The sequence below is a fragment of the Tamandua tetradactyla genome, chromosome 12 (assembly GCF_023851605.1).
Source record: "Tamandua tetradactyla isolate mTamTet1 chromosome 12, mTamTet1.pri, whole genome shotgun sequence".
Taxonomy (NCBI): Eukaryota; Metazoa; Chordata; class Mammalia; order Pilosa; family Myrmecophagidae; genus Tamandua; species Tamandua tetradactyla.
In genome coordinates, this window is record NC_135338.1 from 91,365,754 (window position 1) to 91,509,932 (window position 144,179).

At 41.2% G+C, this 144,179-nt stretch overlaps 3 long non-coding RNA genes and 1 pseudogene across 3 annotated transcripts; 2 read left to right on the plus strand and 2 right to left on the minus strand.

Moving 5' to 3' along the window:
- The first annotated feature begins 1,340 nt into the window (after window positions 1-1,340).
- On the plus strand, window positions 1,341-4,805 carry LOC143651664 (uncharacterized). Its single transcript, XR_013160118.1, has 3 exons — window positions 1,341-1,478; window positions 2,736-2,806; window positions 4,656-4,805. It is a non-coding gene; the product is annotated as an uncharacterized LOC143651664 (long non-coding RNA).
- A 3,828-nt stretch (window positions 4,806-8,633) lies between these two features.
- LOC143652480 (uncharacterized) lies at window positions 8,634-70,744 on the plus strand. Its single transcript, XR_013160712.1, has 4 exons — window positions 8,634-8,882; window positions 9,567-10,240; window positions 31,769-32,008; window positions 70,719-70,744. It is a non-coding gene; the product is annotated as an uncharacterized LOC143652480 (long non-coding RNA).
- Window positions 68,607-69,152, minus strand: LOC143651665 (non-histone chromosomal protein HMG-17 pseudogene; annotated as a pseudogene).
- A 61,014-nt stretch (window positions 70,745-131,758) lies between the features above and the next one.
- On the minus strand, window positions 131,759-142,793 carry LOC143652477 (uncharacterized). The gene is made up of 4 exons (XR_013160711.1): window positions 142,684-142,793; window positions 134,591-134,657; window positions 134,037-134,479; window positions 131,759-132,979 (listed from the first exon to the last, which is right to left on the minus strand). It is a non-coding gene; the product is annotated as an uncharacterized LOC143652477 (long non-coding RNA).
- Window positions 142,794-144,179: the final 1,386 nt, after the last annotated feature.

The window sequence follows — 144,179 nt, forward strand, 5'->3', positions numbered from 1 at the left end:
TAAGAAACTTTTTTCTTTCAATAAGGAAATCAACAATGTCTTTTGATGAAATGTCATTAATTTCTTTTATGAGAATACTATCATAAGACAGCCGATAAAAGCCCACCTTTTCCTCTTCCAATTGTCTCCCTTACCACCAACCCACGCCTGCCACCCTCTCCGGGCATCAAATCCCGGTTGTCACCCAGCGGATCACTCACTTTCCCCGGCTTCTACTGCCTTCTCTGTAGGAGGAGTTTGACCTTCAATATTTTTCAGCCTTTAAATATTTGAAAGAGGGAAAATTTCACTACTTTTATAAGCTGCTTGAAGGCATGGACCACATTTTACCCATTTTTATACTCTTACAACTTCTTCACCCTGGTCAGGAACTCGGTAGTCAAGCAAATGGAATTTTCTAAACAAGGTCTTGTTGGCCTGGTTTCCCGGTGTGATCAAAACCACAGGCTGCTTACCCAGAAGCTTCTGCTGTTGGTTCATCACTGGCAATGGTATTCTTATGTAAAAAATTTCCTGCGCTATTTCTGAATGGAAGACAACGTGCCCCTAAAATTTAACATTTACATATTGTCTTCAAAGCTTTGTAGCAAGGTGGCAGATCTCACTCGTTTTCCGAGGAGGAGGGGAAGAGAAGCCATTACATGGCTCATCAGTAATCTGTTACAAAGAAGCTGTGCTCATCAGCGCAGAAGTAAATCTTTCATTACTGGAAAATGTGAATCAACTGAAGTGAAACGGGGTTCTGTCAGCTTATAAAACTTAATTACGTTTCAACTCCATAAATTAGTCCAGGTAAAGACGTTCGAAAATACCTGACTTCCAATTCGAATCTACAGAAAATTAATTGCAAGGATGCAAACTTACACACAATATTAACAAATTATCTGAATTTCTCAACTGTGTCTTCTAGCAAAGATGTGCGCTTTACATTTTGGCGTTCACGCTGCATCACATTTGTTCAGTTTCCTCTCATACAACACATCCCGGAAAATTCCAGAAAATGTTAAACTTTGAGATTTAAGACATCCCCCAAAGAAGAGAAAATGTAACGGAAGAAAGAAATTTGCACCCTTGTTGGAGTTAAGAAAAAACACTTGAGCATAAGGACAAAAGCTCCCTTGTTTAAGCACTTCCCCAGCTGCACTTCAACTAAATATATCCTGGGCTGAGTGTTTTCGTTTCTCCACCCCTCTCCGGAGCCAATCACGCGGTGACAAACAGCTCCGAGGCCCCCTGAGCCCGGCGCTGCGGAGGTGCAGCCTTGGTTACCGGCTTGGCCCCGGCTGCCAGCGCAGGGCAGCTCCGGGCCGCGCGCTTCCCCCAGCGGAGTGCCGCGGGCAGGCCCCGGCGCGCTCTGCCCCGAGGAGGCTCGTGCCGGGGGAGGAGGGTTAACGCGGCAGCCCGGGGCCTGGAATTCACGCCCCACCTGGGCTGACAGCGGGAATGACTCATTGTTTCCCCTTGGAACAGTCTGAGGGGTGCGTCTTGGTGTCAGTAACCTAGGCAAAGTAAAATTGTGTCTTCCCTTTACAACACATCCCATTTTCTAAAGCTGAATATAGAGCTGGAAATCTGGAGAGTATGTTTCTTCTGCAGCAACGGTAGCCACGGTTACTGCCTTTGTGTTGGTCCGCGGGGACAAAGGATTTAAATTTACTGTCTGCAAACAGAAAGAGGCCTAAAGCTTGGGGCCCTTTTATTTATAGCTGTGTGACAGTCCTATAAACCGAAGCAAACTTCTCTTAGACTCCTCGGCTGTCTCAGCCCGTGGTCTGACAGTGGATAGTACAAGCTGTTAGTTATGTCACCCGTGATTTATGTAAATGGGATTTTTGACTGTTAATTTTCCCACCGTTAAATTTAGTCCGTGTACGAATTTTCGACACCCTTATTTCTAAAGCGATGTATTAATTGTCTCCCTCCTCAAAGTCTCCCGTAGGTCACCATTCCTCGTTTTCAGCGAGTTTTATAGTCTTTGGGAAACTGGACTGGTTGATATCCCAGGGCTGTGCAGTCCCCTGCCCCTGCTTCGGAAAGCGTGGGAGCCACAGCTCTACAGATGTTTTCCTCTGCCTTTTGCGAGCATGTCGCAGACCACACATTATGAACTCCTCTTTCTTTGGCCGCTTCTTTTTATTAGCAGTAGTTTAAGTGTTTAAAGGAAGATATTCAAAAAGGAAGATATGGAGATAAATAAATATAGAAAGGAAAGGGAAAGGAAGAAGTCCTGTGAAATTCGGGGCCTAGATTCTAACTCAGATCTGGGAGGTTAAAAGGCAACAGAATTTTTTCTCATCAAATTAAGTAAGGGCCCTGAAAGGATTGCAAGTAGGTCTGAATTTGAATAGGGACAGAGACAGTTGGGGGCATGGGCAGCAGGCATGGAAATTAAGTACTTAATGAAATGGCAGTATATGCCTTTAGTTTAATTGATACCAATCAGCTAATGTTGCCTTTACATTTCTGCAGGTAATAAGACTGGTTTGGCTTTGGCTGGTTTTGTGTGATAGATGTGGCTACTCTGTCTCATGGACAGAAACTCATGCAGATTCTAAATTAGAAATTAAAATAACAAAAATGTTTCCCTCTCTTTCAAACTGTGCTTTAATTTAGCAAATTGAGTATCTTTCTTTGATTGCCAATATCCTTAAAGTCAGGTATCAAAATATTTGCAATACCCTTTCTGACGCTAATGAAAATCTGCAAAGATTATGTATTTCTCTGCTTTTTTGTAGACAGGGCACAATTATTGCAGCATGCCTTCAGAAATGGCAATAAACAAAGCTTCAGTTTCTAACATCTAACTGTAAGTAAATTTGTGGTTTTCTGAATGAGCCCATTTTATACCATATATGGAGATCTATTTGCCAGAGAGCCTACAAACTACTAAAGATTTTGTGGTCCTTTTGCCAGTAATACGTTCAGGCATGGTAGGTCAATTATCTGGAGGACTGTGATGTGAGACAAGCATAATAAACACAACCCTATTATGTGCACTACGGTTTGGGTCTTCTAAAAGAGACCGGAACTAACATGTCTGGGCAACTTCTAGGCTCTGAGAGAGGGACCTTATATCCATTTCTCATTGATACAGCCACCTTCCCCTCATGCCTGTTGAGACTCCAACTTTGCTGCACCTCCTTTCTAGCGGGTGGTTGGGTTCTTTCTCTTTTTCTCAAAACCAAAAATAAAGGCAGTTTGCAATAGCTGATTGTTCTTTTTCTAATTGCACAGAAGTCTTTCACCACCAGGTTAATAAATGTAAAATCCTCACAGCCCTAGAAGATTCTGTCACACCCTTCCTCTTGAAAATCCTTGATTTACAGCCTCTATTAGTTGTTTGCAAGTGGACCTAAGAGGAAAATTAGTGGTACTTAAGGACAGAGGATGTCAGAATCAACTGTGAGACTCTTTCTAATTGACCCACATCCCCAACCACTGCCCTAATAGTTCTACAGGTTTGGAAAGGACTAATCTAGCCAGAACAAACAAGCACAATGATTTAATGACTTTAAAATTCCAGGCAAGCATTCAAAAGTTTATGGTCTTTTTCTGACCTATGTTTGCAATGAATTATGCTTTGGTTTCAAGACATTCCATTAAAATAACCTTGTGGAACATGTCAATTGTTAAACTACTACAAATGCAATATGCATTCAAATTTGGTTTTTCTGTGTTCTAAGTACTCAGGCAATTTTAAGGATAAGACACTAAAAAGATAGGTTTATGATGATGGCTTTTTCCACATATTTGTTTGGCCAGGAGTAAATAAAGATGTGTTTCAAAGAAAAGAAGAAAAAAAAATTTCCGGGCAAGGAGAAGGGGACAGATGATTTGAGTTTTATTTCATGATGTCACAGCATACTTGCAGAAGAAAGGGATATTAACGTCATTAAAAAACAGTGACCCTCAGGTTGTTCAGAAAGATTGTCTAGTCCATTAACCCAGGTAAGATTCTTGTTCAAACAATGTAAATCTAAGGTATGAGAATTTAGGAGAAAGGAGTAATTAAAAATCCTTCCTTGAAAACAAAAGCTCTGTTAAACAAATCTCTGGAATTAAAACCAATGTTTGTGACTTCTTAAGCTAATACGATTTTGTTATCCTGGCTGATTTATATGAGACAGAACATCATTATCCTTCTACATTGCATGTGCAACAGTACTTACTTATCTCACTGATATTTATGAAGAAAAGATAGGATTTATTTAAATGTTTATTTTGATATATAAGCATTAACAGCAAACAGAGCCAACAATTTTCTCATTTGCAAATTTTGGAAACTAGTTCTCAGTTCTATTCAACACACTGTCCTATATGAAGTGCTGTGGAAAATGTTCTGAGAAATTAATTCCCTGCATGAAATGAACTTGTTCATTTGTGCATCCCATGCCTTTGGGCTTATTCAGAACAAAGGACATATATGAACTTATCTCACTGGTTTTTGCTAAGACAGTGTCTATAGGAAACTGAATATCATGTGCTCCCAACCAAAATGCAGCAAATGTTAGAAGAGATATTCAGGGTGAAATTAAAGGATTGCCTAAAACTGGTAACTTGGAAAGTCTGTTTAAGTGACTAAATTATAAAGGTTTAGAATCGTAACCATTTGCTGAACTTGCTTTTCCTATTTTACTTATTCCCTCCCTCAACAGTTTTTGAGTATCTGCCCTAGAAGTAAAAAAACTCAATGTCTATAGGTGCCAGCAAGATAACTGCAATAAGTGAAGCAGGTGAATTTACCAGAAATGGAGACAGACACATTTCATGTGCTTAATAAACACAGAGGCAAGTTTTCATTTTCATCAAGAAATAGGCTTTCTCATTATTACTGAAAGATGCTTTGGTCTTTCCATTCTTTTGATACTGGGTAATATTTTAACCCAAAAAAACATGATACAGACTCAGTATAAATGACAACTCATACTTAGCCTCCCTAGGGAAGCAAAAGGGAGTGGCAGAGACTGCGGCAAAATGACAGCTCGTGTCCCCCTCTAAAGGGCCTACCACTTCTCTGCACCAGCTACCTGTTGCCATGTGGAAACAAGCCTAGGGTGACCGAAGATCCTGATTTGTATGTAAACATCCCAGGTTTTTAAATGTGGCCTCAAATTTAAAAAAAAGAAAGGAAAAAAAGAGCCAAACAAAATAATTTAGAGGGCTGTATTAGCCCTGTGGTCACCACTTTGACATCTCACATCTATTCCTCTAGGCATTCTGCTGTGAGGAACTGAGAATACAAAGATGAAAAATGAGATCTTTGCTCTCAAGAAGTTTGTGGACTAGTACGTTAAACATGAAAACACATCCTACATATCCATTTGTATTGAAATAGGAGAAATTATCAAGTGGCGTGAGAGCCCAAGGGAGACCAAACGAGATGCGGGTGGGTGAGCAGGGAGGTGAGTCAGGGAAGGATTCCAGAAGGAATGTACACCGAGCTGTTTTGCTAGTTGAACCAAGCAAGTAATAATGTTGGAGGAAGGTGTATCAGCACATGCCAAGACACAGAGCCCATAAGGAGGCCAAGTCTTGGAGAAGAAGTTAAGGTAGGATGCCAGAAGTGAAGGTGTCTTAGGCCTAGGAAGTTAGTGGAGGGAAGAGGTCATCCCTGAAGGCATATCCAGGCTGTATAGATGAAGGAGGAGACTGAAGAGTCGAGATTGAACTCGAGGCTAGTTGCTCACTTGGCATTCTTAGACACATTTGCATGGTCTGGTGCAGCATGTAAACTTATTCAGCATCTGCTAAAAATTAAATTGAATTTCAAAGAAATCAGAAAGTAAAAATTTGAATCAAGATAGATAATGTAACCTTCGGCATTTGGCAATACACTTCTCCTGGCTTCCTATTAATTGACTCATTATGTCTGTAGAAAGAGTGGGCCAGTGAGGTCAAATTTGAGTGTAAGGAGACTCTGATTGGAAAAGCTGGCCTGGATTGTCTTTATATCCTGCCACCAAGGTTGGCTAGATTGGAATCTTTCATCTCAGAGTATGGTAAGCATATAGATGCCCTCACACCACTAATAACTGATATGAAGAAGGGCATATTTCAAGGAAAGAGACTGACCTCATGTACTTCCTGCAGTATTTAGTCAGGCAGTAAAGCACAATGGCAGCCTACCACAGGTTCTCCTCACACTGTCAGGGTTTAAATCCTGCTTTCACCATTTACTACCTGTGGCATCTTAGGCAATTTATTAACCTCCTGCTACCTTAGTTTCTCTATCTGTAAAATGAGATAAAATGGGAATACCTACTACATGGCATTTTTGTGAGAATAGTCCTTGGCAGAGTGAAAATCAATAGGTATTAATATTATTTAGCAACATTATTTAAAGGTTTGTTACAAGCAGAAACACTTATGAGATGCAAAGATGAATAAAACAATTCTATTCCCAGGAAATTCACCATCTAATAATAATTTTAATGGCTTCATAAGATCAGATCTGGGTATAAACTAGTCGTTCAAGAAAAAAAAAAAATCAACAGGTATATTTTTAAAGGGGAGAGGCCAGGAGCAGAAGCTGTCATTACCCTGAGGATAGTTTCCACATAAAAGGAAAAGGTAATGAATGGAGGGCAGCATAATTACATGGTCTCTAGTTTAAGCATCACGGTCAACTTTAAATCTCAAGAGACTTCTGCCTGATCGAGTTTAACAAGAAAACCATAAATTCTTATCAAAAGAAACAATGAATGTATCACCAACTTTGATGCCAAAAGACCAGGGCTTACACACCCTGAGGCACTCCTCTGATTTTTCTCCCATCTAGAAAATCTGGATTTTTGTTAAGTTATAATAGTAAGTAAATATTGACAGTGACACTTTAAAAACCAGTTCTTCAACTTTTGCTTTTTGTTAAGCTCAATGGTGTGCAAGTGGCTTTGTTCCTGGCCCATGAAAACAGTAAACAGGACTCAGAGACCATCTTGGAAACAAAACCGCCTGGCTACGAGGGAGTGGTAACTAGGCAACGGGAGGCGCGCCAGGCGACGCGCAGGCGCACTCAGCCGCACCCCGCCGCGGCCCGGCCGTGGAAAATTACAGCGAGTTCTTCTTAAAGGCATAGGACACATTTCCAGCCCTAAGCCTCCGTGCTTGAGAGGCCAAAATATGAAACCCGGTGTCTATTTTATCTTCCTAGAGTTCGCAATCAATGCCCAGTATGGACCAGTCTATAATTTATAATAATAATGGAATGAATAGTCTTCCCCATCTCTCAGTTAAGCGGGGCGTGGGGGTGAGGCCGGGGAGCCCAACAAATAAATTGTGTCTAGTGCAGAGAGCTACTGGACCCGGGAACGAGAGGACCACTTAATGAATAAATTCACACTGAATATGCAACAGGTTTAAAAATGAATGGGCTCTTATGCAAAGAAAACTCCTCAGTTTGGGAAGATATATTGATAGATTATAGCATATGAAAAATTACCACAACCCCCGAGATAAATTGTAGGTATATAAACTTGATTAAAACGGGTTTAGCGTTCATGAGAAAGTGTAATCCTCCTTACAGATTTTTTTTTAATAGAATCAATAATTATGAGATTTTTTCATGCTCCTTAGTAGAAAGAAACTTTTCTTAAGGGTAGAAGTTTTATGATTAACATGTTAAAAGATAGTCCATTGCTGTCTTAATTTTCTGAAGGAACAAATAACACGATGCTCCTGGTTTTTGCAATGTAAGCATCCAGGATAGATTCTCCTATACTCCTAGGCTCTGAAAATTACCGTTCCCAAGCGGTATCTTCTAGAAGACATTGAAACAACTGGATAAAAAGAGATACTGTCTTCTCAAAGTAAAGCCTTTGACACATTATATGCCCTTTTAGTCCATCTCAGAAAGTGAGCAGTGGTCCTTTGCTCTGCTTCTTTTCCTCTCACGGTGTGTTCGGTGTGTTCGGTGGCAGATGTCAGGTGCGATCTGCAGAGCCTGCCACCCTCTCCCGCCTCCCTGCGCGCAGACCGCAGACCCTGCGGTGGGGCAGGCGGCTCCTCACCGAGAGGGAGGCGCTGCGCCCCGGCTCCTGCTGCATCAAAGCGGGTGTTCCCCTCCCGGATCAGCCATCCCCCCCGCTTCTCGGCCACGTTACACCCTCACCCCTGCCCCCTCTTAACCTATTCCTGCTTTTCCCCCTAAAATCAATTCCCTCACGTCGTAAATGACTAAGAATTACACTTTTTAGTAATTACTGAAGTTTCGTGTCATCGTTTAGAGCTAGCTGTGATATTTGAGGACTAAGTAAATGTTTTGCTTGAGTTTAGACACAGGACAGTGTTTAGCCTGTAATTTTCAAGGTGCAACGATGTTAAGGAAAGATGGCATTTGAGACAGTATCTCTTTCTAGAACCACAGGGAAAATTAATTACATGTGACAAGAAAGTGTGTCGTGTAGAGTCGCCAGGCACTTTGAAGCAGCGTGATTTAATGTAATGGGAACTGTGCCATTGAAATAAAAACATGCACTGCTGCAGTTGGTGTCTGCGTTTTTGGCCTAAAAAAATCACTTACCAGTGCTTAAAAAATGAAATCTGAAAATGCCCCGTTTCAGATACGGTGATGCTTCTAATTCTTACAAAAAAATCTTGCCATGAAAAGGCTAGTCCTTAATAAGGAATGAAGCCTGCTAAGCTGAGCTGTGCAGGTGCAGCGCTGAGCTGTGTAGCTAGCCACTCTTCTTCACAGGCAAGTGGCATTCTACAGCCCATGCAGCCTGCAAGGCTTCTGACGGCAGAGCGCAGCCCCACTGCCGTACACCTGGGGAGAGTTTCCTTTTACCCAAGACATACTGCAAACAGAGATGGAAAGAAAATATACAGAGAATCCAGACGGAAAGAATCACCTGAATTTTCCCTTCTTAGATCCAGTTCTACTAGTAAGTGACTAAAAGGTCGAATTGGAATCTAACTCTGATGTTTAAAATGTGATTAATTTTTTCTTTCTTTGTTTTGCATATATATTATACAATTTAAAAAGTTAAAAAATGTCATTAAAGAGTTTTGGAAGAAAGCAAAGTTTTTATATGTGTAGAAAATATTTAGCAGGCAGACTTAGGAGATTTTGGTTGCTTATTTATGTAGTATAGATGAGAAAATTGCAAAGTTCATAAAATTCTCAAAGAAGAATTGCTGTATCTGAACACAGGAAGATAGGGGTTGGGAATTCAGCCTTTTAGGTATGGCTGCTAGATAAAATACAAGAAGCCCAGTTAAAATGTGAATGTCAGATAAACAATGAATACTTTTTTAGTATAAGTAATATTTGGGACATAATTTTTTTTATTTGCTAAATCAGGCAGTCCTACTTTGAGGGTCTTCATGCTTACCAAGGGCACATGTAATTAGGTTTCTCCACATTAGTGTGGTAAAAAACACCAAAAGCTTTTGGTCCAAGGTGCCAGACTGAGATGTGCATGCAACACAAAACGGCATACAGATATGCTGCCCCAAATAAGGTAAATGATGGCCATCACACAGACCATTCAAACATCACTGAGTACTTGCTATTAATCTCTTCATTCATTCATTCAATTAATAGTTCTTTATTGCATGCCTCCTAGGTGCCAGACTTAAATTTTGGGGAGAGTGAGATAAACAAGGTAAAAATTCCTGTCCTTGAAAATTCCTTATTTTTGTCACATGGACTGACATGTAAAATGATCACTGCAATAAAGATAAATGATTACAGTTTGATTGGAGAGCTGTGGGAGCATCAAATTAAGCTTATTTGACTGAAGCTGGGAAACCAGGAAGGCTTCAAAGATGAAATAACTGAGTGAGCTGGGCTCAAAGAAGACTGAACAGGTGGAGAAGTTGGGAAGGGCATTAGAAGAGAGGGAACTGCACGTACAAAGTCAAAAAATGTACGAGGACATTGTGGATTTAAAAAAAAAAAAGTCAAGCAAAACATGATAAACCACCAAACAACAATGAGAAAAACAGTGAAATGTCAAGTGCTGCAGGAGCTGCACAGAAGCTTTTGCTGGAGATGTCTGATAATGTGTTGGAGGGGAAGCCAGATTATAAAGGCGAGTTTGCAGACCATTCCTCCCTTGGAGACTGGTTTTCCAGGGGAAACAGTCCTGTGGACATTAACAGTCAACACACTGGAATAAGTGCTATAATATAGCTGGTAAACTCTGGGAGAACTCAGGCACTATGAAGGAAAAAATCCTTGGAAAAGGAGGGACAGGATCAGGAAAGCCTTCCCAAAGGAACAGATGCTGGAATTGAGGTAGGTTTTAAAAAATTATTTAAAAAAAGTAACAGACATTTTATGCAGATTGATAAGCATTTTTCTAAAAATACAAAAGAGGAAACAGTAAAAAGTAAATCTTCCCTTCCCTAGACTCTCATCTGTCTACCCGAAGGCAACGACCACATGCTCAATTAATATAAATATATTATTCCTCTCTCTTTTAATTTTTTTTCTTTCACAAATGGAGGCATCTTCTATTCAGCTTTATACCCCTTATATTTTCACTTACTAATATATTATGGACATCAATTGCATATAAAGATGCCCAGTTTTTTTTTTAATTTTGTTTTCCTCTTTTTTTAAACTTTTTTTATTAGAGCAGTTGTAGGTTTACAGAAAAAATCATGCATAAAATACAGAGTTCCCCTATACCCCGTCATACAATTTTCCCCATTATTAACATTTTGCATTAGTGTAGTACATTTGTTAGAATGGATGCAACAATATTATTATAATTATGCTGTTAACCATAGACCATAGTTTACATTGGGGTTCACGCTTTGTGTTGTATAGTTCTGTTTCCCCCCTTCTGGTAACTTATATACAACCTAAATTTTCCCATTTTATTCACTTTCAAATGTACAGTTCAATGGTGTTGATTACTTCACGGCCCTCTTCTTTTTAATAGCTGTATAGTATTTCATTATAGGGATAAATAAAAACTTTTTGTACTAAATCTCTATTGGCTATGTAGGCTTTTTATAATCAACTGCTATTACAAAACAGGGTCTTTGTACACATTCTCTTTTTGACCACCTGTAGGGATATCTACAGGACACATTTCTAAAAGTAGAATTCCTGGGTCCATAGGTAGGTACAATTAAATCTTGATAATTATTGTAAAATTCCCCTTTGAAGAAGTTATATCGATTTATACTTTCACCATCAGGGTGATAAGAGTTGAGCTCAGTTTTGATGAATGAGTAGGAGTTTACCAGGCAGATAAGAAAACAAAAAGCATATTTAAGGAGAAAAATGGTGCAAGGAACAGCAAACAGCTCCGGGGACTGGGATGGAGGGCTGGAGACCAGATAGCAGGCAACTAGACAAAGGAGAATGAGGCCCTAGTGCAGGCGAGAAGCAGTGAAGATGGGGAGGAGAAGATGGTTAAGGACCTAGGATTCATAGTCACTACCATTTATTGAGAACGTATTATTTATTTGTGTCAGGTATTGCAGTAAGCACTACCTACTTTCCCTCATTTAATCTTTTCTCTTTTTTTGTAAAAGGAACAAATTTTTTTTTTTTGGCCTGTGCAGGCCCTGGGAATTGAACTCGAGTCTCCTGCGCTGCGGTGAGAATTTTATCACTGAGCTACTCTTGCGCAGCCCTTTCCCTCATTTAATCTTCATAACAAATAAGAAATACCCCCAATTTATGGAGAAGGGAACTGAGGCCCAGAGATACTGACATACCCAAGGTCACAACTTTTGTAAATTACAGAACCAGAACCCAACTCAGTCTTCTCTGACTCTCAAGACCCAGTTTTTTTTAAACGCAGTTTTATTGAGATTTATTCACACACCATACAAACTATCAGAACTATACAATCACTGGCTCACAGTATCATCACATAGTTGTGCATACAACCCCATGATCAATATTAGAACATTTTCATTATGCCAGAAAAGAAATAAAAATATAAAATAAAACCCAAATCCTCCCATACCCCTTTATCCACCCCCTTTATTGACCCACAGTATTGGTGTAGTACATTTGTTATTGCTGATGAAAGACTATTAAAATATTACTGTTGACTATAGTCCATAGTTATTGCAATAGGTACTTTTTTCTATTATTATTATTAACTCATTGTAATAATGTCATACATTTGCTGCAGCTCATAGAAGAACTTGAATCACAGTCATTGTACACCACAAAATTCACTGTTATATATTCTCATGTTTTATACTCCAGCTTTCCTTCTGGTGGCATACAAGACTCTAAACTTCCCCTTTCTACCACACTCATAGAACATTCAGCACTGTTATTCTCACAATAGCGTGCTACTATTACCTGAGTTCATTTGCAACCATTTAAGTTGAACCTAGTTAAACAGTCTGCACACATTCAGCACCCCCTCCCCCCAATTCCTTATACTTATTCTATATCTCTGTAACCTATATTCTAGATTTTATATCTATGAGTTTGCATATTATAATTAGTTCATACAGTGATATCATACAATAATTTGTCACTCTGTGTCTGACTTATTTTACTTAACATTATGTCTTCAAGGTTAGTCCATGTTGTCGCTTCAGGATTTCATTCCTTCTTACTGCTGAATAATCTTGCATCATATGTATTTACCACATTTTGTTTAGCCATTCATCTGTTGATGGACACTTGCCAAGCCCCGGTTTTAAACCATTCTTCCCCAGGGACTTGGAAGAAAGAGGAGCAAAGCTTTAGGGCTATTTCTCAAGGGCAAGAGAGGGAAATTTGGGGGAGATTAGAAGCTAATGATTCCTAGGGCTAGAGAGCCCTGATCCTCCTGGAACATGCCCACAACTTGCCAAGACTGGCCTAGAGTCTAGGGCATGAGACAACCTAAATATTCCCTCCTTCATTTTTGGTAGGGCTGAATTAAGGGGCATATTTACAAGACCTTTTCCTTTCATTCCTGGGCACTCACAGTAGCCGAGAGTGGAAACCTGATGTTTTCAAAGGCCCTTGAGATAAAAAAATAATTCTTCCTCTTCTCACCCCTCCCTTCTTCATTTATATCAGTAGCAAATTTTAAACATCAGCTCCTCAGGGGCAGGCTTCTAAGAGCTATGGCTTCCAAACGCTGTTCACAGTCAATTGTGCCTTAGAACCCAAACATAAAATATTCATCCATTTACTGCCTTGGGTATCAGCTATGAAATCTAAATGATAAAACAAAAATATCTAGAACTGTTTTAAAAGGATCACAGTGAATATCTAGTAACAGATTTTTAATCTCAGAAGCTTAGTGCTGGAATAGCTAAGAAAAATTTCTCGTTTATAGCTGTGCATCTGTAGAATTAGGACATTTGCCAAGGTTTGCTTGGAGACTTTGAATTGGCCTCAAATACCGTAGTCCAAGAGATAACCTCTGCATTGGGACTGTCTACAAGAAGATGCTTAGAACACAATAATAGTAATTGCCATATATGGTCATTCTTAAAGCTCCAAATCCTTTTGAGCATATATTCTCAACAAACTGTGTTCTCTCATCCTAGTTGCATATGTTTTACTCCAAGTTCAGCAATTAGAAGGACTTCATTTAAAGAGAGAAACTAGGGTTATGCAAAGTAAAGCGGGTGGACTAGAGCCCAAATTACCCAAGAAAAGAGCATTCTCTGAGGTAGTTTTAAGATCATGAAATGGCTGCTGATTGATAGTTTCCCCTTACTCATGCCTTTGTTTTTTTCCTCTTTACTGCTTCCTATTCTCTAAATTATTTTTGAAGAAAAAAGGAAAGCAGGGTTTAATTTTGGAATGATAGGCTACTGAACAGTTTCCTCGGATGGAGTATCCAAGTATCATGGACACTAATTCTAGAGGAGAAACCTTCGAATGACTACTTGGTCACCTGGTTCTGAATAGAACCCTCTTTCTCGTCCTTGGGGATAAAGGTCTAACAGTATATCGATTAAAAGTTAAAAGAGCTAATAAAATGTTGAAATATTATGTTTAGAGTCCTTTAGCCTTAAAAAACCCCAAGTTTATTTAATCATGTATATCTAATTGATTTTGAAGAGACACCAAGTTTATATTCTTGCTGCAAGCAGAAAGAAAATTAAAGCAACTAAAGTTTATATCATATCTATGCACAGAAATGAACTGTCAAAAGGAAAAGAGGTTTCTATATTGTTAGTAGGTTAAAAGTGAATGGAGTCCTTTAACTTATTAGACACGCATCCTCACCAAAAACAGTACACCAAAGAATATGGTTAACAATTTTCAAGTAAAAGCAAGTATATTTATAAGAGTGAGGACGGTGAAGGTTGGAGAATGGAATTTGTCCTAAGGTGAAAGGAATGTTGGCACATAAAGATGCAATACCATTAACTCAACAACTTAGGAAATCAAAGTATCTATCAAAGAATCTTAGAAAAGTTTGGTGCTTTTTTGTAAACCCTATTTTACAAAAATACATAAAAAGCTCTTTATATAGAAGCATTCATGCCAACATTATTTACAAGAGCAAAAAATGGCAAACAACTTTGGTGTCCAATAGTAAGGAAATGGTTAATGGCTACGTATGGTATATTCTTCCGACTGAATACTGTATTCTCTAAAAATCATGGAGGATTTTTACTGACATGAGGAAATGTACATTATGCATGGCTAAACACAAAATACAAATTACAAAACTACCTATGGTATTCTTTTAAAACAAACACATACATGTAACTTGTTAAATAATGGTTATTTCTTGGTAGTGGCATTCTGGATGATTTTTCTTTGTATTTTTCATATTTTCTATATTGAGCAATTTGCTTTAGGAACATGAAATGAAGCAAATACATTTTATAAAGTTAAGTAAAGAAGTTACTTAAGTAAAACCAATACATTTTATAAAGAAGTTATATTGTATAGACAGCATAATTGTCCCTAAACAAATTTAAATCTATGCTAAGAAGGACAAGTTCTTCTGAATCACTGGAGTACAGTTTCTTTCAATTTTCTTGTCCTGTTTTTTAAAAATCAAATTTGCTATCATAAGAAAATATTTTATTTTAAAATTTAAAATGTTTTCTTCTATTAACGGAGATCGGTGCTAATGAAATTCTGGAGCCAGTTCAGTGTCTGAGGACAAGCTCTAATTCCTATGCTCCTGTACATCAATGGCGTTTGCAGAAAAAGTTGCTGAAGATTTTATTCGAACCGTGTGTACAAAAGGTGACAAGAAAAAACCGGGTAATCACTGCAAAATTTAAGAATACACAGGGGGAGACTCCTTGTGAGGAAAATATAAAGGCAGCGGCATACTTCTCCTAGGCTAAGGAAAGGACGGAGGGTCTTGACTGCCCCCTCCCCCCACCCCCAGGTTAAAGGACCCCTTTGGAAACCCAGTCCAGGCCTTTGCCAAAATATGCACGCGAGTTAAGCAAAGCTTTTAAGGGCATGGGTACGAAAAGGAGTGGCAGAGGGTATATCCTCCCAAACCTCTGCTTGAGTTAAAAATACACACCTAAACGTTAAAGTAAGAGCCCTGAAATATCTTTGCCTCAGCTGATGCGCGTACACTTTCTGGTGTGCTACTTAACAGCATTTACAGTTTTGATCATGACACGTCTTAAAATTCCTACCAGACTGAGGAAAACCACAAGCGCTCCTTCATAAAGCCCTTAACAAAGTAATCCCTTCCCTGAGAACTGTCAGCGTTCCCACATTTCGGATCCTTAAAGTATTATTCATTTAGTATAGTCTCATTAACTAAACCTCTTGAACCTTTGGGAAGCAAGTTTTATTATTAGTTTGTAAAAAAAACAAACAGTCCCAAATAATTTCAGACAACTGCCTTACAATGGTCTTACAAATTACTCGGCGTTACTCTAACTCTAAGGCGACAAATTCGTAAATAAGGCCAGGGACAAGCGTCTTTATTCTATATATGCCGTTGACTGTTTTTACCCACACTGGCTCTCTTGCATCTCAAAGTAACGCAAACTAAGTCTGTGGCGAAGGGGCTGCGATGAGGACTGAAAGTGGAGCAGGGACGGGCCGGTCTTTCTGCTTTAGATCCCCCGACGCGGAGGGGGAGCTCCGGGTCTTTATCAAATGCCACGAACACCGGGCGATTTCTCACTTCTATCAACTTAAAATAACACAACAGTCGACTCTGAAATAATGTGCAAGGTAGGTGGCCGACGTAAAAATCTCACGACCTTGGGCTCTGCCACGCGCTTGCGGCGCCAGAGCAGCGGACGATGCACAGAAACCCTCTTTTAACCCGTGGACGACGAGAAGCGCCTTTAAAGCCAACATCAGTGTATTGGGCATTTTACTTTCTTTTCAGAAGGAGCAGGTGAAGGCCTTTACCTTGGAGGGTGAGAGTTCTAACCCTATAAACAAAAGCAGGAAACGGTAGCCAAAAAACTGCTGGAAAGCGGAGGAAGTGTTGGAGAATGTCGCATCCGCACCAGCCTAATCCCTCCCTCAGAAATCAAACGCACCGAGAAAGAGATCCCTAACATCCCGTTTCGCGGGGACTGTCGAGTTCAAGGACAAAAGGAAACTGGGGAGCAGGCCGGCGGTCCCGAGCCACGGGCCGGCACGCTAGGGGCGCGCGGCAGTGACGCCCGGGCGTGCATAAGACCGGGTTCCGCGGGCTCCGAACCCCCGACCCTGAGGGGCTCGCGTGGCTGCCCCACGTCGGACCCATATTTGGTCAAACGGCTCCAAGGCTAGACCATCCCCCGCCTACCACCCCACTCGCCCCACCCGCGCCGCCATCTTGTTGTTTTTCTCCAGCCCTTCCCGACCAGCCACGTGGCGCTTCGCTGCGGAAGCAAAGGCACCGCCTCCACTTCCGGCAAGACCGGTTCCAGCCGGCTGCGGGAAGCAGACGCGCGGCTGCCCCCTGGTGGCCAGTCTCCGTGTTCCGGCCGCGCCCTGCCCCGCCCGCGCGGCCTCCGCCATTTCCTTTGTTGCCAGCCGCACGTTCGCGCTGCGTCCCCCGCGGGCGGGGCTGGGCTCCCCCGGGGACTGATGTCCTGTGCCGGGGGCGCTTCGAGGATTAGAGGCCGCCGCCTGGGTGTTCACACGCCCTTAATTGACATGTTAAACGCAGTACTGAGGCGTCGACGTCTTTCTGGGTACGCGGTGCTCGGTGCCTCAAGGCTTTCGAGTGTGAAGTTCCGACCTCCGCTCGCAGACGGAGCCCGGCCCCGAGCGTGCTCCCGGCCCCCCCCCGGTCCGTCGGGCTGCGTCGGGCGCGGGGCCGCGCAGGGCGGGGGCCTCGTGCGGGGTGAAGGGCGCGCGGGGCACGGGCGGGGGCAGTGCTGCCGGGTGAAGCACGCGGGAGGCGCCGCGCGGGGCCGCCCACCCTGCCCCCCACGTCTGTTATTTCCGCCCTTTGCCGGGATTTCCCCTCCTCTCGTGCATTCTGTCTCCTTGACACATTTCATCTCTCAGTCACATTTCTTTCTTGAGTGTTTGCCCTGTGCAAGGCCTGTGCACGTGCTTTACGTTATTTAATCTTCACTACAGCCTTTGAAAGAAAACTGAGGCTCGGAGAGTAATTTGCTGGAAGTTGCTTATTAAGTGGTGGAACCAACGTTAGAATTTAGGGCATCTAGCTTCCCACTAGCCCTTGTGATTCTCAGTTGGTCCACCAGCCGCCAGCATCTGTACCATCAGCCAGCATCTGTACCATCAGCGAGCTTCTTAGAAATGCAAATTCTGGGGCCCACCCCAGACCTCCTGGGGGTTGGGGCCGGCCGTGTGTGATGGACACGCGCTTAGGTGATTGAAAAGGCCCGGGGAAGAGCTTTTGAGGGTAAGGGGAGGGAAACTCGGTGCCACCTCTTGTATGATTCTCTGATCTCATCTTCCCAACACCCCTTTTACTGGAGAAGAAGCTGTAGCTCAAATTTTTCAAGAGTGAAGAATGCTAACATTGGTATAAATTGATACAAGATTATATGCGCCATTTGCTTATACTGTATATGCAGAAATATCCCTGGAAGGATATCAAGAAGCTGCTAACATTGTTTTGCTTCCAGGGAGAGGCGGTAGGTTGGTAGGGGCACAAAATTGGAAAGAAGATTTTTTTTCTGATATGTCTTTGTAATTTTTGGATTCTCACCCCATGTAGCTATTATTTATTCCAAATAAAATTCGGTACTTAAAGATTCCACGCCGAACAGTGTTAGAGCGGGAGCAGTTTGAATTCAGTTCTGTGTTGTTCCAGCATCCACGTTTTCTTAACTGCACATGAAAAATTGTTTTAAACATAAAATGCTGTGTAAATTTTAAGTATAATTATTAATAAAATATTGAGTTATTTCTTAGAAATTTAGTTCCTGTTTTAAAACTTGGAATAATGACCATTCTGGTTTCTATAGCACATTGTAGGGTGCATGAAATTGTTTTTATTTTCATTACTAACAACAGCTGTAAAATAACCATTAAAGAGAACATAAATATAATATCTAATCTCTGAGGAGTACTGATGTGTAATTAATTGGTAACGGCGGAGAAATTTGAGCTCTTTCAATGGAAGTGAATAAGGAAAGACAAAATGATGCTGTTCCTAAGACTGATCATCGGAATGATTTTATTAGTATATTTATGAAGTTCTGTTAGTTTTGACTTGCAATTAAATATGTATAAGTAATGTATTTTAATTTTACAGAAAAATCTACATCTAAAATATGTGAGGAACTTCTTGGGCTAGGAGACTGGTCTATTCTGACACTCTTTATGGGGAATTAAAAGGCGATTCAGGGCTGTTGTCCTCGCGGTGGGTATGTTACTTAACTTCTCCAGGTCTCGGTTTGCTCATCTGTAAGATAGAAATCTTTGGAGTGCTTGCTTCATAGATTTTCTGTGGGGATGAATTGAGCAATGTGTGTTCCTTTTGTAGAAGAGTGCTCAATTTTAGATAGCCTTTAGCTTTAAAAAAACAAAGATATGTAGAAATACTGTTTGATAACAGTTGAGGGGAAAAAGATGTCTGTGTTTGTTTTGTGCCTTGAACCTTTTTACTGGAAAGGAGTGCAAAGACCTGTGGATAGTTTAAACATTTGTTCCCAGCAGTACTGTTTGATCCCTGAAATTAGGATACTGAATCTAAAATGTGATCCTCTAAAAGCCACACTGACCAGCTCCTGGTCACTCCATTCTTACTGTGTAGAGCTTAGCATTTTTTTTTCCTTAGAAATAGGAGGCCTTAACAGACCAATAACCTCCCAAAAAACGAAAGTCCAGGACCAGATGGCTTCACTGGTGAATATTACCAAACCTTCAAAGAAGAATTAACCTAAATCCTGATCCAACACTATAAAAAAAAAAAATGAAGAGGAGGGAACACTTCCTATTCATCTAGTAAAACCAGCATTACCCTAGTATAAAAGCCAGATAAAGATATAATAAGAAAAAAAATTGCAGACCAATATATCTTATATGTAAATGCTGTTTTAATTTCCTAGGCTGCTCAAGCAAATACCATAAATGGGTTGGCTGAAATAATAGGAACTCATAGCTTATAGTTTGCAGGCTGAAAGTAGTCCAAATCAAAGGTAATTAAGGTGATGCTTTCTTCCCAAAGACTGGTGTTCTGGGGCAGGCTGCCTGTGATCCTTGGCTCTTTTATCAAATGGCAGGGCAAATGGCCTCTCCCTTCTCTTCCAGATTCCATTGAATTCAGCTTTGTGCTCCATCTGTGGTTTTATCACTGTCTGAGTTTCATTTTCTTATGAAGGATCCCAGTAGTAGGATTGAAACCATTCTGATTGAAGTGTGACATACCTAAAATTGAGTAGCATCATCAAAAGTCATACTTAAATTGTTTCACATGCAGGAATGGATTATATTTAAAAATAAGTTTTTCTGAGGTACTTCCAGCTTCAGAAGAGCACAGATGCAAAATCCTTAGCAAAATACTAGGAGATCAAATCTAATAGCACTTCAAAAGGATTAGAATACATGATTAAATAGGATTTTTCTCTGGAATGCAAGGGTGAGTGGTTGAACATAAAAAAATAAATTAATGCAATATGCCATGTTAAGTGAATAAAGAAAAAAAGCCACCTGTTATTTCAATTGATGGAGAAAAGGCAGTTAACAAAATTCAGCACCCCTTCTTGATAAAACTACCCAGAAAACTAGGAGTAGAAGTAAACATCCTCAATATGATAAAAGGGATATATTAAAGACCTATGAAACAAAATCAACCTATAGCAAATGTCATATTAAATGGTGAAAGACTGAAAACTTCCCCTTAAAAATAAGATTAGAATGCTCACTTTCACCACTGCTATTCAACATTGTACTAGAAGTTCTAGCCAGAGCAATTGGCAAGAAAAAAAAAAGACACCCTAATTGGAAAGGAAGAATCAAAATATTCGCTATTTACAGATGACATAATCCTATATATAGAAAATCCTGAAAACTCTATAAGAAAGCTACTAGAATAAATAAATTCAGCAAAGTGGTAAGGTACACAACACATAAAAATCAGTGATGTTTCTATACAGCAGCAATGAACAATCTGAAAAGGGAATCAAGAAAACAATTCCATTTACAAGAGCAACTAAAAGAATGAAATATGTAGGAATACATTTAACTAAGCCTGTGAAAAACTGATGGACATGGACAGCTACAAAACATTGTTGAGAGAAATTTGAAAAGGCCTAAGTAAGTTGAAAGACATTCTGTGTTCATGGATAGTTTAAGACTAAATATTGTTAAGATATCAGTACTACCCAAAGCAATTTACAAATTTAATGCAATCCCAATAAAAATTCCAACAGCTTTCTTCACTGAAATGGAAAAACCAATCATCAAATTCATATGGAAGAGAAAGGCCCTGAATAGCTAAAACCATCTGTAAAAGAACAATGTTGGAGTATTCACACTTCCAGATTTGAAAACTAAGTACGAAGCTGCAGAAATCAAAGCAGTGAGGTTCTGGCACAAGGACAGACCAATGAAATATAAGTGATATTTAAAAATAAGCTGTCACAGGGTGGGCCATGGTGGCTCAGCAGGCAGGAATGCTTGCCTGCAATGCCGGAGGACCTGGGTTCAATTCCTGGTGCCTGCCCATGTGAAAAAAAAAAAGAAAGCTCTTGTAGCTATGGCCAATTGATTTTTGACAAGATGCCAAATCCACTCAGTGGGGAAGGAATGATGTCTTCAATAAATGGTTCTGGGGAAATTAGAAATTCATATGCAAAAGAATGAAAGTGGACCCCTACCTCATACTATATACAATAATTAATGCAAAATGGATTAAAGAACTAAATATAAGAACTAAAACTCAAACTCTTTTACGGGCCACGAGTTCTCACCTGCCATGGCGGAGACCTGGGTTTTGTTCCTGGTGCCTGCCTATGCAAAAAAACCCCACAAACAAACAAAAAAAACCCCTCGAACTCCTATACAGAAACATAGGAGAAGAACTTCAGGATAGAGAAAGTGAAAATACAGCCTGCAGAACAGGAGAAAATGTTTGGAAACCATATTATCTGATAAGTGTTTCTATTTGGAATATATAAAAAAGTGATGCAATTCAAAAACCAAAAGCCAAACAACCCAATTAAAAAATGAGCAAAGGACTTCAATAGACCTTTTCCAAAGAAGATTGCCTAAAAAGCACATGCAGAGATGATCAATATCAATAGCCATTAAGGAAATGCAAATCGAAACCTCAATGAGGTACCATTTCATAGCCACTAGGATGGCTTTACTATTAAAATAAATAAATAAACAGAAAATAACAAGTGTTGGAGAGGATATGAAGAAATAGGAATACTCATTCATTGTTGGTGGGAATGAAAAATGGTGCAGCCACAGTGTGAATACAATTTGGTAGATCCTTGGAAAGTTAAGTATAGAGTTACCTACATGACCTGGCAATCCCACTTCTAGGTATATATATATATATATATATACCCAAAATAATTTAAAGCAGCCACTCAAACTGATATTTGCACACAGATGTTCATAGCAGCATTATTCACAAATGCCAAAGCATGGAAGCAACCTCAGTTACATCTGTCCATCAACGGATGAATTGGTAAACAAAATGTAGTATATATATATATGCGTATACTGTAAAAAGTAATAGCATTTTGGTACATGCCACCACATGGCTGAACCTTGAAGATATCACGTTGAGTGAAATAATCCAGATGTAAAGGGACAAATATTGTTATGATCTCACTAATATGAAATAACTAGAACATGCAAACTCATAGAAACAGAAGAAAGATCACAGGGTACTAGGGCTGGGGTATGGGTGGAAAATGGGGAGTTAATGCTTAAGGGGTACAGAGTTGCTGTTTTTTGTGACGGAAAATTTTTGATAAAGGATGGTGGTGATGGTAGCACGACATTGTGAATATAGTTAAGAACCAGTGAATTGTACATGTTGAAGTAGTTAACATGGGAAATGTTATGTTGTATATATGCTACCACAATAAAAAAAAATAAAAACAAAAACAAAAACCTGTGAACAAGGGTGAGTCATGAGCTATTCTTGGGTGAGTCAGTCCATGTCGAACAAGTCTTTCCAGCTGTTGAGAGGAAGCCAGGGGAAACGGGGCAGGCCAGGGAGCCCTCTAATTCATTCCCAACAAACTGGGGTCTGAAGCAAAAGGGAATTAAATTGGAGTGGGGAGGGTGCATCCTTCTCTGAAAGGAGATGTCTGTGGCCCTTTGTATTCCAGGAATCAGAAACTCCAAACTCTTTTTCTTTTTTCCTATTCTTTTTTAGGTGTGTATGACTCCTCCTCTCCCCAATTTCCTGTCTTGCCCCTGAGGGCCAATCAAACTTAACATACCTAAAGTCAGTCAGTGGAGGAGATGGGAGGAGAGAGGATTTTCTATTACCTCAGTTTAAACAGATGGAGTTAGTGTGGGACAAGAACAGTTTGTCTTGTAGCTGCACTTTTTTTTTTAACAAACAAGGTTTTATTTATATATCTTTTTAAAAATTAATTTATTGATTAAAAAAATTAAACAAATATAACATTAACATAGATAATCAGTAATTCACAATATCATCACTCAGTTGCATATTCATAATTTCTTAGAACATTTGCATCTATTCAGAAAAATAAAGAAAAGACAATAGAAAAAGAAAATGAAAACAGAAAAAAAAAGATTATATATACCAAACTCCTTACCCCTCGCTTTCACTGATCACTAGCATTTCAAACTAAATTTATTTTAACATTTGTTCCCCCTATTATTTGTTTTTATTCCATATGTTCTTGTAAAAGGGAATTTTATAAAGCTTAACAGTAGCTAATTTTTCCTGCTTAATTTAGCTATTTACATATATCTTAGCTTCTGAAATATCCAGCAAAAGCATTTGTGTCATTTTGTATTCATGGCTATGCATTTGGTGTGAGTTAAGAATTATAAAGAAAAGAATTATGGGCCCCATCAGGTTGAAAATAAACAATCCGAGACTTTCCCAGGGCGGTTATCTGTTTCTCGCCCTTCCCCCCCTGACTCCTTGCGCCTAAATCACTTGTTGTAAAACTGTGGCTATCTGCAATAGCCACTCCCATGACTCATGCTCAAGAAATGCTCGCTGTGAAACTGTTAAAAGTGCTTGTTGTAAAACTGTTCTTATCTGCTTTTTTGTAAAACAGCACCTGTGACCCATGCTCAACCCCCACCCCCCTCATCTTACCCTTTAAAAAGCTTTTGCAGACTTAAGTTCGGGGCTCTCTGTTCCTGCGTGTTCAGCGAGCCCCACACATGTGTGGAAAATAAACCTCTTGCGTGTTGCATGAGAGAACGTCTCTTGGAGTCCTCCTTTGCGTGGCAAAATTCTCAAATTCTTACATTTGGAGGTTCCACCGAGATCGGCTCTTCGTAAGGGGAGGCTCCAACAGCTCTTTCTCTCGGGGTAAGTGAGGCCTTTTTGTCTGAAGTGCGATCGCTTAGTCTGTCAGACTGGCAGTGACTGTCGGGGAGTCGCGTGAGCACTCCCCGACCGCAACCGACAGACGTGTCCGGGGTTGCAGGTCACTCTCCCGAGGGACGCCTCGGGATTGGGGGACCTCCGGGGACGCCTGGAGGATTCCTACAGGGCCGACTCTGATTCTGTTTTCCTTCTGACAGGGGGAAACTCGATCATAGTCATCAGGCCAGTCTGAGCTGTGTCTCTGAAACTGTGTAAACGTGGTGTGCCGGCTCTGTGTGTGTCTGTCTGTATTTGTGTGTTGGGAATTGTTTTTGTTTTACCGAAGATGGGTCAGGGAATGTCGACTCCACTTTCTCTGACCTTAAGACACTGGTCGGAGGTCAGGGAAAGAGGTCAGAATCTATCTTTTATTGTAAAGAAAGGCAAATAGCAGACGTTCTGCTCGGCCGGGTGGCCCTCTTTTAACGTGGAATGGCCTCGGGAAGGAGCTTTTCATCTACCCTTGATTTGGGCCGTCAAGTCAGTCATCTTCCGCCCTGACCCGTATGGCCACCCAGACCAGCAGCCCTACATCATGGTTTGGCAGGACCTGTGTGAAAATCCACCTCCATGGGTAAAGCCGTTTCTTACTCCTCTTGGTCAACATGACTCTCCCTCTGTACTTCCAATCAAGGAGCCGGGTCCTTCTCAAGCTCAGAAACTCTATCCTTCCTTACCTCCTGCAGTCCTACCGGAATCCCAATCGGATCTACTCCTCTTCGACGCAGGTCCTTCTTCCCCTCCTCCCTACCCTTCAGCTCCGGTACAGGACCCCCCTTCTCTCAGCTCACCTTCTCCCTCCTCTAGTTCTCTCTCCCCGCTCTCTTCCATTTCCTCTTCGCAGGTTCACCAACAGACTATCCCAGATGAACCAGGATTGGCACATAGTACACGAAGCAGACGAGCACTAAGCCCATCTGATGTGGCGGTCACTCTCCCCCTCAGACCGCACGGGCCTCCAGTGGATGATGGACATGGGGGAGAAATGCCTGCTCTACAATACTGGCCCTTTTCCTCCTTTGACTTATATAACTGGAAAAATAATAACCCTCCTTTTTCCGAGGCTCCCACTAGGCTGACTGGATTGGTGGAGTCCCTTATGTTCTCTCACCAGCCCACTTGCGATGATTGTCAACAACTCCTGGGGACTCTCTTCACCACGGAGGAGCGAGATCGAATCCTACCGGAAGCCAGGAAGCAAGTTCCTGGACAAGACGGGAGACCCACCCAACTCCAGCATATCATCGATCATCGGTTCCCGCTGCGCCGCCCTAATTGGGACCCGAACACCTCTGAAGGTAGGGAGCATCTGTCCATCTATCGCCAGACTCTAGTAGCGGGTCTCCGAGCAGCCGCATGCCGGCCCACCAATTTGGCCAAGGTAAGAGGGGTTATTCAGGGAGAGGACGAATCGCCCTCAGTCTTTTTAGAAAAACTAATGAAAGCATACCGTAGGTATACTCCATTTGACCCTCAATCAGAGGATCAAAGAGCCTCAGTGGCCATGGCCTTTATCGGCCAATCAGCTCCAGACATTAAACGCAAGCTGCAGCACTTAGACGGGTTGCAGGACCTAGCCTTGCGAGATTTAATCAAAGAAGCTGAAAAAAATGTTTTATAAAAGAGAGAGGAAAAAGAGTTGGTAAGAGAGAAAAGGAGAATGAAAAAATTAACAAAAATCCTGGCCACAGTAGATGAAAGAAACACTGAAAGTAGAGGACAAGCTAAAGAAAATCCCTCGGGTCGGTGTTATCATACCCCTCTTAGTCCAGACCAATGCGCCTACTGCAAAGAAACTGGGCACTGGGCCAAAAACTGTCCAAAAAAAAAAAAAAAAAAAAAAAAAACGGAGGGGTACTAGGCCCCCGAATTAGCAACAACTGGCCACATTGGCTCTAGAAAGTGAAGACTAGGGGAGTCAGGGCTCGGCACCCCTCCCCGAGCTCAGGGTAAAATTTAATGTGGAGAGGGTACCAATTAATTTTGGAGTCGACACGGGAGCAGTAATATCGGCCCTCCAAGAACCTATAGGCTCGCTCTCTACAAAAAGGTCCTTGATGCGGGGAGCAAATGGCAGTCGCTACTGCACCTGGACTACTAAAAGAACCATGGACCTGGGGAAGGGGAAGCTTCAACACTCCTTCCTAGTTATTCCTGAGTGCCCTGCCCCGCTTATGGGAAGAGACTTGTTAACTAAACTAAGGGCGAGAATCACCTTCAATCCTAAGAGGCCAAAGGTGAAATTTTTAAACCCGCTAGTAAACCAACCTGTAATAACTGCCCTCACCTTGCCAGTCGAAGAAGAATATCAGCTGTATGTAAAATCAGAACAGCTCCACAGTTCTATTCCTCAGGCCTGGCTTGAAGAATTCCCTAATTCCTGGGCAGAAGTTGCTGGGTTAGGGTTAGCAGTCAATCAGCCCCCAGTAGTGGTGACCCTAAAGCCCACCGCTTCTCCAATTCGGGTAAAACAATACTACTTAAGCAAGGAAGCCCGGGAAGGAATCAAGCCCCATATAGAGAAATTCCTTGGCTTGGGAGTACTTAAGCCCTGTCAATCAGCCTGGAACACTCCCTTATTGCCGGTCAAAAAGCCAGGAACTAGAGACTATAGACCGGTGCAAGATTTACGGGAAATAAATAGCAGAGTGCAGGATATACATCCTACGGTGCCAAATCCCTATAACCTGCTCAGCACTCTCCTTCCTGAAAAGACTTGGTATACTGTGCTTAATCTAAAAGATGCTTTCTTCTGCCTGCCCTTGCATAAAGACAGTCAACCCTTGTTTGCGTTCGAGTGGGTCGATCCAGAGACGGGGTCCTCAAACCAACTGACTTGGACACGCTTGCCCCAGGGGTTCAAAAACTCCCCCACCATTTTTGATGAAGCTCTTCATAAAGACTTAAGCTCCTTCAGAATTCAGCATCCCAGAGTCACCTTGCTACAATATGTGGATGACTTACTGTTGGCAGCAGACACTAAGGAGGACTGTGAGTATGAGACCCGAAAACTGTTAAGTGAGCTAGCCGCACTGGGGTACCGAGCCTCGGCCAAAAAGGCCCAAATCTGTAAAAGGGAAGTAATCTTCCTGGGATATACTCTTAAGAATGGAAAGCGATGGCTCACCGAGGCTAGAAAGAAAACTGTAACACAAATACCCCCGCCCACGACCCGAAAGCAGCTACGAGAGTTCTTAGGGACAGCGGGATTCTGCCGGTTGTGAATCCCAGAGTTTGCAGCCCTTGCTGCCCCATTATTCCCCTTGCTCAAAGGGAGCGCTGATTTCCAGTGGGGAATAGCACAGCAGGAAGCCTTCGACAGCATTAAGAAAGCGCTCCTGTCAGCTCCAGCTTTAACCCTCCCAGACGTGAATAAACCTTTCACGCTCTACATAGAAGAAAGGAGAGGCGTGGCTAGAGGGGTCCTAACACAGGCTTTAGGCCCATGGAAAAGACCGGTAGCCTATCTGTCCAAGCGATTAAATTCAGTTGCCAGTGGATGGCCACGCTGTCTCAAAGCCATCGTGGCAGCTGCCCTCCTGGCAAAAGACGCAGACAAACTCACTCTAGAACAGAAGCTGACCATAATAGCCCCTCACGCCCTGGAGAGCATAATCCACCAGCCTCCAGATAGATGGATGTCAAATGCCAGAATTACTCACTATCAGAGCATCCTCCTAGACAAAGACAGGGTGACTTTTGGGGCCCCATCAGCTTTAAACCCGGCTACCCTGCTCCCGGACGAGACCGCGGGACCTGTGCTGCACACTTGCCAAGAGATATTAACTGAAGAGACCGGAATCCGCAGAGACTTAAAAGACCAATCATTGCCTAACTCGGAAGTAACCTGGTTTTCGGACGGAAGCAGCTTTCTCCAACACGGTAAGAAACGAGCGTGAGCGGTGGTAGTCAGTGGGACAAAAGTTATTTAGTCTTCTAGCCTCCCGGAGGGAACATCTGCCCAAAAGGCTGAACTAATTGCCCTCACAAAAGCTCTAAAATTAGCAAAAGAAAAGCGAGCGACTATCTATACAGATAGCCGTTATGCCTTTGCTACTGCCCAACGTACATGGGGCAATTTACCAACAAAGAGAGCTATTAACCTCAGCTAGTAAAAAATCAAACACAAAGAGGCTCTGACCCAATAACCCTGGGTAATAAGCAAGCAGATGAAGAAGCAAAAGCGGCAGCATTAAGGGACCTTATAAACTTGGTCCTAGTAACCAAAAAAAAAACCCCAGCAACCCCCTGAAACACTATCTGAAGTTGCACCCCTAGGAGAATCGGAAGCCCTAGCTTACATACAGCAGGTCCACCAGCTCACTCACCTGGGGACAGGGAAACTACAGCAGCTCCTGCAAGACCGGAGGGAATTGTACCCTCTGACAGCCTCAAAAAGGAAAAAGCTGGCAGATCGCGTAGCTAGGGTCAGATAACGGACCCGCATTTGTAGCCCAGGTAAGTCAGGGTGTGGCCAGGATATTGGGGATTGATTGGAAATTGCATTGCGCATACAGACCCCAAAGTTCAGGACAGGTAAAAAAATGAACAGGACAATTAAAAAGACCCTAACCAAATTAGCTTTAGAGACTGGCTTGAAAGATTGGACCATGCTCCTGCCTTATGCCCTGTTCAGAGCCAGAAATACCCCCTCTGCTCTCTTGTGTAATCTAACCCCTTATAAAATCTTATATGGAGCGCCAACTCCAGTCAAGGACATGTCCTCCATTCTAGAGATTAATAGTTCCCTTCATACCCCCTTGCTTGACAGGCTGCGAGCCTTGGAAAAAGCCCAGCGGTTCCTGTGGCGGCAGCTCTCCACCTCCTACCAGCCAGGAGACAACAGAACTCCGCATCAATATCAGGTGGGAGACTTTGTCTACGTCCGCCGCCACCAGGTACAGACTCTTAAACCTCGCTGGAAAAGACCGTATCAGGTACTCTTGACCACCCCCACCGCAGTCAAGGTCGATGGCATCGCATCCTGGATCCATGCGTCTCATCTCAAACCTGCGCCTTCGCCCTCTGAGTCCCAGTGGAAACTGGAAAGAACTGACAATCCTCTCAAGCTGCGGGTTCGTAGGGTTACTACTTCTTCTCCTCCTTCCCCCAGGGGAACCCAATTCCAACCCGTATAAGCCTTGGAAATGGACAATATCCAGATGGGAAAATGGGAAGACTATAAAAACTTGGGAGGGAGCAGGGGGGCCTTCATTCCTGGTACCCCCTTGTAATCTTACCACTCTGGGGGTAACTGTCGCTGCCGGTATAAGCAAAGGGACTGCTGCCATTGTACATAGCAATCAACAAACCAGTCAATTACAGGCCGCGATAGATCAAGACTTAAAAGAAATAGAAAAATCTGTCTCAGCCCTTCAGAACTCTCTAACCTCCCTTTCAGAAGTAGTTCTGCAGAATAAGCGGGGACTTGACTTACTTTTCCTCAAAGAGGGGGGACTATGTGCAGCTTTAAAAGAACAGTGCTGTTTCTATGCGGATCACTCTGGTGTTGTTAAAGAGTCCATGACAAAACTCAGAGAGCGCCTTCGTGAAAGACAAAAAGAACGAGAGGCGCAACAGGGGTGGTTTGAATCTTGGTTTACTAAGTCCCCCTGGTTGACAACGCTATTATCTGCTCTCGCTGGGCCCTTAACTGTGTTACTTTTAATAATAACTATAGGACCATGTATTCTAAATAAAATTATACAGTTTTTACAGGGGCAGATTGGAAATGTCAAACTAATGCTCATCAGACAACAGTACTCAGTGTTAAATAATCCAGAAAATCTCTAAGATTAGAGATATATACGAAAAGGAGTGGGGAATGTAAAAGGGAATTTTATAAAGCTTAACAGTAGCTAATTTTTCCTGCTTAATTTAGCTATTTACATATATCTTAGCTTCTGAAATATCCAGCAAAAGCATTTGTGTCATTTTGTATTCATGGCTATGCATTTGGTGTGAGTTAAGAATTATAAAGAAAAGAATTATGGGCCCCATCAGGTTGAAAATAAACAATCCGAGACTTTCCCAGGGCGGTTATCTGTTTCTCGCCCTTCCCCCCCTGACTCCTTGCGCCTAAATCACTTGTTGTAAAACTGTGGCTATCTGCAATAGCCACTCCCATGACTCATGCTCAAGAAATGCTCGCTGTGAAACTGTTAAAAGTGCTTGTTGTAAAACTGTTCTTATCTGCTTTTTTGTAAAACAGCACCTGTGACCCATGCTCAACCCCCACCCCCCTCATCTTACCCTTTAAAAAGCTTTTGCAGACTTAAGTTCGGGGCTCTCTGTTCCTGCGTGTTCAGCGAGCCCCACACATGTGTGGAAAATAAACCTCTTGCGTGTTGCATGAGAGAACGTCTCTTGGAGTCCTCCTTTGCGTGGCAAAATTCTCAAATTCTTACATTCTATTCGTTTGTTGACAAGGTAGACGAAAGGAGCATCAGACACAAGGTTTCACAATCACACAGTCACATTGTGAAAGCTATATCATTATTCAGTCATCATCAAGAAACATGGCTACTGGAACACAGCTCTACATCTTCAGGCAGTTCCCTCCAGCCTCTCCATTACATCTTGAATAACAAGGTGATATCTACTTAGTGCGTAAGAGTTACCTCCAGGATAACCTCTCGACTCTGTTTAGAATCTCTCAGCCGTTGCCACTTTGTCTCATTTCATTCTTCCCCCTTTTGGTTGAGAAGGTATTCTCAATCCCTTGATGCTGAGTTTCAGCTCATTCTAGGGTTTTTCTCAATTCCTTGGTGCTGAGTCTCAGCTTATTCTAGGATTTCTGTCCCATGTTGCCAGGAAGGTCCACACCCCTGGGAGTCATGTCCCACGTAGACAGGGGGAGGGTGGTGAGATTGCTTGTTGTATTGGCTGGAGAGAGAGGCCACATCTGAGTAACAAAAGAGGCTCTCTTGGGGATGACTCTTAGGCCTAAATTTTAAGTAGACTTGACCTATCCTTTGTGGGGTTAAGTTTCATATGAACAAACCCCAAGAGAACAAACCTCAGCCTATAGCTTTGGTTGTCCACACTGCTTGTGAGAATATCAAGAATTCAATTTGGGGAAGTTGAATTTCTCCCTGTTCTCACGATTCCCCAAAGGGGACTTTGCAAATACTTTTCTACTCACTGATCGAATCACTCTGGGATTCATCGGGGCATCACTCTGGGCAAACCAAAAAAATCTCATGTCCTACCTGAGATTCCAAGTACTTATGGTGTTGAAGCTGCATTTTAATAGCACTTACATATTGTTTAGCAGACATCGCTTGTCCATATGAGATAAAAAGGGTGGTACTGATAAAAGCCATAGAGAGTCATCTCTTGGCTCAGCCACTACTGTGCACAAACCAGACCTCTTCCCCAGTAGGTCTTGGGCCCAGGAGTCTAGATATTGAAAACAAAACACCCGAATGTGATTCTCACATGGGTCATCTACATGCAAGTCCATCTACCTGCCATGTACTGGTCCTATGACAGGCACTGGGGATGTGTGAATGCAAAGATGGAGGGAGAAATACGTTCCCTGTCCTCAAGGAGCCTGTAATCTAACAGAGAAAGTTGTAGGAAGTAGATAATTTCAGTAGAGTCTAGTAAGTGTTAAATAATTGTAAATATTGTTGAGCGTTTGTTACGGAGCGGTGGCTCGCTGCCTGATACCCACAGAAGCTAATAATGTGACACCAGGATTTTGAGAAAAGAGTTTTATTGTGTGGTGGATCAGCAAGTAGACAGAGGGCAAATGCATATCTGTCTCCCTGAATCAGGGAATTTTACGAAATGGGAACAAAAGGAGGTAGGGATATGACAGGCATTCAGGTTGGCATGTTCTGATTGGTGTTTATGGAACTGTTTTTTTTTTTTGGTAGGAATCTGCCAGTGGACCAGATCTTATCTTCTTTGTTTATTTGATTCTGAAGACTTCTCATCCCCATAATTGTTGGCTCAGGTTATACAACCTGCAATTAAACAAAGCTTGGAAGAAAAGGTTATGGGAACAGAGGATATCTCCACAAACTGGTTTTTCCTACCCATGGTTTCATTTTCTTTATGCTAAGTGCATCACATCTGCCATCTCTTCTAATCCTCCAAACAACTACAACAGGAAGGTAATACTCCTATTTTAGAAGTTAGAAAGTGAAGATTTAGAGATTAGTCAATTTGTTTAAATTCACGCAGCTGGCAAGCAGAGAAGCAGGAATTGAACCCGGATATGTTAGAACAGTGGGGCAGCTGACCCAACTGAATGGGATTAAGAGCATTTTCTGGAGGAGAGCCTTATACCATGCCAGGATCAACTGGCAGTTCCAGTTGCTCAGAGTGGCTGGAATGTGAGGTGATGGGGCAGTGGGGCAAGAGATGAGGCAAGAAAGAAAAGAGGGAGCCTGTGTCCCCCAAGGCTGGGGCAGTCATATTTCTCAGCCAAGGTACTCCATTCCTTCATTTATCTCTCCAGCATGCCTCTGGCTTTCTGTATTTTAGGTTGGTATGCTTGCCTGAAGGGAAGTCCTTGAGAGGACTAGTGGGATTCTTAAAAACAGGGAATTATGCAAAGCTTTCAATGAATCAGCAGTTTTTGACTGTTTTAGACCAAAGTTTTAAAAATGTAGTCTGGCAGTAAATCTAGGGAGAAAACTACATTGTGGGACATACCCCCAATTCCCCCCCCAGAACATATGAAAATAAGTGGGAAAGGGTGAAGGAATAGACTTCACTAAACAACCACAGAACTTTGGGTTCAGACTTTGCATAATTGTATATGTTTTTTTTTCCTTATTTTTTACTTTTTGTTATTTTTTTGCATATCTGTTTTTAAAACTTGTTATAAAAAACATTAAATATGCAGAAGTAGAAGGCAGTATAATGAACCCCCTTGTACCATTATCAAACTTTAACAATTCACAACTACTGACCCATTTAGTTTATACCTATACCCACTCCCCGCCAGATATTTTTATTTGTATATCTTCCCAACTCTTTATTTAGAAAAATTGCAAGCCTACTGGAAAGTTGCAAAAATGGTATAATACGCATCCATAGCCCATTACCTAGATCCACCAGTTGTTAACATTTTGCCTCATTTTCTTTATTTCTCTTTGTTTATTTAGAGGCAATTTTATTGAGATATATTCACACACCATATGCACCATTCAAAGTATTCCATTACTGGCTCACAGAATCATCACACAGTTCTGTAGACAATTCCATGATCAATTTTAGAACATTTTCATTACTCCAGAAAAGAAATATGAATATGTAGAAAATCCCAATTCCTCCCGTACCCTTTGTCCACCCCTATTATTGGCCCCTAGTATTTGTGTCATACACTTGTTACTGTTGATGGAAGAGTGTAACTGAGAAATCAGGATTTAAGGATGAGTTTGATTACTGAATCATTACACAGATATTCCTTTTTGCTTTCTTACTTATTGGAGTAGACAGAGGGAAATTCCTGAAATCTCTTATTTGTAATCCAGCTGCCTTGATCTCTGATAATGATTGTCTAGCCCTTATCTTCATCCCCTGTGATTGTAAAAACCCTGTGACTAACCTTCATTTTACCCAGTTATCCTGTTTTTCAACTTTAGAGCCTTGTAAAAATTAGAGAGCCCCTAATGTTTATTAATGAAAGGCCTTGGGTCAGCCCAGAGCTAAGCCGCACCAAGTCCAAAGTTACCTTGATAACCAAGACTGGATCTAACCAAAATGGGCCCACCTGATGCGCGCAGTAGCTTAGACTTTAACCTACAAATCATCGATACCCCATTCCGCCCTTTTCCTGCACATATTCTGGGACTAAGCGTGGAATCAATCTGCTCATGCTCAGCGATTAGATCACCTCGAATCACATCATCTGGGGCAGCTGTGCTCATTATCCTAAATCCTGCCCATCTTTTCCTCTAATAAAACTGTCAGAGTTACTGCAGTTCGGGGAGGCAGATTTTGGGCTGCCAGGCCATCTGCTCTCCTACTATGTGCCTAATAATAACTTTTTCTCTCTTTGAAACTCTGGTGTCTCGGGAATTGATTATTGAGTGCGCGTGTTGGGCTAAAGAATCTACAGCCTTTGTCCAGTAACAATATCAGTAAGATCATACAATATTTGTCATTTTGTGTCAGACTTACTTCATTTAACATAATGTCCTCAAGGTTCATCCATGTTGTCCCATGCTTCAGGACTTCATTCTATAACAGTAACTATTTTTTTTTAATTTTTTTAATTAATTTTTAAATTAAAAAAATATATGACAAGAAAGAAACACAAACATTCTTAACGTATGATCATTCCGTTCTACATTTATAATCAGTAATTCACAATATCATCACATAGTTTCATGCATATTCATCATCATAATCATTTCTTAGACCATTTGCATCAATTCAGAAAAACAAAGACAACAGAAAAAGAAATAAAATGAAAACAGAAAAAAAATTATATATACCATGCCCCTTACCCCTCCCTTTCATTGATCACTAGCATTTCAGACTAAATTTATTTTAACATTTGTTCCCCCTATTATTTGTTTTTATTCCATATGTTCTACTCGTCTGAATAACAGTAACTTTAAATGTAATCTTAACACCATAAGCAAGCTGGAAATTGTAATATTAGCCTTCAAGTGTAACCTTAAAACATCCTTTGCAAGTAACTTTCAAACTGTAAGCAAGCAGTGAACATACGCTGTTAGTCTCACAAAGGAACAATATGCAAATGTGAAGTCCCCAACCAGATGGGAAGGAACTTTCATCTATTGCCCCAGCCATGGATGCACCTTTCTAAGGCGCCGCAGAGGATGTAAAACCTAAAGGAGATAGGGAATAACTGAGATTTTAAAAACCTACTGAAGTTCTCCAGACTTCTGTTACCTGTTAACTAAGATGATTATCTCTTTGTCTCTGACCAGTGTAAAAGAATTGAGAAGTCACTTGAGAGAGGGGCTGATTTGGGAAATCTCTGTCCTCCTGCCAGTGTAAATAAACCTTTTTTTCCCTCCTCAGCCCCATTCTGGGTGACTTTCATTGGGTGTGCTAAGTGAGAACCCAGATTTGGGGGCGTCCCCTCTACAATTCCTTCTTGCTGCTGAATAATATCCCATCATATAATTATCCCACATTTTGTTTATCTACTCCTCCGTTGGTGGATACTTAAGTTGTTTCCATCTTTTGGCAATTGTGAATAATAACGCTATGAACATCGGTGTGCAAATACCTGTTCATGTCCCTGCTTTCAAATCTTCTCAGTATATACTGAGTGGCAGGTCTCCCCTTTCTTTTTATTTAAAAGTGAGTTGCACAGTAACCTTAATTTTAAAGCTAGAGGAACTAGAGCTTAGAAGTATATAATTGTCCAAGTCTGTCCTCAGTTTATAACTGAGAGAACTGAGATTTGAAACTGAATCTGTGTGTATACCATCTCCCCTGAGTGGAAACAAAAAAACCGTCAAGTTGATTGTGCTTTAACTTAAACATGTCTCCCAATGTTGAGGTTCCTCCATGAGAACAGCCAATTTTCTACCAGGCCAAGTTCCTCTCCTCCCACAACACCTCAAGTGAAGGCATTAAGGGGTCATAAATTCTATCACACAGTTTTCTTGACACAGACAATTTAAACAGCCCCATGTGTTACCTGGATAAAGGCCGTGGATTCTTTTTTATTTATTTATTTATGAAACATAACCACATACAAACAAACATTCTTACCATATGATCATTCCATTCTTATTATATAATCAATAACTCAGAATATCATCACATAGTTGTATATTCATCATCATGATCATTTTTTAGGACATTTGCATTAATCAGAAAAAGAAATAAAAAGAAAACAGAAAAAATTCATATATACCACACCCCCACCCCTCCCTTTCATTGATCACTAGCATTTCAATTTATTAAATTTAACATTTGTTCCCCCTATTATTTATCCATTTTTAATCCATATGTTTCACTCATCTGTTGACAAGGTAGATAAAAGGAGTATCAGACACAAGGTTTTCACAATCACACAGTCACATTGTGAAAGCTATATCATTATACAATCATCATCAAGAAACATGGCTACTGGAACACAGCTCTACATTTTCAGGCAGTTCCCTCCAGCCTCTCCATGACACCTTAACTAATCAGGTGATATCTATTTAATGTGTAAGAATAACCTCCAGGATAACCTCTCAACTCTGTTTGGAATCTCTCAGCCACTGACACTTCATTTGTCTCATTTCTCTCTTCCCCCTTTTGGTCGAGAAGCTTCTCTCAATCCTTTGATGCTGAATCCCAGCTCATTCTAGGATTTCTGTCCCACGTTGCCAGGAAGGTCCACACCCCTGGGAGTCATGTCCCATGTAGAGAGGGCGAGGGTGGTGAGTTTGCCTGTTGTGCTGGCTGAGAGAGAGAGGGCTGTGGATTCTTCTGCCCGACGGGCTCAATAACCAATTCCTGAGAAACTAGGGTTTCAAAGAGAGACAAAGTTTATTACTAGGCACGTAGTAGGAGAGCACATGGCCTAGCGGCCAAATATCTATCTCCCTGAACTGCAGGACTTCTGATAGTTTTATTAGAGAAAAAGATGGGCAGGATTTAGGATGATGAGCACGTGGCCCCAGATGATGTGATTAGAGGTGATCTAATTACTGAGCATGAGCAGATTGATTCCATGCTTAGTTCCAGAATGTGTGTAATAAAATGGCGGAATGAGGTATTGATGATTTGTAGGTTAAAGTCTAAGCTACTGCGCATGTCAGGCAGGCCCATTTTGGTGGATCCAGTCTTGGTTATCAAGATAAGTTTGGACTTTTGTGGGTTAGTTCTGGGCTGACCCAGTGCCTTTCATTAATTAACATTAGGGGCTCTCTTCAGTGATTATAAGACTCTAAAGTTGAAAAACAGGATAACTGCATACAAATGAAAGTTAGTCACAAAGGTTTTACAATCACAGGGGCTGAAGATAAGGGCTAGACAATCATTATCAGAGATCAAGGCAGCTGGATTACAATGAAGAGAGTTCAGGTATTTCCCTCTGTCTATTCCTATATACCAGAATGCAAAAGGCATAACTATACAATGAGTCAGTAATCAAAATCATCCCTTAAATCCTGATTTCTCGGTTACACATGCAGTGATTGGGAGTCATTGAAAGCAGCTAGCCAGAGAGATTGCTGGGAAGAGAAGTAAGGCACACGCTTCTTATAATTCTATTATTTCCCAGGTTTGTTTGTTTGCTTGCTTTTTGGTGCTTTGATTCTCTCGAAGCCTCTCTTGTCTGTATGCTGACCTCTGTCACTGGTTAAATATCTAATGCAGTCTTTAGCATACCTTCTTTCATGGATCAATTTGCTGGATTCCAGTGCAAAGGCCATTCACTGGTCTTCATCCAGATGGCCTTGCTTTTTTTTCATCTGTCTTGACTTGCTGGTGGTCTTATTCCTGCCTAGGTGACTCATGCAATTTTATCTCCAGGCTACAGTTTTCCTTTGAGCTTCAAACCTAAAATTCCATTGCTTTCTGAGCATTTCCACTTGGATGTTTCAAAACCTCAAAGTGAACATGTCTAAGAAAGAACTTCTGATTTTCCTTCTCTTACACCTAACCACCAATTAAATTCAACACCCCCACCCCCACCCCCTTTAGTTTCCCTTTCTTAGTGAATGGTCCCACCTTCCTTCTGCTGTGCTGTCTGAGCCAGACACTTGGGAGCCATCTCTGGCACTCCCCACCTCCTGCACCACCTCCTACCCATCGAGTCCTGTCACTTTCCACATCTTTCAAATTCTGTGCCTTTATCTCCATTGCCCGTACCCTAACCTATCCTCCTGGGACTCCAGTGACAGGTCTCTAGCTGGTTTCCCTGCATGCACTTGACTTCCCTTCCAGTGGAATCCCCAGAGTGGCCAGAGAGACCTCGTCAAAATGCAAATGTGATCAAGTTATACTCCCCATCCCCCAACTCTCCTTCCCTCTGCCTCCTTCTCCCTGCCCCAGGGTCGAAAACTCTTCAATGGCCTCCTGCTGTTGTTTGGATCAAGACCAAAACCCCCAACTTGAACCAGGGTTCGGAGGCCCTGCGTGGCCTGGCCCCTGCTCACCCCTCCAGCTGCCTCCCCCATCCAGCTGCCTCCCCCCATCCAGCTACCTCCCCCCATCCAGCTGCCTCCCCCATCCAGCTGCCTCCCCCATCCAGCTGCCCTACTCTCTGGGCTCCAGCTGAGAGCCTTTGACAGGCTGTTGCCTCTGCTTGAGCACTCCCTTCCCACTCCTCTCCCAGCCAACTCCAGTTCTTCCTTAAATCTTAGGTCTCATCATCTCTTTCTCATCTGTTTCTTAGGCACGTCTTCCCTTTCCTGGCCAGGTCATTTCTCCCTCTTAGGCACTCCCACAGCACTTAGTACCTGTGAGATTTTATTATAGTGACCCTTTGTCCATCTCCCCACCTGGACTATGAAGTCCATGTGGGCAGGGCTGTGTCTTTCTTGGCTGACCCTTGTCTTCCCAGTGCCTGCTACAGTGCCAAGTACACAGTAGGCATTGAAAAAATGTTTGTTAAATGAAGAAACAAGTAAACACTGAAGAACAGAGATAGGACTTCATTCTAAGAAAGAAGCCTTAATAACCTGTTACTTAGCAGCACTGCCATCTAGTGGTGACTGATGTTCTCTGCTGGGCCCCTTATCTGTGAATTATCACTTAGTACATCTTATCTCTTAGTAGTGTCCTGATTAGACTAGAACACTAGATGTTTGTGGCATGTTTGCCTTGTTTCAGGTATAGTATTAGGCACTTCACCGCACTGACTACTTGATCCCATGAGGCTTTCAGGATTAATATTCTCTTTTTCTCCGATGCGCTTCCTTCCCAGGGTCCTAGAAAGGAGAATATTCATGATTCAAAGGCAAAATGCCACACTGTTTCTGCCATTTATTACGTGAAATGAACCCATAAGAAATCTGGAATCTGTGTGGTAGTGGCCTGGACAAAACCCTCCTTAAAGGGCAGCAAACATATTGTGTTACTTTAGACAATACCGTGTGACTCTTGCTTTTCAATGAAAAGTCAGCATTCTCAGAGGAAGGCTCCCCGGTTACACCACAGCCTGGAGCCAGGGAGATAGGTCAGCCGGGCTTCTGGATGGCTCATACACAGCCTTTCTTGGTTTGTATTTCCGAGGTCTTTTTCACTTGTGGCCTAAGAAGCTGTGGCCTTAAAGTCCCTACGAAGTTCTAGCCCTTATAATGAAAAATTTTGCCAGTCTTCATAAAGTGCATATAAAATCTGCAGTCGATATTAATTATATGTACATTATCTATTTCTTTCTTTTTTTTTGATTCTAAAATGATATTTAAATAATGGGAACTAATTTCAGTTTCTCCTGCTATTCAGTTGTTCAGGGGGATTTGGGTAATTTAGCAATTATCAACCATCCTACCCCATTTGAATTTTAGATAGTTTTCAAGTGATGCTATCTTATCTTGAATCCCCCTAAAAGCAAAATTTGAGGCAAAAGCTTGTGTGCAGGTTATTTAGGAAATGAGCAGAAGCTCGAATTGTATTTGAAACAAGATAGAATATGCATAAAATGCATGAAACAGGAATACTTTGGTTATGACATATTAATGCCAAGTTCTATGCAAGAAAATTTTAGGGGGAGTAAATTTGGTATTATTTTTTATGTTAAATAAATCAAAAGGGGACAGTGTCAACTTTAATAGATGAGTTGGGTAGCGTAGCAGAGAACTTGCTATTTAAACGAATTCCATGACAGAAGTGGCTTTAAACTTGAACGTGCATCAGAATCACCTGGCCGTCTTGGGAAAACTTTCTGATTCTGCAGGTTTGGGTTGGAGCCTGATGATTTGCATTTCTAACAAGCTCCCAGGTGATGCTGACGCAGCTGGTCTGGGGACTACACTTTGGGAATCACTAGAGCAGTGAATTTTGCCCTAATTTACAACAACCTGTCTCCTGCCTTCTGTCTTTTTCTGGACAGGTCATAATTCACAAATCTTCATGGCTACTGTTTCCCCTGTGAGGAGAGCAGGGAGAGGGATTCCTTTTCTGCTCCAGCCTCTACGGCTCATATCTAGTCCGACAGCTTGGGCAGCAGTCAGTGGAAAAGCCATAGGCAGGTCCTCTTGCACCGCTGGCCCTGTGCCCACTCCTCCTTACCCTCTGGAGGCTTGACTAATAGTGCCTGAACCCACGGCTCGGCTGAAGCTGGCCCGTGAGGTCTTACAGTAATTGATTCGCGTGGGATTTTGGGGGGCGTCCACGCCTGCCTGTGTAGGTGCATATGTGTGCTTGTGACCCTGAGGGGAAGCTCCCAGGGCTGGGCCTGCATCTTCCCCCGGGCTCCGTCCGCCTCCACGGAAGCCTGAGCCCTCCCGCCACCCAGGCTGTGCGGTCAGGGCGCTGCTTCAACTCTTAGTTGCCCCTAACATCTTTTTCTACTTTTTAATAAGTTATTTTTGTGGAACATACATACAACATAACATTTCCCATTTTAACTGTTTTCAGGTATTAAATTCAATGGTATTAATTGCATTCACAAAGTTGTGCTACCATCACAACCATCCATTCCCGAAGCTTTTCCATCACCCCAAACAGCAACTCTGTACCTGTTAAGCAGTAATTCCCCATCCCCACACTCAGCCCTATCTGCTCCTGCTTTCTTACAGAACAAAATTCCCTCTCTTTTACAAGCCACACGGGTGGGTCTTCATTTCCGGTCCCTGCTCACCTCTCCTATCTACTTCAGCTTTTGGATTTTTCAAATACTGATTTTCTATCTAGAATGCCCTCATGTTATTTGTTTGCCTGTTTAATTCCTTCCTCTTTCTGCTCCTGGGGCCAAGTCCTTACAGAAATCTCTGTGATTCTGGTACACACAGGTTTATTTGAATGATTAAACAAATGAATGAATGAATAAATGAATATGTAGACACAATAATACATTTATTTATAATGTATAATGTGCAATGATTTACTTGCAGCATCATTTGAAATGGCAAGATTGGAAGCCATCTAACTGTCTGTCAGTAGGGGGTCAGTTAAATATATTATGGCATGTCCATACAAAAGAATACTATGCAGCAATTGTAAATAATGGGGCAGCTTCATCTTTACTCATATGGAACAGTCTCCGAAATAGAATGTTAAAGTATTGAAATCTGTGTAGAATATCTTATTGTTGTATACAGAAAAAGAGCATATGTACACATATAACCTTTGTATAGTTGCCAGAGGTTGTCTCTGGGGCCCTGCAGGATGTGCTTTTCTTTGTGTGTTTTTTTTGCATTTTGAACCATGCATTATTTCCTACTAAAAGAAAATTGAAAAGAATGCAAATAGCCTGTTGAGAGGGAGAAGGGATTCATTTCTTCAAGAACTTATACAGGAAGTAATGCTTTGTGCTCTACAAATAATAATTAAATCAAATCATTAAGAAAAATGGAATCAAACCAAACTCGGTTGGTTAATTCTCTAGACTTTTAGTAACTGATCTTATTCTTTTTCTGCTCCATGGATTTCTTAATAACTAAATCTTATCATCAGTATAGTGATCAGATCTATTGAGGACTCTGGGATTGATCTGAAAATACTATATCTGAATCAGTTTAAGGACATAGCCTTGACATTATATGCATACCTCATGGAGAGGTGTGTTGATTTGAAGCTGTAATGTCCCTCAGAAAAGGCCATGCTCTTTTAGTCCATTCCTGTGGGTATAAATCTATTGCAGATGGGACCTTTTGAGTAGATTATTTCAATTGAGGAGTTGCCTAGAGTGGGTCCTAATTCCCTTAGTGGAGGCCCTTATAAGTCGATAAAAGACACACAGAAAAAAGCCAAGGGATCATAAAGAGAAAAGCCCTGGAGAAGCTCAGAGAGGACCCACAGAAGCTCAGAGAGGAGGCGACTGGAATCAGGAGCTGAAAGCAATGAAACTGGCAATGCAGGACCAGCAGGCAAGGGCCAGGTGCCTTCTCTTGAGAAGGAGGTGTCCCAGATGCCAGCAGCCTGTCTTCAGAGTCCAGGTATTGTCCGGCTGATACCTTGAGTTGGACATTTTCACAGCCTTAAAACTGAAAATTGTAAGTTACTAAATCTCCACCGTAAAAGCCAACCCGTTTCTGATATATTGCATTTCGGCTGCTTTAGTAAACTGAAACAAGAGGTCTTCCTGTAGAACGAATGTTTGTTGATTATTAAAATATCTCTTTGAGTTAATCATAATCCTTTGCATTATGGTCTCTTTGGTGCCTGAGTAGCAAAGGAATAGCTGCCTGTAATTCAGCTGTTTTTAATCACCCAATTAAAAGTGGAGATGATCAAATTGTCCTTTCTCCACTGGCTCAGATAACTATAAATATGCTGGAACACCAACACCATGAGAGGAGCAAGTGAGTCATGTGTCCTGGACATCTGTTATAGTGACAATTTTTCTATTTGAAATATTCTGGTTTAATAAAAAAGTAACTTATAAAGTAAAAATTTTGGATCCTGAAAAAATCTGCTTGGAAATTCTACTATGTAATCAATTCTACTGCCTAGAATAATCCAGAGCTATCTTCATACTCCCACATCCTTCACAGTAACTAAGCCAGCTTCCTACATGACTATAAATTTTCTGAGCACATTGCAATCTCTCTCTCTTTTTTTTTCAATTTGAGAAGTCATAGGTTTACAGAAGAATCATGCATAGGGTACAGAGTTCCCCTTACACCAGCCTATTATTAGTGTCTTGCATTAGTGTGGTACATTTGTTTAAATTCATGATAAACATTTATAATAGGATTTAATATTTGTGCTGTAGAATGCTGTGTTTTTATATTTTTAAAAAGATTTTATTCTAGTAAGACATATGCAACCTAAAATTTCCTTTTAAACAAATTCAAAATTATATATTTGAATTATATATATAATTACATATTTGAATATATATATATATATATATATATATATATAAAATTCAGTGCTGTTAGTTACATTCACAATGTTGTGCAACTTCTCACTACCATCCATCACCAACATTTTCCATCAACCCAAACTGAAACTCTATACAATTTAAGCAACAATTCTCCATTCCACACCCCCACTCCAGTCCCTGGTAACCTATATTCTAGATTCCAACTCTAGGAGTTTGCGTATTCTAATTATTTCGCATCAGTGAGATCATAAAATATTTGTCCCTTTGTGTCTGGCTTATTTCACTCAATATGATGTCTTCCGAGTTAAGCCATGCTGTCATAGGTATCAAAACTTCATTCCTTTGTTTGTGGCCGAATAATATTCCATTGTATGTACATACCATATTTTATTTATCCATTCATCAGTTGATGAGCAGTTGGGGCACTTCTGTCTTTTGGCAATTGTGCATAATGTTGCTATAAATATCAGTGTATAAATATCTGTTGGCTTTCAGTTTTTTGAGTGTATACCTAGAGGGGGGATTGCTGGATCATATAGTCATTATTTACTTCACTTTCTAAGGAACTACTAAATTGTTTCCACACTGGCTGCACTATTTTACATTCCCACCAACAATAAGTGGCCCTATTTCTCTACAGCCTCTCCAAAACATGTAATTTTCTTTTTCTTATAATAGCCATTTTAGTGCATATGTGAAATGGTATTTCATTGTGGTTTTGATTTGCATTTCCCTAATGGTTAATGATGTTGAGCATCTTTTTGCGTGCTTTTTTGTCATCCGTATATTTTCTTTGGAAAAATGTCTATTCAAGTCTTTTGCCCATTTTTAAAATTAGGTTGTTTGTCTTTTTGTTGTTAAATTGTAGAATTTATTTATAGATTCTGGATATTAAACCCTCATTGGATATTTGGTTTCCAAATATTTTCTCTCATTGAGTAGGGTGTCTTCATGATAAAGTTTTTTATGTGCAAAAGGTTTTAATTTTGATGAGGTCCCATTTATTTATGTTTTCTTTTGTTATTAGTGTTTTGGGTATAGAGTCTAAGAAATCATTGCCTGATACAATGTCCTGAAGATGCTTCCTTTTATTTTCTTCTAGGAGTTTTATAGTCCTCGTTTTTATGTTTAGCACTGGGATCCATTTTGAGTTGATTTTTATATATAATGTGAAGCAGGGGTGTACCCTTCATTCTTTTGCAAATGGAGATCCAGTTTCCCATCACCATTTATTGAAGAGTCATTCTTTCCCAGCTGAGTAGATTTGGCACCCTTGTCAACAATCAGTTGTTCATGAACATGAGGGTTTGATTCCATTGGTCTATATATCTACCCTTGTACCAGTATCATGCTGTTTTGATTATCCTTCCATATAAATTTTAGGATTGGCTTTTACATTTCCACAGAGAAGACTGTTGGAATTTTGATTGGTATTGTATTGAATCCATAAATCCCTTTGAATAGAATTGACATCTTAACAATATTTAGCTTTTCAATCCATGAACATGGAATTCCCTTCTATTTATTTGGTCTTCTTTGATTTCTTTTAGTAATGTTTGTAGCTTTCTATGTACGAGTCCTTTCAATCCTTGATTAGATTTATTCCTAGATATGTGATTTTTTTTAAGTTCCTATTGTAAATTGATTTTTTCCTTGATTTCCTCCTTTTGAAGCTAAAAAGCCTCTTTCCTGGGATTCACACATGTAGAACCAGCCACGTCAAATAGCAGTGGGTGGCTATACCCCCCACCCTACTGTCCTCGCCCCCCCCCACCTCTTGCTATTGCAGCCACCCCTACATCTTTGAAGGCTCAAAGGAGGAAGCCTCCTCCTTGGGACAGGAGTATGGGTAGGCTGGCAGAGCAGTCAGTGCTTCTTGAAAACACCAGAGAGTTTCTTCCCTTTGCTTCCTTCCTGTAACTATAGTTTGTTGACAGGTTATCAAAATGGATTACCTTTAGGAGGGCATGTGGTATAGGCATGGAATATGTGAGGCAGGGAGAGATAACAATGCAGTCGGTGTGGGTGGGTATAACCTAACACCCAGGTCAGTGGTTATGGGTCTGTATGAGTCCCCAAGAGCATGTCACAAACAGGATGGGGAGTTGGCTGCCAGGACCAGCCACTTCTTACTGCCCATTGGCTGATAGATGCTATTATGGGTTGAATTGTGTCCCCCCAAAAGACTTTTCAAGTCTTAATCTTCAGTATTGTGACCTACTTTGGAAATAGGATCTTTAAAGATATTATTAGTTAAGGTAAGGCCAATATGGCTGGTGTCCTTATAAGGACAGAGCATTGGACACAGTGAGATAGAGGGGAGAACTCCATGTAATAACTGAGACAGTTGCTGATCAGCCACTGCCAAATACCGGGAGAGGCATGGAACAGATTCTTCCTGTGCTGGTTTAAAGCTGTTATGTACCCCAGAAAAGTCATCCTTTGTCATGATCCAATCTTGTGGAGGCAGCCATGTTTCTTTTAATCCTGATTCAATATTGTGGGGTGGAAACTTTGGATTGTTTCCATGGGGCTATGACACATTCTACTGTGGGTGTGACTTTTCAATTAGATGGAAATGTGACTCCACACATTCAAGGTGGGTCTTGATTGGTTTACTGGAGTCTTTAAAAGGGGAGACATTTTGGAGATAACATAGTTGCCTCAGAGCCCACACAGACAGAGACCTTTGGAAACGCAGAAAGAAAACACCCCTGGATAAGCCATTTGAAATGGGAAGCCAGGAGAGAAATCTAGCAGACATTGCCATGTGCCTTCCAGGCTGACAGAGGAACTCTGAATGTCATTGGCCCTTTCTTGAGTCAAGGTATCTTTTCCTGGATGCCTTAGTTTGAACATTTTTATGCCTTAGAACTGTAAACTTATAACAATAAATTCCTTTTATAAAAGCCAACCCATTTCTGGTATATTTCATTTCCAGCAGCATCAACAAACTAAAATTCTTCCCTATAGACTTTAGTAGAAGCATGGCCTTTTGGACACCTTGATTTCAGGCTTCTAACCTCCAGGACTGTGAGAGAAGAAAGTTCCATTGTCTTCAGCTACCCAATTTGTGGTACTTTTGTTAAAGCAGCCCTCGGAAATCAAGACAGGTGTAGAAGCACTTGCTCTTTTTACTGAGGCATGAGGACATCATGAAACTCCAGGTCACCTTCTAAACAACACAATGAACATTTTCATCCCTGGAGCCTGAGTGTGGGAAGCAAAAATGGAAGAAGTATGTGATGGTCTGAAGCTGTAATGTACCCCAGAAAAGGCCATGCTCTTCTAATCCATTCCTGTGGGTGTCGACCTATTGTAGGGGGACCTTTTGATTAGGTTATTTCAGTTGAGATGTGACTCACCCCATTCAAGGTGGGTCTTAATCCTCTTACTGGAGTCCTTTAGAAGAGGATAAAACACATACAGAAGCTAAGAGATGAAATTCAGAGAAACGCCTACAGAAGTTTAAAAAAAAAAAGCCAGATAGGGAAGGCAGAAAAACCAATAGATGTCACCATGAGATCTGCTATATGACAGAGGAGCCCAAGCTCACCAGAAACTGGTCTTCAGAGAAGATTATAGTCCTGTTGATGCCTTAATTGGGACATTTCATGGACAGAGAATTGTAAACTTGTAAGCTAATAAATCCCCATTGTTAAAAGCCAACCCATTTTTTTTTTTTTTATATATATTTTGCATTCTAGCAGCATTAGCAAGCCAACACAGAGTGGAAAAAGTGGAGGAAGCACTGAGATGTGGTGCCACCACTTTCCAGGGGAGGGACTCTGGGCAGTCGAAACTTATGAAGTGTAAAGTGGGGCTAGTTGTATAGGACTGTGGGTTTTAGAGGGTTCTGGCGAATCAGAAAGTTTTGTTCTACTGGGTTGGAACCAAGGGCCTGCTAGGTCTGTTCCTACTAATTGTGGTGGTTGGGGAGGGAAGGAGAGTAGAGAAGGGAACTGTCCATCTCAGGTTGGAAGGGGCAGGTCTTTGGGCATCCTACATCCTTTTGATGATGGTAGCACAAGTGTCAACACCTCTCTGTTGTACCAGACAAACAATTCACCAGGTTTGCCTTTCTTGATGAAAGAATATGAAAATCTGTCTCAGTTTACAGCTGCTCTTAGCAGTTCAATTGAAATTGCATCTAATTAAAGAGGATTAATTCATAATCCTCTTTGATGTAAATGGCTGCAAATGTGGAGGAGCCCAGCACAAGCCTCATAATTACTTCACAATGAAAACCCAACTGGAGGAGCATCACCGTTGCTATGACAACCATGAGAGAAGCCCTGTTGCCCACGGTTACCCACATTACCAGATGTCAGTGGTGCTTGAATCTTAGCTTTGAAGGAGCCTCAGGAGCATAATGGGGAAAGGCAATGGGAACCATAAATGACGGTCTGAATGACTGACTCTCTGTGGCCACGGGTAGCTCTGATGTCCCTTTTGTTTTGTTTTTTAGACCTGATGATTCCATGAAGAGTCTATCTCATTACAAAGGACCATTGAGTTGTCACCTTACTACCACGGAGTCCTAAAGTGCTCCTCCTTTATAGAAGGCCTTTTAAAATCATTGTTAAAATTAAAAAATAAATAATACAAAGACGTGCTTAAAACCTCAAAAAATGAGAAAGTTATGGAAAATTCTCCTTTTATCTTTTTGTTCCCATCTGATATTTCCTCCCTGTCCAAAAGGTATTTTTTTAAAAATATTTTTATTGCGATATCTTCCCACACACATACAGTCCGTCCAAAGTAGACAATCAGTGGCTCAGAATATCATCATATAATTGTGTATTCATCATCACGATCATTTTAAGAACATTTGCATCACTCCAGAAAAAGAAATAACAGGAAAAGAGAAAAAAACCCTCATATATCCCATATCCCTTACCCCTCCTGTCATTGAGCACTAGTATTTCAATCTACCCATTTTTTTTTTTTTACCACTTATCTGTCCTATTTATTTATTTATTTATTTTTTTTTTTTTAGAGAAAGGGAGGAAGGGAAGGAAAGACAGAGAGAAGGAAGGAAGGGAGGAAGAAAGGGAAACATCTTTAAACATTTTCTTGTTTTATTATATTTTGTTTATTTATTTTTGTTTTTTACATGGGCTGGGGCCGGGAATCGAACCGGGGTCCTCCGGCATGGCAGGCAAGCACTCTTGCCCGCTGAGCCACCGCGGCCCGCCCCTATTTATTTTTTTGTCCTTACTTTTTTACTCATCTGTCCATTCCTTGGGTAAAGGGAGCATCAGACACAAGGTTTTCACCATCACACAATCACATTGTTAAAGCTATTTGGTTATAAAATCTTCTTTAAGAATCAAGGCTCCTGGCTCTGTTGTTGCTCAGATGTGGCCTCAGTCTCTCTGAGCCCAACTCTGCAAGTGAAATCACTGCCCTCACCCCTACATGGGACATGACATCAGGGGTGAAAGTCTCCCTGGAGACATGGAAGAGGACTCCCAGGGATGAATCTAGACCTGGCACTGTGGGATCAACAATGCCATCCTGACCAAAAGGGGGAAAAGAAGTGTAACTAATAAAGTATCAATGGCAGAGAGAGTTCAAATAGAGTCGAGAGGCTACTCTGGACGTTGCTCTTAGGCAAGCTTCAGGTAGACATTGCTACCTATCGTAACATGCCAGTCCTCAACCAGGACCATTCCAGCCAATCCTGAAGAACACCTAGGGCAATATATAAGATTTCACAGGAGTGCCAGGTACTAGAGTTGCTTGCCAGAAACCTATAACCTCCAGATGTGTCCCTGGTCCAGATAAGTCCTGAAGCCTAGCCCAGCCTCTCCAGAACATGAGATAGTTCCTTCTCCCTGCCCCATATTGGTGACAGACTCTTCCAATACAAAAAAATTGGAATTGTCATAGCCCAGGCAACCCCAGTGAGAGCAGTGGAAGGATCAAAGGTGATGGTGGAATTATACATAGAAGATGGGACTTAACATATGAATATGAATGCTGAATCATTAAATTGATATCTCTTTTAGTCTCCAGTATTTAAAGCAGCTAGAAGTAAAAACCTAAAATTGTAAAATTGTAACCCATGTCAAAGTCTGAAATATATTCTACAACTAATTGTAGTGCTGTGCTTTGAAATTTATAGCTTTTTTGTATATATGTTCTTGTTCACATAAAAAGAAGGAAAAAAGTTGATATGATGATAAAAAAGAATTTAAGCCCTCTAGCCTCCTATATTCTAGAGCAGCTAGAAGGAAAAATATGAGAGGATCATATGGTAGCCCATGACACACTCTGGGTTCTATCCTGTAATCACTTTTTGAAGAGTGCTTTGAAAACTAATGCTTTTTTATTTCTTTGCTTTGTATATATGTTATATTATACAATAAAAAAAGTTGAAAGAAAGAATCAAGGCTACTAGAATACATGTCAGCAGTTTCAGGTACTTTCCTCCAGCCATTCCAATATACCATAAACTAAAAAGGGATAGCTATATAATGCTTAAGAATAACCTCCAGGATAACCTCTCAACTCTGAAATCTATTAGCCACTAAAACTTTATTTTGTCTCATTTCTCTCTTCCCCCTTTTTCTTCTCTTTCTCAATCCCATGATACCAAGGCAGGTTCATCCCCAGGAGTCATGCCTCACGTTGCCAGGGAGATTTACATCCCTGGGAGTCATGTCCCAGCTGTGTGTGGGGGGGAGTGAGTTCACCTGCTGAATTGGCTTAGAGACAGAGGCCACATCTGAGCAACAAAAGAGTTCCTCTGAGGGTGACTCTTAGGCCTAATTATAAATAGGCTTAGCCTATCCTTTTCAGGAATAAGTTTCATAAGGGCAACCCCCAAGACTGAGGGCTCAACCTATTGCATTGGTTGCCCCCACTGCTTGCAAGAATATCAAGAATTCCCCTGATGGGGAAGTTCAATATTTCTTCCTTTCTCCCCAGTCCTCCAAGAAGACTTTGCAGATACTTTTTTATTCTCTGCCCAAATTACTCTGGGATATATCAGGGCATCACACTAACCTGTACAAACTAACAATCTCCCACTCTATTCAAGATTCCATGTAATTATGGTGTCCAAATAAACTAAACAAACAAGTTCAATTAGATAATGTGCTCCCAAAAATATAAACTTTGCACCAAATCAACATCTCTTCCTTTGGTTTCACACAGAAGTTGACATTTTAAAATATAGACCATATCATCTGTTACACTGTATTCTGATTTACCTTAGTCCTGTCCACATAATTTCCATTCATATCTCTAGTCAAAGTCTGATCACTTTTTCAACTTTTTTTTTTTAACAGTTGCTGTATAGGGTAATGCTGACTTTCATAGCTTTAGAACTCTAACTCTGAGTCTCAGATGTCACATAAATACCTGAAGTTTCAGGGAATGACCAGGTTATACACAAAGAGCTCCGCATTCAGAGTTTAGGAATAACAGTGAGAACTGTGGAATAGATATGACTGCTGTAAAAGTTTACAATCTAGGACCCTTTACAATAGGCCCCAACCTCTTAATCCATGCTCTTGACTTCAATTCTCGGAGTTTGTTATTATAGTTAGTTCAAGTGAGTAAGGATAAATACTTGTCTTTTTGTTTCTGATATTTCATTCAACATGCTGTTCTCAAGGTTCATTCACCTAGTTGCATGCCTCACACCTTCACTCCTTCTTGTAGCTGCTCAATAATCCATTGTGTGCATACACCACAGTTCCCCCTTCTATTCCTCAGTCATTGTACCCTCAGGCCACCTCCATCCATTGTGAATCATGATCACTGCTGCTATAAACACCAGTGTGCAAATGTCTATTTGTGTCCCCACTCTCAGTTCCTCCAGGTATATACCTAGCAATGATGTTGCAGTATCATACAGCAACCCCACCCCTAGCTTCCTGTGGAACCACCACACTGCCCTCCAAGGGGCTGCACCTCTCAGCTTCTCTACCGACAGTGAATAGGTACATCTCTTTCTCTACATTTTCTCCAGCACTTTTTTCTCTCTGTTCATCTTTAAACAGTTTTGTTCACACACCATACAATCCAACTCAAGAAAAAAGTCAGTGGTTCCTGGTATAATCACATAGCCATGCCTTTGCCACCACAACAAAAGATGTTTTTTTAAATGCCTGTATGAGTCAATATAAAAATATATTCTGGAGGCTGATCAAATGAGCTGGGTTCTCTACTTGATACACTCAAATGACCAATTCCTGAAACACTGGGGTTTCAAAGAGAGAGATAGAGTACATTGCTAGGCACAAAGCAGAGATCAGATAGCCTATGGACCTAAAAGCCTGTCTCCCTGAATCTAAGGAGCTCACGCTTTTTTATGGATTTGAAGAAGGGGAGAGGGAGCTGAGCTGTTACCATTACGATAACTAGTACCAGAAGCTGCAGTTTACAAATGTAAAGGAATGGAGCTATGCTAGAACTAAGCTGGAATAATCATTTCAAGAACAAGCCAATGGTTAGTTCAAGCTGATTCAAGTTAATTACAGGGGATTGTCTTTGTAATCACAAGACTCTAAAGTTGAAAATCTGGGTAAAGGAAGTGTCAGTCACAAGGTTTTTACAATCACGAGGTCACATGGTAAAGTCCATATAGTTATATAATCATTATCAAAGTAAGCAGTTTCAGATATCCCTTTCTGGCTATTCTAATGCACCAGAAAGTAAAAAAGAAATATTTATATAATTCAGTAGTCATAATTATTTGTTAAATCCTAACTTCTTGGTTACAACTCCTCCCTTTCATTTGTTCATTCTCTCAATCTTGAGGGATATTTGTGCCATGACCATTAGAACTTCTTCATGCTGAAAAGGAGCCTTGACATCATGGGGCAGAGGAATGAGACTGCTTGTTCTCAGAGAGACTGCCATCTCTGGGTGTCAGGGCTTATCTAGCATAGATAACCTCTGACTTGAGGCTTTAAGTTTCTGAAAAATAAACTTAATAAGTAAAACTTTTATAGAGTCTTAGATAGAGTCCAGGGTATTCTTTAGGGTTTTCAGGAATACTGTGGGTTGGACCTTGGCACACTGTGGCAAATTCACAATATCTGGCTGAAGCTTGCATAAGAGTAGCCTCTAGAATGTCCTCTTGACTATTTGAAGTCTCTTAGCCACTGAAACTTTTTCCCCCTTTTGTCAAGAAAGCATTACCAATCCCACAATACCAGAGCTGGGCTCATTCCTGGGAGTCATGTCCTGTGTAAGGGGGAAGGTAGTGAGTTTATTTGTGAAGTTTGGCTTAGAGAGAGAGAACACATCTGAGCAACACCAGAAGTTCTCTAGGGGGTGACTCTTAGGCATTAATTAGAAGTATGCTTAGCTTTGCTATTACAGAAATATGTTTCAAAGGGGCAAGACTCAAGATTGAGGGCTTTGCTTATTAAATTGGAAGCCCTTATTGTTTAAAAGAATAGCAGGGACCCCTCAGGTGGTGAAGTTTAATAGTTCCACGTTTTTTCTCCAGTCCCTCAAGGGACTTTGCAAATACTTTTTCATTTTCTACCCCAATAACACTGAGATGCATCAGGATATTACATTAACCTGTACAGAATATTAAGACCTCATTCCCTATTCTAGGTTCCATGCAATTCTATTGTTTAAATAAACTGACCAGACAGGTAAAATAAGATAGTATATGTATTTGTCAGGGTTCTCTAGAGAAACAGAACCAACAGGAGGTATCTATAAATATGAGATTTATAAAAGTAACCATGGGGACACAGCCAGCCTGTAGGGCAGGCTGAGAGGCTGGCAACTCTGATGAAGGGTCTTGATGAACTCCACAGGAGAGCCTTGCTGACTAAAGAAGCAGTGAAAATTCTCTCTTCTCCCTTAAAAGTCTTCAACAGACTGGATCAAACCCAACTGATTGGATTCTCTCCTTTGCAGGACGCATGCCCTTAGTTGATCCTAGATGTCATCAGCCATAGCTGTAAGCAATGACTGATGATTTAATAAGCCAGCCTTCTGATTCATCAGCCAGCCATGAAATATCCTTGCAGCAATGGTTAGGCCAATGCTTGCCTGACCAAACAAATGGACACCATCACCTGGCCAAGTTGACACCTGAAACTAACCATCACAGTGTGGTACAAAGAAAATTTAAAGTTTGGATAAAGCAACATCTCTTCCTTTAGTCTCACACAGAAGTTACAGTTTTAAAATACAGACAATATTATCCTTTATACTGTGTTCTAGTTTGCTAGCTGCTGGAATGCAATATACCAGAAACAGAATGGCTTTTAAAAAGGGGAATTTAATAAGTTGCTAGTTTACAGTTCTAAGGCCAAGAAAATGTCCCAATTAAAACAAGCCTATAGATATGTCCAATCAAAGGCATCCAGGGAAAGATACCTTGGTTCAAGAAGGCTGATGAAATTCAGGGTTTCTCTCTTATCTGAGAGGGTACAATGCGAACACAGTCATGGTTTCTCTCTCATCTGGAAAGGCTCATGGTGAATATGCATCATCTGCTAGCTTACTCTCCTGGTTTCCTGTTTCAGGAAGCTCCCTGGGAGGTGTTTTCCTTCTTCATCTCCAAAGCGCTGGCTGGTAGACTCTGCTTCATGGTGCTGCAGCATTCTCTGCTCTCTCTGAATCTCTCATTCTCCAAAATGTTTCCTCTTTTGTAGGACTCCAGTTAACCAATCAAGACCCACCCAAATGGGTGGGGACACGCCTCCATCTAATCCAGTTTACCACTCTTGATTAAATCACATAAGAAACAGCTGCCTTTACAAAATGGGATTAGGATTAAAACATGTGTTTTCTAGGGTACATACATCCTTTCAAACCAGCACACACTGTATTATGATTTGCCTTAGTTTTAAGCAGATCAGCTTCATTTATATTTCTAATTGAAGTCTGATTTGGTTCAGCTGCCAACAGTTGTTGTATGGAGTAGTACTGACTTTCAGAGCTGGAGAACTCTGAGTCTTTGTTGTCACACAGATACCCAAAATTCCAGGTTTTATACAAAGAGCAAAGCATCTTAGAATTTAAAAGTAACAGCTAAAGCTCAGGAATAAATGTGACTGCTATAAGAGCTTACAATATAGATTACTTACAGCTGACCACATATAATTTTAGAGAAGCATTAAAGCAAAACATTGTAACTGATGAATCAATTTGATGTTTTCATGACTTATATAACCTTTTTCTAAGAATAACTAAAATCATGACTAACAACATCGTTCTATTATCTAACGTCATGCAAATCAATATCAGCCTATGACATGGGCCGTGGGAACACCGTCAAGTCTTTAGGAATTTTAGACAATCTATCAATAGATGAGTAACATTTCACTCATTCATTTCACAAATTTAGCTATCAGATGGAGAAAACCCCTTTTAGTTATTGTAATGCCTCTCAAATACTTTCTATATAACCTACTAAACTATATTAGCACCTCACTTTTACTAGATGAAAGAACAAATCCTTTGCAACAGTTTTCCTTTAAAAATGAGAAGACATGTCTTCTGAAATAAAGGATAAGGTCAACATAACATCAATAAGGTTATCATTCTGAGATGTTATCCACTTTTCTTTAACAAAGCACATCTTATATATTTTACATTCCCATATACTTTAAGTTACCAAAAAGATCTTTGGTACCATCTTTAAACATCTTACAAAACATAATTATTTTAAAAATAGTTTGTCAGAATAATAACTTAATTTCATTAAACACAAACTTACATTTTTTTACCTATAATAAGGATCTAATAGATATAATGCTAGCTTATTTTATTGGTAAACTTGAGAACATACTTTAGTAAAATAAAACTGCATTTGTTTGCTTCAAAAAGTCATGATAAAAGCAGGAATAGGTCTGGACTCTGTCACTGTATCTTTTGCAGCTGTATTTGCTTTTTGTTATTCCTTCTATAGGAGGTTAAAAAAATCTCTTTGTTTTCATAATATCCTGAAATTGTGAACAATCTTAAAAGTATATTGATATCAAGCTCTGGAAAATGCTCTACAATTGTTTAATTTGTCCTAAGCATAAATCCAGGAAGACTTTTCCATAGCTCCCAAGAACATTTTCTTTTACTTACTGAAATCTGCAGTTACATCTTATGCAATTACTCCTGTCTCAAGGCTACTTACATTTTAACAATGATTTAGTTATTGCAGTTACTGTTGCAAAGGCGTTATTGCAAAACAATACTTAAGTGGGGAATTCTTGCAGAGCAAACGTGGCGAACTCCGCAGCCTTTCTTCTGCAGTTACCGGTTCTGACCCCCAGGCGCAGCAGAAGGGGTCCTAAACCAAGGCCACAGCTCTCTCACCTTCCTGCACCGACACCTGGCCCGTGGCTGCCTTACCTGGCTCGGCCCTGAGGGATTAGACAGAAAGAAGCCTGGTCAGTTGAACTTGTTTTCAAACGTCTTAAATGAGGGTGGTGGGTGGCCTAAGCTTTGATGATAGTTCCTATGCCTTTCTTTTAATTGTTTCTGATTATTAGATCTATTTCGTCTAGAGCTGTGACCTGGAAAACTGGAAAAAGTCTTTGCCATTTCCCTGAGGCAGCCCTCTTCTGTCTTTGGGAAATTTCAGAGGGCGGTTTCTTTCCAAAGTTCAGGTTTGTTTAGAGTAATGACAAAAACTAAGGGCTTTGCCCAGGGGTGTGGACCTTCCTGGCAACGTGGGACAGAAATCCTAGAATGAGCTGGGACTCAGCATCAAGGGATTGAGAAAACCTGGACCAAAAGGGGGAAGAGTGAAATGAGACAAAGTGTCAATGGCTGAGAGATTCCAAACAGAGCGAGAGGTTATCCTGGAGGTTATGCTTACGCTTTAAATAGATATCACCTGTTTAGGTAAGGTGTACTGGAGTGGCTGAAGGAAACTACCTGAAAATGTAGATCTGTGCTCCAGTAGCCACTTTTCTTGAAGATGATTGTATAATGATATAACTTTCTCAGTGTGACTGTGTGATTGTGAAAACCTTGTGTCTGATGCTCCCTTTATTTACCTTATCAACAGACGAGTAAAACATATGGATTAAAAATAAATCGATAATAGGGGGAACAAATGTTAAAATAAATTTAGTAGATTGAAATGCTAGAGATGAATGAAAGGGAGAGGTAACGGGTATGGTATGTGTCATGGCTAGGTTCATGTACCTGTTTGTCTGGTTGGGCAAGTGCTGGCCTGTCTGTTGCGATGAGGACATTTCATAGAATTAAATCATGATCATGTCAACTACATCCACAGCTGATTACATTTGTGATCAGCCAAAGGGGAGTGTCTTCTGCAATGAGTAATGCTTAATCTGATCACTGGAAGCCTTATAAGGAGGATTCAGAAGAGACAAGCTCTTCCTGTCTCAGCTGGTGAGCCTCTCCTGTGGAGTTGGTCCAGACCCTCCATCGGAGTCGTCGGCTTCACAGCCTGCCCTGCGAATTTTGGATTCTGTGTTTCCACAGTCATGTGAGACACTTTTATAAATATTATATTTGCGAGTGTTCCCTGTTGATTCTGTTTCTCTAGAGAACCCTAATACAGTATGTATGAATTTTTTTTCTGTTTTCTTTTTATTTCTTTTTCTGAATTGGTGAAAATTTCTAAGAAATGATCATGATGATGAATATGCAACTATTTGATGATATTGTAAGTTATTGATTATATAACAAGAACGGAATAATCATATGGTAAGAATGTTTGTGTTTGTATGTGGTTATGTTTCATAAATAAATAAATAAAGAAAGAAAAAAACCCCCAAAACTAAGGGATTTTAACCATGGTGTCCAGAGGGTCATTCCCCCACCCCCCAACCTTGGGACTCCAGGAGTACTAATAAATATATATATATATTTATTTACCTTTAAGCAATTTGAACAGAGCTCTTTAGGAATTTTTTGTTAATTTGCTATTACCATCCAGAGATATGAAAATATGCATTGACCAAGCAGACAAACACAGATAGAAAGTTAGTCACACAAAAATAACAGAAACACACAAATATACTTTTGAGAGGGACAAATAAAGGATTGAATATACAATTATCCCTTCCACATTGCGGGGGCTAGGGGCACGATCCCTCACTCCCTCCCCATGATGGGAAAATCCCCATACATTTTTTTGGCCCTCCCAGAGTTTGCCTTGAGGGAGGAGAAGTCACCTGCAGCCAGCTGGGACAGTGTGGGAAACAATTAAGTTGGAACGCACTGGGGCACTGGGTCAGAGACCTGCCTGCATTATGTCACTGGAAAGAACGACCCGGAGCGGGGAGGTCTGTCCGCAAGGGAGTAGAGGAGGCATTCACTGGGACTCCTGTGGCTGTCCACGGGGAATCCCTGGGCCACACAGAAGGCCAACTTGCCAAAGCAAGGCCAATTTGCAAAGAGTGAAAGGTGCTTTTTGCCTTGAAAAACATGCACATTTTATGTTTTTGAGTTACTAAACTTTTAAAGCTAGCTCTACATTTCTAGCCTTTGCTTGCCATCTGCTGCCTGTCCTTGTTCTTTTGGCACAGTTTAACTTTAAAAACAGAAATTGTGTATGTTTATGGTATTAAAAGAAAAAATATGTTGATATTATACAATATTATACATATACTTTATATAGTTATAAGTTTCTAAAATTTTTCTGTGTCATCTGCTGGTCTTCATGTGTCATCTGTGGCTTCCCCAAAACTCTCTCTCTAAGCCAGGTCTGCAGGTGATCTCCTTACCCCCCACTCCCCACGTGGGACATGACTCCCAGGAGTGTAAATCTCCCTGGCAACATGGGACCTGACTCCTGGGATGAGCTGGGACCTGGCATCATGTGACTGAGAAAGCCTTCTTGACCAAAAGGGGGAAGAGAGAAATGAGACAAAATAAAGTCTCAGTGGGTGAGAGATTTCAGAGTTGAGAGGTTATCCTGGAGGATTCTTATGCATTATACAGATATCCCTTTTAAGTTTATGGTGCATTGGAGTGGCTGGAGGGAAGTACCTGAAACTGTTGAGCTGTGTTCCAGTAGCCTTGGTTCTTTTTTTTTAATTAAAATTTTTTTCCAGTTATTTATTTATTTATTTATTAAACATAACCACATACAAACATTCTTACCATATGATCACTCCATTCTTTTTTTTAAATTTTAATTAATAAAACCGATTGACATACAATATGAACATTCTTTTTTTTCCATCACAGTTGTATATTTATCATCTTGATCATTTCTTAGAACATTTACATCAATTCAGAAAAAGAAAGAAAAAGAAAACAGAAAAAAATCATACATACCACACACCTTACTCCTCCCTTTCATTGATTGCTAGTATTTCAATCTACTAAATTGATTTTAACATTTGTCTCCCTATTATTTGTTTATTTTTAATCTGTATGCTTTACTGATCTGCCGATAAGATAGATAAAAGGAGCATCAGACACAAGGTTTTCACAATCACACAGTCACATTGCGAAAGCTATATAACTATACAATCATCTTCAAGAAACACGGTAGCCTTGATTCTTTTTTTGTCGTTTTTTAAAAATATTTATTTATTTAAAAAAAATTACAAGAAAGAAACACAAACATTCCTAATATATGCTCATTCCATTCTACATATATAATCAGTAATTCACAATATCATCACATAGTTGCATATTCATCATCATGATCATTTCTTAGAACATTTGCATCAATTCAGAAAAAGAAATAAAAAGACAACAGAAAAAATAAAATGAAAACAGAAAAAAAATTTTACATACCATACCCCTTACCCCTCCCTTTCATTGATCACTAGCATTTCAAACTAAATTTATTTTAACACTTGTTCCCCCTAGTATTTATTTTTATTCCATATGTTCTACTTGTCTCTTGACAAGGTAGATAAAAGGAGCATCAGACACAAGGCTTTCACAATCACACAGTCACATTATTAAAGCTATATCATTATACAATCATCATCAAGAAACATGGCTACTGGAATACAGCTCTACACTTTCAGGAAGTTCCCTCCCACCTCTCCATTACATCTTGGATAACAAGGTGATCTCTACTTAATATGTAAGAATAACCTCCAGGATAACCTCTCGACTCTGTTTGGAATCTCTCAGCCATTGACACTTAGTCTCATTTCACTCTTCCCCCTTTTGGTCGAGAAGGTTTTCTCAATCCCTTGATGCTGTGTCAGCTCATTCTAGAGTTTTTCTCAATCCCTTGATGCTGAGTCTCAGCTCATTCTGGGATTTCTGTCCCACATTTCCAGGAAGGTTCACACCCCTGGGAGTCATGTCCCACGTAGACAGGGGGAGGGTGGTGAGTCTGCTTGTTGTATTGGCTGGAGAGACAGACCACATCTGAGCAACAAAAGAGGTTCTCTTAGGGTGACTCTTAGGCCTAATTTTAAGTAGACTTGACCTATCCTTTGTGGGGTTAAGTTTCATATGAACAAACCCCAAGACTGGGGCTCAGCCTGTAGCTTTGGTTATCCACACTGCTTGTGAGAATATCAAGAATTCAACTTGGGGAGGTTGAATTTTCCCCCATTCTCACCATTTTGCAAATGACTTTGCAAATACTTTTCCACTCACTAATTAAATCATGCTGGGATTTATTAGGACATCACTCTGGACAAACCAACAAAATCTCATGTCCTACCCAAGGTTCCATGTACTTATGGTGTTCAACCAAGCTATCTAAATAAGTCATATTAGGAAATGCACTAGTCAAAATATAAATTTTGTACCAAATAAACATTTTTTGCTTTAGTCTCACACATAAGTTGAAATTTTAAAATATTAATTACCATTTATTTTCAGTACCCTGCAGTAATGACATTCTTTTGTTCTTCCTTATGCAAAAACATTTTTAAATTTATACAGTTACTCACTATCATTATACACTCTAGGCATTCCTAGATTATACCATCTCAATCTTTATCATCTATATTTCTTTGTGATTTCATTTATGCCCCCAGCCCTCCTCCCTCTATCATTCTCACATTCAGTTTCATTCAGTGTTTTAACATAATTGTATTTCAGTTAGGTAGTATTGTGCTGTCACTTTCTGAGTTTTTATATTCATTCCTGTTGCATAATCTGTATCCCTTCAGCTCCAGTTACCCAATATTTTACCCTATTTCTATCTCCTGATGGTCACTGTTACCAACGAAATATTCCAAGTTCATATCAGTGAGACCATACAGTATTTGTCCTTTCATTTTTGACTAATCACACTCAGCATAATGTTCTTAAGGTCCATCCATGCTGTTACATACTTCATAACTTTATTCTGTCTTACAGCTGCATAATATTCCATCTTATGTATATGCCACAGTTTGTTTAGCTACCTGTCTCTTGATGGACATTTTGGCTGTTTCCATCTCTTGGTAATTATAAATGATGCTGCTGTAAACATTGGTGTGCAAATGTCTGTTTGTGTCCTTGCTCTCATGTCCTTTGAGTAGAGACAGCATGTAGATGGGTCCTGTTTTTTAATCCATTCTGCCAGTCTATGTTTTTTAGTATTTCTTGCTAAATTGGGGAGTTTAATCATTAAAATTTAGTGTTATTACTGCATGGGTAGTACTTTCTTCTACTATTTTGCCTTCTGGATTTTATATGTTATATCTAATTTTCCTTCTTTTTACCTTTACTCATTGTCTTCCTTTCTACACTCTTCTCCACACCTCTCTCTTCTGTCTTTTCATATTTGTCTCTAGTGCTCCCTTTAGTATTTCTTGCAGAACTGGTCTCTTGGTCACAGATTCTCTCAATGACTTTTTGTCTGAAAATGTTTTAATTTCTCCCTCATTTTTTTTTTTTTAACATGGGCAGGCACCGGGAATCGAACCCAGGTCCTCTGGCATCGCAGGCAAGCATTCCTGCCTGCTGAGCCACTGTGGCCCGCCCTCCCTCATTTTTGAAGGACAATTTTGCTGGATATAGAATTCTTGGTTGGCAGTTTTTCTCTTTTAATAATTTAAATATATCATCCCACTCTCTTCTCACCTGCATGGTTTCTGCTGAGAAATCTACGCATAGTAGTATTGGGCTTCCCTTGTACGTGATGGTTTGCTTTTCTCTTGCTGCTTTCAAGATTCTCTGTTTCTCTTTGGCCTCTGACATTCTGATTAGTAAATGTCTTGGAGTACGTCTATTTTGATCTATTCTCTTTGGGGTATGCTGCACTTCTTGGATCTGTAATTTTAAGTCTTTCATAAGAGTTGGGAAATTTTCAGTGATAATTTCCTCCATTAGTTTTTCTCCTCCTTTTCCCTTCTCTTCTCCTTCTGGGACACCCACAACACGTATATTCATGTGCTTCATATTGTCTTTCAATTCCCTGAGTCCCTGCTCATATTCTTCCATTTTTCCCTATATTTTCTTTTTCTTGCCAGATTTCAGATGTTCCATCCTCCAGTTCACTAATCCTATGTTCTGTCTCTCGAAATCTACCGTTGTAGGTTTCCATTGTTTTTTTCATCTCTTCTACCATGCCTTTCATTCCCATACGTTCTGTGATTTCTTTTTTTCAGACCTTTGATTTCTTCTTTTTGTTCATTCCTTACCTTCTTTATATCCTCCCTCAATTCATTGATTTGGATATTGATGAGGTTTTCCATGTCTGTTCGTATATTCTGAATTAATTGTTTCGGCTCCTGTATGTCATTTGAATTGTTGGTTTGTTCCTCTGACTGGGCCATATCTTCAATTTTCCTAGTGTGATTTGTTATTTTTTGCTGGCATCTAGGCTTTTAATTACCTTAATTAGTTTATTCTGGAGATTGCTTTCACTTCTTTTACCTAGAGTTTTCTTGCTGGATGAATTTGTTGTCTGTCTGTACTTTGACATTCAGTTCAGCTTTATCTGGATCTCTAGCTTATGTTTTGTTTCACAGAGGAGAATTTTTCAGTTTTTGTTTTCTTGTTTCTTGCCCTGCTTGTATGGTGCCTTCCCCATCCCCACACTTAGGAGGATCTACTTAGATATTATAGACCCCAGCCAGATTTTCCCAGACCAAATTGGCCTCCTATCAGGAGGAAAGAGTCACCTGCATCTGTTTTCCCTGAGGGTGAGACCCAGAAGGTTGAAAGACTTTCCTGTGAAGTCTCTGGGCTCTGTTTTTCTTATCCTGCCCAGTATGTGGTGCTTGTCTGCCTGCAGGTCCCACCAGCATAAGATGATGTGGTACCTTTAACTTTGGCAGACTCTCCCTGCTGGGGACGTGGTGGAGACAGAGGAGAGGTTGTAGGCTGGTTTTAATGACTTCAAATTTCCAAGCCCTGGTGTCTGAATTCCTTGAGGGAGGAATTCTACCTGAGTTGGGCTTCACCACTCCCCTGCGGAAAGTACAGTTTCCAGACAAGCCCTCAAACGATCTTGTTTCTGCCTATGCTTGGGGTAGTTGCAGCCTGAGGAGCTCTGGTGCTGTATCCAAAGGCAGTCAAGCTTTTGTAGAAACACAGCCACAAAAAAACCTGTTTCCTTCTTTTTAATTTTCCTTTTTCCATAAGCCCTTGGCGCTGGGGCTAAAATGAGCGACCTCTGCTTTGACCATGTTCACCTGAGCTGGGGACCTATTTTTAGTAGTCAAAATTTGTTACTTAATTCCACAATTGGCGTTTGGTTGGGCTCAGCCACTGCTGCTGGTAAAGCCCCTTTCCTTTCCCCTCTGGGAAGCAGCCTGTGGGGGAGGGGCGCCGGCTACTGCGGCTTGGGGATCTCGTGGTTCTGGGGGCGCTCGCAGCTGTCTGGTCACTGATGTGGCCCTAGGAGCTGTTCTGTACTGTTTCTGGTTATTTAGTAGTTGTTCTGGAGGACGAACTAAAATGCGCACATTGCTAAGCCGCCATCTTGGCCTGGAACCGGTAGCCTTGATTCTTGAAGACAATTGTGTAAAGATATAACTTTTACAATGTGACCGTGTGATTGTGAAAACCTTGTGTCTGATGCTCCTTTTATCCAGGCATGGACAGATGAGTAAAAAAGTATGGATAAATAAATAAATAATAAGAGGGGGGATAAGGATTAAATAAATTGAGTAGATGGAAATACTAGTGGTCAATGAAAGGGAGGGGTAAAGGGTAGAGGCTGTATGAGTTTTTTCTTTTTTCTTTTTCTGGAGTAATGCAAATATTCTGAAAAGATCACAGCGATGAATAGACAACTATGTGATGATATTGTGAGCCATTGCTTGTAAACCAGGTATGAAATGTATGTGTGTGAAATTTTGTCAATTAAAAAAGAAGATGACAAAGAAGATGGGTGGCACCTGACCAACCTCTGCAGGCTGACTGATCCACAGGCTGTGTGGGGCAGGTAACTCTTTGACAGGCTAATGCTCAAGCACTGCTGGGAGCCTCCAGAACCCAGAGGCCTTTGGGGAGCCCCTCTGCATTCCCCTGGCATCCAGGCTTCTGCGTGAGCCTTCAGTCAGGATGCATGTTTTTAGCCAATGACCTTGAGGCCTCTAAGAAACGGTGAGCACAGTGCAAACAATAAAACTTTTTACACTGGGAGAAAAGTAAGGTTTGGGCATGTCAGGAGGACATAGGGCCCTTTCTGTGCTATCCAGAGAGGGGCCCATATGGCATTGTCCTTGGTTCCCATTGTAACTTAAGGGAAACGTAAACCATGCCTGGAGCCCTTGATGTCCTGTGGATGAAGGACATCAATTTCCTTGCAGCAGGAACCCACTTAGGTAGCACCAGTGTTGACTTCCAAATGGAACAGTACATCTGCAAAAGGAAAAGTGATGGCATCTACATCATAAACCTGAACAGGACTTGGGAGAAGCTTCTGCTGGTGGCTTCTGCCATTGTTGCCATTGAAAACCGTGCTGATGTTAGTGTCATATCCTCCAAGAATATTGGCCAGTGGGCTGTGCTAAAGTTTGCTGCTGCCACTGGAGCACCTCCTATTGCTGGGTGCTTCACTCCTGGAACTTTCACTGCCAGATTCAGGCAGCCTTTTGGAAGATGTGTCTTCTAGTGGTGACCAATCCCAGGACTGACCACCAGCCTCTCACAGAGGCATCCTATGTTAACTTGGCTACCATCGTGCTGTGTAAACAGATTCTCCTCTGCACTATGTGGACGTTGCCATCCAATGCAACAACAAGGTAGCCCATTTGATGGGTCTGATGTGGTGGATGCTGGCCTGGGAAGTTCTACGTATGTGTGGCACCATCTCTTGTGGGAAGTAATGCCTGATCTCTACTTCAACAGAGATCCTAAAGAGATTGAAAAGGAAAAGGAGGCTGCTCCTGAAAAAGCTGTGACCAAGGAGGAATTTTAGGATGAATGGACTGCTCCAGCTCCTGAATTTACTGCTACTCAACCCAAGGTTGCAGACTGGCTGAAGGCACACAGGTCCCCTCTGTGCCTATTCAGCATTTCCCTACTGAAGACTGGAGTGCTCAGCCTGCAATGGAAGGCTGGTCTGCGGCTCCCACTTCTCAGGCTGCTGAGTGGGCAGGAACAACCTCTGAGCGGTCATAAGCTGTCCTTCCATGGGCTCTTCAGTCAAAGTGGAAATAAGGTTGCTGGAAAATAAACAAGTTTCTATTAAAAAAAAAAGAAGAAGAAGAAAGACATAGAAATCAATCAGAAAGAGCTCCCAATGGCCACAGTTGGAACAATTTGAGCAAAAAAAATGAAATAAATAACCATAGTATTAAATTATAACCCAAAGAATACAATAAATATCCATGAACCCATACTGATATAAATAAATGATTGAATAAGTAGAGAAAAGAGATAACTCTTCCATATAGAATAATTCAAATAATATATGCAGATACTGTCCCCTCAAGGAGGCAAAGCTTACCCCCTGAGTGCTGAAGTGTGGGCTAGTCTTAGTGACTCACTTCCAACGAGAAAAATAGGAACTTTACAATGAAGAAGCTTGGCCGACACCATCTGTGCTGGTATGAAAACTGTTGTGGGCCCCATAAAAGCCAGGCTTTTTAATCCTCATTCAATATTGCTGGGTGGGATCATTTTGATTGTTTCCATGAAGATGTGACCCGCCCAATGTGGGTGGTAACTTTTGATTGGATGGTTTCCATGGAGATGTTTCTCCACTCATGCAAGGTGGGGCTGCTTACTAGAGCCCTTTAAGAGGGAACCATTTTGGAAGAAGCTTTAGAGCCACGAGAGCCACCAGAGCCCACGCAGCCAGAGACCTTTGAGATGCAGAAGGAAGTCACCCTCAGGGAAGCTTATGAAATGAGGAGAGAAAGCTAGTGGACATCACCAGGTGTCTTTCTAGCTGAGAGAGAAACCCCAAAATTTGTGGCCCCTTTTCTTTGGGGTTAAGGATATTTTTATCTGGATGCCTTAATTTGGACATTTTCATGACCTTAGAACTATAAATTTTCAACTTAGTAAATTCCTTTTTTAAAAGCCGTTCTGTTTCTGGTATTTTGCATTCCCGCAGCTTACAAACGAAAACACCACCTTAATCAAGTGATCTACATTCACTACCCAGTGATAACTCTGGGTTGCTTATCATGAGGTCAGGGGGGTATGATCCATGCCCCCTGATGTGATGTGATGACCAGGGCACTTCACATCTGCGGTCCTCTCTCCACAAGTCCTTTGTCCCAGTCCAACTGTGAGAAAACATCAGACAAATTCAAATCGAAGGGCATGCTACAAAATACCCAATGTGTTCTTCAAAAGGTCAGGGTCATGAAAAGAAAGGAAAGCTTGAGAGACTCCCGCAAGACAGAGACTAAATGCCAGGTGGTAGCCTGGGTTGGCTCCTGGAACAGAATGAGGACATGGGTGGAAAAGCTGATGAAATCCAAATAATGCCTGTAGTTTAATTAGTAGTGATGTGCCAGTGTTGGTTTCGTGATCTGGACAAATGTCCCCTAGTAAAGTAATTTGTTAAAATTAGGAGAAACTGGGTGAACAGTGTATGGAAAATTGCTGTTTCATTTTTTTGCCATTATTCTGAAATTGAAAATGATTTCAAAATAAAAGTAGAACAAGGAAAAGCTGTAAGGTGGTCAAGTACATTAGGATTTATTTTCTTTCATGTAAAATAAGGTCAGGGGTAAGCAGTCCAGGGCTAGTATGGTGGCTCCACAGTCACGGGGATCTGGGCTTCTTTTGTATTTCTATTCTGCCATCTTTAGCACATCATTTATGGTTCAAGATGGCGGCCAGAACTCTAACATCCTGCCTATATTCCCGGCAGCAGGACAGAGGAAGGAAAAGTTGAAAGGGGAAACCTCTTAGTTGAGTCTCTTTAAGAGACTTTCCAGAAGCCCCAGACAACACTTCCACTTATACCTCATTAGCCCCAGCATATTTAGTTGCAAAGGGGCTGAGAAGTGTGAACCTTTTCTGGGTGCATTGTTGCACTGAATAAGCTCAGAGATCTGTTACTAAAGAAGAAACACCTATTGGCTAAGCAAGTGGCAGGCTCTGACCTTTCTGTTCCCATGCCCGTGGGGTTCTCAGTAGAACCTTTCGCAAGTGTTCTAGTTTGCTAGCTGCCAGAATGCAATATACCAGAAACAGAATGACTTCTAAAAAGGGGGATTTAATGAGTTGCTAGTTTACAGTTCTAAGGCCAAGAAAATGTCCCAGTTAAAACAAGTCTATAGAAATGTCCAGTCTAAGACACCTGGGAGAGATACCTTTGTTCAAGAAGGCCGGTGAAGTTCAGGGTTTCTTTCTCATGTTAGAGGGCACATGGCGAACATGGCGTCATCTGCTAGCTTTCTCTCCTGGCTTTTGGTTTCATGAAGCTCCCGGGAGGCGTTTTCCTTCTTCATCTCCAAAGGTTGCTGGCTGGTGGACTCTGCTTCTCTTGGCTATGTCGTTCTGCTTTGCTTTCTCTGAATCTCCTTCATTCTCCAAAATGTTTCCTCTTTTACAGGACTCCAGAAACTAATCAAGACCCACCCAAATGGGTGGAGACATGTCATCATCTAATCCGGTCTAACAACCACTCTTGATTAAATCACATCATCCTGGGAGATGATCTGATTACAGTTTCAAGCATACAGTATTGAATAGGATTACTCTGCTTTTATGAAATGGGATTGTGATTAAAACATGGCTTTCTAGGGGACATACATCCTTTCAAACCAGCACAGCAAGGAAGAAAGCCAGACTTCCTGGAAGGCACTTCCAGTCCCCAATATGGTTCTCCTGGTGATTAGGGTTCTCTTTCCCTGAAGAAAGGGAAAAATCACAATGCTTTCCTCCAGACTGACAACTCACTTTATAGCTCTCTCTATAAAAATTCCAGTTTTCTTCTTCTACTGCCTGTATGGAAGGATAGAGGTGAGCACTGCAGAATAATCTTTTTTTAAATAGTCTTTCCTAATATGTATTTTCTAAATAAGACCAAACAATATTTGTCCTTTTATTTCTGGCTTAGTTTGCTTAACAGTATATCCTCAAGTTTCATTCACCTTGTTGCATGTCTCACAACTTAATTCCTTTCTGTAGCCACATAATATTCCAGCATATGTATAAAACACAGTTCACCCTTCCACTTAGTCAGTGTACCTTTGGCCATTGTCACCCACTGGCTATCATGGATAATGCTGCCATAAACATCAGTGTTCAAATGTCTATTTGAGTCCCTGTTTCATTTCGTCCAAGCATTTTCTTAGATGGGATTTCCTAGTCATATGGTGACTCTAGGTTTGGCCTCCTGTGGATCTTGTACCTTACCTTCTTTTTGCTACCCCACCAATATTTAACAGGTATACCTCTCTTTCATATTTTTCTGGTGCTTAAATCTTTCTAATCGTTTATTTTTGTGTTTGCATATTTTGTTGAGATATATTCGTCTAGCATATATTCTATCAAAAATAAACTCTCAATGTCTCACAGTATCTTCACTTAATTTTACAACCATCATAACTCTCAATTTTAGACCATTTTCATTGTCCCAAAGAGGAAAATAACAGATAAGACAGACCCACACTGAAGAGAAAAGCCATAACATCCCATAAAACTTATCCTTTCCCCAACTAATTACACCTAGTATTGGTGTGGTATTAGTATGTTATTTATGCTAAATATAGTCCATTGCATGAAATAAGTAGTTTTTCAAATATACCCTTCTAACATTAACTCCTTCTACAAGTGTCATAACTTTGAAGTAGTTCATACAAGAACACATTTATATTTGTAGTGGTAATCAGTGAGACACACAACTTTAAAGGAGCCCTTTCAATCATTTACATTACTTATAATCCCAATTATACTTATATAATTACTTATAATCCCAATTATAAGCTACCATCACGTCTTTCTTTTTTTTTCCTCAAGCCAAACTGTATCCAGCTTTATTAAAGATACTTTTCATGAACACTCATGGTATTTCAGGCAGGACATGGGCAGACAATCATTAACAGTATACAACAACTTTCAAACTCCCTTCTTCAATGGACTACAAAATCAGAAAGCCACTATAAAACCCAATGAAGTCTTCATCTGATGCTCTGAACAGGGAAAGTTTAGAGTGAGGGTTGACATTTCACATTTAGCATGCTGTTTGACAACTTTTCACGAGCCGACCCTGACTTTCAGGAAATGAAATGAAAACGGCAGAATTATCAGTTTGAAGATCCACAACCTAAAGAAGGACTCGCTGCTCTTTTGCAGGATACCATCTCAGGGGCATCACTGGAAAGTCTAGATTGCCTGACATTCTGGTAATTTTTGGGGGTCAGGCCTCAAATGATTTCAGGGAGTCAAGTCTATGCTGAAGGCTGAGAAGGAGAAAAGGACATGAGGACATAAAAATGAATTTTAGTTTTCCAAACCACAAGGCATTTGTGCCAAGGTGGCTAATGTATGTCAACCTCAGGGAATCCAATATCCTGGGAGTAAAGATGAAGTCTCTCAAAACTAGAGGAAAAAGGTGTCTTCTCCCATGTTAATCCAGCTTTGGAGACATTCTATTAGTGACATTTGCCCCTTCCCAAAAAAACAACAATGAAGTGTTCTGTGTGCTAACAACATAGCTTAAAAAAAAAAGTAAAACAAAATTCTGCATTTTTATAAAACTTGATAAAAAATAGTATTTCAAACTGTACAGTCACCAGAAGTACACAGTTATCAAAAATGCACACACTTCACTTGGCATCTCCAGCACCTTCAGCTTTCTGTCCCTGGTCTGTTCTGGCATCTCCATTTTCTGCAGGGTTATTCCCATCCTTGCCAGTATCAGTTTTCCCTTTTTTCCCTTTGGGTACATTTTCTCCCTTCTTTGCAGGGGCTTTTTAAGGCTTAGGTTTTGGCTTTGGAGGAGCAGGTTTAGCAGATAACCTTGCAGATCTTCTCTGTGGTTCATCTTTTACCTTGGCTTTGTCTCCTTTATCATGCCCTTCAGCCTTTCTCTTGGGCATGGTGGCTACGGCGGTGGGACATAGGTGCTGGGCGCGGGGATGCAGCCGTGCGCGGGCTTTTCTCCATCCTGGGGTTGTTCTCGCCTGTTCACACTGCTTGGGCTCCAGGGGGTTTATAAAGTTTTTATAGCGCTGGGATCCCCGGACCGATTAGCCCATCACGTCTTTCCATCCCCATACATTTAATATTTTTATATTATGCACCCCAGAAAAGCCATGTTTTAATCCTGATCCAATCTTGTGGGATAGCTATAGTGAGGTAGATGCTATTATTAAATCCATTTTATAGAGGGGGAAATTGAGGATGAAGGAAAGAATGTGAGGGAATAAAAGGATGGAACTGAAGGAAATGTGGTTATGGGGGAAGGGGAACCAGATAAGGAAATTGAGACAGAACCAACAGAGAGGAGAGGTGAGTAGCAGGGAGAGAGAGGCTAGTCCTGATCTGTTAAATTGATGAGTTCAAAATATGTGCCTCCTTGGATTTTAGCAGCCTGGGGAAATCTACCCCTTAATGAGGATTTTCCCCAGACAGAGAATGATATGCAAAGCTATGCAAATAACGTGCAACTTCTTATGGGCCTGTCTAGCCAGGTTTTTGTTTTAACAGGCTTAGTTCACTGGACCAATTCAATTGGGTAGAAAGTCTTTGCAAATGGGATTTTCATGTTAATAGGAGCTGGATGAGGTATCAGCATGATATATCTATTTATAACCCTCTCAGCACAGAACTGAGCAACCTCCAGATAAGCAATTTCAGAATAGAACTTGTGTGTGGTCGGAACCCAGGGTTGCTGATAAACTGGAGAAATACAGAAGCCATGATCCTAATGGTCTGCCTCTCCCATTAGGCTGAGGCAATTCACCCTAAGTGCCAAGTTCAAATGCTAAAATATCGACACCATTTTCTTATTTTAACTTCAGGAAACATAGAGGTATGGGGTAAAGCATACCCCTCTCCCCATTACAAGATGATAATTCCTGAAAAAGGGGGTGGGTGGGGGATAGCTTGCAGCTCCTTTATCCAGAGAGAAGCAGACATGAGTGGAGGTTAAATGTCTTTGTCCTGGGGTCACCCCTCCCCAGCCCTGAGATCTGGGCCACGTGGCTTTTAACCTCTCTCTGTCTCAGTTTCACCATAGTATGGGTATAATGACCTGTTAACTGAAAAATATCAAACTAAGATGCAAGGCAACGAGGTGTTTATTTGAGGTCTTAGAGTTGCAATTGGGGGAGCACAGATTCTGTTAGCAAGAGCTTTTCAAGAAAAAGAAAAAGATTACATAAGCTGTTTGTGACTGGCGGATATTGGGGGCTGGGGCAGGGCAGGGCGGGGATTCCAAATGTCCTTCAGATTAGTGAGTTTGCTGAGTTCCTTATGTTGTGATTTGTTTCTGGTGTTCCATGTCCTTAAGGTTTTAAGGAACTTTGTGGCTTGTGGCTATACAGTTTTGGGCAGTTTGTGATTTCTGACTGAAATATTCCTGAGCATAACCTCCAGAATGGCCTGCGTATTCCGTTTTAAATCACTTAGCCATAGTAATTCTGTTTTATTTCTTTTAACAGGTGGTACCAACTAATAAGGTCAATATTCAATTATTTTATTCACTTTAGGCACTTGATACTGGTCCTAAGTAATTGCCCAGTAAATGTTAGTAAGTGCCCAGGAAATAGTGAAGATTTGAATGGGATGGCATCTGTTAATCAGTCTGAACAACCAACAAAGTGGCAGCATGAAAATAAAAATTTGGCCCTGGATTTGTTAAACCTGTGAACATTCAAAATCTGGCCAGAAGCATATTTAAAGGATGTTGAATAATACAGGACCCTGGGAGAGTCAAGGAGAACACGTTGTCTGTGGATGAACACTCATCTTTAGAAGTGTTTAAGAAGCTCATCTTAAAAAAAAAAAGTTTAATGCAATCGTGCCTGAGGCAGGCTATAAGACGAAGAGAGAGGAGAGAGAAAAAACCATGAAGGACCCTTGAGCAAGGACAGCTAATCAAGGTTAGGAGGGCTAGCATCCTGCACAGCCACTCTGCCAGGGGCTACCCACTTAGGGGAAACACCAGGTGGCAGCCCACCCATCTGGAACCGAAGGACCCCCACTTGCGTGAGTTATCTACAGAGAAGGGTGGAGCCAACCTAACCACCCAAATACTCTATTTACCACCAGGCATACCCTGGAGAGAAGGGAGGGTAGGAGAAAGGGCCTTGAACAAGGAAGGGGGCAGAGTTAAATAAAGCTAATATCTAAGAGCACATGGCCCTATGTTGCCGGGACCTCTCTCCTTTCTCACCTCTGTCTTTGTGAGAGTGCATGCATGTACTCTCACATGTGTATTCAGTAAACTTTCTATCTGCTTACATTATGCCATACTGTGCCCTTGAATTCTTTCTTGTGACATGGCCAAGAATCTGGAAACCAAACCCCCTACTTAAAAATTTTATTATGAAAGTTTTCCAACAATCACAAAATTAGAACATACTATAACAAACCTACTAAGAACATACTATATAATATACTCTGCCTAAATTCAACAATCATCAATATTTTACCATATTTATATCTTCTATGAGATTTTTTTCCCCCTCTGTAGTTATGTTAGTTAGGGTCCTCTAGAGAAACAGAATCAGCAGGAGATATCCATAAATATAAAATTTGTAAAAGTGTCTCATGTAACCGTGGGACTGTACAGTCCAAAGTCTGCAGGGCAGGCCACAAGCTGGTAGCTCCAGTGAAGGTCCTCAATGAACTTAATGGATGCAGTCAACATGGTCATGATTTAAGTCCATGAAATGTCCTCCTAGCAACAGACAGGCCAGCGTTTGCCTGACCAGATGACTGGGCACCACCACCTGGCCAAGTTGACACATGAACCCGACCATAACAGTAGTATTTTAAAGTAAATCCCTAACACCATGTTATTTTACCTCTGTATTTCCACTTGTATCTCTATAAATACATACTTACATAGCATGATATTTTTCATCATGCCTCTATGAGTTTTCTGTGGCTAATGAGACAAAGTATCACAAATTTGTTGGCTTAAAACATCACAAATTTATCTCAGAATTCTGTAGACCCAGCCCAGGTCTAACTGGGTTAAAATCAAGGTGCTGGCAGGGCTGTGTTTCTTTCTGGAGGCTCTAGGGGAGGATCCATTTCCTTACCTTTTCCAGCGTCTAGAGGCTGCATGCATTTCTTGGCTTGTGGTGTGGTTGCTCCATCTGTAAAGCCAGAAATGTAGGCAGAGTCCTCCTCTTCCTCCATCTTCCACTTTTTTTTGAATGAAAAACTTTTAGTTTAAATTTTTATCATAGTAGCATACATACAACATAACCTTTCCCATTTTAACCACTTTCAAATATGCACTTCAGTGATGATAACCGTCCACTTTTAAGGACACTTGTGGTGACATTGGGCCCACCTGAATAATCTGGAATAATTTCCCCATTTTAAGGTCACTTGATTAGCAACTTAATCCCATCTGCGACTTTAATTCCCCTTTGCCACGTAACATAGCGTGTTCACAGGTTCTGGGGATTAGGATATGGATGAGCAGGTCTACATTCAATTTTCCTGAAAAATGTCTTTGTGCAGTTGGTTTGCTTAAATCAGGACCAAAACGAGGACCATATATTGTACCTGGATGCTTGGTTATCATGTTCCCTGAGGCTTCTCTTAGCGGACAGGTTCTTAGAATTTTCTCACTTTCGATGACCTTGACAGGGGTACTAGGCAAGTATTTTGTAGAATGTGCCTATACTGGGATTTGCTGGATGTTTTCCCATCATTACTGGAGATTAAGGATTTTTGAGAGGAAGACCACAGAGGCAAACTGCTATTTTCATTACATCACTTCAAGGTTATGTCCTATCAACATGGCATTCTACAGTTGAGACGGACCTGGATCACCTCCTGCGGCCGTGTTTGTCAGGTTTCTCCACTGTAGAGTTACCCTTCCCCTTTCCATACTGCACCCTTTGGAAGGAAGTCACTGCACAGCCCATACCAAGAATGGGGAGGTACGTGCCACTCCTTAAAGGTAGGGTATCTACATCAATTATTTGGCATATTGCATGCGAGATCTGTTTGTTCTCTCACATTTATTTATTTATTTATTCAATGATTTATAACAATATGGACTCATGGATTTTCTTTTAAACTTTGGGTTATAATCCAATACTACTTTATTTACTTCCTTACTCAAAATGTTCCAGATTTAGGGGTTATTTCAGTTGTTTCCTGTATCCCTTTGGCAAATCTCTATCATTGTGGGATTTTTCTCTTGAATACTTCCTTACTATCTTTTTGGAAAAAATTATTCTAGTAACATATATACAACCTAAAATTTTCCTTTTTAATCACAAATACATAATTCAGTGCTGTTAATTACACTCACAATGTTGTGCTACCATCACCACCATCCATTAACAAATATTTCCATCATCCCAAATAGGAATTCTGTACAATTTAAGCATGAATTCCCCATTCCCTACCCTTACTCCATCTGCTGATAACCTATAATCTAGATTCTGATTCTATTTATTTCATATCGGGGAGACCATACAATATTTGTCCTTTTGTGTCTGTCTTATTTCACTCAATATGGTGTCTTCAAGGTTCATATGCTTTGTGGAACTTCATTGTTTCTTATGGTTGATTAATAGTCAATTGCATGTATATACCACATTTTGTTCATCCATTCATCAGTTGACGGACAGTTGGATTGTTTCCATCTTTTGGCTATTGTAAATAATGCTACTGTGAATCTTGTTATACAAATATCTGTTAAGGTCCTTGTTTTCAATTCTTATGGGCATTCCCCTAGAAGTGGGATTGCTGGTCATATGGTAACTCTATACTTAATTTTCTAAGAAAATACTAAGCTGTCTTCCATTGCAGCTGTACTATTTTATATTCCCACCAACAACGCATGGAATTTCCTTCTCATTCTCTGCAACACTTGCTATTTTTCATTTTAAAAATAATAGCCATTCTGTGTACATGAAATGGTATCTCACTGTGGTTTTGATTTGCATTTCCCTAATGGCTAATGATGTTGAGCATTTTTTCATGTACTTATTGGCCATTTGCATATCTATCTTCTTTGCAGAAATGTCTACTCAAGTTTTTGTTCAATTTTTAAATTGGATTGTTTGTCTTTTCATTGTTGAGTTGAAGGAGTTTTTAAATATATTTTGGATATTTATCCCTTATCAAATATATAGTTCCCAAATATTTCCTCCCATTTTTTAGATCATCTTTTCACTTTCTTAATAATGTCCTTTCATGAACAAAAGTTTTAAATTTTGATGAAGTCCAATTTATTTTTCTTTTGATGTTCATGCTTTTGGTGTCATATCTAAAAATCCATTGCCAAATACTGGGTCCTGATGATATCCCCCTGTTTTCTTGTAAGAGAAGTTTTATGGTTTTAGCACTTATATTTAGGTCATTGATCTATTTTTAATTTTTGTATATGCTGTGAGGTAGGGGTCCAGTTTCATTCTTTTGCATGTGGATATCTAGCTTTCCCTATATATGGATTTTGTGTTTCCTCCCTCAGTGGCTTCTTCCAGTCTGTGATTTCTCCTTTCACTAACCAGTTGCTTTGGCAACTTTGATCTCTTTCCTTTGAGTACATAGCAGGTTCTCTGCTTAAATTTGTTTACTTTGCCAGGCAGACTGGGGAGTGTTCTGAGGGCGAGAACCAAATGCACATAGGTTCTAGTTTGGTGGCTGCTGGAATGCATTATACCAGAAATGGAACAGCTTTTAAAAAGGAGAGTTTAATAAGTTGCTAGTTTACAGTTCTAAGGCTATGAAATTGTCCAAATTAAAACAAGTCTATAGAAATGTCCAATCTAAGGCATCCAGGGAAGGATACCTTGGTTCAAGAAGGCTGATGATGTTCAATATTTCTCTCTCAGCTGGAAGAGCATATGGCGAACATGGTGGCATCTGCTAGACTTCTGGTCTGTGTTATTGTAATATGTCTCTTGCACTTTTGTCCCCTCCACCCTGTTACCACCCAAGTAGTCAGAATATTCCTAGTAAAACCTTAGTTCTCTTTAGATGTCATCACTGACAAGGCATCACCCTCAGATGAAAAACCCAAATCCTTGCATTCAACCACATTATCTTCCAGTATTTTATCTCTGAATTCATCTTGTAGTATTATTATATATCTAAATATTTTTATTGAGAAATCTTCACATACACAGTCCATACATAGTATACAATCAATGGCTCACTATATTATCACAGTTGTGTATAATAGTTGTGTATTCATCACCATGATCATTTTTAGAACATTTGCATCACTCCAGAAAAAGAAATAAAAAGGAAAAAGAAAAATATTATTTTAATCCCTGCTTTTGCCAAATGGACCCTCCTTGCTCTTCCTTGCACCTGCCTCAGGGCCTTTGCCCCTCTGGTTCTCTCTGCCTGGAATAGGTTTTCTCCACCTACTTAAATTGTAGATCCATATTCCACACCTGTCCCGCAGTCCCTTTCCATCTTTACTTGCAAATGTCTTGTTAACCCCCTCCTCCCCGCACAAAGACGGAATTTCCATGAAGGCAGGATTTTTGACCTGCTTGTTCACATCTGTGCTCTTGGGCGAGTGGACATTGAGTAAGTTGGGGTCTTTTTCTCTACAGGAACTTAAATCGACTCAGCTCTTCAGTACTGAAAAGATTTATCCAGGATGATTCCCAGGCATATTGTGAAATTGGTGAATTTTATCTTGCACTATTTCTCTTCACGCCTATTGAGTCTTTCCTATAGCTCCTCTCCTGTGGTTCTGATCTCTTGCTACATGCATGTGTGAAATTACATGTGTGAAATTTAACAAAATGTCAGTGAATTTGGTGTCTGAGTTATTTTTATCAGATATAACCTCAGGAAAACCTGGTAATTTTGTAATTTGTTACTATTGTACATGCTACATCAGAGTATCGGTGTTTCTAGAATTAGTAGGTTGAGAAAAGAAATAAAAGAGAATATTGGTTTAATCATCATTTACGTAATGCATTTATAGGCCTACCTAAATTAGGCATTATGGACCTTTATATTAATTAAAGTTTAAAGAGATGATTTCATTATGTTTAAAGACTGAGTGTAATTATTTTTATTATGTTCTTTATTATTTTCTAAGCTTTTTAATGCTTTTTCCCCCATTTGCTTTGTCCCAGGTAGAAATTGGGCTTGCCTTCTTATTGAGTTTTGAACTGTTTTCTGGTTTGAGGTTTGCGGAAGTCTGATCACATTGAAGTATGGTGTCACTAAATTGTCTGTTTAATTTCCCAGGGTGCACTCTAGTGATTTTTTCTTTAATGGAGATCTGTATTTCCAAAACAGCTAAATTTCGTGATCTAAAATGGGGCTCGCTTTGGATGTAGTTTACAACTGGAATCTATCATTCTGGGCACAAATAGAATAATGAACCAAGGCTGGAGCTGAGACTCAGTCTTTCGCCCTCTAGTGGTACATCTTACCACTATAGATAGATTAATTTATGAATAAGAAATTGCTTTCTACAGAACCAGGAAGTTCCACAGAAGATTCTTGGGAGGAAGAGGAGGCTGAAGGCGCTGGACTCGGGCCTCATCACCATCTTTTACACGTGCAGATACACACACACGCACATTTTTTTTTTTTGATGGGGGTGGTGGTGTGCACCTGCTAAGCTCTCACTTCATAAAAAAGTTAGGTGTTAACACTTTTATTTTAAAACTGTTGTTCTGAAGTGAAAGCATATGAAATCTGTATTAGTTAGGGTTCTCTAGAGAAACAGAACCAACAGGGAACACTTGCAAATATAAAATTTATGAAAGTGTCTCACGTGACCGTAGGAACGCAGAGTCCAAAATCCACAGGGCAGGCTGCGAAGCCGATGACTCCAATGGATGGCCTGGACGAACTCCACAGGAGAGGCTCACCAGCCAAAGCAGGAATGCAACCTGTCTCCTCTGAGTCCTCCTTAAAAGGCTTCCCATGATTGGATTTAGCATCACTAATTGCAGAAGACACTCCCCTTTGGCTGATTACAAATGGAATCAGCTGTGGATGTAGCTGACGTGATCATGACCTAATCCTATGAAATGTCCTCATTGCAACAGACAGGCCAGCGCTTGCCCAATCAGATGAACAGGTACCACAACTTGGCCAAGTTGACACCTGCCCCTAACCATGACAGTCCACCCCTTGTCAACTTGGCATATATATATATATATATATATATATATATATCACCTTAGACCATACTTAATTTCCAAATGAAAACAAATAAACGCACATTTTTTCTTTTACCTGACAATACTCAACTGTCCTGCATATAACTGGAAACACATTAAATCTCTCCAGAATAGCGTGCAAATCCTTGGGCAACATTCATTCTTAAACTTGATATCTTACAACTTAAATAGTATAACACAAACAAAACAGCATTACAGTCCTCGTTTCTGTAACTGATCACGTGGTCGAAGTTCATATTTATCACTACCTTCTTCCACTACCCATTCCATGTTCCCTTTCCCCTCAGCAAGCACTTCAGCTGGCCGTGGTTCTTTGCCTGGTGGGGTGACCCAAACCTTCATTCCTGAAGTCTCAGAGCCATTAGTGGTCCTGCCTGGATTGTGTTGTTGCAGTTTTCCATTGATTTTAATCACAGGGCATGGTAGTACTAATAGACGCCCCAGGGGATCTCCTATATTCCAAGAAAACTCTTCTTTACCTCCATTATGTAGTTGCAGTCCTACTTCCTTCTGATAGTCAGGGTCAATTACCCCAGACAATAATGTAATCCCCTTCTTGGTGTGTTGATCCAGAGGCATAAGTAGCCCAAAGTGGCCAGGTGGCAATCTTAACTTCCAGTTCAGTGGTATCACTGTTGTTTCTCCTGGAGAAAGCACACCCCGTTTTGGAACTAAAACCTGTAGACCAGCAGAACTCAGGGTAGCAGGGACAGGAAGCAAAAATTTTCCTAGTGGATCACTAGGAGTAATAGTGAGTGGCACCACACCCATTTCCACCCCTTGGTTCCTGGACCCATGGATCCTGGCTATGGGAGAAACAGCACCATACAGTGGACGCTGATTCAGAGCATACACAGCTTCCTGGAGAACATTACCCCAGCCTTTCAAGTTTTTCCCACCTAGTTGGCACCGTAATTGAGTTTTCAAAAGGCCATTCCACCGTTCTATCAATCCAGCAGCTTCTGGATGATGGGGAACATGGTAAGACCAGAGAATTCCATGAGCATGTGCCCATTCTCGCACTTCATTTGCTGTGAAGTGTGTTCCTTGATCCGAAGCAATGCTATGTGGAATACCATGACGATGGATAAGGCATTCTGTAAGCCCACGGATAGTAGTTTTGGCAGAAGCATTGCGTGCAGGGAAAGCAAACCCATATCCAGAGTATGTGTCTATTCCAGTTAGAACAAATCGCTGCCCCTTCCATGAAGGGAGTGGTCCAATGTAATCAACCTGCCACCATGTAGCTGGCTGGTCACCTCGGGGAATGGTGCCATATCGGGGGCTGAGTGTGGGTCTCTGCTGCTGGCAGATTGGGCACTCAGCAGTGGCTGTAGCCAGGTCAGCCTTGGTGAGTGGAAGTCCATGTTGCTGAGCCCATGCATAACCTCCATCCCTACCACCATGACCACTTTGTTCATGAGCCCATTGGACAATAACAGGAGTTGCTGGGGAAAGAGGCTGACTGGTATCCATAGAACGGGTCATCTTATCCACTTGATTATTAAAATCTTCCTCTGCTGAAGTCACCCTCTGGTGTGCATTCACATGGGACACAAATATCTTCATGTTTTTAGCCCACTCAGAAAGGTCTATCCACATACTTCTTCCCCAGACCTCTTTGTCACCAATTTTCCAATTATGGTCTTTCCAAGTCCCTGACCATCCAGCCAAACCATTAGCAACAGCCCATGAGTCAGTATACAAACGCACCTCTGGCCAGTTTTCCTTCCAAGCAAAATGAACAACCAGGTGCACTGCTCGAAGTTCTGCCCACTGGGAGGATTTCCCCTCACCACTGTCCTTCAAGGACACCCCAGAAAGGGGTTGTAATGCTGCAGCTGTCCACTTTCGGGTGGTACCTGCATATCGTGCTGAACCATCTGTAAACCAGGCCCAAGTTTTCTCTTCCTCAGTCAATTCACTGTAAGGAACTCCCCAAGAGGCCATAGCTCTGGTCTGGGAAAGAGAAGGTAATGTGGCAGCAGGAGTGGAAACCATGGGCATTTGTGCCACTTCTTCATGTAACTTACTTGTGCCTTCAGGACCTGCTCTGGCTCTATCTCGTATATACCATTTCCACTTTACAATAGAGTGCTGCTGTGCACGCCCAACTTTATGGCTTGGTGGGTCAGACAACACCCAACTCATGATAGGCAACTCAGGTCTCATGGTAACTTGGTGGCCCATGGTTAAGCGTTCAGTCTCTACTAAGGCCCAGTAGCAGGCCAAAAGCTGTTTCTCAAAAGGAGAGTAGTTATCTGCAGCAGATGGTAAGGCTTTGCTCCAAAATCCTAAGGGTCTGCGTTGTGATTCTCCTATAGGGGCCTGCCAAAGGCTCCAGACAGCATCTCTATTTGCCACTGACACTTCCAGCACCATTGGATCTGCTGGATCTTATGGCCCAAGTGGCAGAGCAGCTTGCACAGCAGCCTGGACCTGTCGCAGAGCCTCCTCTTGTTCAGGTCCCCACTCAAAATTAACAGCTTTTCTGGTCACTCGATAAATGGGCCGGAGTAGCACACCCAAATGAGGAATATGTTGTCGCCAAAATCCAAAAAGACCCACTAGGCATTGTGCCTCTTTTTTGGTTGTGGGAGGGGCCAGATGCAGCAATTTATCCTTCACCTTAGAAGGGATATCTCGACATGCCCCACACCACTGGACACCTAGAAATTTTACTGAGGTGGAAGGCCCCTGTATTTTTGTTGGATTTATCTCCCATCCTCTGACATGCAAATGCCTTACCAGTAAATCTAGAGTAGTTGCTACTTCTTGCTCACTAGGTCCAATCAACATGATATCATCAATATAATGGACCAGTGTGATGTCTCGTGGGAGGGAGAAACGATCAAGGTCTCTGCGAACAAGATTATGACATAGGGCTGGAGAGTTGATATACCCCTGAGGTAGGACAGTGAAAGTATATTGCTGACCTTGCCAGCTGAAAGCAAACTGTTTCTGGTGGTCCTTACTAATAACTATTGAGAAAAAAGCATTTGCCAGATTAATAGCTGCATACCAGGTACCAGGGGATGTATTGATTTGCTCAAGCAATGATACTACATCTGGAACAGCAGCTGCAATTGGAGTTACCACCTGGTTGAGTTTACGATAATCCACTGTCATTCTCCAAGACCCATCTGTTTTCTGCACAGGCCAAATAGGAGAGTTGAATGGGGATGTGGTGGGAATCACCACCCCTGCATCTTTCAAGTCCTTAAGAGTGGCAGTAATCTCTGTAATCCCTCCAGGAATACGGTATTGCTTTTGATTTACTATTTTGCTTGGTAGGGGCAGTTCTAGTGGCTTCCACTTGGCCTTTCCCACCATAATAGCCCTCACTGCATGAGTTAGAGAACCAACGTGGGGATTCTGCCAGTTGCTCAGTATGTCTATGCCAATTATACATTCCGGAACTGGGGAAATAACTACAGGATGGGTCCGGGGCCCCACTGGACCCACTGTGAGACGGACCTGAGCTAAAACTCCATTGATCACCTGGCCTCCATAAGCCCCCACTCTGACTGGTGGTCCAGAGTGACGTTTTGGGTCCCCTGGAATTAATGTCACTTCTGAACCAGTGTCTAATAATCCCCAAAATATCTGATCATTTCCTTTTCCCCAATGCACAGTTACCCTGGTAAAAGGCCGTCGGTCTCCTTGGGGAAGACTTAGAGGAAGGTTAACAGTATAAATTTGTGGCAGTGTAACAGGTTTCTTCCCCATAGGGACCTGGCCTCCCCTTCATTCAAGGGGCTCAGGGTCTGTAAACTGTTTCAAGTCTGGAAATTGGTTAAGGGGCCGTGACTCTGTGTTTTTGTAATTCAGGTTAGACTTCTGTTCCCTTGACCTAGAACTCTTTTGTTTATACAGCTCCAAGAAGAATTTAGTAGGCTGCCCTTCTATTGTATTTCTAGGCACCCCATGATTTACTAGCCAATGCCACAAATCTCTGCGTGTCATATAATGTTGATGCCTCCTTTGAGTTTGTTGTCTATTATAATGCCCACGTCTACCCTGTCTTTGGTGATTAAGTGCTGCCACCTGGCTTCTGCCAACTCGGGATCCTGTCATCCCCATTGTGTTTAAGGATTCCAGCTCAGTGACAGCAGTTCCTACAGTAATATCTGACCTACAGAGAAGTGCAACCACAGAGCTCTTGAGGGATGATGGTGCTAGTCTCACAAATTTATTTCTCACTGTTCTGGTAAAAGGTGCATCCTCTGGACATTCCTGGGGTGTAAGAGCAGGCTTTGCATGATAAATCCACTCTAACATCCCAATCTCTCTAAGCCTCTGGATCCCCTCATCTACATTATACCAGGGCAGTTCTGGCATTTCAACCTCAGGTAATGTTGGCCACCTTTTGATCCATGTTTCAACCAACCACCCAAACAAGCTGTTAACACCTTTTCTAACTGCTCTAGCTATAACATTGAATGCAGAATCTCTGCTTAGTGGGCCCATATCAATAAATTCAGCCTGATCCAGCCTTATATTCCTCCCACCATTATCCCACACTCTTAAAATCCATTGCCACACATATTCCCCTGATTTCTGTCTATATAAATTGGAAAACTCACACAGTTCTTTTGGAGTATAACGTACCTCCTCATGTGTGATACTTTGTACCTCACCTTTAGGGGTCTGTTGGGACTTTAGTCTAGTTATAGGTCTAGAAGAAATGAGGGGTGGTGGGGGTAGGTCATGAAGAGAATTAGAAATATCTTCCAAGCCATTTGCTTCAGGGCTTTCATTTGCAGTTTCATCTGGTGAAACAGGATTAATAACTCTAGGGCTAATCCCTTCAGGAGGAGGTTGGGTGGCCAATTCCTCAAGGCAAGCTGGAGGTGGGGCGGCTATGTCCTCAGGGCAGACTATTACAGGGTTATCTAAAGAAGGCTCAGCATGGTCTAGGGTTTCAACCTCACCCCCAACATCATTATCAATCCATATGTCACCATCCCATTTTTCAGGGTCCCACTCCTTTCCAATCAATGCCCTCACTTTAACGGCAGACACCATGCAAGACTGAGATTTCAGTTTACGTTGTAAAGTTGCTACTCTAACAATAAGATTCTGAGTCTGATTTTCAGAGATCTCAAGTCTACGGCTACAGGAAATAAAATTTTCCTTCAGGATACTCATAGAAACCTCTACATCTTTCAGACGGCACTTAAGCTTCTTGTTTGAAGCCTTAAGCCCATCCCTTTCACCCTTTAATGTAGACAGTGTATCTAACAACAACCACCCAACATCTCTATAACTCTTATTCCTACAAAACTCTGTAAAGGTGTCAAAAACATTATCCCCCAGAGTCTGGCTTTGTACAAGCGAAGCATTAGGAGAATCGAATGATGATATTTTGACTATCTCCTTTGCCAACTCAGTCCATGGATTGGGAGTGTCATTCTGATTACCGGAATCAGAGTCCTTAGTGTCTCTGAGCCCAGTCAGAGTAGAAAACCATTCATAAAAACCCATTTTTAAGATTCTGTTCCTTAAGAACCACTCCCGGTACCAAGATGTATCAGTTAGGGTTCTCTAGAGAAACAGAACCAACAGGGAACACTTGCAAATATAAAATTTATGAAAGTGTCTCACGTGACCGTAGGAACGCAGAGTCCAAAATCCACAGGGCAGGCTGCGAAGCCGATGACTCCAATGGATGGCCTGGACGAACTCCACAGGAGAGGCTCACCAGCCAAAGCAGGAATGCAACCTGTCTCCTCTGAGTCCTCCTTAAAAGGCTTCCCATGATTGGATTTAGCATCACTAATTGCAGAAGACACTCCCCTTTGGCTGATTACAAATGGAATCAGCTGTGGATGTAGCTGACGTGATCATGACCTAATCCTATGAAATGTCCTCATTGCAACAGACAGGCCAGCGCTTGCCCAATCAGATGAACAGGTACCACAACTTGGCCAAGTTGACACCTGCCCCTAACCATGACAAAATCCAATAACTGATTGTGCTGTATATACCCATTTCCATCATTGGATTTTAGGATTTGGGCAGTATTTCCTTGTATAAAATGTATAAATGGTGGTTCTATGTCTGGATTAGCCCCAAACAACTATTTCCTCTATAGTGAATTGAACACCTATACATGTTCATTAAAAATACACACTGAACACAATGTTTATAGACTCTGGTTTCATGCAATCAACGTCAAACAGCCAGTCTTGGACAAACCAACAAGATTTCACATGCTTTTCACAATTCCATGTACTTACGATGGTCAACTAAACTGACCGTTCAAGTTAAATTAGGAAGTGCAGTACCCAAAATGTAAATTTTGCACCAAATAAACATCTCTCCCTTTAGTCTCACATGGAAGTCAAAGTATTAAAATATGGACGATATCATCCTTTTCCCCTGTATTCTGATCTATCTTAGTCCTAAATCTGATCCCTTTTTCAACTTTCTAAACAGTTTCTGTATGGGGAACTGCTGACTTTCATAGCTTCAGAGCTCTAATTCTGAGTCTCAGGTGTTTCATAAATTCCCGAAGTTTCTGGGAATGACCAGGTTCTACACAAATCGCTCAATATCTGAGAATTTAGAAATAACAGTTAAAACTCCTGAATATATGTAACTGCTGTAAGAGTTTACAATCCAGGAACCTTTACAATAGGCCCCAACCTGATAACTCCTGCTCCCGACTCCAGTTCACTGAGTTTTTATATTAGAGTTAGTCCATATGAGTGAGGCAGATAAATATTTGTCTTTTTGTTCCTGACAGTTCATTCACCATATCAGTCCTTAAGTTTCATGCATATAGTTGCATGCCTCACAACTTCATTCCTTTCTGCAGCCTGCTCAGTAGTCCACTGAATGTATATACCACAGTTCCCCCTTCTATTCCTCAGTCGTTCCCTTAGGCCACTTCCCTTCATTGTGAATCAGGAACAATGCAGCCATAAATACCAGTGTGCAAATGTCCATTCATATCCCCACACTCAGTTCTTCCAGGTATATACCTGGCAACAGGGTTGCAGGATCATATGGCAGCCCCACACCTAGCCCCCTGTGGAACCACCACACTGCCCTCCAAGGGGCTGCTCCTCTCTGCTTCCCTAGAGGCAATGAATAGGTACATCTCTTTCTCCACGTTTTCTCTAACACTTGTCTCTCTCTGTTTTTTTTTTTTTTTTTTAGCATAGGCAGGCACAGCGAATCATCAAACCCAGGTCTCCGGCATGGCAGACGAGAACTCAGACTGCTGAGCCATAGTGGCCCGCCCTCTCTATTCATTTTTTAAAAAATATTTTTATTGTTAAAACAACATACAAACATACCAACATTCTTGACATACAAACATTCCATAATGGTAAACAATCAATAGTTCACAATATCATCACATAGTTGTGTATTCCTTACCATGATCATTTTTTTGAACATTTGCATCACTCCAGCAAAAGAAATAGAAAAAAAAAATAGAAAAAAAAGAAACTCAAACTGTTTCTTCTTGGTTTGAAAGGATTTATGTACCTAGAAAAGCCATATTTTAATCCTAATCAGTTTTGTGGGAGCAATGGTTTCTTCTAATCCCTATTCAGCACTATAGGTTGGAAACTTGATTAGGTTATCTCCATGGAGATATGACTCAATCAGTTGTGGGTATTAAACTTGGTTAGATGGAGATGTGTCTCCACCCATTCTATGTGAGTCTTCATTAGTTTACTGGAATCCTATAAAAGAAGTATTTTGGAACATCACAGAGCCATGATGCAGAGAGTCCACTAGCCAGTGACCTTTGGAGATGAAGAAGGAAAATGCCTCCTGGGGAGCCTCATGAAGCAAGAGGCCTGGAGAGAATGCCAACAGATGCCATCATGTTTGCCATGTGCCCTTCCAGCTGAGACAGAAACGCTGAACTTCACTGGCCTTCTTAAACCAAGGTACCTTTCTCTGATGTCTTAGATTAGACATTTCTATAGACTTGTTTAATTGGAATATTTTCTCAGCCTTAGAACTGTAAACTAGTCACTTATTCAATTCCCCCTTTTGAAAGCCGTTCTGTTTCTGGCATGTTGCATTCCAGCAGCCAGCAAACTAGAACACATACCATGCCCCTTATTGACCACTAGTATTTCAATCTACTCAACTTATTTTAACCTTTGTTTCCCCTATTATTTGTTTATTTTTATCTATATTTTTTACTCATCTGTCCATACCTTAGTAAAAGGAGCATTAGACACAAGGTTTTCACAATCACACAGTTATATTGTAAAAGCTATATCATTATACAATAATCTTCAAGAAATGTGGCTACTGGAACACAGCTCTACAGTTTCAGGTACTTCCCTCCAGCCACTCCAATACACTATAAACTAAAAAGGGAATATCTATACAATGTGTAAAAATAACCTCCAGGATAACCTCTTAACTATCTGAAATCTCTCAGCCACTGACACTTTATTTTGTTTCACTTCTCTTTTCCCCCTTTTGGTCAAGAAGGCTTTCTCAATCTTAGGCCTAATTTTAAGAAGGCTTAGCCTATCCTTTGCAGGAATAAGTTTCCTAGGGGTGAACCCCAATATCGAGAGCTTAGCCTATTGATTTGGTTGTCCCTATTGCTTGTGAGAATATCAGAAGTTCTCCAAATGGGGAAGTTGAATATTTCTCCCTTCCTCCCCATACACCCAAGGGGACTTCGCAAATACTTCTTTATTCACTGTCCAGATCACTCTGGGATTTATCAGGGCATCACACTAACCTGGACAAACCAATAAAATCTCATGCCTTATTCAAGACTCCATGTACTTATGGTGTTCAATTAAACTGACCATACAGGTTAAATTAGGAAATGCACTACCCAAATTATAAATTTTGCACCAAATAAACATCTCTCCCTTTCGTCTCACACAGAAGTTGAAGTTTTAAAATATGGATGATATCATCCTTTACCCAGTCTTCTGATCTACATCAGTCCTATCCCGATCAGCTTCATTCATATCTCTGCTCGATGTCTGATCACTTTTTCAGTTTTTCAGACAGTTCCTGTATGGGGTACTGCTGACTTTCATAGCTTCAGAGCTCTAACTTTGACTCAGGTGTCACATAAATACCCGAAGTTTCTGGGAAAGACCATGTTATATACAAACAGCTCAGTATCTGATAATTTAGAATTAACAGTTACACCTCCTGAACATATAAGACTGCTGTAAAATTTTACAATCTAGGATCCTTTACAATATGCCCCAACTTGACATCCCTTGCTCTCAACTTTAGTTCACCGAATTTTTATATTACGGTTAGTCCATATGATTGAGGCATGTCAGTATTTGTCTTTTTGTTCCTAACAGTTCATTCAACATACAGCTCTTAAGTTTCATTCATCTAGTTGCATGCCTCACAACTTCATTCCTTCTTTCAGCTGTTCAGTAGTAGTTCCTTGTGTGTATATACCATAGCTCCCCCTTCCGTTCCTTAGTTGTTGTGCCCTTAGGCCACCTCCATTCATTGTGGATCTCAAACACTGCTGCTATAAACACCTGTGTGCAAATGTCCATTTGTGTCTCCACACTCAACTCCTCCAGGTGTATACTGAGCAAAGGGGTTGCAGAATCATATGGAACCACCACATTGCCCTCCAAGGGACTGCACCTCTTATTTCCCTACTGACAGTGAATAGGTACATCTATTCCGTCCCATTTTCTCCAGCACTTGTTTCTCTTCGTTCATTTTGAAACAGTTTTATTCACACATCATACAACCCAACCTAAGTGTATAGACTTGACTTTGCCACCATAACCTATATGAAGACATTTCTTTTTCTTTCACAAAGAATCCATACCCCTTCCTCATGCCCCTGCCTGTTGACATTTACTTTTGACATATGCCTTTGTTACATTCAGTGGAAGCATATTACAATGTTACTATTGACTCTAGACCCTAGCTTGCACTGATGTTTTTTTTCCCTGTATACCATCCATTTTTAATCCCTTGCCATGTTGACATTCATTTGTTCTCCCTCATGCAAAAAAATTTTTATATTTGTATGTTTAATCACCATAATTGTCCACTCTGGGCATTCCTAAGTTATACCATCTCAGTCTTTATCCTCTTTCAGATTTCATATGTGCCCGCAGCCTTTCTCCCTCTATCACACTCACATTCAGTGTACTTATATTACTGTGCCACCATCAGGTAGTATTGTGCTATCTGAATTTTTACAATCAGTCCTGTTGTACAATCTGTATTCCTTCAACATCAAATGCCCAATCTCTACCCTATTTTTTCCTCCTGATAACCCGTGTTTTTAACTTCAACTCTTAAAATTCACTCATTAGTGTTAGTTCATATTGGTGAGACCATTTGTTCTTTTGTTTCTGTCTAATTTCACTCAGCATAATGTCCTCAAGTTTCATCTACATTGTTACGTGCTTCATGACTTTATTCTGTCTCATAGTTGTATAATATCCTATTATATGTATATGCCACTGCTTGTTTAGCCACTCATCTGTTGATGAACATTTGGGCAGTTTCCATTTCTGGGCAATCATAAATAATGCTGCTATAAACATTGGTGTGCAAATGTCCATTTATGTCCTTGCCTTCAGTTCCTCTGAATATATATTTAATAATGGGATTGCAGGATCATAAGGCAATTCTATACTTAGATTCCTGAGGAACCTCCAAACTGCCTTCCAGAGCAGTTGTACTATGTTACATTCCCACCAACAGTGGATAAGTGTGCCTCTTTCTCCACATCCTTTCTACCACTTGTTGTTTTCTCTCTCTCTCTTTTTTTTTTTTGAAAATGGCCATTCTAGTAGGTGTCAGATGATGTCTCATCGTGGTTTGGATTTGCATTTCCCTAATAGTCAGTGAAGTTGAGCATCTTTTTATATGCCTTTTAGCACTTGTATTTCCTTTTCTGAGAACTGTCTGCTCATGTCTTTTGCCTATTTTTAAATTGGATTGTTTGTCTTTTTGACGTTGAGTTGAAGAATGTCTTTATATATTCTGGATACTAAATCCTTACCTGATATGTGGTTTCCAAATATTGTCTCCCATTGTGTAGGCTGCCTTTTTACTCTCCTGATAAAGTTCTTTGATGCACAAAAGTGCTTAATTTTGAGATCTCATTTTTTCTATTTCTTTTTTCAATGCCGTGCTTTGGGTGTAAGGTCTAGGTAAACTGCCTCCAATTATAAGATTTATGAACTACTTCCCCACATTGTCTTCTAAAAATTTTATGGTCTTAATTCTAATGTTTAGGTCTTTGATCCATTTTGAGTTAATGTTTGTGTAAGGTGTGAGATAGGGATCATCTTTCATTCTTTTGCGTATGGATATCCCATTCTCCAAACACCATTTATTGAAGAGGCTGCTCTGTCCCAGGTGGGTTGGCTTGACCACCTTACCAAAGATCAATGGTTTACAGATGAGAGGGTCTATTTCTGAACACTCAATCTGATTCCTTTGGCTATTATATCTATCTTTATGTCAAAACCATGCTGGTTTCGACCACTGTAGCTTTGTAATATGCTTTAAAGTCTGATAGTGTAAGATCCCCACTTCATTTTTCTTTCTCAAAATATTTTTAGCTAATCAGGTTACCCTGCCCTCCTAAAAAAATTCTTCTTTTTCTGTAAAGTAAGTTGTTGGGATTTTGATTGCATTGAATCTGTATATCAATTTGGGTAGAATTGACATCTAAATGACATTCAACCTTCCTATCCATGAATATGGAGCGTCTTTCTATCTATTTAAGGTCATTTTAAAATTTCTTTTTGCAATTTTTTGTAGTTTTCTGTGTACAAGTCCCTGACATCCCTGGTTAGGCTTATTCCTAGATTCCTGATTCTTTTGGTGACTATTTTGAATGGGATTTTTTCCTTAATTGTCTCCTAAGATAGGTTTTTGCTTGTGTATAGAAACATTACTAATTTTGGTACATTATCATTTGTGTGTGTGTGTGTGTGTGTGTGTGGGTTTTAAATGGGGAATTTATTAAATTGAAAGTTTACAGTTCTATGACTGTGAAAATGTTCCAATTAAAGCAAGTGTATAAAAATACCCAAATTAAGACACCAACAAGAGGTTACCTTTACTCAAGAAAGCCCAGTGATATTCAGGGTTTCTCTCTCAACTGGAAAGGCATGTGGAGAACATGGCGATGTCTGCTAGCTTTCTCTCCAGGCTTCTTGTTTCATGAAGTTCCCCAGGAGATGTTTTCCTTCTTCAGCTCCAAAGGTCTCTGGCTGCATGAGTTCTCATGGCTCTGAAATTTTTTCCAAAATGATTTATCCTTTAAAGGATTCCAGTGAACTAATTAGGACCCACGTGGAATGGGTGGAATCACATCTCCCTCTAATCAAATGTTAATACCCACAATTAGATGTGTCACATCTTTGTGGGGATAACTAATCAAGTTTTCAACCTACAGTACTGAATAGGGATGGATCAAGATTAAAACAGAGCTTTTCTAGGGTACATAATCCTTTCAAATGGCCACATTCCACCCTCTGGACCCTAAAAAAGACATGTTTTCCCATATACAAAATGCATTCACTCCATCACAATGTCGCAAAAGCCCTAAACCATTTCAGTAACAGTACAAATAGTACAAATAGGTTAAAACCAGTACAAAGTCTCATCAAAGTCAGATAAGGCATGGTCTTTCCTTAGGCAAACTTTTCCTCTGGCTCTGTGTAAGAAAATTAACTTTAGCTTTCACATAAGATGGTGCAGAAAAAGGCTGCAGAATAACTCAAACTGGTTTTGCAGGCAGAGAAGGAGAGAGCCTCTGATGTAAGCCTAGAATTGGTACCAAACAGGTGGAAACAAGTTTGAATAAGTAATGGCCAGGGCCACTGAAATAGAAATTATGATCAAAAGTGGGAACCTTCTGCTGGAAATTTGAATTACTTAGACTATCCGGATAGGCTGTAACCTCTGGAGTATCCAACCAATGAAGAAACAGGGGAATGTCTGCGAGCTAGGCACAGGTATAACTGTTTTGGCATTCTATTGTTTGGTGCACCAACTACCATTTTGTGTTTGGCTTGCAAGATTGTGAATATATTCTTTTCTCCTCCATAATCGGGTGAGCGTTTATTCACTTTCAAATATGGCATTTTTTACTAACACTCTGGACTTGTAAAACTCAGAACAGATTATTTACTGCCAACAAACAAAGGAGGGACAGTCATAGGATAAATACCCCCATTTCCATAGGGAGAAATTGGAAGGAACACAGAGGTCACTGGACCCAAGCAGTTCCTAAAACCTGCAGGGCAAACTCCATGAGATTTCAAAGTCTGAGAGCCATTTATCTTTAGGGCTTTAGAAAGCAGCAGTCTTATCCTTTCCAAGGGCTTACACAGCGGCCTGCCTATCTCTGAACGCAACCTTGGGGTATATTGGGAAGACCACCTTTTTCTTGGCCCCACCCTCTCCAAGGATTGGGGCTGCACCTGGGCTCTCTGCCATCTCTGGGGCACACGCTCAACCCCTCCTTGTGGTGGCAGCCAGGCTTTCCCCAATCCCCAAGGAATGTGCCTCACCCTCTCCAAAACCTGAAGTGGAACAACTCTTCCACTGCAAGGAGGTGGAAGGCCCATCCTCTGCCTTTTGGGCAAACTCACGTTCTCCACCTGCTTGGGTAGGTCCCCTCTCCTAGCATGAGGCTTCTTGACTTCAGATCCCCACCTCCATGGTTCTGCCTCTGAAGACATTTTACCTTCACTTTGACCCTTTTTTGAGCCCCCCAGCCCAGACTAGCAGCAATTTCATTTATACAGGTCCCACAGCACTCTCCTTGGCTTTCTGTGTAGTAGCCTCGGATCAGTCCCATCAGACAGAAGGAGTTTCCACAAATCCTTCCTGGATAACTTCGTCTCCAATCCTCGCTTTCTCTGAAATGGCTGACTGTTTACACATTTGGCCAAATCCTCACATGGGGCATTATTCTCTGGGATCTCCCTTCCTGGAAGCCCAGAATTTTCCAGAACATCAACTTCTGGTTTCTTTGTACCCAAGAGTTCAGTTCTCAGCTTATCTTTTCCCTTTTGCATTTCACTATGAACTGCATGGAGAAACCAGGCTGCACTTTCCAATTTAATTTGGACATCTTTTCTGCTAATATCCAATCTGCTTTCCAGCCAAAGCCACTAGTCAGTTTTGCCAGATTATCTGCTGTTTTAAAACAAGGATTGCCTACCTTCCAGTTTACAATAACACATGCCTCATTTCTGTCTAGAACCTCATCAGAGGTCTCTTTAGAGTCCACATTTCTACCAATAGTCTCTCCAAAGCATTCTATGCCTTCTCTATCAAGCTCCTCACAACTTTTTCAGAATCTTCCCCTTATCTATTTAAAAGCTGTTCCAACATGTTTAGTATTTGCAAATCTCAGCAGCACATCACTTCTCCAGTATGATTTTGGTACGTTAATCTTGTATCTCACCACTTTGCTGAATTTATTTATTAGCTCTAGTAGCTTTGTCATAGATTTCTTAGGGTTTTCTAAGTATAGAATCATGTCAACTGCAAATAATGAAAGTTTTACTTCTTCCTTTCCTATTTGAATGTCGTTTATTTCTTTCTACTGTCTAATTGCTCCAGTTAAGATTTCTAGTACAATGTTGAATAATAGTGGTGACAAGTGGCATTCTTGTCTCATTCCTCATCTCGGGGGGAAGCTTTCAGTGTCTTACCATTGACCAATGCTGGCTGTGCGTTTTTCATATATGCCCTTTCTGGTATTGAGAAGGTTTCCTTGGATTCCTACCCTTTGAAATGTTTTTATCAGGAAAGGATTCTGAATCTTGTCAAATGTTTTATCAGCATCAATTGATATGATCATGTCATTTTCCCCTTTCAATTTGTAATGGTTGTATTACATTAATTGATTTTCTTGGGTTGAACCACCATTGAATTCCTGGTAGAAACCCCACTTGGTTGTGATGTATGTCTTTCAATGTGCTTTGTATTTAATTTGCTAGTATTTTGTTGGGAATTTTTACATCTATGCTCATTAGAACCATTGGTCTGTAATTTTCCTTTCTTGTAGCATCTTTGTCTGGTTTTGGCATTAGAGTGATGTTAGCTTCATAAAATGAGTTAGATAGCAGTCCTTTTTCCTCAAATTTTTTGAAGAGTTTGAGCAGGATTGGTGTTAGCTCTTTTTGGAATACTTGGTAAAATTCCTCTGTGAAGCCATCTGCCCCTGGGTTTTTCTCAGTGGGAAGTTTTTTTTTTTTATTATGAAAAAAATAACATATAAGCAATAAATTTCAATGCATACTGCAAAATTAGTTATAGAACAGATTTCAGAGTTTGGTATGGGTTACAGTTCTGCAGTTTAGGTTTTTCTTTCAGCTGTTCCAAGACACTGGCAACTACAAGAAACTTCAATATAATGACTCAGCAACCATATTCTTTGTTAAATACTATCTTCTCTGTTAAAACTCCATCTTCTCTTTTAATCTTCCTCCCAGTCTTTAGGGGTATTTGGGCTATGCCCATTCTAACTTTTTCATGTTGAAAAGGATTGTCAATAATATGGGATAGGGGAATAGAATTAGCTGATGTTCTGTAGAGACTGGCTGCTCTAGGTTTCAGGACTTATCTGGTCTAGGAACCTCTCTGGAAGTTGTAGATTTCTGGAAAGTAATCATAGTGTGTGGAGCCTTTGTAGAATCTCAGATGAAACCCTTTAAGGCTTCTTTAAGGTTGGCAGGACTGGTTTTGGTTGGGGTTTGGTAAACCATGATAGATAGCAATATTTAGCTGAAGCTTGTGTAAGAGTAGCCTCCAGAGTAGCCTCTCAACTCTATTTGAACTCTCTCAGCTACTGATGTCTTATTTGTTACAATTCTTTTCCCCCTTTTGGTCAGGAAGGCATTATTGATCCCATGGTGCCAGGGCCAGGCTTATCCCTGGGAGTCATATCCCATGTTGCCAGGGAGACTTTCAGCCCTAGATGTTATGTCCCATGTAGTGGGAAGGATAATGATTTCACTTGCAGGGTTGGGCATAGAGAGAGCGAGGCCACATCTGAGCAACAGGAGAGGTCTTCTGGAAGTCACTCTCAGGCATAACTATAGGTAGGTTTAGCTTCTCTGCTACATAAAGAAGCTTCACAAGAACAAGCCTCAAGATCAAGGTCTTGTCCTATTGACTTAGGAGTCCCTAATGTCTGAGGCAGTATCATTTTTCCCTGGTGGTAAAGTTTAACAGTTCCATTTTTTCCCCTCCCATCCCTCAAGGGATTTTGCCAAATCTTTTCAAGTATCTGCTCAATGTACTCTGGGACGTCTCCGGCCTTACATTAAGCTACATAGAATTAGAAGCCCTCATTCCTATTCTGGGCTTCATGAGTTTGGGTTTTTTAAATGATCTATCCAGATGGGTTGAGTTAGATTATGTGCTACAGAAAACTTAGGTTTGGGACAAAATAAACCTTTCTTCCTTTGGTCTCATAGAGTAGGTGAAGTTCTAAAATATAGACAATGTCCTTTTCGTCCCTGTATTCTGTTTTATCTTAGTCCCGACCTGATCAGTTTCACTCTTATTTCTACCTGAAGCCTGATGATCTCTTTTTCAATTTCTTTAACAGTTGTATCTGGCAATGCTGACTTTCAGAGCTGCAAAACTCCTACTCTGAGTCTTGGGTGTCACACAGGTACCCAAAGTTCCAGGGAAACAGCAGGTTATTCATAGAAAAGCACAGCCTCTCAAAATCTAAAAGTAACGATTACAGCTTTGGACTAAATGTGACTGCTATGAGCACTCACAATCTAAGTCCCAATTTTCTTATAAGCATTTTCTAAATGAGACCATATAAAATTTGCTCTTTTGTTTCCGCCTTATTTGCATCACATAATGTCCCACAGGTTCATTCAATATTTGATCATATGTCCGCATCACAGTTTGCCAATCTACTTCTCAGTCAGTGCATCCTTCAGCCACCTCCACCATGATTGGACATCATGGATAATGTCCAAAGTCAACTGTCCATATCTCACATTATCCTCACTTAGTGGTAGAATCGTCAACACTCTCAACTTTAGACAATTTTTTTTTTTTTGCTCTCAGGAGGAAAACAACTAGTAAGCAAACCATCACCAAATAGAAATTCCAAACCTCTTCTTAACTCTTGTCCTTCTCCCCCAATTACCCCCCCAATTATTTATCCGTGGTGGTGCTGTAGTACTGTTGATGTCTTCCGGTTAAACATAGTCCATAACATGCAATAGAATTTTCCCCCACACCTCAATTTTATAAACTCTTTGTACAAGATTCATACCTTTGAAGTAGTTCATGCAAGAACTTGTTTATATTTGTAGTGTTGATTGGTGGATACATGGCTCTGTACAACCCCTTCCAATCATGTTCACTTTCAATATGGCAATATTACTTATAGACACTTAAATAAACTGTCTTCACTTCTATCCATTCCCTTACACTTGAGTTCAACCTCATTAGCTAAGCATTCACCCATCTCTAGCTTCCATGTACCTCTATGTCCTCTATATTCTCTATTATAAGCCTCTGAGTTTACCTTTACCAAGATCATAAAAATGAAATCATACAGTATCTATCCTTTTGTGTCTGGCTTGTTCACTCAGCATTATGTTCTCAAGGTTCATCCATGTTGTCACATGCTTCAGGATGTCATTTCTTCTTTCTGCTGCATAACATTCCATCATATGTATATACCACGTTTTGTTTATCCACTCCTCTGTTGATGGGCACTTGGATTGTTTCCATCTTTCAGCAATAGTAAATGATGCTGCTATGAACATCACTGTGCAAATGTCTGTGTCACTGTTTTCAGCTCTTCTGGGTATATACTGAGTTGTGGCATTGTTGGGTCATGGGGCAACTTAATATTTCGTTTTCTAAGGAAGTGCCAACTGTCTTCCATATGTGGGAAGATTTTTGATGACTAATTAAATCTCTACTTGTATTTGATTTGTTGTGTTCTATTTCTTCTCAAGTCAGTATAGGTAGTTCGTGTGTTCCTAGGAGTTTGTCCATTTCATCTAAGTTGTCCAGTTTGTTGGCAATAATTTCTCATAGTATTCTTTTATGATTTTTAAAATTTCTTCAGGATCCATAGTAATGGCACCGTCTCATTTCTGATTTTGCTTATTTGCATCCTCTCTCTTTTTTTCTTTGTTAGTCTGTCTAGGTGTTCATCAATTTTATTAATTTTCTCAAAGAACCAAATTTTGGTTTTGTTGATTTCTCCTGTTGCTTTATTGTTCTCCAGTTTGTCGATTTCTGCTTTAATCTTTGTTATTTCTCTTCCTTTTATTTACTTTGGGGTTAGTTTGCTGTTCTTTCTCTAAATTTTGCAGGTGAGCATGTAAGTCCTCAATTTTTTATCACTCATGTTTCTATTTTTTAATATAGGCATTTAGGGCAATAAATTTCCCTCTCAGTATTGCCTTTGCTGCATCCCATAAGTTCTGATATATTGCATTCTCATTATCATTCATCTCCAGATATTTACTGATTTCTCTAGCAATTTCTTCTTTGACCCACTGATTTTAAAACAGTGCATTGTTTAATCTCTATATATTTGTGAAAGCTTTGGTTCTTTGGTGATTATTAATTTCCAGCTTCATTCCATTGTGGTCAGAGAAAGTGCTTTGAATAATTTCAATCTTTAAAAATTTATGAAGACTCAGTTTATATCCCAGTTATGATCTATCCTGAAGAATGTTCCAAGTGCACTAGAGAAGAATGTATATCCTGGTGTTTTGGGTGCAATGACCTATATATGTCTATTAGGTCTAATCTGTTTATCACATTATTTAGGTTCTCTGTTTCCTTGTTGATCCTTTGTCTGGTTGTTCTGTCTACAGAGGAGAGTGGTGTGTTGAAGTCTCCCACTATTATTTTATTTTTATTTATTTTGTTCTTTCTTTTTTGTTTTTAATTTTTTCTATCTTTCCCCACTATTATTTTTGAAACATCTATTTTTGAAACATTCCTAATTTTGCCAATTTTTTACCTCATGTACTTTGGGGCTCCTTGATTGGGGCTTAAATATTGATGACTAATTTCTGCTTGGTGAATTTTCCCTTTTATTGCTATGTAGAATCCTTCTTTGATGTCTTTACATTTAAAGTTTATTTTATCTGATATCAGTACAGCTACTCCTGCTTTCGGTTGGTTACAGCTTACATAGAACATCTTTTTCCATCCTTTCACTTTCAATCTAATTGTGTCCTTGTGTTTAAGACGCGTTTCTTGTAGACAGCATATAGCCAGATTATATTTCTTAATCATTTCTGCCAATCTGTATCTTTTAATTGGTGAGTTTAGTCTGTTAACATTCAAAGTTATTACTGTAAAAGCAGTTCTTGAGTCTACCATCTTATCCTTTGATTTCTATTTGTTAGATCTATTTATTCTTTGCCCCTCCCCCCTTTTATCCTTCAGCTTACCAATACTGGTATTCTTTAATTCTGTGCCCTCCTCCAGACCTCCTTCTCCTGTCCTTTTTTTTTTTCAGCTGACAGGACTCCCTTTAGTATTTCTGGTCAGGTTGGTTTCCTGTTGACTAGTTATCTCAGTCTTTGTTTGTCTTTGAAGATTTTACTCTCTCCCTCAATTTTGAAGGGCAACTTAGCTGGATAAAGAATTCTTGGATGAAAGCCTTTCTCATTTAGGATCTTAAATATATCATACCACTGCTTTCTTGCTTCATGGTGCCTGTTGAGCAGGCCAGACTCAGTTGTAAGTGTTTTCCTTTGTATGTAGTAGATCGCTTTTCTTGTGTTGCTTTTGGTTCTTTCTGATCCTCTTCAACATTTGACAGTTTGCTTAGTAGGTGTCATGGGGGAAATCTATGTGGGTGCTTCTTGTTGTCCATCATTTCCCTGAGATCCAACTCCATTTTTTCCATCTTTCTTGCCATTTGTTGTTTTGTGCACTCAGGTCAATTGTTCTGTCTTCTAGCTCACTTAATCTTCCTTCCACTTCTTCAAATTTGCTACTGTCTGTCTCTAGTATATTCCTAATTTTGTCTACTCTATCTTTTATCTCTGTGCAATCTGCCATTTTTCTATTTAATTTTGAATTCTTATTTATGCTCTTCTAGTATCTTCCTGATATAATTTCTTTCTTTTTTTTTAAAAACTTTTTCATTGTATAGTATACATATATACAAAGCAAAGAAATAAAAAAGCAATAGTTTTCAAAGCACTCCTCAACAAGTAGTTACAGGACAGATCCCAGAGTTTGTCATAGGCTACCATACCACCCTCTCAGATTTTTCCTTCTAGCTGCTCCAGAATATAAGAGGCTGGAAGGCTTAAATATTTTTTTTATCATCACAATCAACTTTTTTTCCTTCTTTTTTTAAATGAAAAATAACATATATACAAAAAAGCAATAAATTTCAAAGCACAGCACCACAATTAGTTATAGAACATATTTCAGAGTTTAACATGGGTTACAATTCCACAATTTTAGGTTTTTACTTCTAACTGCTCTAAGACACTGGTGACTAAAAAAGATGTCATTTTAATGATTCAGCAATCATATTCATTTGTTAAATCCTACCTTCACTGTATAACTCCACCATCACCTTTGATCTTTCCATCCCTCTTTTTAGGTGTGTTTGGGCTATGGCCATCCTAACTTTTTCATATTGGAAGGGTCTGTCATTAATATGGGGCAGGGAGATGGAAGTATCTGATGTTCTGGAGAGGTTGGGCAATCTAGGTTTCAGGACTTATCTGGTCCAGGGACCCATTTGGAGGTTGTAGGTTTCTGGAAAGTTACTTTGGTGCATGGAAGCCTTGCAGAATATTATACATGGTCCTAGGTGTTCTTTAGGATTGGCTGGGATGGTCCTGGTTGGGGGTTGGCAGGTATGATAGGTAGTTAGGTCTAACTGAAGCTTGCATAAGAGCAACCTCCAGAGTAGCCAACTATCCCTCTGCTCCAGCCTGGCCCAGTGGAGAACTGGCTGGGACATCAGTTCTATTTGAACTCTCTCTGCCACTGACACTTCATTAGTTACACTTCTTTTACCCCTTTTGGTCAGGATGGTATTGTTGATCCCACGGTACCAGGGCTGCATTCATCCCTGGGAGTCATCTCCCACATTGCCAAGGAGAACTTCACCCCTGGATATCATGTCCCACGTAGGGGGGAGGGCAATGATTTCACTTGCAGAGTTGGGCTTAGAGAGACTGAGGCCATATCTGAGCAACAACAGAGGTCCTCCAGAAGTAACTCTTAGGCATACCTTTAGGTAGTCTAAGTTTCTTCGCTATCTACATAAGCTTCACAAGAGTAACATTTATTTCTTTTTAAATATCCTTGAGTAGTTTTTCCATATTCTGTGTCCCCTCAGAGTTCTGATTTGTTCATTTTGCTGGGCCATTTCTGTTTGGATCTTCATGTGCTTTGTGGTCTTCTATTGTGTTTGGGACATTTTATTATCTTAAGGTTATTTTGCAAGTTGGTTTCCTTTACTCATCTAAAATCTTGTATTTACTTGGTTTTGCCTTGAAGGCTTCCTTTTGTACTTGATTTGTCAGTAATTACCCACTAAGGCAAGGCCTGGATCTCATGTAGGGGGTGCGGTTCTGCTTGAGGGTCTGCTAAAAGCTAGGCTGGCGTGCGTGGGTGCTTCAGTGGTAGAACGTCTGCCCACCATGTGGGATATCCGGGTTTGATTCCTGGCCCATGCACCCCCAAAATAAAATAAAATGAAAGAAAAATATGAAAACAACAACAACCGCAAACACGCCCAACTATAGTAGGCCCTAAAGCCAGAAGGAGACACCCAAGATATGTTGGGAATGTACTCAGACTGGTACCCACAGAAAGGAGAGAAAATTTTAAAAATAAATAAATAAAAAATAAATAAAAATATAAATACTTTATAAAAAAGTATATAAAAAAGATACAAAATAACAATAACACTACTAATAAAAATATATTTAAAGAAGAAGCGGTTCTTGGTGCCTACCCATGTAAAAAAAAAAAAGGGGAAAAGAGAGAAAAAAACCCTAGTCAGATAAGGAGCTCACTTGCCTGCACTTACCACTTCTCACCAGAAGGTGGCGCTCGGGAGGCTCCTTCTTCCTCAGGCCTGCGCTCCCTGACTGCATTGGCAGCTGGAAGCAGTAGGCAGGGCGCGGGGGCTGCTCCTGGAGCACCACTACAGGACGGCTCCTCCAGGCATGTGGGATGGGGGAGCTGGCCTCAGTGCTCAGGGGACCAGCTGACCCGCAGCATCTAGCGCCCAGTGGATCTGCCACACACCATTCCTGATGGGCTGGCCACTAGCGGAGGATGGTGGACTCTCTTCTGGGCTCCCCACGGGCTTTGCCAGCTGTGAGGATACTCCGGGAGGTCTCCCCAGCCAGCAGCTGGGGCAGGTTGGAGTGCAGGGACAGTCAGTTCCTTCTGGTCCACACCTCCCTGAGCACTGCTGCCCACCCTGGTGGGGATCAAGGCCAATCTGCTCCCCACTCTGATGCCTCCCACTCTCCTCCCCAAGAAACCCTGGAAACCCTCTATACTTCCTCCGCCCCTGGGACCGCAGTCTGGGTCAGTCTCTCCTTGTTACCTGTCTTATCCCACAGAGCAGGGGTGAACTCAATTCACCCCACTTGCCATCTTCCAGGAAGTCCCAAGTGTTATTTTTGCATGCCCACGTGGAACTAAGAAAGCAGAGCCCATTCTGGGGTCTTTCTCATCCTCTCCTAGTTGAGGGAACTCCTGGATTCAGAGAGGATAGGGAGAAGTGGCCACCAGGGTCACGGGCTCGGGTGTTCCTGGATCAAGCCCCAGTGTGTCGTCGACCTGCGGAGCCCCCAGCCTTGTGTTGTGGACACGGAGTCCCTTTGTCCTGCAAAGTCAAGTTCAAAGTCACTTCTGGGTGAAGAAGAATTCAGAGGTCAGTGGGCTTGGTGCTCAGCAAAGGGTGAATCACTTAAAAAATTATTTTGTTCCCAACAGTGCAAGTTATAACTTTTTATTGTGGGAAATTTGGAAAATACTGAAAAGCATGAGAAAAAAAATAAAAGATTCATTAAAGCAAATTAATCTTCCCTTCATGGATGCCCTATGCCTGTCTGTGGATGTTTGATTTTAGAAACTTCCTCCTTTTAGCCAGCTGGAGGGAACGGATGTTCCTTTCCCTCTCCGTACGGCATCCCTGCTCCCTGAGAGGAGCTGCTAGTGCAAGACTTGCCTTTGGAGGTGATAAACCCAGGGTCTACTCATTCCATAGTTCCCTTCCCCTGAGTGCCTGCTGCTCTGACTTTTCCTTTTGATTTTTTTTCCTTTTAATTTATGGAACTTCATTTTATTCGAACATATGATATAAATTAGAACTGGGGGTATAGAGAGAGCTCCCGTCTGCTCTCTGGGGCATCTGGTGGATGCTGCATGATGGCTGGGACCTCTCTAGGCTGCCAGTGGGATCAAATACAGGTGGTCTCTGCACAGATTACCTTGGGCTTCTGCTTAGCATGGCAACTGGGTTCCAGTAGCGCACTTCCCAAGAAAAAGGAGGTAGATGCTGGCAAAGTCTTAGCCTCGACTCTTAAGTCTTCTATTTGTCAGTGGTAACACAGCCCAGACTCAACACTGACCCCACATCTTGATGGAAGGGGTGGTAAATAATTTGGGGGGATATGTTTTAAAACCTCCACAGGTCCTTAAATGTCAGTATAACACAGTAGTCAGGAGATGAGGGTTCGGACTCAGACTCCTTGGTTCACATCTTACTTACTGTCTTACTGGCCGCATGACCTTAGGCAAGTTCTTTGGGATAGAAACTATTCTCACTGATATCTGTGCTCCTCTTCTTCCAAGGAATACCCACAGACACAGTGCCTGACATCTAGGTGGGTCAACAGACTAATTCCAGCTAACGGATGGTGCTCTAGTTTGCTAGCTGCCGGAATGTAACACACCAGAGATGGATTGGCTTTTAATAAAAGAGGATTCATTTTGTTAGTTCTTCAGAGGAAAGGCAGCCAACTTTCCACTGAGGTTCTTTCTTACATGGGAAGGCACAGGATGGTCTCTGCAGACCTTCTCTCCAGGCCTCTGGGTTCCAACAACTTTCCCCAGGGTGACTTCTTTCTGCATCTCTGAAGGCCTGGGCCGAGCTGCGAGTGCTGAGATGAGGAATGCTGAGCTACTTGGCTGTACTACATTGAGCTCTCTCATTTAAGCAGCAGCCAATTAAGTCAAACATCATTCATTGTAGCAGGCACTTCTCTTAGCTGAGTGCAGATGTAATGAGCAACAGATGAGGTTCAGTTACCATTAGCTCATGTCCACAGCAACAGAACTAGGTGCCTTCACCTGGCCAAGTTGACAACTGAATCTAACCACCACAGATGGTGAGCAGAAATGCTACGCGTCACCTCGGGTTGAGGTGGGTAAGAGCTGTGGGTTTTCTTGTGCTCTCTTCCCTCCCCTGCTTGCTAGATGCAGAACCAGCGGCAGACTCAACCCAGGGGGTGGGGAAGTCACTCTATGGAACAATCCTGGGTCCCTGAGGGACTTTTAGAGCGAGTCTTTTATCTCAGGTCTCTTCAGGGCTGAGAGGTGAGCCTTCACTGTGTTGAGCCACTGAATTTTGGGAGCTGTTACAGCAGCTACCCGAAAACGAATACTTCCCAACCTCAGAACTTGTTTCCTTATCTGTAGAGTGGGGACATGAGCGCTGTCTCGGGTGCACTGGGAATTAAGTGTGGTGGTTTGGAGCTGTTATGTAACCCAGAAAGAGTCATGTTATTTCACTCCAGTCCTGTGGGTGTGAACCTGTTGTGGGTGGAATCTTTTGTTAGATTATTTCAGTTGAGGCTGGCAGATAGCATATGCTCAATGAATGTCAGCAATTGCTGTTCAGTGGATATGAAGTCAGTTGCAGGAGGACAGGTTAGTGCTTGGGAGAGTGGTGATCACGGGGGAGAGTAACAGGAGGGCTGTGCTCTCAGCGGCAGCATCGAGATGGCACCTGCTACTGAGCACCTGCCGGGGCCGGGCTCTGTCCTCGGGATGCCTCATCTTTAGCCATTTCAATGCTTGGACCTTGGAGGTGAGGACCGTGAGAGCTGCTGCTGAAGCTGTTCAAAGCCACCCAAACAGGACCCAAGGGGGTTCAAACTCAGGGCTGTGTGACTTCAGAGCCTGACTTTTTATTTTTTTTTTTTTACTGCTGGGAGGACACCCTGGGTATTTTTTTGGGAAATGCAGCACTTATTTAAAGAAAAAAAAAAAAAAGAGGCCTCCATCTGCTTTCTTTCTTGCTGGGTAAAGTGTTTTATTTTCCTCCTGGGGCTTTTTCTTCTTCAAGTTGTAATGATTTCCTTGTGTAGATTAACCTTTTGGCATGTAGGTTGGCCCTAAATGTGATTGCCCAGCTTCTCTTCCCTTCCTGAGGTCCTGTCGCTTCTCATTTCTGTTTGAACTCTGCAAGTTTTATGAGGAGTCAGTCAGTGGAAAACAGGACCGGATCTCAAGAACAACGCCTGTGTTTGAGTCCTGAGCGACTCCCTACGGCTTAAGGCCTCCTGTGAGCAAAGCTGGTATTTTAAAGCCCTCTCACTAATGCTGAGAAACTGAGGTGGAATTATAACTCCAAAATGGCTTTAAAAAATACTTCTTTCTCTATGCAACTTGGTGGAGATACCTTCTATTTCTTTCTTCGCTTCTTTGTGAAGCAAGGAAAGATTTGTTTGCAATTCTACAAGAATTAGAAAAGCTCAGTTAAGCTTCTGAGATGTTAATGCTTAAAATCCAGATATACGGTGTGGTGGTTTGAAGCTGTTATGTAATCCAGAAAGAATCATGTTATTTTAATCCAGTCCTGTGGGTGTGAACTTATTGTAGGTGGAAACTTTGGTTAGGTTATTTCAACTGAGATGTGACCCACCCCGTTCAAGGTGGGACTTAATCCTTGTACTGGAGTCTTTTACAAGAGAGATGAACCAAAAGAAGCTCATAGAAAAATCTCCAGAGATACTTAGAGGAAGCCAGAAATGGGAAGCAATGAAACCCAGGAGAGAAGGACAGCAGATGCTGGCTATGTGCCTTCCTATGTGACAGAGGTGCCCCAGATGCCAACAGCCTGTTTTCAGAGTCCAGATATTGTCCTGTTAATGCCTTGAGTTAGGAGACTTTCATGGTCTAAAACTGTACATTTGTAAGTTAATACATCCTCATTGTAAAACACCAGTACATTTCTGGTATATTGTATTTCAGCAGTTTTAGCAACCAAAACAGATTTTGGTACCAGAAGTGGGGTGTTGCAATTTGTAAATATAAACAATGCTAGAATGGTTTATAAATGGATAAGGGGAAGATTCTGGAAGAATTGTGAGGACTTTGATAGAAAAAGTTCAGAATGCTTTGTAGAGACTGTTGGGAGAAGTATGGACCCTAGTTACTTCTGATGAGGATTTAGAAACAATGATTGTATCACTGCAAACTGGGAGGTGACTCTTGTTTTAAAGTGTCAGATAATTTGGCAAAATTAAGTCCTGGTGTCAGATGGGAGGCAGAATTTGAAAGTGATGAGTTTGGATATTTAACTAAAGAGAGTTCCAAATTAAATGTGGAAAGTGCAGCCTGGCTTCTCTTTGCAGGAAATGGATGTGCCGAGAAACTGAACTCTTGGGCACAAAGAAACCAGAATTTGATGGTTTGAAAACTTCTGAGCTTCCTGAAGTAAGTCTCCAGAGACTAGTGCCCCGTGTGAGGATTTACGTGATTGTGAAGCTAGTCAGCCATTTCAGTGCGAGTCAGGATTGGAGATGGAGTTATCTAGGAAGGATTTGTGGAAAGCATTATTGTCTGATGGTTAGGGCCCCCATGTGCCATACAGGGAACTGACATATTTTTTGAGCAATCTTTATGAACAGAACCACTGCCAGCCTGGACTAAAAGGGATAGAAAAGGGTCAGTTTGAAGGAAGAATGTGGAAGGCAGAACTGTGGAAGCTAAGGTCTGGAGCCAAGACACCTCGGGCCAGGAGACTGGATTCACCCATGCATGTGAACAGGGAGAGTGTGCCCCAAAGTTTGCAGAGGGAATCCGCCTGCTCCATTGTTCAGGAAGAATGCTGCCACATTCCTTGGGGATTGGGGAGAGCCTGGCTCCCACCCACTGTCCATAGAGGGTTGAGTCTGTGCCCCAGAGATGGCAGAGATGCTTGAGGAGGGTGGACCTGAGAGTGTTCAAGGCTTGGGGATGTTGGAGCACTCACCCTAGTGTTTGAGAGTGCAGGGCCACTGCACAAGCCTTTGGAGAGGGGGGTCTGCTGCTCTCTTAGCCCTTAAGGATAAAATATCTTTCTACAGATGACTCTCAAACCTTAAAATCTAGTGAAGTATGCCCTTTAGGTTTTGGGAACTGGGTTCAGTGACCCCTATTTTCCTCCCAATTTCTCTCTGCAGAAATGGGGAAATTCACTCTATCGCTGTTCCTCCTTTGTATATTGGAAGCAGACAACTTGTTCTAAGTTTCACAGGTCCACAGCTGGAGGGGAATTTTGGCCCAGGGCAGACCATACTTGTAACTGATTTTTAAAAAAAGTTTTTTGTAATTGTGAAAAATACATATATACAAAAAAGCAATAAATATCCAAGTACATTTTAACAAATATTTAAAATACAACAAATTTTAAAGTTTTGTATGGCTTACAGTTTTAACTGATTTTGATGAGCTTTTTTTTTTTTACTTCATATTGTTAATGAAGTAATTTAAGCCTTTGTTTTGATATTGTGATGGAATGAATGTATTTTGCATATGGTAAGAACATGTCTTTTTGGGGTTCAGAGGGTCAAGAGTGGTGGCTTGAAGCTATTATGTACTCCAGAAAAGGCCATGTTCTTTTTTGTTTTGTTTTGCTGTTATTTAAGTTTTAATTTCATAATCATGTACTTAACTCTGCAATCCAGCGAGACATGGAAGGGAAGGATAATGTAGTACCCAAAGAACTGCCTTAAGTTTTTAATTTCATAATCATGCACTTAATTCTGCAATTCAGCTAGACTTGGAAGGAAAGGATAATGTAGAACTCAAAGAACTGCAGTGAGAGCACAAAGATAGGCTACTGAGTCAGATCAGGGGAGGTGGAACACTTTCCTGCACTACAGAAAGAGTGGTCTGGTGGCTTAGACTTGCCCACCGATGGCAGTGGTGATCTTCTTGATGGTTCTCCTATTCCCGGACACAAAGTGTTCCATGGTTTACACAATATTCATGCCCTCTCTCACCTGGCCAAAGACCACATTCTTGCCATCCAACCACTCAGTCTTAGTTGTACAGATAAAAAAACTGGGAACCATTTGTGTTGGGTCCAGCATTGGCCATGGGCAAGATGCTAGGACCCGTATGCTTCAGGGTGAAGTTCTCATCATCAAACTACTCCTCATAGATGGCAACTAGTGCCGTTTTGGCATTTGAAGTCACCAGCCCTGGCACATAAACCCAGGAATAATTCTGTGAAAGCAGAACCCTTATAACCAAATCCTTTCTCCTTAGTTCTCAAACAGGAAGTTTTCTGCTGTCTTTGGACAGCAGAGCAGCTCAAACGAGACGTGGCCCAAGGAACCATTGATGGCGATGTCAAAGAACATGGTGGGGTTGACGATGGCTGTGGGTGGGGGACTGTGACACTGGGTGCTGGTATCTGCCATTATGTTCTTTTAGTCCACTGTTGTGGGTTTATACCTACTGCAGGTGGAATCTTTTGATTGGGTTATTTCAACTGAGATGTGGCCCAGCCTATTCAAGGTGGATTTTAATCCTTGTACTGGAGTCCTTTATGAGAGCATAAAACACATGCAGAAGTGAACAGATGAAACCAAGAGAAGCTCAAAGAAAAAGCTTCAGAGAAGCTGAGAGGAAGCCACTGAAGTCAGAAACTGGAAGAAGTGAAACCCGAGAAAGAAGGCTCAGCAGACACTGGCCATTGCCTTTTCATGTGACAGAGATGCCCCAGATGCCAGCAGCTCATCTTCAGGGTCCAGGTACGGTCCTGTTGGTGCCTTGATTTGGGACATTTTCATGGCCTAATACTGTAAATTTGTAAGCTAATAAATCCCCATTGTTAAAAGCCAGTCAATTTCTTGTATGTTACATTTCAGCAGTTTTAGCAAACCAAAACACATGGGTTTACTAGGTTAGCCAGAGATGAATTTCTTTTCACAATGGTGTGCTAGTTTGCTTCCTTTCCCTCTCCTTTGAGATATCATTCCTTAGCCCAGTAGATCTGTAGCTATAGATTCAGTTATCAGCATCACAGGGGGGTCCTGGGACCACAGTCACTTAAAACTTTTTTTTTCCTATTAGAGAAATTGTGGGTTTACAGAACCATCATGAATAAAATACAGAATTCCCATATACCATCTCACCCCAACATCTTGCCTTGCGTGGAACATTCATTACAATTCATGATAGCACATTTTTATAATTAAACTATTAAAGTCCGTGGTTTACCTTATTGTTCACTGTGTAGTATAGTTTCATGGAGTTTTTTAAAAAAATTTATTCTGCTACTATATAAGTAATCTAACATTCCCCCTTTTAATCACATTATATGTGTTTCAGTGCTGTTAATTGCATTCACAAAATTGTGCTACTATCACCACCATATATTACCAAACATTCCATTATTCCAAATAGGAACCCTGTACATTTTAAGCCTTAGCTTCCTATTCTCTATCCTCAGCCCATCACCTGGTAACCTATATTCTAGATTCAGACTCTATGAGTTTGCTTATCATAAAATATTAAGATCATACAGTATACATCCTTTGGTGTCTGTTTTTTTTTCACTTGACATGATGTCTTCAAGTTTCATCCATGTTATTAGGATTTCATTTCTTCTTATGGGTAAATAATATTTCATTGATCCTGATTCCAAAGGATTATGCACCCTAGAGAAGTCATGTTTAATCCTGATCCAATCTTGTGGGAGCCATCATTTCCTTTTAATCCCTACTCAATAATGTAGGTTGAGATCTTTTGATCAGATTATCTCCATGACTCACCCAATTGTGGGTGTTAACCTTGGATTAGAGGGAGATGTGACTTCACCCATTCCAGATGGGTCTTAATTAGTTTACTGAATCCTTTAATAGAGGAAGCATTTTGGAGAAAACTTCAGAATGGTGAGAGAGCCATGAGCAGAGCCACGAGAACCACGAGAGCCCCCACAGCCAGAGACCTTTGGAGATGAAGAAGGAAAATGCCCCTGGGGGAGCTTCATGAAACAAGAAGCCCGGAGATAAAGCTAGGAGACTTTGCCATGTGCCTTTCCAACTGAGAGAGAAACCCTGAACTTCATCAGCCTTCTTAAACCAAGGTATTTTTCACTGGATACCTTAGACTGGACATTTCTATAGCCTTGCTTTAATTGGGACATTTTGGGGGCTTAGAACCATAAACCTGCAACTTATTAAATTCCCCCTTTTTAAAAGCTGCTCAGTTTCTGGCATATTGCATTCCAGCAGCTAGCAAACTAGAATATATATATACACACCATATTTTGTTTATCTGTTCTTTGGTTGATAGACACTTGGGGTGCTCCCATCTTTTAGCAATTGTGAATAATGCTGCTATGAACGTTGGTGTGCATATATTTGCTTGAGTTCCTGCTTTCAGTCTTTTTGGGTATATACCTAGTAGTGGGATTGCCAAGTTGTATGGTAGTTTTATATTTAGCTTTTTGAGGAACTGCCAAACTGTCTTCCACAGAGGCTGTACCGTTTTACATTCCTACCAGCTATGAATGAATGAGTGCTCCTATTTCCCTGCATGTTCTCAGGCACTTGCTTTTTTTTTCTTTTAATTTTTCGTTTAATAGTGGCCATTCTAATGTGTGTGAAATAGTATCTTATTGTGGTTTTGGTTTGCATTTACCTGATGGCTGATGATGTTGAGCATCTGTTCACGTGCCTTTTGGCCATTTGTGTATCTTTTTTGGAGAGACGTCTGCTCATTGCCTAATACAAGGTCCTAGAGATGCTTTCCCATGTTTTCTTCTATGAGTATGATAGTTCTATTTCCTATATTAAGCTTTTTGATCAATTTTGAGTAGATTTTTGTATATGGTGTTGAGGTAAGGTCCTCTGTTTTTTTTGCAAATTGAGAGCCAGTTTTCCTAGGACCATTTGTTGAAGAGGCTATTCTTCCCAATTCATTGGTTTTTGTCACCTTGTCAAAAATCAGTTGGCCATAATTGTGAGGCTTGACTTCTGAGTTCTTGATTCTATTCCATTGGTCTATATGTCTGTCCTTGTGCTAATACCATGCTGTTTGATTACTGTGACTGTAATAAGTTTTAAGATCAGGAAGTGTGAGTCCTCCAACTTCATTCTTGTTTTTCAAGATGGCTGTATTTATTTGGGTTCCTTTACCCTTCCGAATGCAAACTTGGGGGACACTGGGGAGACCACCTTTTTCTCAGCTCCACCCTCTCCAAGGATTGGGGTTGTACCTGGGCTCCCTACCATCTTCAGGGCAAATATTCAGCTCCTCTATATGGTGGCAGCCAGGCTATCCCCAAACCCAAGGAATGTACTCTAGCCTCTCTGAGGTGGCACGACTTTTCCACTGCAATGAGGTGGAAGGCCCATCCTCTGCCTTTGGAGCAAACTCACCCTCCCTTGGTGAGTCTGGTGGGTGCTTGGGTGGGTCTGCTTTCCTGGTCTGAGGCTTCTTGACTCCAGACCCCAGCCTCCATGGCTTTGCCTCTGAAGTTATTTTTCCTCCAATGTGTCCCTTCACTGTCCCTCTTAGTCCTGATTGGCAGTGGTTCTCTTTATACAGATCCTGCAACACTCTCCTTGGCTTTCTGTGCAGTTGCCTCAAATAGTACCCATCAGACAAGGTGTTTCCACAGTTTCTTCCTGGATGATTCCATGTCTGATCCTGGCTTTCTTTGAAAGGGCTGACTGGTTCCGCATTTGGTTAAATCTTCATGTGGGGCACTATTCTCTGGGGTCTCTCCTCCTGGAAGCCCAGAATTTTGCAGAACATCAATTTCTGGTTTCTTTGTACCCAAGAGTTCAGTTCTCAGCTTATCTCTTTCCTGTCGCATTTCACTATAAGCTGCGAGGAGAAAGCAGGTTGCACTTTCCACATATAATCTGGAAATCTCTTCTGCTAAATATCCAAGTTCATGACTTTTAAAATCTGCCTTCCAGCCAAAGCCACTAGTCAACTTTGCCAGATTATCTGTCATTTTAAAACAAGGATTGCCTTCCTTCCAGTTTGCAATGACACACGCCTCATTTCTGGTCAGCGGTACCTTTAGAGTCCACATTACTACCAACAGTTTCTTCCAAGCATTCTAGACCTTCTCACCCAAGCGTCTCACAACTCCTCCAGATTCTTCCCCTTATTCATTTAAAAAGCCTTCCAACATGTTTGGTATTTGCAAACCACAGCGGTACCCCACTTCTCTGGTACCAAAATCTGTTCTAAGTTGCTAGCTGCTGGAATGCAATATACCAGAAACAGAATGACTTTTAAAAAGGGGAATTTAATTAGTTACAAGTTTATAGTCCTAATGCCATGAAAATATCCCAGTTAAATCAAGTCTATAGAAATGTTCAATCTAAGGCATCCAGGAAAAAATACTTTGATTCAAGAAGGCCAGTGAAGTTCAGGGTTTCTCTCTCAAGTGGAAAAGCACATGGCAAACATGGCATCTGCTAATGTGACTGTGTGATTGTGAAAACCTTGTGTCTGATGCTTCTTTTATCTACCTTATGGACAGATAAATAAAACATATGGATTAAAACTAAATAAATAATAGGGGGGACAAATGTTAAAATAAATTTAGTAGATTGAAACGCTAGTGATCAATGAAAGGGAGGGGTAAGGGGTATGGTATGTATGAATTTTTTTCTGTTTTCTATTATTTCTTTTTCTGAATTGATGCAAATGTTCTAAGAAATGATCATGATGGTGAATATACAACTATGTGATGATATTGTGAATTACTGATTGTATATGTCGAATGGAATGATCATATGCTAAGAACGTTTGTGCTTGTATGTTGGTACATTTAATAAATAAAATCGATTAAAAAATTATGTCTTTTAACCATCATGTTAACTCCTCTATTTACTTTCAAATTTTCATATCACCTTGATTAAATAAAGAACCAAAAAAAGAAAAAAAAAACCCCAACATGGCATCTAGTAGCTTCTCTTGAAGACCTCAACATGGCATCTGCTAGCTTCATCTCTAGACCTTTTGTTTCATGAAGACCCCCAGGGGCGTCCTCCTTCATCTCCAAAGGTCGCCGGCTGGTGGACTCTCGGAATCTTTTGGCTTTCTCTCTTGTCGTTCCGTCATCATTCTCTGATCTCTCAGAATCTCAATCCTTTTCCAAAAATGCTTCCTCTTTTAAAGGAGTCCAGTAAAGTAATCAAGACCCACCTGGAATGGATGGAGATACATCTCTACATAATCAAGTTTCATACCCACACTTGACTGAATCACATCTCTATGGAGATAATCTAATCAAAGATTCCAACATACAGTACTGACTAGGGATTAGAAGAAATGGCTGCCTTTACAAAATAGGAGTAGGACTAAAACATGGTTTTCCTAGGGTACATAAATCCTTTCAAACCAGCACAGCGCTGTTGTGAATGGGATTTTTTCTTAGATATTTGATTCTGTTAGTGGTATTGTGAATGGAATTTTTCTTGGTTTCTTCTTAGTGTTCATTGCTTGTGTATAGAAGCACCACTGATCTTTGGGTATTGATCTTGTACCCTCCATTTTGAGAAAATCATTTATAAGCTCTAGGAGCTTTGTTGTGTATTTTTCAGGGTTTTCTGTATATAGGATCATATCTGCAATTAGGGAGTGTTTTACTTCTTCCTTTGCAATTTGGATGATTTTTAATCTCTTTTTCTTGCCTAACCGCTCTGGCTAGAACTTCCAGTACAATACCGAATAACGGTGGTGACAGTGGATCTCCAGTCTTGTTCCTAATCTGAGAGGGAAAGCTTTCAGTCTTTCACCATCAAGTAGTTAGCTATGGGCTTTTCATAATGTCCTTAACCATGGTGAGGCAGTTTCCTTCTACTCCTGGTGTTCTATGTGATTCTCACTTTCATATTAACAGGACAATTCTGTGACTGTTTAACTGCGCTCGCTTGCAATGTGCTGAGTCAAGACCGCAGTTAAGGACAGGAGTTTATAATATATTTTATGCTACTACTCCTTGTGCTAGCACTGATGACATTTTAAATGCAAAAATGTATCTTTCTTTTTATTTCACCGGTGGTTTCTCTGTCCAAGGCAAAGGCCAGAAAGTTACAGGTTAAGATTAAAATTGTCTTTGAAATATTTATGAATATGCCTACTGTGTGCTGGAACAATGGGTAACTTTTATTTTCTTCAAAAAAAGAGAAACTATTTTCTATAACAAGCTTTTTTTAACCTTAGATGAACATTTTTTCTTTATTAGAGAAGTTGTTGGTTTACACAACAAATATGGAGAAAATTCAGGATTCCCATTCACCTCCCTAGTAGTAACACCTAGCATTGCTGTGGTACATTTGCTACAATTGATGATAGCACGTTTTTATAATTGTACTGCTAAGTATAGTCCATGGTTTAGTTTAGGGATTACTGCTTGTGTGGTACAGTTTCATGGATTTAAAAAAAACTTTTATTCTCTTAGCATTTATACAATCTTCCATTTCCCCTTTGAATCACATTCAGATATATATTTCAGCGCTGTTAATAGCACTCCCAATGTGCTGCCATCATCTACACAAAACTTTTTAAAAAAAAAATTGCGAGCATGGTTCAGTGGTAGAATGCTCGCCTTTATGCGAGAGACCCGGGTTCGATTCCCAGACCAGGCACCCCCCGCCCCCCCCCCCCCCCCCCCCCCCCCCCCCGCCAAAAGAACAAATATCTTTGTGGCTGTTTAAAAAAATATCACAAGATGGTGCCAGAGAGCCAAATTGGAGATGGACTTGCTTCCAGAGAGGAGGAAAACCCGTGAAAAGTTCTGCTTTCCTCCGGAGTGGCTGGCTGCTACCGCAGGCTCTTTCTGACATGGCGCCGGGGTGAGCTGAGGCAGGGGGAGTTTTCAGCCACCCTCTGCCCATCCTCACAGCCTCATCTCCCTCCACGAAGTCTTTTCACGATCCCTGCAGCCCTGGGCGCCATCTCTCAGGGCTGCAGGCGGAGCAGGTTGGACCTGAGGAGTAGCTGGAGAAAGAAGGGGAAGAAGCCACAGCAGAAGGAGCCGCTTCCTAGAAGGAGCCGCTTCCTCAGGCCACCCTGGCTGGGTATTTGCCCAGCAGTTTCTCTCACAAAAGGACACAAGCATGTGGTGACCAAGTCTTAGTTTCTAAGTGGCAATGCCAAAGAAAGGGGGAAGGAAGAGGGAACAGGAGCATGGGGGCAAGGAAACAGACTCCAACAATCTCTTAGCAGGCCATCCCTGGGCCCCAAGTTTTTCAATGAAAGAATAGAGAAATAGGGTTTGATTTTTTTTTTTCATCCACATACTCTTCTTCAGTCCAGGAGCGAGGTCCCTGGTTAAAGGTGGGGTCTTGTGTGTGACAGAGAGGTCCCAGTGCCCGCATGCACTGGCTGTGTGACACGTCGGCCAGCCACAGCCTCTCTGGGCCTCAATGCCTCCTCCCAATCGCTGACGTCTTGTGCTCCCAGGAGGCATCTGTAGCAAGAGTTGCCTGCTTTGAGCCCTGAAACAAAAGTGGTTTTAGGGTCCATTTGAGCACAGGTGGTCACTGAACCCAATTCCTGAGAACCTCGGTGCAAACAGACTCAGTGTCTCATAGGCCCTCAGGAACGACTCGAGGCTCTCTGCCACCCTCATTTTCCCAGACTGCCCAAGTCCCAGACTGAGTAGGACACCTGGGCTGACATCTTGAGCTTTGATCTGCCTGGCCCAACTTCTTCTGTGAAGCCCCCTCCCTTGGAGAAGGAAGAGTCCAAGAACTTGAGAAGGTGGGTTTCACACAGAGGCAAAGTGCTTTCATTAAGGGAGCATGGAGGCACGCTTGGAGGAGATGGGTCGTCTCAGATGCCATTAGAGGTGTTAGCCCTTCGCAATTTGAACAGAGCAAGTATTATGAAAATAGGTTGCAACAAGTTCACCAAGAAGTCAGGAAGTTTTGGGAGCTCTTGGGAGGAGAAGGAGGCTGCAGTGGGGCAGGACATGGGTTCCTTTTTCCTTCAGGGAGCTGGAGATAACTTTGCAGGGTGTTTGGCTTTTGGATCTCTGCCAGGTGGTTTCGGTTCACTGTACAGGAAAAATCCTTAAGGGAAGAGATGGTATCTGCCCTGGACAATTAGAAAGCTGCAGGAACTGACCTACCCAGGAAGGAGGCTTGACCCGTGGAGGGCCATGCTGGTGGGGCAGGAAGTAGAGGGGCAAAGGGGAGAGTTGGCCCAGGAGGATGAAGAGAGGCCCAGGATGGAGCTGGTGAGATTGTAGATGGCACTGGGTGTTGATGGAGCAAAGAAATTCTTCCTGGAGGATGACAGTTCCAGCAGAAGGTCTCTGAACCGTTCATAGGGGAGGGGCGATGGAGCCTAGGAGACCCTTTCTGGCATGCAGCAACCATTTATTGAGTGGATGAATCAGACTTACACTTTATTTCTAAAGGTGAGAGGTGAAGCAGTCAGCTTAGACTCAAGTAGGGGGAGGAAGCATACAAGCTAGGCTGATAAGAGAGTGCAGCCTGGAGGAGGTGTTCACTGGGTTCTGAGGGATGCATAGGAGGTTAGCCAGGTGAACCATAAAGCAAAGGGCAGAGGTAACTAGCCCAACGGTGACTCTGAGAGTCTCAGAACCACATGTTTAGTACAGCTAGAACATGATTCCTGAGATGGTTGTGCAGGCATAAGCTGAGATTGAGTTGGGAAGCAGGGACCGGGTCACGAGGGGCTTATAAGGCTGCTGGGGAGTTTGAGTTTTATCTTGTAGGCAATGGGGAGCCATAAGAAGGTTTGAAGCAGGTGAGGTAGGGGTGGGGGTGACATCATCAGACATGCCGTTCTGCTACATGGCTCTTTGGAGACTGGATGGGTGGGGCAAAGCTCGAGGTGGGTACCAAGTTGCCCTCCTTCAGTCCAGGCTGCCTTTTTATTCCAGTGTAGAGATGGAGGTCAGGGATAAGTCGATGGAAGTACAATAGAGAGAGTGGAAAGGGCCATTTTTCACTGCACAACTCTGGGTCTACAGTGTGAATAATACCCCTTAGGGTTGTCCGCTGCACATCCCACATCCCACACTCTCAGCAGCATCCCCGAGGGGACAGGTTGAAGACTGAAGAGGGTCAAGAGGGTCAATGATGGTTGATTGAACATGGGAGAAGGAAGAATCAAAGATGACTCCCAGGTTTCTGATTTGGTAAGTAGGGTTGAGGGGAGGTTGGTGCCATTCATTCATTTCTGTTATATATAAGTTTTCACAATTAAAAAAAAGAAAGATCAATTAAGGAGATAATGACCATTAAATGTAATACATGATACTAATGGGATCTAAGAATGGAGGAAAAAAGTCTCAAAGGACAGTTTTGGGGAGGTGTGCAGTGGTTCTGCGGGGCACCTAGGAGGTTAGCCAGGTGAGCCATAAGGTCAGAGGGCACAGGAAGGGGGGCAGGTAGGGAGGGCAGGGCAGGAGAAGCCGGGAAAGCAGGTGGAGGCAGGAGCGCGTGTGGACCCGAGGCTTTGGAGTGCAGGTCTGTCTCTCTCACAGCCCCCGCTGGGCACATGGTGGTCACTCTTGACTCCCCCAGTTCCTCAAGGCAGTTAGGCAGAGAACTGGGAAGAGTGAGTGGCTTTAGGGTCAAGAGCTAGTTAGGAAGGAGAGTGAATTCTATAAAAAGAGCCCCCAAGGGTTACCTGCCATGGTCTCTATTGTGACCTCAGAAAAATAAAGAACCTGGAAGGGTAGGGGCCGTTCTAGGGCACAGCCCTTCCAGAACGAAAGGAAAACCCAAATAACCTGGGCTGTGCAACTGAGTTCAATCACTTAAAAAAATCTTTTTATTTTGAAATAATTTCAGAATTACAGGATATTTGAAAAAATAATACAAACACCATTCGGAGAACTCCCCCAGCATGCTCCCAGATACCCAGATCCACCAATGTTCAGATTTTTCCACTTATAAACTGTCTGTCTATCTATCTGTCTATCTATCTATCTATCTATCTGTCTGTCTGTCTGTCTGTCTGTCTGTCTGTCTGTCTAATCTATCTATCTCTCTTTTCTGGCCATTTGAGATCAGGTTGCAGCATCATACTCCTTGAACACATTTCCTAAGATCAAGTATATTCACTTATATGGCTACCTTAAGTGCAGTTGTCAAGTTCAAGAAATTTAAACTGATATAAAGCTAAGTCTATATTCCATTTATTCCTATGTCCCAATAACGTCCTTTTGAGAATTTTCTCCTCCATTCTTGGATCCCATCTAGCATCATGTATTGCATTTAATGGTCATTATTTCTTTAGTTCATCATTCTTTTATTTTTTAAATGTGAAAACTTATACAACAGGAATCTTCCCATTCCAACACCTTCCAAGCACACCATTCAGTGGAATTAATCATCTTTACCATGTGGCAGTACTTTCACCACCATCCGTTACTAGAGCCTTCTCTTCATCTCAAACAGAAACCCTGTCGTTATTTTGCATTAACTAAACTCCCATTGCCCCTGCTCCCCACCCCGGGTAACCTGTATTCTGATTTCTGCCTCTAGGAATTTCTATATCTCTGATATTTTCTTCGTTGTTACAATGGGGTTTAAATTGAACGTCCTAAATCTAGAGCGGTCTAGATTGGCAAGCTTGGCAAGCTGCCGTCTACACACAGGGCAGGTTCTGGGATGGCGAGTCCCTCAGGCCACCATCAGACAGGGCCAGAAATACATGCTCCCAGCACAGGCATGAGGGTTCCTCTGCCTCTCTGGAACTGGACCAGGGAGCCACACTGGGAGCACGGGCTGGCTTTGTGCCAAGCTGGTGAGGGGCAGGGGAGGGACGTGCCAACCCACCACGAGGTCCTACTGCTTTTAAGTGGCCTTTTTCTCTTCTCCTCCTTCACAGTTTTATTCACACACTATACAGTCCGCCCAAAGGGTACAATCCATGGCTCTAGTTATGATCACAGAATTCTGCATCTATCACCACCTCTGTTTTCTCGCTTCATCGCTCACCCTCTGCTGCAGCCCTTTAATTGTTTTCTAGAGCTTTGAGAAAGATGTTCCTTCCAGTTCTTTCTAGTTGCCCTGATCTTCTCAAGGGAAGGAGCCCTGAAGCTTCTCACTCCACTGTCTCAATCGGGGCACTTTTTTTTTTTTAACCAAATGCCGCCAACCTCACTGGGGGTGCAGCCAGAGGTCTTGGGTGGACTCCAATGGAGCATGGGGTCACCAGGTTCGCTGGCCTGGGCAGGATCTCTCCCTGACTTGTTTCCTTTCAGGAGGATGTTCAATCCCACCCTTTCCCCGGGATCAACCACGTACTGCTCTGCAGAGGGTATTAAAACGTCTTTCAAAGAGAAATCTCTACTTTTATTGGCTGTAAACCTCAAAGATGAATTTTCTTATCGCATTTTATGGGTAGGGTTTTTACAGCTTTCATAATGTAGAGGAACCCCTTGCCAGGACCCATGCCCTTCCTCCTAAGGAAATGATTTATGTTGTTACCTCAGCTAGGAGAAGGCCTCGGAGGACACATGGTGACTTAGCGTATGGAACTGACAGGGGTGATTATCTGTTTTATTCCCCATGGAGAGCCGCGGCAATGGATGCTGTCTCCTTTGTGCTCTTAGCCCATACATGGGATCCTCTGGGTGGCAATTCCATGGCGATCCAGAGCAGACAGGAGATGCTATGGTCCCCAAATAGTATCCAAAGACCCCAAGGGTTAAAAAGAAGAGATAAAAGTAAGTCGTGTATTTTGAAGGCTCAGTCTCCCCAAGGGACACCTCTAGGGGTGACAGGGTGAGATGATCAAAACCATAGATTGTTAGGGCTGGACAAAATCTTTGGCATCCTTTGCCCTAATCTGTTAAGTCTGCAGACTGAGCACCAAGTCCCGATCCAGTCTGAGACTTTCCCCAAGGTTATCCAGTGGCCTCTTAACATTTAGCAATAATTCTTTAATTTATAAAAGCAAAGTTTCTTTTGCTAAGTAGGGCAGTTAAATGAAACACAGGCCTTCATTTGTGGCCTAATAATAACCCCAAAATTTCATCCTGTCCTAAATTAAGAAACCTCATTAATGAATGGCACTTTTGTCCGCAAGAAACAGCAAAGCATAACCTGTTTTCCCCCTGCTTCGAAGGAGAGCAGCAATTGCATCTCATGACTTGGGCAGTGACTTCCTGTGCTTTTTCTGTGTTTGCAAGAGATTAGAGTCACTAATGAGATTGGAATGATCCAGCTCCCAGTGTCCTTAACTAGAGTTCATGTCTGCCTTTCCTAGGAGAGGTGAAAAAGCCTCTTTTTTTCTTAACCTGTCATGGTGAACTTAGACCAACACTGAGGCATGGGACAGATTTGAAAAAGTCAGGCCAACTAAACCTCAACTACCTTGGTGAAACTGTTTCTCCAAGGAATGTGAAGTCAACAAGGGGACACGATCCCCGACAATGAACATGCATTCGATATGCTCTGGAAACCTGGATCTCCTTTATTTAGAAAGTTTGTCTTACTTTCTTCTGTTGCAAGAATAAATGACCTAGAAAAGGTCTGCTCAGCCACATTCTGCTCACCTGATTTAACCTCAGAGTTGGAACACTCCTTTCTTTGTCATCCTGGACATTTGTTTTGCAACAAAGGACTGACTTTTTCCTTTGTGGATGAGCAGTGTCATTTATTTCTGTTTTTCGATTGAAGCTGTGCCAACATCTATCAGCCTCTAGTTCAGTGCCTGGCACACAGCAGTTGGTGCTCACTTGGTTAGTTTGGGTTCCCCCAGAAGTGAAGCTTTTGAGATGTGCTGTAGGGAATAGGGGAAGGGGGACAGGCAGGCAGCCAGTAAAGTGTTTAATGAAGCCAGCTCCCATCGTGGCAACTGCAGCTCGTTCCTGTGGGGAACTGGGGAGGTGGTATAGAATTACCCCCCTGAGGGGTGAGGGAGCTGAGGTATTCATGCTCCCGTTGGTCAGCCGTTGGTTGAGAGGCTGTGGATTCTTTGCCTGCTGTCCATCTTCTGGAGCTTTGAAGAAGCCTTCAAGAGCCATGAGGCCTCTGGCCCAAGGGGAATGAGCAAGGCTTGGGCGGCAGCTGCTGTGTTTTTGTCACTAACCTTTCTTCCTCACTTCTCTCTTATTTTCAGCCTTGGTGTTAAAATTTGTCTTATAGACTTTGAATGCATTCCTAGCCACCAGCCATCAACTGAGATTCTTCTCCAAGTTCTGTATCTTTCCTTAATTTGTCTGGGACACCACCACACCCTGGCTGTGACATTTGCTTTTTTTATTTGCTTTTTTTTTTTTTTTTTTAAATTCTGGCAAGAATGAGCTAGAAAGCAAAATGACCATCTGGAGGGCCTGCCTAAAGCAAGTGTGGGGCAGCCATGCCATGAAATGCCTGCAGCCAGGGCACTCACATTCTGGATATGTGTGTGTTAAGTGAGAAAAGCCCAGGCGCCAAACAGTGTGCAGTGGGCTATCATTTATGTAAAAAAAAGAAATTGTCTGCATCAGACTGTTTATGCGTGTCTTTGGCAGGATACACAGAAATGGGCAACATTGAATGTCTCTAGGATGGAACTGAGGGGCCCGGAAAGGGATAGAAGGAGAATTTTTCTATATTCACTTTAGTATCTTTTGAATTTCACATCATATGGATATACTTATCACCTATTCAGAAATAAATAAGACTAAAAAACTTTAAACACAGCATGATTTTTTTATTGCATTACATTTCATTCTGAAGCCCTGCTTCCTCACTTGTAAAATGAGAAAAATGAAAATAATATCTGTCTTAGAGAGTGATTCCGAGACATAATGAGATGACTACTCTGAACCATTCCTTTTTCTTTTTAAACTTTTTAATTGGTTAGTATGACATATATACAAAACAAATAAATAAAAAAGTAATAGTTTTCAAAGCACTCTTCAACAAGTAGTTACAGGATAGATCCCAGATCCACTCACATTTTTCCTTCTACTTACTCCAGAATATAAGAGACTAGAAGGCTTAAATATTTTTTATCATCACAATTGACTTTTTGTGAAAAATAACATATATACAAAACAATAAATTTCAAAGCATGGCACCACAATTAGTTGTGGAACATATTTCAGAGTTTGACATGGGTTACAATTCCACAATTTTAAGTTTTTACTGCTAGCTGCTCTAAGATGCTGGAGACTAAAAGAGATATTCATTTAATGATTCAGCATTCATATTCATTTGTTAAATCCTATGTTCTCTGTATAATTCCATCATCACCTTTGATCTTTCCATCCTTCTCGTTAGGGGTGTTTGGGCTATGGCCAACTTTTTCATATTGGAAGGGTCTGTCACTAATATGGGGTAGGGAGATGGAACTATCTGATGTACTGAAGAGGCTGTTCCTACTAGGTTTCAGGACTTAACTGGACCAGGGACCTATCTGGAGGTTGTAGGTCTCTGAGAAGTTACTCTAGTGCATGGAACCTTTGTGGAATCTTATATATTGCCCTAGGTTGAACCTTTTGGCATGTATTTCTGCTTTTATATGTTTAATTTTGGGGGTGGTTGACTAGCTCTGTTTTCATGCTTGATGAGAAGCAGTATGAAGGCTGGACCTGAGTATTGCATGGCCACTGTTCTCTCTTGGGAAGGTATGAATCCAAAATATGTTTTTGTTGAATGTGTGAAGAAAGCCCTCTATAAATGAGAACATGTTCTGTATGTCTTTGTTATTATTATTTATAGCTCAAACTGCCAGAGCCAGGGTTGTAGAGGCTGGGAACCATTGCTCCATTGGAAGATCTAAGTTCAAATCCCAACTGTGCCATTTATTAGCTGTGTGACTGTGGTCAAGTTAGTTAACCTCTCTGTGCTCGTTTCTTCATTAGTAAATAGTGTGTCATGAAAGTACCAATTACATAGGGTTGTTGTAAAGATAAAAAGAATGAATACATATAAATCTTTTAAAGCAGTGCCTGGCACTCAGTAAATGTGATGTATTATTATTTGCATGACTTTGATCTTTTTCCCTGTGTAATTAGTCATCCACATGCATCTGGCCAAACTTCTTTCAGAATTGGGGAAAACACTTAGGTGAGTAGGACTGATTCTTTGCTGGGTTCCCCTTTTAATTCTTCTTTCTTTGAATGTTAAGATGACTCATTTTCTCTTTTTTTCTAGAGAACACCCTCCCGGGGACAAGAACTCTTTTAATTTCAAGGACAGTTGGCTTGCGGGGGACTCTGAGTCAGTCAGCCCAGGTGCCTCGTTCACTCTTCCTTTCCTAGCCCCCAGAGTCTTCCTGCAGTCTGGAAGCCTCCAGAAGGAGCAGCTCTGCTTCCTGCTAGTCTTTCCTCTTCTCCCCGGGATTCAGCTGGATCAGGGCATCCTACAGTCCAGGCAGGATTCCCCTTGCCCTCCATAAAGCTGGGAGAGGTGCAGAGCATGAGGCTGTAGAAATCCTCTGCTTTCTATTTGAGCTGGGGTGAAAAGAGACACCTCTTGTTGCCAACTTACTGATTATTATTGCTGAAAATCGGGGCTTGCGTGACCTTGATGGATATGTACAAGGACAGTGATGGCTGGGGCCCGAACTGCTCTGGGCAGCTCTCTGGGTAGCTGGACCCGGAGCCGTGGGGAGCTCAGCAGGGCCCGGTCAAAGTGCATTTGGAGAGTGGAGTTGAGGAAATATGCTCAGCATCTGTCTGCATTCTGATGGGCCCCACCCCTCCTTGAGTTTCTGAGAATTCGGTTCCCTCACTGATAAATCAGGGGATAAGGTGGCTGTCCAACTCCTCCCGAGCTGCATGGATCCTGTTGTCATGTCCCGGGCTTGCATTGTAGCCAGCATGTTTCAGGGTGATGCTGGGAAAGTTTTCTTGCTGCTGGGAGGCCGAGTGTGGGTGGGAGATGGCTCATTAGAGCTGGACACTCTTCGTTGAAAGCAGCTACCTTGGGTTGGCTCATCAGAGGTTGAGCAGGTGGCCTTGACATCCAAACTCAGGAGAAAACAGGCATTCAGTAGACCCAGGCCTGGGCTTGGAGGCTGAAATGAATCTGCTTTGTTTACAGAATCTTTAGGCACATGCTTTTCATCTCGTTTCCTGACACAGGATAAGACCTTATTTCAGTAAAATGAAGCCCCAATGTCCACTCCTCTCCCCAGACCCTCTCCCTTCCAGTGCTTAGCCATATGAAACAGCAACAAACAGGAATCACTATTATGGTTTGAAAAGTGAAGGCAAGGCAGTGAGTTGGCAGGAGGCTGAAGGGGAGAGAAGAAACCCAACCTCTTCAGTCTCAGGATTTAGCTCCTTATCTGTCAGATCCTGGGGACAGGATGGAGAGAGAACTGGAATGGCTGACCTTGGAGGCTTCCTTTTGCTTTGATGTCCCCATACCCCAGGGGTCATGGAAAATAAAACAATTTCCAGAATTTGTTCTTTTAGATTTTTTCAGAATAAAACAAACTCCAAACAAACAAATAAAAACTCCCCACAATCTCCTTCCCCTACACCCCAACTCTTGAAAGCAAAACACAAAGTAAAGACTGCAAACCAGTGGGTTCCAGGCTTATCTGGCTTGTTGATATGTTTTGTTTGGCTCACACAGTATTTTTTTTTTTTTTGAGCTAACATTTAAACATTGAGGTATTTCAAATATCAATTCAAGAAATCTGCAGTCTTCCTTTTATCTACGGTATGGACAGATGAGTAAAACACATGGATTAAAAATAAATAAATAATGGGGGAACAAATGTTAATGTAAATTTAGTGGATTGAAATGTTAGTGATCAATGAAAGGGAGTGGTAAGGGGTATAGAAAAAAAATAGGGGAAGCAAAGGCTAAAATATATTGGGTAGATGGAAATACTAACAGTCAATGAGAAGGAGGGGTAAAGGGTATGGTATGTATAAGTTCTTTTCTATTTATTTCTTTTTCCGAATTGATGCAAATGTTCTAAGAAATGATCGTGGTGATGAATATATAACTATGTGATGATATTGTGAGTTATTGACTATATACCAAGAATGGGATGATCATATGGTAAGAATGTTCGTATTCGTATGTTGTTATGTTTAAAAAAAAATAAAAAAAATTATAAAAGAAAGAAATAAATCTGGAGTCTTGATCACACTTGGAGTGGCAAAACCAGCTAGAGCTGACATTTCCCTTTTAGGCTGGGCACGGACTGTTGTCCAGCTTCTCATCAGCCAAATTTCTGTTATCTTAACTGGCCCCTGTGGCCCCTGTAGAGATCTGAGCTCTCCATCTCTCACACTGTTATAACAGACCATTCTTTCTGGAGTCTGCATTCTGGAGCAGTGAGGTAAGGTTCTAGAATATTTTTTTGTTCTTTTCCGGATTTGGTTGACCCACTCAATTCCCTTGGATAGTTTTATTAACTTTCTCTCTCCGTGTTCATGCTAAGGCCAGCAGGCAAATTTCTATTTAAGTCTGTGTAGAGATCTTGGGTTAAAGGACTTTACTATTTGATTTTAAGTTTTGTGGCTTAGCTAATTTGTGAATTTTCTGATTTGAATGGTTTCGAGAAAGTGTGGAAGTGTAGGCGTGTACATTGTAAACAGCAGCTTTCTCCTTTAGTTTGTAGTTGAATTTTTAGAATTGTTCTACAGCCTCAGGCCATGTCAACTCAGTAGTTTTTTTTTTTCCCCAAAGAATTTATCTATTTCACCTAAACTGTTATGTTTAACTTTCCTGGGCTGCTCTAGCCAATACCACGGAATGGATTGGCTTGAACAATGGGAATTTGTTAGCTTACAGTTTTGAGGCTGCAAAAATGTTCAAATCAAGGCATCATCAAGGTGATGCTTTTTTTCCCTTAGGTTGGCTGATGATGATCCTTGTCTCCTCCGCCACATGACAAGGCACATGGCAGCATTTCCTGGTCTCTCCCTTCTCTTCTGGGTTTCGTTGATTTCAGCTTCTTGCTTTTGTGACTTTCTCTTGCTCTCTCTCTCTGTATTCATTCTGTTGATAAAGGACTCCAGTAATAGGATTAAGGTCCATCCTGAATGAAGTGGGTCACACCTTAACTGACCCTATTTACAGTGGGTTAACTTTAGGAACATGTTTTCAAGCCACCATACTCTCCCCTGTAGACTCTAAAAAGACATATTCTTTCTAAATGCAAAATACATTCATCCCCAAAGTCAATTGTAATGGTAAAATAATATTTAAGCCCTCTAACCTCCTGTATTCTGGAGCAGCTAGAAGGAAAAATACGAGAGAATCATATGGTAGCCCATGACAGACTCTGGGATCTGTCTTGTAACTAGTTGTTGAAGAGTGCTTTGAAAACTATTGCTTGTTTATTTCTTTGCTTTTTATATATGTTATACTATACAGTAAAAAAAGTAAAACAACAACAACAACAAAAAAAAAAACAAACACAAAAAAACATTGTGGTGGTTGGCGCTGAATGTACCCCAGAAAAACATGTTCTTAAGCATAATCCATTCTGTGGGTATGAACCCATTGGCAGTAGGAGTTTTTAATCATGTTACTTCACTTAAGGTGTCCCAGGACTGGTCTTAATCCTATTACTGGAGTCTTTATAAGTAGAATGAAACTCAGAGAAAGAGAAAGTCACAGGGAGCAGCCAAAAGCCGAACATCATGTGAAACTGAACAAGAAGGGCCCAGGAGAGGCCACCATGTGCATGTACATCGCCATGTGACAGCACAGCTGAGGACCAAAGACTGCTAGCAGTGAGTCCAGAGTGTCAGGCTTCAGGAAGATAGCAGAACCTTAATGATGGCTGGATTTGAACTTTGTTTTAACTTCAAAACCATGAGCTAATAAATTCCTATTGTTTAATCCAACCCATTGCATGGTATTTGCTTGAGCAGCCAAGGAAGCTAAAATAAACAACTGTCTTTTGAAATGCCAATTATTGATTCATTTTTAACTAGTCAGAAAATTATTTGTAAATAGACAAAAATGTGGTGCATGTTATGGTGACAGGTAACTTTTCTATTTCTTTCTTTTTTTTGCCTTTGAAACAAAGAATGACCAGTTGGGAGATAAGGAATATGTTATCTTTCCCAATATATTGTTACAACATGAATAAAAGCAAAAAATTACTGAATAATAAAAAAATACATTCATCCCACGACAATATTTCAAAAGCCTTAAGCCATTTAAGTAACTATGCTTAGTACAAAGTCTCATAAAAAATGGTTCTAGATGTGGTCTGACCTGGGGCACAATTCCCTTCTATCTGTGGACCTGTGAAACTTAAAGAACAAGTCATTTGCTTCCAATATGCAAAGGAGAGACAAGCATAGGATAAACATTCCCATTTCCATAGGGAGAAATTGGAAGGAAAACAGGGGTCATGCATCCCAGACAATTCTGAAACCCAGCAGGACATACTCCATTAGACTTCAAGGTCTGAGAGTCATCCATGGAACAATGCTTTGAAGTGATGGCCAGACACTGTGAAATCACCAGGGCATAGGGTCCACCCTCGTCAGAACCTCCACAATCCCTGGGGTATCTGAGAAAACTAGGTGGTAACACTCTTCCTGAACAATAGGGTGGAAACCTGCCTGTTCCAGTGCCAGGACAGATGCTATCATTTCAACACACATGGGTGGGTCTGCTCTCTTGGCCCAAGAAGATGTCTTTGGTCCAGACCTCAGTTTCCAGGGTCCTGCTTTGGAGAAATTTTTCCTTCAAAGGGACAATCAATTGTCCTTTTGATCCAGGTTGGCAGTGGTTCTGTTCATACAGTTCTTGCAAAACACTTGTCAGTTTTACATATAATACACAAGGGTTCAAACCATCAGAAAAAGAACTTTGCACAAATCCTTCCTGAATAACTGCACCTCCAAACCTGATGTGCACTGAAATGGCTGACTGGATAGACGTTCAGTTAAACACTCATAACGGGGACTATTCTCTGGGCCCTCACTTTCTGGGAACTCAAAATTTTCCAAACCATCACTCTCTGGTTTCTTTGTATCCAGGAGTTCAGCTCTCAGATTATCCCTTTCCTGTCACATTTTACTATAAGATGCAAGGAGAAACCAGGCTGTGCTTTCCATACTTAGCTTGGAAATCTCAGCTAAATGTCCAAGTTCCTCACTTTCAATCTCTGCCTCCCATCCGACATCAGAATTCAATTTCACCAAGTTCTCTGCGAATTTAAAACAAGGATCACCCTTCGTCCAGCTTCCAAGAACACATTCGTCATTTCCTTCTGAGGCCTCAGTGGAATTACATTTAGCATCCATATTTCTACCAACAGTTTCTTCAAAGCAATCGAAGTCTTTTTAATCAAGTGTCTTATAATTCTCACAGCCTCTACCTATTCCTCAATTCCAAAGCCATTTTTACATTTTTGGTATTTGCAATTGAATACCAAATACCAAATACCAAAATACCCCACTTTCAATACTAAAATCTGTTCTATTTCTAGCCTGCTCCAACAAATACCATGGAATGGATTGGCTTGAACAATGGTAATTTATTAGCTTATAGTTTTGAGGCTGCAAAAATACCCAAATCAAGGCATCATCAAGGTGATGCTTTCTTCCCAGAAACCAACTGCTGGTGATCCTTGGCTCCTCTGCCATGTGACAAGGCACATGGAGGCATCACTGCTCTCTCCCTTCTCTTTTGGGTTTGGTTGACTTCATTTGTTTCTTACTTCTGTGGCCTTCTCTTTCTCTCTCTCTCTCTCCCTTCCCCTCTCTCCCTCTTTCTCTATTTATTCCATTTGTAAAGGACTCTTGTAATAGGGTCTGTGGTAGTTAGATTCAGTTGTCAACTTGGCCAGGTGAACGTACCTAGTTTTGTTGCTGCGGACATGAGCCAATGGTACGTGAACCTCATCTGTTGCTAATTACATCAGCAGTCGGCTAGGAGGCGTGCCTGCTGCAATGAATGATGTTTGACTTAATTGGCTGGTGCTTAAATGAGAGAGCACAATGTAGCACGACCTAAGCAGCTCAGCACACCTCATCTCAGCACTCGCAGCTCAGCCCAGGCCTTTGGAGATGCAGAAAGAAGTCACCCCCAGGGAAAGTTGTTGGAACCCAGGGGCCTGGAGAGAAGACCAGCAGAGACCATCCTGTGCCTTCCCACGTAAGAAAGAACCTCAGTGGAAAGTTGGCTGCCTTTCCTCTGAAGAACCAACAAAATAAATCCCCTTTTATTAAAAGCCAGTCCATCTCTGGTGTGTTGCATTCCGGCAGCTAGCAAACAAGGTTAAGACCCGTCCTGAATAAGGTGGTTACCTCTTAGCTGAAGTAACCTCATCAAGAGTCCTACTTACACCGGATTAACTTTAGGAATGTGGTTCTTTTGGGGGATACATAGAGTTTCAGGCTGAATTTGACATGTTTTGTTTGATCCATATGTCTTTTCTTCATTTTTAAATTGATCAACTATATAAGAATCAGGCAATTTCGTGTAAATATCCAGATATTTTCCTTCTCTGAAGAACTGGAAAAACTGTCAATATTATTGCAGCAACCATTGACTGGAGTTGACTGTCGGCTGTCCCCTTTAGATGGGGCAGGTGTGCACACGCCAGCTGGTTGCGGTCCCAGCTCTCTGTGATATGTACATGGCTCCTATACATGGTTCCTCATTTATTCCACCTGCCTGGTCTCTTATAGCCATTTGAGATGGAAACCTCCAGGGTGAAGGCACATTCAGTTGGATGTCTCATTGGGATAGGATTGCTTTTTATTGTGTGTATATAAACTGTAGTTAGTGGCTGACAGATGGCCAAATAATCTGGCCCAGCTAGAAGTGTTTTTCATCAATGTGGGAGTCAGGTCAAATGCTCTGGAATGCATGGAGAATCCCTCCCTGACCAAATACCAGTGTCCTTGTGAGCTCCTGAGACCCTGAAGAGGGAGGACTATCAGCTTAGCACCAACAGAGCTATGAAGAAATTTGGCAATGGAGCCTCTAAGAATACAGATAAGTGTGGAGGGAATTGTACTGGGTTCTGTGCTTCCTGCTGGAGTGTAAGACAACGAGTGGCCCTGAGGTGGGTCTCGTTCCCGACTGCCCCAGGTGGAATGGCAAATCGCATATCGATATCATATCATGACGCTCATTTCAGCATGTGCAACATTCTTTCTGTCAATCTCCCCTCGTTTTTGTCATCTTCTTGGTTTTGATTGCTGGGTCTTGGACTTAGAAGCTGGAAGTTAGGACTCTGCCTGTTTTCTCCCTGCACCCAGTCTTTACCTGAGATAGAAGGAAAAGAAATGGCATGGAGGGACCAGAAGATTATCCTGTACCTTCTTTCTTCTCAGTGATGCATACCATACAGTTAAATGGTACTTGAATATTTTCAAAGTGTTCTCCCATCTTTCATCTCATTAGATCCCTCTATAGACCTAAGAGTTAATAGGGCAGGCAGGACCTCCATTTAAGATGAAAAGTAACTCAAAATGCAGTTAAGCTATGTGCCTTCTGTTACTCAGCAAGGCAGGGGTAGAGCAGAGACCAGGTCTTCAGTCTCCAGGGTTTCCCCTACTTGACCCCCAGCCTGTCAAATGGAGACATTCACTAGCTCTAATTCTTTAGGCAGGACCGATTGAAGCAATTTTTTTTTCAATCTACTCAATTTATTTTAACCTTTGTTCTCCCTATTATTTGTTTATTTCTTATCCATATTCTTACTCATCTGTCCATATCATAGATAAAAAGAGCATCAGACACAAGGTTTTCACAATCACACAGTCCCAGGGCGAAAGCTATATCATACAATCATCTTCAAGAAACATGGCTACTGGAACACAGCTCTACAGTTTCAGGTACTTCCCTTTAGCCACTCTAATACACAATAAACCTAAAAAGGGATAGCTATATAATGCATAAGAATAAATTCTCCAAGTTCACTCATTAATGTTAGCTCATATCAGTGAGACCATACAGTATTTGTCCTTTTGTTTCTGGCTATTTCACTAAGCATAATGTCCTCAATGAAGCAGTTTTTTTTTTGTTACAAACTGTGGGTCACAACCCAATAGTGAAATTAATTTAATGGGTCACGACCAATTTTCTAAAAATGAAATAAAACAATAAAATATAATAGAACAGGTAAAGTCAAAATACATTGCTCATAGTAAGCATAAGTATTATTTACTAAATTTTTGTTCTCAGTCTTCTGCTTTTTTAGTTTCCCCTACCCTGGCTGTTGCTTGTTCCAGAACAGATTCACATCCTGTTTGATCTGGATTTCTGGATTCTATGAAGTCTTATCAGTTGTTTCCACTTGAGTTTCAGGGAGGTTAGAGTTCAATTATAGATATTGGGCAGTGTTGCTTTGCACATCTGATAATCCAAGGCAGGAATTTGCCTTGCAAATGAAAGAACTGCCAATGTACCTACCTACAATAAACATTGGGTTGGGGACAAAAAACAAACAAAAAACAAAATAGAAAGACTGAGCAGCCCTGCCTCGAAAGACTAGAACCAAAAAAGAGCATAAGCAGCTATGCAGGAATGCTAACATATGATTTTAAAGAAACGGTAAACATCTTTAGACTCTGCTCTGAGCACTGGGCAAATAAATGCATGGGTCTGATTGTTGCTTTTGAGATTCTCAGCAAACATGGCAGAAAGGTCTGTGTTGTTAACTCCTGGGAGCTGGAACAGGGCAGAAACAGGTATAATTCATGGACTGAATATGACTTACTGCCGAGAAGGAGGGCAGTCTTAAAACCAGGGCTCTTGTCAAGGGGTGGAGGAGGGGAGTGGGAGTCAGGACGCCATGTCCCATGCCCCATAGAAGGAGAGGCCGCTGAGGGGCTGCTCCTAATGGCTGGTGCCCGCTGGACTATTTCTATTGTGTGGGAGATGACAGTCCTGGGACCCATAAATACCTCCTGGGTTCAGAACCAGAAGTGTTGGCCTGGAGGGGTAATGCACAGTCCTCTAGTACAGAAGGGGCTCCCCAATGCATTCCTTCCCCTATTGTCCTGGGCATATGTAGATATTCACTGGGGACATGGTGAGCATGTTTCTTGGCATCTGGCTCACACCCCAGTGATATATCTGTCCAGGTGGGGAGGAAGCAGGGTCCTTCACTGTGGCACACACCTGCAAGAGAGAGCTGCTTTGTAGACTGCCTCCCTGCCTAAGCCACGCTGAGACCCTCTGGCTCTGGGGGACTGAGGCCCACTAGAGAAGCTGACCTTTACTCTGCGTGACCAAAGCGTTGTTCCATCCAGTGCTGTGTGAGCCACCCTTGGTTGGGACCCACATACCTGAGTTCCACAGGGGGAGTACAGGTAGTGTTATGCTCTAGCCATTCTCTGGACAAACGGTTACCAGTGTGAATGAGTAAGAAGTCCATTTACATTGGGTCATAGAGAAAAAAACCCATAAAATGGAAGCCAATCAATCAAGAAAGGTGATTAATAAATAATAAATATACTTCTAGTATGTAGTGCTCTTGCCAACTGATTGCTTGTTTGACTATTATTCCTTGCAGATTTCCAGTGGGTGAATCATGCATGTGAAGTATGCATGCTCAAAGGATGAGTATTCTTTTAAATCGTCAGTGATTTTTCACTTCATGTGTCAAATTACCCCACTCTGTTGGACCATACCTCTGAGATGGTTATGGAAGCCAATAGGAAAATGTGATGTTTACAAATATTTGTTTTACATGTAATATTTTCAACTGATAAACTAAAAAAGTAGTGACAATGAAGTTGATAAATCTAAAATGATGATATATTAACTATATGAAAGAAAAATAAAATACAGGAAAATTTATAAGATGACTTGGGAGCTATAAAGAAGAAAGTCCTGGGGGGTAGGGAGACAGAGGCAAGGAATTAGAGAGACACACACACACTCTGATCCACTTGAATTTATTAAATGGGAATTGGTTCAACTAATATATAATATCCTTTAGCTTCCTACAGATGCTGTAACAAATTATCAAAACTGGGTGGCTTAAAACAATAGGAATTTATTCTCTCACAGGTTTGGAGGTTAGAGGTTGGAATTAAGGAGGTTAGAAGTCAGAATTAAGGGGTTGGCAGGACCACTCTCCTTCTGAAGTTTCTAGTGAGAATCCTTCCTTGCCTTTTCCTAGCTTCTGGCAGTTGCTGACAATCCTCAGCATTCCTTTGTTTGTAGACTCATCACTCCAAACCCTCTGCCTCTGTTTTCACATAGCATTCCACTCTGGGTCTTCACTTGGCCAGCCATCCTAGGACACTAGTCATATCGGATTTAGGGCCCATCCTAATCCATTATGACCTCTTCTTAACAAATGACATCTGAAAAGATCCTCTTTCCAAATAAGGTCACATTCTGAAGTTCCGGGTGGACATTAGTTTTGGGGGATGCCATTCAACCCAGTACACATACCCAACCAGCCAGAGCGCTTCCTAAAAATGCAGCAGTGCTGCTCACCATATCTGTACACAAGCCCCTGCACACCTTTTTCTGCTCCAAACTGTCTTTTCCTCCTTCTGTTCACCCTCTGACTCCCTCCCCTCCCAGTTGCTATTCTGAGATCTTGAGATGTTGATGTTGGAGCTGAACCAGGAGAAGACCATGGGAGAGGGTTGGGGAAGGGGGATGCTGAGAATGAGAGGGTCAAGTCAAAAGCAATGACAAATGAAAAGTAAAGAGCTGTTATTATAATGGAAAGCTCCAGAGAGGAGGAGAAATACCAGGTCAGAAGCTGTACTTTGCTCAAAGATGTGTTAGCCCTTAGAACCCACATTCACATCCTCTCTCCCTTTCTTAGATCTTAGAATTACTATAGATAAACTTTGAGGGGTGGGATCTTCTTGAAGATGTTCCAAATGACAGCTGGTGTTTGCCTCTTTTGAGGATGTGCTAAGGAAAGAAATACTTCCATGGAGATTTGCCTGCCTCTGCCTCCACATTTCCCAATGGCCACAATGCCTTTACTTGTAAACTACGGGAAAGGGAGACAGGTAACTATTACTATACCATTTGTATCAACCATTCAGAAAAGAACTGCCCCCCATCCCAAACTCTGTCTGGTCAGCAATTTAGAAGGGAGGCAACATGTTCTAAAAGACAAGGCAGTCCCTGAGTCTGTTATGCCAACATTATAAAACATTATAATTCCAGAGGTCCGAAGGAGCCTAGCCTCACCAGTGGGACTCTGGAGCTAGTGACCACTGGGACTTATGATAACTAAATAGTGCATCTGATCAAACACTACAATAACCTCTGGACACCTTTCAATGGTCTGTGTCTGGACTTTGGCAGCACTGGCCTCTGGAGTGTAAATATGTAATGGCTTGGCCAGAAGTGACCAAGTTCATCAGACCTTCCTTGGGGGACAGTGAATGGACTTCAAAAATTCTGTGTGGGGAGGAAGGCTTTCAGGAATTGGATTGGAAGAGTTTTGTTTTAATGCTCTATCCATCACTCTCACTAAGACCGGGAAAGCCTCAGTTTCTCGTAACAAAGAGTTGAGGGGGTGGGGATGGGTTGAGGGAGATGAGACATGTGTGTGACTAGGTACCTCATCCCCCCCCCCCCACGTCCCATGCCATTACCAGTAGAGTCAGCCACCCTGTAATTTTGTGTAGAGCCCTAATATCTAGGTTGGGGGTGGGCAAATCCTGTGATCATTTCGGGGAAAGAGTTATGGCTACTGCACAGCCTCATGTCAAAAAAAGTTCTGCCTCAAAGTTTTCTCTTTGCTCTCTTCTTTGCTACTATATTCTTTGGGATGTGTACCCTCGTATTGCCAGGGCTGTGCATCCCCCTGAGTTTTCACCATAAGCTGGCCAGTGGCATTTTTCTGACTCATTCTCTTCATGCCCGAGCAATCTTGGTGGACAGAGCATGTTGCTCAGCCAGCTCTGGTTACCCAGCTAGTGTCCCAAGTCCTGACTCAGGTACCCATACCCAGAATCCTTTGCCATGAAGCCCTCTGACCAATTACCCTGGGTTTATAATCAATACTCTAATCCAACAGACTTTATTCTTGCCCTAAGCATTTACTGAAAATTCTTATCAGGCTTAACTTTCTTATTTAGAGTCAAGGAAACTTATTCTCAGGGAGGGTAAGTGACTTTCTCTCTGAAAAATAGCCATTTAGGAGGGACATCCTTTTATATTGACTTCATGGTTCATGAAAATACCCTCAGGGACCTCATTATTGTCCTTTGCATGGAATTTAGTGGGAAGAGGTCAAGCAGGTATGAGTTTGCCTGCTCAACTTCCTTTCCTTCTCTTTTGGTAATGGTGCCCAGATTTCCTTTGAGGGGGACTTTCCTTTTCCACAATGTGTGCTGGTTTCTTGGGCCTGTCAATCAAAATGTCCCACCCACTTCTGGACAAAAGGTGGGTGAGAGGCCCAGGCTGGGCAGAGTCTCTCTCTGGAGATCTTGAATCCTGAGTGGGAGTGACACAACAATAGTCATTGCAATGATGGGACTCTGATAAGGCTGTTAGTGAGCCCCAGCTCCCCAGCTCCCTAGAGATGATCGTCCCAACCTTTCTGGAACTGACTGCTCAGCTCTACCTTCCATCCTGTGAGCCAACCCATATCTTTCTAACAGACTCCCATTTTTCTTAAGAGAGACAGTTTTGGTTGCTTGCACACAAATACCTTAAATGGTAGAAGCACTGTGCCAGTTTGAATATTTTGTGGACCCCAGAAAAGTCATGTTTTAATCCTGATCCATCTTGTGGGAGCAGCTGTTTCTTTTAATCCCTATTCAGCACTATAGGGTGGAAACTCGATTAGATTATCTCTACCGAGCTGTGACTCACCTGACTGTGGGTATTAATCTTTGATAGAGGGAAATGTGACACCCATCCCAGGTGGGTCTTGATTACTTTACTGGAATCCTTTAAAAGAGGAAATATTTTGGAGAGAGCATTCAGAGCCATGAGAACCACGCTGCCAGAGACCTTTGGAGATGAACAAGGAAAATGCCCCTGGGGGAGCTTCATGAAACAAGAAGCCTGGAGAGAAAGCTAGCAAATGTCACCATGTTCGCCTTTTCAGTTGAGAAAGAAACCCTGAACTCCGTCAGCCTTTCTTGAGTTAAGGTACCCTCTTGTTGGTGCCTTAATATGGACATTTTTATAGACTTGCTTTAATTGGAACATTTTCATGGCCTTAGAACTGTAAACTTGCAACTTAATACATTCCCCCTTTTAAAAGCCATTCTGTTTCTGGTATATTGCATTTGACAGGTAGCAGACTAGAACAGGGACTATCCTAAGCAATGGACTTTTTCCCAAGAAATAATTTTCTCTGAGTTGTGCTTCATCATGGATGATGACAAGGTTCATGATTTGTGCCATATGCCCAGGGCAGGTTGTGCTGAATTCTGTCGGCATTCACTGTCTCTAAAGACAATGCCACATCCAAGATCCTCAACCTTTTTAAGCTAACACAGAGTCCCCAGTGCCTGAGAGATGTTTAAGTTAATATTCTTACCATCCGCCCTCTGCTTTCTCAGATTGATAAGTCGTTCCCTGCTGTACAGTTCCTTTTGCTAAATTCAGGTTTTAGCTTTTATTTTGTTTGCTTCTACCCTTTTCTGGTCAGTTTGGAGAGGTAACTCAATCACTTATGGCTGAAAGCTTTCATTTGCTTGCTCACAAGGCTTGGAATGAGGCGGAGACGAATGGCTCCCAGAAAGGTTTGTGACGGATGCTAGACTTCTGAGCTGCACAATTCTGACATTGTCCCTGAAGATATAATTGTGACTGAGAGGTTTCCATGCAACAGAATCTAATCCTGACCTGCTGCAGGGAGGATTAATGATTCTGAATGTAGTCTGGGTTTGACTTGGATAAGGAAAAGCTTCTTGCCTGTCTTCCTGGATAACTTTTTCAGCTGCTTGCTCCTCTCAGTGCTCCTCAAGTCCGAGGGGACACCTGCTCAAAATAACACCGGATTAAAGAAGCAAAGGGTTGGAGAGGGAATGTCACCCAGCCACCTACCTGCAACATAAGACCCCTCATGAGCCACCTTGACTCCTCTCTCACCTTCTTCTCTGGAACGAGTTGGATTGGCTGAGGGCAGGGCTGGCTCCTGTACTCGAATCATGGTGAGCTAAACCAGAGAGCAAGAGGCCCTGTTGAGTCCTGGGGGTCCCAGGTGTCAGATAAAAGTGAGTGCCAAGATCCATCATCAGAGAAGAATCCTGTGCATGCAGTGGCATTTGGGCTGGCCTAAATGATGTGTAAAACTCAGGACTTAGAATGCTTGCCTTCCATGTGGGAGACTGGGGTTCGATTCCTGGCACATGCATTCCCCCGCCCCGCCCCGCAAAAAAAAAAAAAAAATCAGGACTCCTGATAAAGATGGGGAGTGGTTAATACAGACCGAGGTAGAAGCCACTTATTGTGGTTATATTGTTACTCAGATGTACTGTCTTACATTTTCCTGTTAAATTTTATTTATATCCTTCATAGGATTATTAAAATTTTGAAAGCAGGTGCCTTAGAGTGACTCTTTCACAGTGTCTTCTAGCACAGTGATGGACACATACTTGCACTAGATAAGTTGTGTACAGGGATTAGTTGGATTTTATTTAGATGGTGAGATAGCCTCCTCTGCTCACAGCTGGCCTTAACTTTGACTTGCTGGGGCCAAGCTGCAGCCAGGAGCAGTGCTGATTGATTGCCTTTCTCTCCAATAGCCCCTATGAGATGAACTAGAAGCATCTATCTATTATAAACCAGTGTGGAATCCCACTCCTGTTCCCCTTTTGCTACTGAGCAGCTGTCAGGTGCCATAGACACCACATCAATTGAAGGGACTCAGATTTATTGGGTGAGTTGCTGGCAACCTCCGAAAGATTTCCCCGTGAGCTGGTCACCTGCAATGCAGTTTTAAATTAAAAGTTCGTATATTGCTTGGAAGGAACATGGCAGTCATGGCTAAAGAGGCAGATAGAAGGAAATGGTAGAGGTTCCCTTGTGTGTATGTGGCATGAAATGGAAATTTTTCCAGCTGGGAGGAAGACCAAAGCTCAGGACATAAATATTACACTTTCTCTTCTAAGATCTCCACTAAGATCAAGCTGCAGCCCGGAGTTCTCTAATTCCTGGCACGAGCTAGCAGGTGGTGTGTTTGTAAGTGTTACTATGTTTGATTTAAGAGAAGGGAGATGGAAACAAGCCCAAACTGCTGTCCTTATGAGTTGTGGGCTGGGGGCTGGGGGTGGGGGGACGTTCTGAGCCCTCCTGAAATCACCCTTGCACTGGACACCATTGACTCTGTTGTTTTAGGGCTTGGCACGAAGGAAATGGAAATTTCTATTGGACTGCCAGAATTTCACTTATTAGAGATTCATTTCTTTGCTTTAAGCATCGCCCTCTCCAGTAATTCTCTGTTGAGGCAACAGGATGGAAAAGTTGTCAGTGCCTAGTACCTTAGTGAATTAACTTATCAGGTCACTTTTTATACCTAAGCAGGACAGTAAGATGATGGGAAGTTGAGGGAAGAGAGGGAAGCTAACTTTCACTCTGTCAGGAACTGCACCTGCATAGCTCATTTAATATTCACAACTCTGTGACAGAACATTTTTGACTGTAGATGCAGAGAACGGAGTTAATGATATCCCATTATTGATCAGCGCAAGGTGTTTCTCTTGTTTCATTTATTTTTATACCCTTTAATCTTATTTCCTTTGTCCATTCTGCAATTTTCTTAATGCAACCATTTGAATGTGTTTGATGTATGTTTTTTTTAATTCCTCCAAATCTCTTACATTTATTTCAATTATATGTTCTTTTATTTGTATTGTTTTACATGCTTACATTTTAAATGTACATGCAGTGTGGTGCTATAGGTATTATCCTGTTTCATTCAATCAACTATTTTTAAAACTTTCACTATCAAAAATTTCAAACATTTTCTGAAGTAGAGAGAATAGTGTCATAGACTCCAGTATACCTGCCACCCAATGTCAAATGTAAACTTGTGGCCTATGTTGTTTCATCTATACTCCCACCCATGCACTCTCTGCACAGATTACATTGGAATAAATTCCAGACAGTATACTATTTCATATTTTACCTCTGAAATATATATACTATTTATTTGAAATACATAACCATTATATCATTTTATCACACCTAAAAATTAGCAATGGTCACCTAATATCATAACTGTTCAGTGTTCAGCATTTCCCAATTGTCTCATAATTTTGAGTTGTTTGAATCAAGACTCAAAGGATATTTCTACATTGTAATTGGTTGATATATCTCTCAAGTCTCTTCTACTCTAAAGATTTTTCCTGCATTCCTTTTTATCTTGCAATTTATATACTGAAGATCAGATCATTTATCCATATAGAGTTTTTCAAAGTCTGGATTTTGCTGAATGAATCACTGTGGTGATGTTTGACATGTTTCTTTGCCTTCTATATTCCCTATAAATTAGATCCAGATGCCTAAACAGATTCAGGTTAATATTTCAACTAGAAACATTTCATAGGGGGTTTACGGACTTCCATCAAGAGACACCCAATGTTTGGTTATCCTTCTTTGTAACCGTTGGTGATCAAAGCCTAGATACATTAATTCATCAGGGGTTACAAAATGGTGATAATCAGATTCTTTTTCATTTATTAGCTGGGATATTTCTATAAAGAGAAACTTTCCTTCATTTACTCTTTTGTTACCTTGAGCTACAGTTTGTATAGGAAAGGCAAAATAGAACCTTGATTCTTTCCTTTTATTCATCACATTTCAAAATAATGAGCTGGTTCTGTAGCATCCTCTGAAGTTAATTAACAAGGATTTAATTTTTTTTTTTGTTTTTTTTTGTTTTTTGCATGGGCAGGCACTGGGAATCGGACCTGGATCTCTGGCATGGCAGATGAGAACTCTGCCACTGAGCCACCAACACACTGCTAAAAAAACTTTTTATTTTGAAATAATTTCAAACTTGCAGGACAGTTGAAAAAATAATACAGATGCCAGAAAACTCCAACATTCCCCACCCCCATTGACAACCAGCTCCACCAATTTTAACATTTTACCATCTTGCTGTATCGCTCTATTATCCTTCTATCTACTTACCTACCTACCTACCTACCTACCTATCTATCCATCCATTCATCCATCCGTCTAATTATTGTGGCACTTTGAATCTATAATGGACCCCAGAAAAGCCATGTCCTTTAATCATCATTCAATATTGCTGGCTGGGAGCTTTTTGCTTGTTTCCATGAAGATGTGATTCACCCAATTGTGGGTATTAACTTTTTTTTTTTTACATGGGCAGGCACCGGGAATCGAACCCGGGTCCTCGGGCATGGCAGGCAAGCACTCTTACCTGCTGAGCCACCGTGGCCCACCCGGGTATTAACTTTTGATTAGAGGGTGATGCGACTCCACCCACTGCAGGTGGGTCTTGATTAGTTTACTGAAATTCTTTAAAAGAGTAGACATTTTGAAGAGAGTGACAGAGTCCACTAGACAGAGACCTTTGGAGATGAAGAAGGAAAACACCCCTGGGAGAGATTCACGAAACAAGAAGTCTGGAAGGTAAGCTAGCAGACATTGCCATGTCTGTCATGTGCCTTTCCAGTTGAGAGAGAAACCCTGAACTTCATCAGCCTTTCTTGAGTGAAGGTAACCTCCTGTTGGTGCCTTACTGTGAACATTTATATACACTTGCTTTAATTTGGACAATTTCACGGCCTTTGAGCTATAAACTTGCAACTTAATAAATTCCCCCTTTGAAAAGCTGTTCCATTTCTGTTATGCTGCATTCTGGCAGTTAGCAAACTAGAACATCATCCATCTATCTAGAGCAGTTTGCATACATGATAATTCCATGTACACTTCCCAAGATCCAATATATTCACTTATGTGAACACCTTAAGTGCAGTTATCAAGTTCAAGAAATTTAACATTGATAAAACACTTACCATCTTTTTTTAAACTTTTTTTTTTGGGTGCATGGTCTGGAAAATGAATTCCAGTCTCCCACATGAAAGGCGAGCATTCTACTTCTGAACCACCCGTGCACCCTAAAACTTTTTTTAAAATTGTAAATATAACATATATACAAAGCAAGGAAAGAAAAAAGCAATACTTTTCAAAGCACACTTCCACAAGCAGTTACAGAACAGATCCTAGAGTTTGTCATGGGTTACTATTCAACCATCCAGATTTTCCCTCTAGCTGCTCCAAAAAACTGGACACTAGAAGGAATATTAATATAGTGATTCAGTAGTCATACTTGTTTGTTAAATCCCATTTTCTCTGTTATACCTCCTTCTTCTCCTTTAATCCTTCTCCCAATCTATAGGGATCTTTTGGCAATGCTCTTTCTGACTTTTTCATATTGAGAAGGGATGTCCACACTAAAGGATGGGGGATGAAATTAATGATAATCTTGGAGATAAATCAAGATTTATCTGACCTAGGCACCCTCTAGGAATTACATGTTCCAGAAGGGCAAACAGTGCATGAAACCTTTATAAAGTCTCAGTTCAAGCCCTAGGTGTTCCTTAAAAGTCAACAGGAGTGATGCTGATTGGGATTTAGCAAACAGTGACAATTAGCACCATTTAACTGAAGCTTGCCTAAGAGCAGCCTCCAAAGTAGCCTCTTGACTTCATTTGGCCTCTCTTAGCCACTGATGCCTTATTTTATTACACTTCTTTCCCCGCTTTTGGTTAGGAAGGCATTGTCCATCCCATGGTGCCAGGGCCAGATTCATTCCTGGGAGTCATGCCCCAGGTTGTCAGGGAGATTTTCACCCTTGAATGGTTTGTCCCACATAGGGGGTAGGGCAATGACTTTCCTTGCACAGTTGGGTCCAGAGAGACACAGAGAGACCATGTCTGAGCAACAAAGAGGCTTCCTGGAAGCAACTCCCAGGCCTCGCTGTTGGTAGTCTTAGCTTCTCCCCTACAGAGATAAGTTTCATAAGGGGAAGCCTCACAATCCAGGGCTTGGCCTATTTTCTTGTGAGTCCCCAGTGGGCCCCTGGGGCATCTCAGATGGGAGAGTTCAACAGTTCCATGTATATATATATTCTTTATCCAGCCAAGTTATCCCTCAAAATTGAGGGAGAGTTTAAAATCTTCAAAGATAAAGATTGAGAGAACTAGTCAACAAGAGACCTGCCATATGTAAATATTAAATGAAGTTCTGTCAGCTAAAAAAAAAAAAAGACAGGAGAGGAAGATTTGGAGGAGGGTACAGAATTGAAGAAGTCCAATAATGGTAATTGAAAGTATAAAAAGAGAAATACAGCAAGAATATCCATATCTGAAAATAAAAACCAAAGGATAACATGGTAGATTCAAGAACTGCTTTTACAGTAATTACTTTAAACATTAATGGACTAAATCCAGCAATTAAAAAATACAGACTGGCAGAATGGATTAAAAATATAATCTGTGTGATCAACTTGGCCAAGTGAAGTTACCTAGTTCTGTTGCTGTGGACATGAGCCATTGGCATGTGAAACTCATCTATCACTGATTGCACCTGCGGTTGGCTGGGGGGAGTGCCTCCTGCAATGAGTGATGTGTAATTTAATTGACTGAGTGCTTAAATGAGAGAGCTCAATGCAGCGTAGCCTAAGCAGCTCAGCATACCTCATCTCAGCACTCGCAGCTCAGACCGGACCTTTGGAAATGTAAAAAGGAATCACCCCAGAGAAAGCTGTGGAAACCCAAAAGCCGGGAAAGACCAGCAAAAATTACCCTGTGCCTTCCTTTGTAAGAGAGAACCTCAGATGAAAGTTAGCTGCCTTTCCTCCGAAGAACTATAAAGTTCTTAACTAAATAAATCCCCCTTTACTAAAAGCCAATCCATCTCTGGTGTGTGGCATTCTGGCAGCCTTAGCAAACTAAATCTGTCTATATGTGTCTATGAGAGACCCATCTTAGTCCCAAGGACACAATTAGATTGTAAGTAAAAGGATGAAAAAAAGATCTGTGCAAGCTGTAACCAAAAGAAAGCAGGAGTAGGCATATTAATATCATATAAAATACACTTGAAATGTAAACACATCATAAGTGAAAAATAAGGACACTGCATATTAATAAAAGGGACAATTCACCAAGAAGAAAAAGGAATCATAAATGTTTATGCTCCCAATAAAGGAGCCCCAAAGTACATGAGGCAAACATTGGCAAAACTAAAGGGCACTATCAATGTTTCAGTAGTAATAGTGGGAGACTTTAATATACCACTTACCACTATTGCGGAACAACCAGACAGAGGATCAACAAGGAAACACAGAACCTGAACAGTGGGATAAATGAATTAGACCTGATAGACAGATATAGGTCATTGTACCCCCAAACACCAGAATATATATTCTTCTCTAGTACACATGGAACATTACCCAGGATAGATCATATGCTGGGACACAAACTGAATCTTTATAAATGTAATAAGATTGAAATTATCCAAAGCACTTTCTATGACCACAACAGAGTGAAGTTGGAAATTAATAATCACCAAAGAACCAAAGCTTTCACAAATATATGGAGATTAAACAGCATGCTATTAAATAATCGGTGGGTCAAGGGAAAAATTCCTAGAGAAATTGGTAAATATCTGGAGATGAATTATAATGAGAATACAACATATCAGAACTTATGGGATGTGGCAAAAAGCAGTGCTGAGAGGGAAATCTACTGCCCCAAATGCCTGTATTAAAAAATAAAGGGTGGTGCGAAAGTGGCTCAGCAGGCAAAATTCTTGCCTACCATGCCAGAGACCCGGGTTCGATTCCCAGTGCCTGTCCATGAAAAAAAAAAAATTCTTGACTGAAAGTCTTTCTTGTTCAGAATCTTAAGCATCATTCCACTGCTTTCTTGCTTCCATGGTGCCTGTTGAGTAGACTGAAGTCAGTCTTATGTGTTTTCCCTTGTATGCAGTAGATCATTTTTCTCTTGCCACTTTCAAGATTTTCTGTTTCTCTTCAATATTTGACAGTTTGATTAGTATGTGTCTTGGAATAGTCTTATTCATAATTATTCTATGTGAAGTTTATTGGGCCTTTTTGATTTGCATATTTATGTCTTTTATAAGGGTTGTGAAGTTTTCCCCAATTATATCTTCAGCTAACTTTCCCAGCCCTTTACTCCTCTCTTCTCTTCTTCTGGTACACCAATGATTCACGCACCTTTTGTTGTTCATCATTTCCCTAAGATCTAGTTCTATTTTTCCATCTTTTTTGCCATTTGTTATTTTGTGCACTCTATTTCAATTGTTCTGTCTCCTACCTCACTTATTCTTCCTTCTGTTTCTTCAAATCTGCTCTCTTTCTTTTTTTATCATTAAAAAAAATCATTGAGTATTTGTTCCATATTCTGTGCCCCCTCTGGAGTTTTGATTTGGTTGTATGGCTGGGTCATTTATGCTTGGATCTTCATGTGCTTTGTGATTTTCTGTTGTGTTCAGGGCATTTGACTATCTTAAAAAGGTTATTTTGCAAGTTGGTTTTCACTCATCTAAATTTTTGTATTTACTGGGTTTTGCGTTGAAGGTTTCCTTTTGATCTTGGTCTGTCAGTTACTCTTTGCCAAACCAAGGTCTGGATCTCATGTAGGGCTTACAACTCTGCTTGAGGGTCTATTAAAAGCTAGGCTTGGGTGTATGGATACTTCAGTGGTACAACAACCGCCTGCCACGTGGGAGACCTGGGCTCAATTTCTGACCCATGCACCCAAAAGAAGAAAAAAAAATAAAGTAAGAATATAATAAGAACATGAAAGCAGCAGCAACAACAACAAAACACACCTCAACAGTAGTAGGCCCCAAAGTCCGAAGAAGACACCCTAAGATATATTGGGAATGAACTCAGACTGGTGTCCATCAAAGGGAGGGAAAATTTAAGAAAAAAAAATGAAAGAAAAATAAAAATAAAAAGTAAAAAAATAAAATAGAATAATAAAAAATATATAAAATAAGGAATCAAAAATGTAAATATATAAAATACATATAAAATAAAATAATTAGAATAACAATACTACTACTAATAAAAATAAATAGAGAAATATATTTTAAAAAGAGAAGGGAGAGAAAAGGAATATTTGGAATAGAATATAAAATAAGAACCTAGGCAGATAAGGAGTTAGCCTGCTTGTACTTACCACTTCTCAGCAGTAGGTCACGTGCCTGGGATCCAAATTGGAAGCAGGTGTGTTGGTTTGAAACTGCTGCATATCTCAGAGAAGCTATGTTCTTTAATCCTGATTCAGTATTGCTGGGTGAGATCTTTTGATTAAGTTGTTTCCATGGAGATGTGACCCAATAGTGGATGAGACTTTTTGATTAGGTGGTTTCCATGGAGCTGTGTCTCCACCCATTCAAGGTGGGGTTGCTTACTGGAGTTCTTTAGAAGAGAACCATATTGGAAAAAGCTTCAGAGCCCACAGAGCCAGAGATGTTAGGAGATGAAGAATAAAAATGGTCTTGGGGAAGCCTTTTGGAATGAGAAGCCAAGAGAGAAAGCTAGTAGACATCGCTATGTGACTTCCCGGATGACAGAGGTGCTCTGGACTCAACAGTATTTTTTGAGCCACAGTATCTTTCTCTGGATGCCTTAGTTTGGGCATTTTTATGGACTTAGAACCGTAAACTTGCAACCTAATAAATTCCCTTTTTAAAAGGTGTTTCATTTCTGGTATATTGCATTCCAACAGCCTTAGCAAACCCATACGCATGGGCTAGGTCTGTTCTGAGTTGAAGGGTGCAGAAGGGGCTAGCCAGGGTGCCACAAGACCCTATGGTTTTATGTGGCCTTTTTCTTGACATGGTGCTTGCCCCATTACTGCATTTTCTGGAGTTTTGAAAAATATATTTCTGCCAGATCTTTCCAGTTGTCCAAAGCTTCTGTAGGGACACAGAGCCTTGAACCATTTTACTATATAATCTTGATTGGGGCAGACAGGATTTTAAATAGCGTTATAAACTCATGGAATTAAACATATTTGATATATTTCAATCCTATTACAGTTATTATTCACATTGAGGCCAAAATATACCAATATATATATTGGAGCCTCTATGAGTTGATTATTTTGTACTTTTGTCAAGCTTCTTTGCTACCTGGAATGATAAGATTCTCCTGGATCATCTTGCATATTTCTTGCCCTATGCCTGGAATCAGCCATTTCTTCAAGGAGTCTGGTTCTGATTAGTGGGAAATTGTATCTAGAGGCACAGCCTGAGTGCTGTGATTTTACACTACCTACACAATGCTGTATGCACATCTTATCTATTTTTGCTAAGTGCTGCTCTGTATTCCATATTTGCCCCTTGTGCATTGCACAAACCCATTCCTCCAGTGGTGGAGACCAAGATGGTCTCTAACTCCTGTAACCACAAGCAACTCTGCAATAAATATCCCTGAACATGTCCCCTGTGGACTGTGTGAGAATGTCTCTGTGATATATATTCCAGAGAAATATATATTCCAGGCTTTTTGGTTTCTCTCTTTTTATTTTTTGCATGGGCAGGCACCGGGAATTGAATGGTTTCTCTTTTTAAGGTCACTGTTATTATTCCTAGTTTTTTTGGTGGGGGGCCACGAAGTTGCTAGAGGAAAGAAAGTGGGTGATCAAAGAGGAAAGAGGGCTGGTTCAGC